A 144,179-nucleotide genomic window follows, 5' to 3' on the forward strand; every position below is an offset into this window, starting at 1 on the left:
CAGCAAGAACAGCAAAGTGGTGTGAAGATTTTTCTCAACGAAAACGTAAATCCCGTAAGCCGAATACGCATCTAAAATTTTATCGGGGTGTCTGTAAGCGGTTACCAAATCAAATTTTTGTTCATCACGAGCAAGCGGGCATCGCATTATGTTTTCTTTTGAGGCTCAGAGGCATGTCGTTTTGACAGAATAAATAGCTGCATTTACAGTAATTTGTTTTACTGATATTCAGTGAAACGACAAAACCATGTATTACTCAATAGCTTTCAGTAAAAAATGTAACTGCAGCAAACTTTCAACAACAGAAAATTTTCAACCCCCCCCCTCCCCCCCTCTCTCTCTCTCTCTCTCTCTCTCTCTCTCTCTCTTTCTCTCTCTCTCTCCCGTCGATGGATTTGGTGAAGATGCCCCGTCTACCATAACGCCTAGGGCAGTGGCGGGTCTAGCCTCTCCGAGGCCCTAGGCGTTATGGTAGACGGGCCCCTTTACCAAATCCATCGAGGGGGGGGGGGGGTGGTTGTTAAATGGTGTACGAATCATGCACTGCAAATTTTCTAAGTTTGCTGCAGTAACATTTTTTACTGAAAGTTATTGAGTAATACATGGTTTTGTCGTTTCACTGAATATTTGTAAAACAAATTACTGAAAATGCATTTATTTATTCTGTCAAAACGACATGTAAGTCAGTTTGAGCCTCAAAAGAAAATATAATGCGATGCCCGCTTGCTCGTGATGAACATAAATTTGATTTGGGTAAGCGGTTACTTACAGACACCCCGATAAAATTTTAGGTGCATATTCGGCTTGCGGAAGTAACGTTTTGGTTGAGAAAAATCTTCACACCACTTTGCTGTTCTTGCTGAAATTTCGTGGTAACCGTGAGTGCATACCAAATCAACAAACTTGTTTCGACAAAATACAGTTCACATCTGTATAAAACTTTATGAAACAGAAATGAATATGAGCAGAATGGACTGCCATCCTGCGCATCAATAAAAACCCCAATTTCTATACTTTTTTTCGCCAATTTTTAATCGATATCAATGACTAAACAATCAGTAATATCAGAAAGGATTTGTGGTATGTTCAAATTTTGGGTACTGTGGATACTGTTTCGAAGCGGACTTTCAACACTTGATCGTCTAGGCGATCATATAAACCTTTAGGACGTTGGAGTTTAGAGGGCTTACCTTGGGTAGGAGGACATAAGTAAACTCCTTAAATGAAGTCGATAGATGATGGATGGGCTTAGTCCTATCCTGACAATCCGAACAAATCTGACCTGCCATGATCGGAGTTGGTTTTATTTATACTCAAAAGAAGTTAAAGGTCGGAAAGTTATCGTTTTCGCTAAGCTAGTTACGTTTGTCTTTTATTGACAAGAACGATGGTTCTAAACGATATTTTCTTTCCTACTTTACAGTTTCCAGCTCGTGTTTCATAGTACAGACGATTTGATTTAAAATGGTGATCGTGAGCATAACATGAAAACAAAATTTTGCTTTTACGTTGGTGTTTACCTTTACAATGAATACTGAAGTACCGTCTTGCTTCGAATTACGGCCACTTCATTTTCAATCGGTCAGAGCGATAACTTCTTGCACGCGGGAAAACAACATTTTCATTCGAAAGTAACTGGAAATACCCTGTATTGCAGTATGTTTGTCTAAATTGATCCGCGGACCTCAGGTTGGAGGACACTGCTTTAGATAAGCTGCTTTCTAAATGATCGAGCGTTGAGGGCCAGGAGAATGCATTTTTTTGTACACATACTTTATTATATTATTACAGTTAATACACAAAATAACTGGTTTATGATATTAAACAATGCGATTGGTTATATTGTTGTTTTTCTTAAATTACTATATCAACCAAGCACGTTTCAAATTCGTTTTATTAACTTACAATTACTAAAATTGATTGTAAAGATTCTTCAGCCAGGTCAGACAAAATGATAGCGCATTTCCTTACAAAATACTCCTAGAAAATCGGTGCATCCTTAAAAAGCAATAGTGTGTAATCATTGTTCTCGTAAAATCAACAGTCAGGATTTTATGGAATTATTCGTTTCTATTTTCTAATTTCTCCTCAAATTTGACCATATTGATTGGTCCGACAATCCATGTTATGGTGATCAAATTTGGAAGAATTCAACGATATGAATTGTCATATTAAAATATGTTCAGTTAATTTTTAATGAATAGGATCTTCCTATCTTTCAAAATCGCGCCAATATTTTCAGACCGGACCTGACTGCATATTATGGCGGGCCGAACTTTGCCGACCGCTGCCGACAGCTTAATTAGTTCAAATTTTACGCGATCATTCATATCGATATTTCCTTTCCGTCGACCCTTCCAATTTTGACCCAAACCCTTCAACAGCTTGCCTTTCTACCATCACTTCGTCCAGTCCACAATTTTGACTAAGGCCCCAAAGGTTAGCCGGGGCACGAGTTCTTAGTTTTTGCCCGATAACATAGACACAAGCCAAATTAAAAAGCGCACACATCGACATCGGAATCGATTCTTGAATGAAACATCAACAGATAAAAAGAGCGTGCTTGGTGTCAGCCAATTTTTCTTGCTAATTTCTACGGCTACGAACCGTTGTGTTGAGATCGGTTTCGGAGCCTTTTAATGTCGTATGTGCATGTAGTTTGCGTGAGGCAGCTGTTGTAACGGATTTTCGCTTTACCCAACTCGTGCGTAGCGTTCAATGCATTCGATCCAACGCTTTGGGCCAACGATGATGAAATGATGATATTGTTTTGAGCTGTGGGCATGTATCGCAACGTTCTGCGCTTCCAACTAAGGTAAAATATTGCATACGTTAAAAAGGCAAATGTTTTCTGCTTCTGATAGTAAAATGCTTCTGATAAATAAAATAAATATGCTTCTGATAGGTCTGTTAGTAATAGTAAATCTGATTGTAAACATAACACCCGGAAGGGGGAAATGGGGGTATATTGGGTTGACAACACCAAATGGAAGGGGCCCCTCAATCGACGGGATCATCAACGGGGCCCCCAAATGGCCGAGGCAATGGAGATTGTTCTTCATATTATGGCTGTATATGGTTGTATGTAGATGCAGCTGTAACGGTTTTTGGTCTTGTTGTATTCGCAAAAATTGAAACAGTCGATAAAAACCATATACAGGCGGTCCCCGAGATACACGGTTAATGGGGACCGAAAACGGCCGCAAAAAACCGCGTATCTCGAATTTCCGCGTAAGTCGAATCTCGTGATTTCTAGCCAAAATATCACTAATTTTCGTGTTAATTTGCATCTAGGGGGTGGTTTTAGCCACTTAATCAATTATTTGATATGATTCTGAATGAAATAACAGTTTTAAAACCTTTCGAAATAGTTTTTTACATCCGATCAAAACAGAAATTATTTGACATTTTACAATATATGTGTCAAATCAGTACAATTTGCTCAAAGAACTGTCAAATTTAGGAAACCGCGTACCTCTGAATCCGCGTATAAGAGGTACCGTGTATCTCGGGGACCGCCTGTATAAATGAACATGGTCCATAGGTTCCTTGAGTATTTTTATACCCTTCCCCCCTTCCTTCTAACTGAAACCTTTCCCATTTCCCCTTCTCTTCGGTCCACAAACTTGATGTGTTCGATTAGGATCAAGAATGAAAATTTTAGTTTTTGCATTAAAAGACACACACAATCCACTACCCCAGGCCAGGAATGTGAATACCATTTTTCGTGTGAAACAGCTGTCTGCTTTCGGCACACAATCGCAAAGCGGTAGCAGGGGCCCCGTATACAAGAACAGGGCAGTTCATCCCAGCCAAGAGCGCACACAATGACATCGATTTAACCATTTCTCGAAAGAAACCTCAACCCACTGAAGCACTGTAGACCAAACGACCTTCGTAGGCTTTTTAAAGCGACGCGAGCTTGGTGTCAATTTTTCCTGCTAATTTCTCCGGCTACGAGCCGGTGTATTGAAATTTTGTGTAAGGGCCTTTAAATTTTTGTTTGGGTGTGTTGTATGCTTGTGTTGTGTAACGGGTTTTTGGTGGTAGTTAAGCGCAGCGTTCTGTGCATTCCATTTTAGCAGCAAGTTGCTCTGCGTGGTTTTGGGTTTGGGTGTCTCGTGCACAGGCCACCCACACCAGCAAAAATTGACGGTTTCTCGCTCTGCCCAATACTTTGCGCCAACGATGATGAGGTATTGATTTGAGCTGTGCGCGCGTGTCGCACCGTTCTTCGCTTGCGACTTTGGTGCAAGTATCGGCAGAGTTCTTAGAACATTTAATGTGCTGCTTTGAGTAGTATGGGGCCCCGGTTTTCTGCAGTTCGGGGCCCTCGACAAAATATAGTGAGTGAAGCGATGGGAAAAATGAATTAATTAGATAAGTCTTTTTGAAATAGATCGTAAAAGTCCCATCCAGGGAGGGGGGGGGGGGGTAGATTCGATACGAAGTCGAACATCCACAATGACGGGGCCCCTGGCGGCCGCCCAGTCCGCCCACCGTTTAACGCGCCACTGGCCTAGGGCCTCGGAGAGGCTTGATCCGCCACTGCTAATTCCCTGTTTCATGGTTGGTCTGGATCTCTGGAATCAGGTACTGTGTTTTCGTCCCATTGATTCTCAATCAAATTCTTGCTGCTTCGCGCTTAAGTCGGCTGTACGCCTCACACACCTTCACTGGGGTCCTGTCGATGATGTCGATGTCATCCGCGAAGCCAAGAAATTTGAGAGACAGGTAGAAGATCTCACACCATACTGGTCCTGGACATACTGGTGGCAGTAAACTTGAAATGCCGTCGGGGGCCCCTTCGATCATCAGTGAAAGGCTCTAAAATTTTTGCTGACGAGGGAGGGGGGTGCAAATGATTCGCTAGCCTCGGGGCCCCAACGGCCATCCTTCCGGAGACCCTTGTCGCTAGTACTCTGTCCGTACGGCATACTATAGAATGGCGATCTACGGCGCCCCTAAATCGGCGAGGCCCCAGGCGACCGCCTAGTTCGCCTACCGTTAGATCCACCACTGCCCATTAGTGGTACAGGCAGGCCTTGACCGACAACAGTTGTTTTGTGAAAGAAGAAGAAAACAATATCCACACGTTACGGGCTCAAATGGACGTTGTATATACGGACCTGAAAGCTGCATTCCATCGCAGTAACCATCGCATTAACCTACCTAAACTAGAACATTTTGGCCTCGCTTTTGCCCTGGTTTAGTGGTTTAGATCCTATCTTACGAAGCGTCGCTTCCATGCACGATTAGATACCTTCTTTTCTAACGAGTTTGAGAGCTCTTCCACTTCCGGCGTTCCACAAGACAGCAAGCACTGTCTCTTAATGTTGTATAAGTCTCTTGTTTGTCCACTGCTTGAGTCCAGTTCGGTAGTCTGGGCTCCTTCCTCCAGGCTGTGCTCTAACAAGTAGCAATTAAAGTAGACTGTTCATTCTTGCAACAGCCAGCTGTCGTAGTGCCAATACTGCGATGGCTATGAAATTTAACGCTCTTTATAATAGTTTTGACTGGCATCACGAGACTCATTTTTAACCAAGCTTACTGTCGTTTGCGTTATCTTATGTAATTGTTCGGAGCTATTTATTGTTAGATTTAAGTTGTTACCAAATCGTATGGAAGAACTGTTACATTCAGGTTGCGGGGACAATTTCCAGACGCAACCAAAATTGATACAACTTAATGTTAAGTTACCTGAAAGTGTTGCCATGAAAAAAAATGCTGCCGTGACGTGTTCAAAGACCCGGTCTTTGTAACCACAAGCCACAAGTTTCGAGGCTTAAGTGCACCCTGAAAGAGTTTCAAGTACTGGAAAATGATATGCTAGAGGTGTATGAACAACTCAAACGGCTCCCATTGTTTCGGTGGTTGACAGAGATTTAAAAAAGAAAATACTTAACAATATGCTAACAAGTAATGTAAAGCAGTAGGTTGTTTCGTTTTAGATATCTTTATTTTATACTCTATATGTGTATGATATATGTATATATATCATTACAATGAAATATATGGCGGGGTACAAAGGGAGGTTTTTGGGGGGAGGGGAAGATCCGGAGAAGGGGGGGGGGATTGTGGAATTGGCGAGGGACAAGATGGCAAATGGGGGAGAAAGAGGCAAGGATGATCGGATTTGCCTGTCCCGAGTGAAAGGGATGAGGCGGTTGGCGATTTAGAATCTTTGGCAGTTTTACAAAGAGACCACCGCCCGCATCCAACAAAAATGCCTCCCGCAAAAAGTGAAAGAGTAATCTCTCTTTACCTCTGCACAGAATAGGTACGAAGGAGAGGGAAGAGGGGAGGGAATGGGGAAGGTTTGAGAGAGGTATTTGGGGTTTGTAATGGCATACGTGTCTTTGGATTATCACACACCAAAATTTTGTGTCTTTTTGCCATCCCGCACATTATCATGCTTGTTTATCTTATCTCTTTATCTATCTTTTCTGTTGTTATTATCTGTTTTTATTTCTCTTACTCTCTCTCTCTCTCTCTCTCTCTCTCTCAATTTCTCTCTCTTTCTCTCTCTCTATCTTTGTATCTCTCAGTCATAATTTCCTGCACCGTATGAGGGAATATAGCAGCGTGATTTTATTTTAGGGAATGCGTCATGGATAGTGTGTCTGAGGGGTAGGGTAGATGGGGGAGAAAGCTAGGATTAGAAATATTAAGGAATTAAAAAAAAAAACGATACACTTAAACAACTTAATGAAAACTCGAAGTTCGGCTACAGACTAATTGCAAATAAACCCATCCCGCTCGGAAAATGTACCAATCCCGTACTGGTACGGTGTATCCCGGAAATCGATGCCCCGCCCAAAAAGTTGCAGGACCCCCAATAACCTCCTCCCCTTGCCCTCCTCGATCATCGTAAGCATTGAAAATGGCACGCTCTTTGTTCTGGCATTCGCATTCCCCTTACTACTATGTCCTGTCCATTTTTGCTAACGATTTTCGTAATCCAACCGCCGTTCAGCTTTTCACTTCCGCTCATCAGTTTATGCCCCCTCCCCCCTCCCAATTGGTTTATGCTGTACGAAGAGACACGCAGCAAAGTTCGCAAGATCTCGCCTTTGAATTGATCACAATGGTTTAGCACGATACTGTTGTGTTTTGTGTTTTTAGCACGAATACAATTACAAATGGATGATAAATAGAAACGAAGCTAACTATGCCCTATTAAATACCACAAATGGCGCGGCAGGGTAAACAAAAAATAAAGATTGGTTTCATATGTACAGGTCTTCTTGTTTCGCGTAGGCGAGAAACACACACACACACACATACAGACACATGATTCGAGAATTTTGAATTTTTGAAGTGTAAAAAGAATGAAACAAAAAACTTATAAAAGAAAGCTTTCAGGGCGAGTCTTTGCGTAAAGCGTTTCTCTTTGACGTTTGAATGTGGTTTTGGTTCATTCGTCCTAATTGCTACCCTTTGTGCGTTTCTAGTGTTTTTTTTTCACTGTTTGTTCACATTCGAGATGTCCTTGCTTCTTTCACGTCCCTCTCTTCACACCCTTCAATTGGGTTTTTTTTCCTTGTTACCTTTGCTGTATCTTTTCATTTTCTAGCATCCCTGCGGCCGTGGTACCTTCCATTCCTGGACATTCCGTCTAAATGCCCTGTTTTTGGCCTGTTGTCTCACTAACAATGATCTATTGTAGCATTTTGACGCGTATGTTGTTTGCACATATGTTTTATCCACACATTACTCAAGCTCCCTCATTCTTTCTCTCCCTTTTTCACTGTCTTTCTCCTTATTTTTCTCCCATTCTCTCTTTCTCGCAATATTTCCTTCTTGACTAGCCTTTACTTATTTGTAAAAAAGCATCTATCCGTCCATTTTAGGTTAAATACAAAATCGTTTTTAGGTTTTTGCTCCTCTAATTCGAATGCGATATCAGATGCAAGCAGGAGAGACCGTTTGCTGGCATCCCCCTCCTTCCCCTTCTGCTCCTGCTCCTCCCCACAAATGAATTAACCCGATGGGGCGGGTAAAGCTAGCCGGCCTTCGGCAAGCAATAACTAAGCACAAAAAGCTTCCCCGCACCGGAGCCACCCTACCCCTAATCGTAATCCCGCTCTGTAGTTCTATTTTTTCGAGAAAGGTAAATGCAAAAAAAAAGAAAACAACACATACGTTAGCGCTATACACAGCGGTGGGGGCTAGAGGAAAGGGGCCACCTCCCTGGGCGCTTGGTTGTCAATATTGCTCATTTGTCTTGGTTGGTACAAAAAAAAAAACAATTGGTAATTAGTGTTAGAGCGTTGATCGGATCATGCCTGGCTGCTCCGGCATGGTAGAAGCAGTGGGAAAGGCCAGCGATGAGCCGCGAAAACATCGACCCATCAAAGTCAGCAAGCCGCATCACCGTGCCCTTACGATCACGCTTTTGGTTTTTTAGGTATAGTAGGCGCAGTTACAAAATATATTGTCATTCGTGGTTTCTTTTCCTTGTCTTTCGCTAATGGCGGCACCATCGAGATCAAGTAGCGTGTCCTTGAAGGGAAAATGAAATGAGTGAATGCAATGCTCTCTCTCTCTCTCTCTCTCTCTCTCTCTCTCTCTCTCTCTCGCTCTCTCTCGCTCTCTCTCTCTCTCTCTTTCTCTCTCTCTCTCTTTCTCTCTCTCTCTCTCTTTCTTTCCCTATCTTATTGCACCGGTGTAAATCGTATAAATCCTATAGGTATCGAAATGTTTTTTTGTTTGTTTTCCCTGTGCCACTCTGCATTGGGGATAGGGGCAGTGTTGCTGTATCGGTGTGATTGTGTTGTTTCTTTTTTTCCTTCGGCCAAATAATAAAAAGGTTCGGCAGGGTTCGTGCTTAAAACGGTTCTACAACAGCAGCCACTGCGCTTCCTGCCCTTTTGGTAAGCCCACAATATTCACATACAAACATACACACTGACATACAAATAGGATTTTGGTCTTTACGTTACGTTGTCTATCGGCGTACTGGCGCATTTGGCAGATGTTCGGGCCTGTTTGCTGGAGCGCTCGAACGAATGTTTTGCATATTTCGTACGTTTGGCCACCGCCACCACGTGCGCGGCAAAGGAATGAGCTCTGAATGGTTTTTGCGCGTTTGCGCGTACGTTTGGTTTGTGTGGTGTTCAGTCTCCGGTTGCGTTTTGTTTTTTTTTTGTTGTTTTCCTGTTGTTTTTGTATCTTGTAGTGTAGTGTCGCTACACTTTAATACCGGGATGCCCTCACTAATACTCACTAAGCTACGCGCCAACTGCTCGGTTGCGCAAATATGTAGTAGCACGCGTGTGCCTTTTGTTCGTCTCTCGCTCTCTTTCTCCTCGGCCGAGATTCGACCTTACATTGCAGGGTGGAAGTTGAAGGAAAGTTTCATCCACCCCCTCCGCGTTCATCTCGGCTTCGTCGGACACGATCAAGTAGATAAATGTAAATTGGAAATGAATATGAGGATTCCGTTTTGCGGAGAAATCATCAGCACCGTCCCCGTGTGCTGGTTTAATAATCGGTTGCGACTGTCGAAGGAAGAAAGAACAGGCGACCACTTCGTACATGCGGTCAGTTCTGTTCCAGTGTTCTTTATTCTTCCCACTCCTTCTCGTCTACGCCTTCCATGCTGTCCTGTTCGAGCTTCTTGTTCACGGACATGCGTGCGCTGACTGCATTTTTAATCTAAAAATAAATAGATGGAACATACGAAACCGGTGTAAATTTTACAAATACTTTACCAATAGTTTTAAGTGTTTAAAATAAAATAACCTAGCAATCTAACAGGTTGTTTAACACTTTTTAACGATATATGGTTATTTTACATGATAAATGATAAATAACATCCATAATATTATATAAATCTCATATTATGGGGAGCTATTATAATAAATCTCAATTTCTTAAAAAAATGTGTTGTTGATATTTAGCAACAAGATATAATAAATGTTAAAAATTCTTATTTGTACATGGTTGAGACATGAGATAGTTGCTTAACCATTCCTTCGATGTAACACTTTGCTATCATATCTCTTATCTCATCATCTAATCCAATGTTCAGCTTGAATACTAAAAAAGTGTTGGTTATCGTTTGCCGTTCGTCTTTAGAATTGACTTTTGCACTTGTCATAAGGCTTGGATATTATTGTGGATGTTTTTTACCCACAAATATCTTGTGAATTGTTGCCTGACATTGCTCAGTACTAAACAGCACGGAATAGTCCCGAAAAGTATCATTAACACAAGAACACTATACTTCAGCATAGATTCAAGAATGATGATGAGGGGTTCAACTTATTGGCTTGTACCTATAGAGTTCTTCAAGGTAGTATCTGGTGACCAATATTTTTCTCACGTTACATAAACGAGCTGCTTTATTTGATCCCCAAAGATTCCTGCTATAGGTATGACGCTAATGTCCGATTGAATGACAAATGTATCCTCGTATGCTGATTGCCTGACTGTGTAAACTTTTTAAGATATTTGTAGTTATCGGTGTAACAAAAACAAATCACGGATGTCTGGCAAAAGTGTTTCGACATTCGTTTGTCAGATATTCTAAAGATATGACAGGATTGCAGTGGAATTCTTCATAACTCATTTTGAGAAAAACTGCGTTATGCGAAGGAATTGGTTCTAGGGCAAGAAAAGGGCAGTGTATTAAATGAATCTAAAAAACTGAAAAGTATAACCGTAGGGAACACCACTGGCACCAAGTGGCAACAGTAATGCATTGATTAATTCTTAGTGTCGCCTATTAAATTATCGCCTTCGCGAGCAAGTAGATCAAGAATGCATCCAAGAACAAACTAATCAATACACTTGTGCAACACATACTTCTTAGGAGGTGACACAGTAAAGTTCACGTCATGCGCAGTTACACGGCCGAAGCCGAAAAGAATCTCCAATATTAACAAATAAGAAGGAAGGAGGAGCAATTAAACCAAAGATACTACTTCACTCACTAAACCTGTTGATAAACTCTAAGTCCCGTTATCATATCTGAAAACAGTTATCTGGACGTGGAGTGCTTATTTCGATTTCTGTATGGCTTTTGTATGACTTTTTTTTTGGATTGGCAATAGGCGTTAATGTGTCACCACCATCACACTTTTCCTCTACACTTATACACTGCCGCTGTTGGTAATAGCTTGATATTTAAGGAATCTTGGCAATGAAAATTTAATCCAAAAATCTTTACCTGTGCCCGGTAAAAAAAGGCTCAATGTTGAACGATCACGTGATAAACATGACCACGATTTCTTATCGGGATCAAAAAAGAAATTGCTCGTTATGCGACTTGTTCAGAGGGCATTTAGATTTGCTCGTTTTGCGCAAAACTCACAATAAGGAGTACTTTTTATAAAGAGTTCTACCGTATTGACCTTTCTTGAAAGCTGTCTAGTTCAATTGTTCGTGGAACTATGATACTCATGTGATAATTATCCAAAGATATAATGCACCGAACCTTTCTAAAGGCTCTATATGTGCACTGGCTACAAGTGAGCTAAACTGTGTGTTAAAGTATCCCAGCTTAGTACTGTGTGTTAACACATTTAAAACCATACAACGCAATGCTTTGTCTTATCTCGATTTGGAATTCGCTTTTTGCGACTTATTGACTTGACTTATATCACTTGGCTATGGGCGCAAATTTGCACATTTTGTATTTGCTGCAACATTGCTTATCGAAAAAAGAGACTTTCCTTTTCATTTACTTATATTTAACATTTTAGGACCTGGTCAAACGATTAGGTACCGTGACTTGTTTGATCCTCAGCTGCGTAGGCATGTTTAGAACTTCATGGATCCCTGGATACATGGATACCTGGTTAGATCTTAGTGCATCTAATGAACTACATATAATATTCAAAATATATCCTTAATTTTAGCATAGGTTATTAGCGTTATCACCATTGCCTTTTCATCAACGATACATGTTATAAAAATCAAACCGTAATACATAAAACTGATGAACTTCCACGTTAAATGTACATCATCGGATTCATAATTGTTATCAAAAACACACACAAAGTGTGCTTGCTCCACAAAGCAATGCGGTGCAACCCGGCATAACGAGTTGAACCCTTTAAGCAAAAAACTCGTTATGCGAGAGACTCTGATATTATTGGTTCCAAGACCTGGATATACGCATCTGAAAATTGAAAAATATCTTCATCATACTAATATTTGGGAAGATACTTGTAGTTAACTGTTTCATTGCCATTATTATTGATCCATTTAGTTAAAAAGGTAGACGATTGTTTTAGCCTCTTCTTAAAGATATTTCCTATTTGTTCCAATGTTCACGTTAGCCAGTGATGATTCACGTGATATCCAATGATCAATGATCAACAATGTGAAAAGATCTTTAATTGGTTTGTGTCTAGGACGAGATTGTTGGTGAGCTATTATACATTTGTAGATTAGACTGTTTCAATTTGTTCATCAACATTAAAGTCTAAAAAACTTCAGCACGAACTAATTTTTCAAAGATTACGATAGAACCATAGACATCAAATCTACAGCACCGATCGTCATCTCGATTTCTATTGGGAAATAGGCACAATTTTATCACCATCTTTAAAATTAGTCAGTTTCGATTGTTTCTAGTTTACCTGCTCTTGCACGTGTTCGGGCGCTTTGGCGAACGGTTTGTGTATGCCCTGGGTCATCAGCACGGTGTCGCTCTTCTTCGACGGTGTGGTCGTAACGGTCGGCTGAATCGAGGACACTGTAAAAGGAGGAGTCGCATTAATATCCTCGTTGAAAGGATGAGCCCTCGCCGCTACTACATACGCGTATCCATGCCGTCCGGCTTCATGCTGATGCGGGCGGGCGCAACGTCCCGGCCGGCGAACCACTCGGCGGCGGTCAGCGTCGGCTGCCACAGCACCCGGGTCGGCGGGAACAGATCGTCCTGGAACAGTTCGACCTTAAGGCGCGGCACGGTGAAGCTGAGCGGCTCGACCGTCCCGTTCGTGAGGCGAAGGGCCCGCGCAAACTCAACCGCCGCCACGTCGCACTGGTTCTTGGCGAGAAAGCTGAGGCCCTGGGTCAGATTAGTGCAGCGATGGTGCGAAAGTGGGCAAATGAACGGCGCCTCGTCGGTAATTTCGAAGCAGTAGATCGTGCTGTCGCCCTTGCCGGTGGCGAACAGCGTCGAGCTGTCCTCGTCGTAGTACGGCATCAGGATGGCAGGCGACACGTCCAGCCCGACCATGCCCATCGGCGCGCTCAGATCGGTCACTTTGTACACGTAGATCTGCCGCTCGGAGACTCTGCGAACGAGAAAAGCGTTCAAATTAGTTGCGACGTCCCACCGGGCCTTCATGCATCAAACCTACTTGTCGAAGCCGGTCACCACGAGGTAGTCACCCTCGAGCGCCCACAAGACGCGGGCTCCGCGCGTCCCGACCGGTCCGGTGCCCTCGCCGATCGGCTGGCTCGACTGGCGCGGCTCGTACACGCGAATGCGCCCGTCCTTCGACACGGTCGCACCGTACCGGCCGCACGGGCTCCACGAGAAGCAAAAGATCTGGTCAGTGTGACCGTGCAGGGTGCACTTTTCCTCCATCGTGCCGAGATCCCACACCTTCATCACCATGTCGACGCTCGCGGTGAGCAGCACGTTCTGCGCGAGCGGGTGGAACCGGAGCGTGTAGAGCTTGTCGGCATGGGCCACCAGCACCGCGTCCGGCTCGTTCGTGGGCTCGGTCAGCCCGCCGGCCGGGATGCGCCACAGCTTGACCGAGCCGTCATCGCAGGCCACCGCCAGCCGGGACGCATCGAACGGGTCCCACTGGAAGTCCATAATGTTCTGGATGTTGACCAGCGTCGGGATGACGCCGTCCGGCAGGCGTCCCGGATCGTTCAGCTCCAGCACCGCAATCTTGCCGCCGGCGCCCGCGATCGGCACCGCGACCCGAGCCGCATTTGCCGCAAAGCCGTCGCACTCGCCCGGTATCTGGCGGCTCAGGTTGCGTATGTTCTCGATGTGCGTGCTCTTGTGCCCGGGCGTACCCTTCAGATGGCGGAACTTGGACACGCGCCCGAACACGGTCGAGGTGCGCTTGGACGCCACGTTGTTGTTGTTGTTGTTGGCGGCGGCGGCGTTGTTGCTGGACGCGACCGTCGACACGCCGGCCGTGCTGTTGCTGCGCTTCACTATGTCCGGCATGTTTTCCTTCGACAGGTCGCTGCGGTTGCGCAGAAAGTCGGTGGCCGGCGGCGGCGGCATCAGGTCGGTGTCGTCCGCGCACGATTTCTGCTCGCCGCGCACCTTCAGCGATTCGCGGCGGCTAAACAAAACCAGAAGAGAAAGGGCCGTCAGTGCGTCTGCGGGAGGCGACCATTCGCGACCATGTGCTTACCGGAGCGGTGTCGGCGAGCTTGCCTTCTCCCCGTCCTGCACGCTCTGCGAGCGGCTCTCGAACATGCGCCGCCGTTCGGCGAGACTGGTGCGCTGGGCGCTCAGCCGCTCGAACTGGCCCTTTGCGTCGTCCGCGGTCGCATCGAACTGGTCGACCGATTCCGACGAAGCTTGACGTTCAAATATCTGCACCACACACACACATATACAAGGAAAAAAAAGAAAAGAAATTAGAGACTTTTTTGGCTGGGCACTTTCGGTATCGGATTGGCCAAAAGGAGATTTTAAAAGGGATCACAATGGGATACTTTTTTGTGGGTATTGCTGGAGAATTGGAACGCATTGTTTAACCTTTTCCTGTTCACCCGGCTGTTCAACGCATGCAGGCAGTTCCATGTCCCAAGGAGGTGTGGTTAGCGGTGTTAGTTGTTTAGGGGAGAGCGTTAGAAAAAAATATAGAAACAATTGGTTGGTACGAATTAGTAAGCGCACTACAATCACAATTAATGCTAACGTTGTGGGGCAGCACCGGTCCAGAGATGGGAATTCTTGGCTCCTGCTGCGGGTAAAGCGTACTGGTAACTTTTTCGGAAAGTATTACAGGTTTTTTTCAGGAGTTCTCATAGCTGCGGGACACTTAATTGACTCTTTCCTACGCGAAATGAACTTAATCTTATTGGGAATGCAAAATCCAATAGAAGTTTCCAAGGAGCCTGTCCAAAAAGGTGCCAAAGAGTTTAGCTTCCATCATATGAAGTTCACTTCCAATAGGAAAGAGTCGAGGAAGTGTCCCACAACTATGAGAACCCCTGAAAAACCCTGTATTTTGTTAGAACATGAGTAGCTCGGTATCAAACAGTCGGTATCGCTATAGAGGAGCCGAGAAGTGATTCTTTTCAGTTGAGTGGAATCAGCGTAGATGAATGGCTTGGACGGGATTCGAAAGTTTTACACAATGGTTTGATAAACGTACCAGTTGATTCAAGACAAACGTACCAGTGAGTGAGTTGAAGCGTCAATTAACTTTAAAAACTCTTCGCACAAAACTGAATTCGTTCGAATCGAATCGCTTGCAAGATTCTGAGCAATCACTCACTCTTACACACAGTGCACGTCTCTAGTCTGTATCATTGTTTGTCTCAGTGGCGGATCTAACGGTAGGCGGACTAGGCGGTCGCCTGGGGCCCCGCCGATTTAAGGGCCCCGTAGATCGCTAGTCTATAGTATGCCTATGGACAGAGTACTAGCGACAAGGGCCCCGGAAGTATGAACGTTGGGGCCCCGAGGCTGGCGATTTATTTGCACCCCCCAGCCATTTTTTTTCAAGTTTACTGTTAAATATCCCTGCAGCAAGCAGTGCCAGTACCCCCCCCCCCCCAAATCGCCAGGCCTCAACTTGTCTTACCGCCTAGGGTCTCCGATACCCTTAATCCGCCACTGGTTTGTCTGCAAGTCTGAAACTCAGCAATCGGGAAGGGATTCTCGAGTTTTTAATAATTTCAGTGACTCATCTCAGAATAGCTGATGTAACGTGCACACTGAGTCAGTATGAGTTTCTGAGTTAAATTTATAAACTATTTCCCACATAGGTTGTATGCAAAATAACATAATTGATTCTAAGGCCCAGCGCTTTTAGGGGCAGTCCCGTGGTACAGTCATCATTGCTCATCATTGCTTTGGGGTTATGTTTACTCTGTTAACATCGCTGTGAATGTGACTCACTCAGTTAAATCATTCGTAAGATAGAACCATTCTTCGAGAGTTCAATCTAAATCATTTAGCTCTCCACGGCAACTAGCAAAGTTCTCTATATTAGTTATACATGATTATTTGATGATGTGATTTAAGGATTTAGGTCATCGTACGTGTGTCACTTACTTTCGTGGTAGCGATGGAGCCACATTTAAATTAGTGGGTGGTTTAGCGACAACGACTGTACGTACTACCAATGAATTTACTCTTATTGCTCAGTGTTAATAATAAGATGTCTACGAAAAGCCCATTTAGTGATCATGTTTACCTTCATTTCTATAACCACCTAACCGTGTATGTTTTACTCATTAATTTTATAAAAATCTTTTTGTTGAAGAATCGAACCGATTCGACTTTTTTTTAGAATGCCTAGATAAACATCATTTTAAACAGTGCGAGAAGAATTTGAATTTAATAAAAAATATTTAATATACTTTAAACAATAAATCTATTTTCACCCGATTAGGTACAACATACAATAAGAAGTTTGGTTTCGATTTAGTAGGTTAATTTTATGATGATATCGATAGCAATCCATAGACGAATATTCATAGATTCCATTTCTAATGTTTTCTATCTCCAAATATTCTTTTAAAGTCATATAGCTTGAAATGCTTGACCCGATAGTCAGGATGACATGGCGATCTATTAGTGTCAGTTGAACTATTTATTGTGCATTAAATGTATGTACAGTCTTTCCCCGACCTACGCGACACTCGAGAAATTGCGAATTCGAGCTACGCGTATATTGTGATTTGTAAGTTCATGCGTCAAATTGGTACAATTTCCTGCTACAATTCAAAATAAATTGCAGTTTTGTTAAAAGTTTGAAATCGCTAAATTCACAGAATTAATCGAATATTTCTATAGGAATTGAATTAAATTAGTAATAATGAACATTAAATTATGAAGTTTCATCATGAATAACTTTTTATCATTCATATTTTGGCTGAAAAACGTCTAACATAAAAAAAAGTATTGTTACTATAGGTACATAAAGTAAGTTATAATCAGAATTGTTATACCAATAAAATTCTTCCAATTAAATTCTAGTTCTTGTATGAAATGTATGACCTACCCGGGTAGATGTTTATAAAAGCAAAGGTGTAGTTTTGGTTATAGATACGAAGGTTAAAGTAAACGTGATTTTTTAAGTGTATTATTGAAATACAAAATACCTATGAAAAGATAAGGGTGAATTGAAAAGTAATTCTATCTTTCAAATAATTTGCTTCATTTTTTTACAATTATGAATAAATGCTTATTTTACACACATCCTCGATACCCTCTATAATTTCTGTAAAGCAAAAAATTTAATAAGCAATTTTTACGTAATTCGGTAAATATATTTAGTTAGAAGAATGAGTCATTCTTTTTTTCGTGCAAAACGCCGCCTTACGATAAATTTGTTCAACCCTAAAAACATCACGTTCACTTTCACTCGATCACAATATGTTGCATGCGTCATGATTTACGCTGATGACTAGTTACTTTTTTTCTAGTTAATTGTAGCAACAGTTTCGTTTGTTTTCTTTGGCTACATAAATTCCCATCTCTAGTGCACCGTGTCCGGGTTGGCGATTGCCATGCTTACCTTGCGCAGCTCGGCATGCGGTATGGTGCGCGTCTCGACGTCGCACTGGTCCATCGGTTCGGCCGGCTCGGGTTTCCCCGGCTCGGTGGGACTGTCGTCCTTCGGCTCGTCCGGTTCGGGCGACACGGTTAAGGTGTTGCCGTTCTTTTCAGCCGGCGCACTGCTGTCGCCGACCGTCGGGCCGGGCAGAGCGGCAGATTCCTTGTCGCTTCCCGGTTCTGCACCCGGTACGGCTGGCACGTTAAACACCTTCTCGAACGAGAAGTCCCCGGACGAACCGGTGCTACAGAACGGTTTCGGTCCAAGGCGTGGCTGCACGACAGAAAAGAAGAAGAAGAATAAATAATTAGCAAATAATTAGCTACCGCAGGGATAGGAATTACTCTTCATTTCGTTTTTTAGCAAAACATCTAAACACCCGATCGTTAATAGAGAAGAAACCAATACGACAGAGCATGCAAAAGGAAATAGAAATAAAGTTTAAAAAAAAAGAAAAAGAAAAGACATAAATGATATAATAAATAGGAAAAAAAATTAGTAAATGCTACACACATGATCGCCTAGTATTAATATTACCATCAGCAAAACAAGTAAACGAATAAAAATAAGGCACAACTATGGTACATCATCAAGCGACAAAAACACGCGTGAAAGACTCGACAAAGGCACGCAGGTTGTTAACCTTGTATCCGCTGGTGGTGCGCGGTCGGGCAACTGGGCGCGGCACGTTGGTCGCTCCCGCCGGTGCGGCCACCGGCCCAGGCGGGCTCACGTCCTCCCCGGTGCCGACCGATCCGGCCGTTCCGGCCAGCTGCTCCGAGACGGAGTTGTTGCGCGAGGTCCTCGGCAGTGGCTTGGGCGGCGTCGTTTCGCCCGCCACCCGCCCCCCATCCGTTTCCGAGTCGAATGAAGAGCAGGACGTTTCGCGCTGCTGCTGCAGATGATGGTGCGGATGATGATTGCCGTTGCCATTGTTCTCGACCGCCAGCGGTGTACCATTGCCCTCCTCGTCCCGCTCCTTGTGCACCGCCGATATCTCCTTGAAGCGCTGCTCGAGCTCACACTTCTCCGTGTGCGACTGCTGCTCCATGTGCTTGATCTTTTCCTTGATCGGCACGAACGTCGGCTTCACGTACGGTTCGCGCTCGATCTTCGCCGCGGTCGAGATGTTGTTCGGCGACTGGGCACTGCGCATCTTGTTCGCGATATTGTTCACCACCTCAGTCAGTGGCCCGCGGAGGACCTTTTTTAATATTTATTCAGTTTTCCGGGTTTCAGGTTTTTTATGCATTTTTTGTACGAAGCGAATGGTTAGCGCGGGATTGGATTTTGTGAGGTGGAGATAGAGATGGATATGCGTGTGATTTTGTATTTGTATTTGGTACAGAAGACAGAAGCCCCCAAGCAAAGTTAGATTGAGGAATGAGAGCAATGGAGAGAGAGAGAAAGAGAAAGAGAATTGGGTACATATATTTAGTGGGTATAGTAACAATGGAGTTATGAGACGGAAGGATTATGTCCAGCGAAATGCGGCTCTTATCACATCGCAAAATTCGCCGGCCACTGCACTAGATACATCGAACAAAGGTTACGATTCATCCATCGACTACGTGGTACAGGCCCACGCTCCATGCAGAATGTACAGGCACATTAGTAAGCTAACCCGACTATGCTAGACAAAGGTTTGGAAAGGGGGGAAAACATAGGTAGAAGAGGGTGAAGATGACGAAGAAAAAACCTACAATGATTGGTGCATCGCCAAGTTCCCGTTTCGCTGGATCGAGGCTAATCTTCGGCACGGGTGTGTTGGCACCGTTTAGCCACTGTGTGGCAGTCATTTCACTCTTGTAGCCGTTCGTGTCCGGGTAGAGATCGTTGTGAAAGTCTCGATACGTCTAGAAAGGAAAAATAGCAACCGATTATGCCAAACGTTTGCCAAATCGCTTAAATACTCCCAATGCCCCACGCAAAATGCCCGCTTACCTTACGCGGCACCTGGTACATGATCGGGATGACCGAGTTGGACGTGAGCTGCATGATGCGGTTCACCTCGCCCTCCATCACCTTGAGCGCCCGCTTCGGCACCAGACAGGCGCCCTTGGTCTGTTCGCCCGAGTGCCGGATGCCCTCGATCAGGTACGGGTCCTTGTCCGTCACCTCGAGATAGTTGATCGTCGTGTCACCCTTGCCGGACAGGAACAGCATGTTCGTGTCGGGATCGTACAGCGGCATTAGGATGCCGGTCGAGCAGTCGAGCTCGAGCGTTTTCTCCGGCACCGAGAAGTTGCGCAGGTCGCGTATTATGACCTGGCGGAGTCGGGCCGCATCGAAGCCGGTGCTGAGGATGCGGTTCTGCTCGCCGAGCCAGACCACGCGTGAGTCCTTGATGCTCTGGTGGCTTTCGGCGGCGAGCGTGATCGGGGCGCTAGCGCGCGGGTCCAGCACGCGCACCATCTTGTCCTTGCAGCTGGTCACGCACAGCCGGCCGTCCTGCTTCCAGCTGAGCGACTGGATCACCTCCGGATGTTCGTTGTTCGCTGCAATGATTGCGAAACGTTGATGAGGTTGGGTGTAAGTGTAAAGAAACAAAAAGTACTTACAGAACGCTTCCTGCTGAGTGGTCAGATCCCACAGGCTGACCCAGCCGACCGCGGTCGCATACAGCAGACAGTCGGCAGTCGGATGGAAGCCGACCGTTTCGACGCGCCGCTGCTTGGTCGTGAACGTGCACTCGGGCGTCGAGAGCGACTGCTCCAGACCCTTCTCCGGGATGTGCCACACCTTCACCAGGCAGTCCTGTGAGCCGGTCGCGAGCAGCCCGTCGTGAAACGGCGAAAAGTCGAGATATGTCACCGTGTCCGAGTGGGCGTGCAGCAGCGGCATCGTCTTGCTCTTGCGCCCGCAGTCGTCGATCGGCAGCACGGCCAGGCTCGACCCGGCATGCTCCCAGTTGAACGCGATGAAGGCGGCCGACGCGGCAATGTTATTGCCGTACGTTTGATATGACCCGACGAAGATGTCCCGTATGCACGCCTCCGGCTTCGGCACGATCGGGGCCGCATTCTTGTACTTGGACGCCTTGAACCGCCACGCCATCGTGACCGCGCACTGGTTTAGCCTGGAAAGCAGGAATAGCGGTTAGAATTCTGGCCAGGGGATACGGTGCGTTTTGAGTAGTGATGGGCAAAGTAGGCAAACATTCGGAGTCGATTCCCATCCGACTCCAACAATTTCGTAACTGACTTCGGAAGATAGGTCTTCCCAGCATTATCCAGAGTCGTCCAGAGTTGGAGTAGTCCAGAGCTGTCCGGAGTTGCCCAGAGTCGCCCGGAGTCGGATTCGGAGATGACTGGAGTCGGGGTTGGCCTCGAATCAAAGGCCTGTATACGAAGTGCTTGTGCAAAGTGAAAGACAAAAAACACAACGAAAAGAAGTGCCTCACAAGCACATTGCACCGGACGGATCCGGACGACTCCGACCGACTCCGGACGGCTGCGATTCTGGACGACTCCGAAAGACTCCAGATAACTCTGGACGATTCCGGACGACTTAAGGCAAATAAAGACGACTCCGGACGACTACAGACATCTTCGGACGACTCCAAACGACTCCGATCCATACAACTACGACTCGGGATGACTCCAACATTGAGCGGAATTAGTGGTTCCCATTTTGCCGGAGTAAGAATCGAACTAACAATATTCGGAGTCGTGAGTGCGCTCCAAAGAGCATATCACAAGGCTTGAGCTAGTGAATAAGTGGCTAAGTGCTGTAAATATACTATTTTGATGCTTTTCGACTAACGGCTCCCAGTGAGTTGCAAAAGAAGGCTGAATCGATGTCAGTATTGAGTCGCCGGACAGGATACGCTTGATTCTGTTTAGTTTTGAGTGTCCAAAAGAGTGAGCCAACACATTCGAACTCCTTCCAAACGCAATTCTTCCACTCGGAACTCACTAAAAGGAGTGATTATGCGTTGCTCCCATGCCCGTAATTTCCGGGAATCTTTATCATCAGTTGAAATAGGAAGATTGCACTTGTGCGATACGAGAGGTATGTTCCTAACGTTCCTCGCCTTCCTCTTCTTTCTCGTTGCACCTTTCATTCAGGGTGGCTGAGCATGCTGTATCGCGGAATAATGCTACCGTGTGCATCCGGTGAAGATAAGCTAGCGGAGAGTTGGCACAACAAAAAACCTGCGCGAAGGAGTGTGACACATCGATCAACAATTGCAAAACCTACCTAAAATGTAATGAATTGGTGTCGGTTTTGAGCCGCTGTGCAGGATTAGCGACTAAAGAGTTAGCCAAAACATTCGAAACTTCTCCCGTGGCACTCTTTCGCTGCGATTTAATACGCCAAAATTCTTTGCTCTAATGCCCTAGTCTAAATGGCCGGGAGTCTCAAGCATCGGTTTGAAATGTTCGAACCTAGACAGAGGAAGATTGCACTTGTGCGATACGAGTGGTATTTTCCTCCCGATTCTCATCCCCCTCCCTCCGCCCTTCCCCTCACATCTCCTTCACATTCCGGGTTGCAGTCCGCAATCCGTATCGCGGAACAAATGCTACCGTTGCATCCGGCGAGGACAAGATAGGGGCGAGTCTTCAACACAGGAACAGCACCCCACTTGGGGTTGAGCCGACAACGACGGTGTGTTTTATGCGACAGGAAGAGACGAACCATAAAACAAAAAGCAAAAAAAAAAACAAAGCAAAAATACACACAGACGCGCACATGGACGCCGGATTGCGGGAAGACGCGTGTGCGTGCAGCCAAAGCTGCGTGTACATGTGTGACAACCATCGGGTAAGAAGTTCCAACGCCCGCCCGCAAAAAGGGATGGAATGGGTCATGCGGGACCCTTTTCCTTCGCTGGAGGGGGGATGGGGTGGTGCGTGCGGTTCACTTTTCGCCCCGTGAGCAGAGGCGCGTGCGCTTTCCGTTAGACATATGCAAAACTCCCATCCAGCGGAGGGTGTTGGAAAGGGCGAGGGGAGACGGGGGGAAAAGGGAGCTTGTGGAGGGATATTGCGGGCGGAATACTGGAAGAGATATCAAACACTTATGCACACAAACACACATTTCCGCCTCGCTACTTATCGGACGCTCTCTCTCTCTCTCTCGCTCTCAGATATTTTGAGTTCTTCCCGTATTGTTTTTGTGGTTCGCCCGTCCGGCCCACCTAAAACGGGTGGTTATATGCAAACATGGGTGGTGTACGGGCAGGAAGGCAAAAGCTATGCGCGCGATATCAAATCAACCGAGACCGGATCGAAGGGATCGGGAATCGCGCAACAAAGAAAGAGAGATAGAGAAAAAGAACCCGAGCATGAGCGGATGTATGTGTGTGTGCGCGCGCACGCGAGAGAGATAGATAGATAGAGAGAGAGAGAGAGAAAGACAAGAGAGGAACCTTTACGAGTTTTGTGCACAAAGGAATACACATTTGAAGATAGTGTGACAGTTTGGGCTGTTGTTTGTTGCGAATAAAAAGAGAAATAAAGATACACTAAACCATGTCTTACCCGTCGTTGGGAAAATCAAATGCTTCTTTTAACCCGTTTGCACGTCGAATGGCGCTGATGGAAAATTTTGAACAAATTATGGAATGACTTCGGTGGGCTTTTCTCACACTTTATCGTTCGGCTTCGGCCGACAAGTGCTACCATGACTTCAATTTTTTTATCCTTCCATTCTCTCTCTCTCTCTCTCTCTCTCTCTCTCTCTATCTATCTCTCCCTCTCTCTTTCTCTCTCTCCATCTTTCTCTCTCTCTCTCTTTCATGCTCATTTTCTCTATCGCTTCTTCCTTTTCCATTCACACTACGGCACTGGAAACAGGCCCAGGACACAAATGTGCCTTTAATGGCTAATTCATTCATTTGCGATGGTTTTTAAAATACATCAAGCTTCGTATTGTATCAAGCATATCACGCACGGCCAAAAAACACTCCCTCCTCTCCTTTCTCTCTGTTTTACCCCTCTTCCCCGCCCCGCTACATCACCGCGGACCAAATGGAAACAGTGGCCAGAGAGAGGAGCAGAGAATTTGTTTTCATTTTTCACCTTCATCCCACGAACCAGTCAATAGAAAAGAGGGGAGGGGAGGGGCAGCACACAACATAAAAAAACACAGAAAGCAAAAACCACGCAACCACGCCGCCGAAAAACTGCCGGCTGCCGGCCGCAAGGGCGGAACCCCTTTTTTTGCGCGTGCCGTGTTTTCTTCGCCTGCTGTCTTTACCTACCCCTTGGCGCACACAAACACACACATACATACACGGCCGATAGGGGTGGATGCTTTTTAAAGGAAAGAAAAACGGACCACCCCGCGGAAGGCGGAGGGTGGGTGGGTGTGATTGGACGGGCGAGAATTTCTGCAAGCAAAAGTGCATCGAAGTAGATTTTTTTTACTTCTTCTTTGTTGGGTCCATATGTGAGGATGTTCTAGGAGGCGGAGAAGTAGGCTAGTTTCTAGGCAGGTTTAAATAAAGGCGAAAATTTTGGTTCTATGTGTGTGAGTTTTTTTTTTTGTTTTATTGCTGTTGCCGCATGATTTGGTTTGCACTGCACCGTGAAGGGAAATGGGGAGAGGGGTGGCGAACCAAAAAACCAAAAACCGAGGCAAACTAGATGGAAGAAGCTTTTCGCCGTGCCTTCGCCTTCCACCTCCTCCAAAGACACACATGTTCACTTTATCTTTTAAAAACCGTTGCCCCAAAACTGCATTACCCGTTTTGTCCTTCCGGTCGGGCGCCCTTGTGCCCGCAAAAGGGACGGGCTCTTTTTTTTGGGGCGTGTATGTTACAGTTGTATTGGGGAAGCAAAAAAAAAAAAAAGAAAAAGGACAGCACACACACAGATGCAGAGCCGACCGGGACGAGGTGAAACAATAGTTCCTTTGCCGGCGTGCGTTCGCGGACGCTCTTTGTCCCTTACCTTTGCTTTGCTAGAAGGTATCCGGAAGGTGTGTGTGTGTGTGTTAAAATGGTGACTTTTCGCCTTGAGCTTGAGCGTTTGCCGGCCGCTTCGGGATGTCTTGTATTTTGTTGTTGTTGTTGCTGTTGCTTTGGGTTGCTACTGCTTGATTGCTGCTGATTGCTGGCTCGGGCCGCTTACAGTTGTGCGTACCTTACACACACACACATATACACACAAACACAAGGAAACACACGCACTAGTAGGGCCGCTAATTCTTTCCGTTCCGTTCGCTTCCGTCACTGTCACTTTGTCCTTGCAGTCCCGGCCAAAAACGGCACAGAAGTTGGCGGTCACCGGCGTCGGCGGGCCACAGAGCGCGAGATAATATACCCGAAAGTGTACACACACTTACACACATACACACGGGCGCGTACGCACGCACCGATAATGCACCGATTGCAGCGCGATGCACCGGGAGGAGGTTTAATTTTTTAAATAAAACCGAACCGAAATGAAAAAAATAAAATAGATAGAGCGCCCGTTTCCGTGCACGGTTGAAAGGACCGGAGCCAAAGAAAATACAAAACTCAAACGAAGATGTAACAAATATTCGCAATCGCCGCACACTACACACTACGCGCACACAAACTACCGAGCGGACAGCAAAATGCAATTCACGGGCGTGTTCGCTTGCGATTGATTCGGGTTGCGCTCGCACTGCTGCTGCTGATGCTGATTCGATTCCTGTGCTATGTTGCTACCTGGCTGCTGCAGACGATCGAACGAGACCTCCATCCGCGACCACTTCTGTTTCGTTAATGCTGCCCGTCTGCCCTTTTGCGCGATGCTCGGGCGGCTCTCGCTGGAAAACCATGATGATGCCGCCCGGCCCGGCCCGGCCCTGCCCTGCCCTTGCCCCGCCGAAGATGCTGCTGTGTATGTGTGCGTGTGTATATACGTGTGTGTGTACGTGTGTGAGTGTGTGTGTAGAGTGTATTCGCCCTACCGTACGAAGACGCCGCGTCTGCGCCTGCGTCTGTGTTGGTGAGACGGTTGGCAAGGCGGATGCTTGCTACTGGAGCGCGCACCAACACACATACACACAGATAAATGCAAAAAATACACACAAACATACAAATGTATTGTTACATGTGTGTAGTGTTTGTAATTTAATTGCAAAAAAAATGTGTACAATAATAGCAATTCAATTTACTAACTTCACATGCTCCGTCAGATTGTACGGCAAATTGCTAGAGTAAAACCGTCGTAGGCGAAACGTATGGCAGCACGGCCGCTGCACTGCCCACGGGGGTTTGTGTCCCGGGAAAGCCGATAGATGGCGCTACCCCGCAGAACGTTTCGTAGCCGTCGCGGGCGGCAAGCAATTTGGCTACCTGTTTTTTTCTGTTGGGTAGTTTTCCTAGAAACCCGATCACTGATTCGAAGGAATCGCAAAAATCGCTAGAATTTTGATCCACGTAAAGCTGTTGCTTATCAATGAGAGCGGTATGGAACAAGTGAAAACGAAACGCTCAAATAGGTAATTAAATTTCCCCGTCCGGTAGAAATGAGTCACATTAACTCTGTAAGTGCATTTATTGCCATTGCTACGTTATTTCTCAAGTAGCATTTTCGTGCCAATATCGAGAAATTATAAACGAGGTTATTAATAGCTTAAAAGTTAAAATTTAAAATAAGCACTTTCCGGTGGCGAATTTAATTGCCTTTCTTGTAGAGCATAAATCGTAATATTTCTGCATGATTATGATGAAAACTGACCTTAAATCTCATTGTCACGACATCTGTATATTTACCCTATTCCAGGAAACCGGCTACCCGGGTAGCCAAATCGATTTTGATTGCTTATTCCACAGATTCTAGGAATCTGATTGACTTGAAATTTGGAATGTAAGTGTAAACCATAGCCATTTTTCTCAGAATTTGTTTGTATATGTGTTTGATTATAATAAACTTGTTTTTTAGAATTATGTTTTGCAATACCCCTATTCCAGGCAATCGGGCTACACGGGTAGCCAGCGACTTTGGTGGCTTATAACTTTTGAATGCGTAATCCAATATCGATGCGATATTCTGCTGAGTATTGAATAAACTAATGCAGTTTCAAAAATTGTGCATAGATTGGTTCAACTCGCTGTCTTTTTTTTGTATTATAACTTTTCAAAGTTGACAGGGATGTTCAGAACAAAAAATACAAAACTTAAAACTTCAGTACTTCAGTACAAAGTTTTCACAGCAAGATGGTTCCAATAGTTACGAGAGCTGTATATTGCACGTCTAACATACATTTTTTGGATTTTTTCTATGAGCCGTAAAAAACATAAATGAGTTTCCATTTGAATAAAAACCGTTACAACAAACCTGTCATCATAATTTTATAAAATGCGTTATTGCGACACATGCAAAATTACATAAAATGGTGTTCATTGATAAGTTGTGTTTAATATACATTGTATAGAGCGCCCTTATCCTTTTAAATTTAAATTCTGAAATAATTACATTAGACGTGTAATATACAGTTCTCAAAACTATAATAACCATTTTATTGTGAGAATTGTGTAAAGTACTGAAAAATGTTTTTTTCCAAAAAAAATCCTTTCAACTTTGAAAAGTTATAACATAAAAAGGAGAAAGCGAGTTGAACCAATCCATGCATAGTTATAGAAACTACATTAGTATATGCAAATCTCATCAGAATATCGCATCGATATTGGATTACGCATGCTAAAGTTATAAGCCACCAAAGTCGCTGGTTACACGGGTGTAGCCCGGTTGCCTGGAATATGATTTTTTTTTGTCGGCGGTGACAGAGTTTAAGAGTTTCCAGGGGTTCTCATAGTTGTGGGACACTTCATTGACTCTTTCCTATTGGAAGTTAACTTCATATGTTGGAATTTGGACTCTATGGCACCCTTTTTGGTCTGGCTTCTTGAAAATTCCTATTTGCCAAACAAGGGTTCTATAGCACTCAATCCAATTCTCATTACATTAAGTTCATTTCACGTAAGAAAGAGTCAATAAAATGAAATTGGAAAACTCTGTATTGTACCTTATATTATTAAGCTGGCCCTTGTTCATGTGACATATTGTACTTAAAAAAAAATAATTCTGCTTCTAAAGATATCAAGTTGGCGTTCCTTTGAACTACAAATGTGTTAAAAAAATATAATTGATTTTTGTAAATTTAAAAATAGTTAAATACAATTGGCTTGCGGGTGAAGCGCTGCCATAAAAAACTGAAAAAATCTGAACAAAAAGACACATCATTCTAAAAATTTTCACATCCAAAACCATGTTTCTAAGATTAACGACACGACGTTCAGGTACGTCGAATAGTTTAATTATAAAATACGTTACCATGTCTCGCACCAGATTTCGCGACGCGAAGCCCTCCCAAAGAGCTCGATCGAAAAACATTTTCTACGGATGTCTGCTTGCCGACCCGTATGTCGCCATAAACAGAAGGATCAAAGTAAGCCCTCCCGTATTGTTGTTATTATTTGTTCCGGTGCTGGGTGCTGGATGTTTGCGTCGCGTCGTCTGGCGAGCGAATGCAGATAAATATACCCCACGCTTAGCAGCTCTATATGTTCGCTGCCCATCGACAAGGGAAAACGCAATTACAAATTGAACTGGTTTGCGGTGGCTGTACGAATGTATTTAAAATTTAAACGCTCCTTTTAATCGAAATAAAACATGAACAAAACCTTGATTCACCGCTATTTGCTAACGGCAACTGCAACCAACGGCTCCATCGGTTATCACACGGTACGGGAAAGTGGCAGTTTTTGCTGTGCTGCCCGCTAGGCATGATTCGATATTTAATCGGTCATGACTCATGACTTCATCCAACAGAGCTACTAATAGTCGGTTTGATTGCTTTCGAATGTTGCTGAATGGTTGATGGTTTCCGGTGGCCCCCCTACATCGTCTTCTCACTTCATACGCCCGCCAATGCTCAGCAAAGGTAGACACGCGGTAGATGACTCATGCGGGGAGCACATGAAAATACATATGTGCACAGATGCGGTGCACCCACCGATGCGTTTGCTAGTCCGGGAACGGGGGGTTTGGGGAAGTTTAAGTCGAGCAAGTAAATCGACCATCGCGTCTATCTATAGCGTCTTCTTGCTGCTGGCAGCATCATCGGCAGTGTCGGAGGTTGCGGTATCGGCGGCGACCGTCGGGCCCACCGGGTCGTGACCGGGTGGCGCAGTTGTCTTCTTGCCTGCCCACCGGCACACCCCCCCGGCACAGTCGAACGGATTTTTCGGCTCCGTCTTGATCACGTTGCCGTCCGCATCCTTCTTCTCCCAGGGGTTCCAGTACTTGAGCAGGAGCGGCTGCACGAACTTGTGCCACAGGTAGAGCAGCACGGGCACGATGAAGCACGGCACGCACACCATTCTTCCTTCCGGGTGTGAGATTGGAAGGTTGTCGTTTCCTTCACCGCGCGGCGGTCGTTGCTCTCTTTCCGGTTGTGTTGCCCTTGAGAATGAGTGTTACGAGCATGACGCAGGTGTGGGCTGCTGGAGAATTACACTGAATACTCACTTACTCAAGTGGTACGTTTGCAGATCGATGCAAACAATCCGTAGTCCTTTGGATTGGTATATTAGACAACACTGAGCCGTCGAACACAGTCGAATGAGTAGAAGTTGCAGAATGGCCACGAGTAAAAAACGACCACCACAGATGGTTTTGTGTTTTGTTTTGCCAGCCTTTTCTGTGTGATGAGAAAATAAAACACACACACACACACACGCACTACCAAAACAAGCGAGCTGACAGCTATGTGGTGTGTCCAGTGTGGCCAGATGATTTCGGCAGTTTGCAGTAGGAGCACCAAAATTGTATCGGTTTTTTTCGGAAGGAGTTTCAAATTTTGTCGGTAGTTTTCAGTATGTTTTGAATTATTAAGAGGTGGTGGAGGGGGGTGGTAAGTCAATTTTTTCTTATTTCAAGGAAATGGATTAAATTTGATTCATAGCGGTCACACGGATCCCAAATAGCCTTAAGAAAATTTATTTGATTATTAACAGTTTTTTAACCGTCATGTATACAACCGCCTACACGGGTAAGTTTAGCATCTTTATTCCAAAATAATTTTGAATTAAGAAGTCGTATCGACTTCAAACTTTAAAAATGCTTTATAAAAGTAGTTTTCTAACCATTTTCAAAAAATAAAAAAATATCAAAAATGTTTAAGTTTCTTTAAAATTATTTAAGTGTATATACCTTATAATTACAACCGCTTACCCGTGTAGTCCATACATTATGTATGGAAGAATGATGTTTTTCGTGGTTAAAAGTGTATATCTTTTGAATTACTTATTAGATTTGAAAGAAAACTGTCTTATAGAATCATAATGATGTTTTATAACATAACGTAGTAAAATTATAATTTTAAAAATCCTATCAATATTTTTTCCAATCAAAAATGTGCTGTAACTCCAACACCCCAACCGGCCTAGCGCATATGGGCTGAGTGGATGCTTATTTCTTTTTCTTTTTTTTTTTCAAACGTTGTATTGCAGTTGAATTTTATTGCTTGTTTTGTAACAATATATTGAAAATAACACTGAAATCATCTTGTTTAAAATGATACCAACCACTACAATTAAACGAAATAGAATTCGCTGGCAGAAAGTTTACAAAAAGTATGAATATGTGATACCTTTGTTATAGTGTTCCTGCAAAAGGGCGTTTCGGAGCACACTAGTGACTTCGAAGCCGGCTCTGCACCCATGGCTCCGGAACCGGATCCGCACCAACAGCTCCGGAGCCGGCTCCGCACAAAAAGCCCCGGAGCCGGCGGCGAATCAACGGCTCCAGACCAACGACTCTGGACTAAAGTTTCAATAGAGACGGCATTGTATGATAGCGTAAAAAATGAATCGATTTTATCGCAAGTGTAGAAGCTATCACCCGATGTGATTGTGTGGTTGTTGAACAATGTTCAAAACTTATCGATTTTTTTAATAGATTTCTTTCAACATTATTTACTCAGCTATTTATAGATCTTCCCGATTGAAACTTTATTGAAAAGAATTTTTTGTGCAATCTGTTAAAACCGGCTCCGGAGCCGTGGGTGCGGAGTCGTTGGTGCGGAGCCAGCTCCCGGGTCGCTGGAGCTGAGTCAGCTTCGGAGCCGGCTCCGTTAAGTTGGAGTGGAGCTGGCTCCGAAATAGTCTGGAGCTGGTCGGAGCCAGTTTTTAATAAAACATGATAAGCATATTATATAGATCGTCAACATATATTTTTATAGAAAAACAAAACAATTGAAAAATTTATATAACTTTTCAAAGAAACGTAAGTAAAACTTAGAAAAAGACTTGATCATCCACTCAAAACTTGCGGCCTGGCCGGTTGGGGTGTTGGAGTTACAGCACATTTTTGATTGAAAAAAAGCTTGATAGGATTTTTAAAATTATAATTTTACTACGCTATGTTATAAAACATTATTATGAACCTATAAGACAGTTTTCATTCAAATTTATCAAGTACAGTAGGTGACCGCTAACTGAGAGGTTAACAAGCTCCAGTTAACGAACAATGTTCGCTAACTGGAGTGACGTTTCTATGGATTGTTTGTTTTGATTGGCGTTGACTGGAATAAACATACCAAACTTTGTTTCATTTATGTTGATATAAAGTATAGTAATTTGTGTAAAGCATAAATTAATAGCAAACGTAGGCAAAAGACCCTAAATTTGTTTGAAAAATGCACATTTGCGACAAATTTCTCTTCATGAGATTCCGGATGTTTCATGTTTTGACGTTTAACTGTTCGTTAACTGAGAATCACTCCAGTTAAAACACATCCAGTTAGCGGTTACCTACTGTAATTCAAAATATATACGCTTTTAACCATGAAAAACATCATTCATCTATACAAAATGTATGGCCTATAAGGGTAGGCGGTTGTAAGATTACGTAGAGTTTTTTGGTCGTACACAAGACGGTTAATCAAGTAAATTTTCGCGGTAGGAATACAGATAAATCGGTAAATTTAGTCACTCTGCAGCTGACCGGCCAGCAGCAAAGTGTCAAAGTTTTCGTAACAGGTTCAAACCAGCACCAAAACACCGTTACACTGTTGGAATGCGTTCCGTTTTGCTGTTTTTTCTTTTATACCTTTATTCTTCTAAATTTCTTTTGTTGTTGTTTGCTTGTAATCTTTCTTAGTTTTGCTTCCATATGTATCACATCAAGTTTTATTTCTGGTTGGTTTTGCTTTGCCATTTTTATCTTTGCATCTCTTTACCCAAAAAATGCTTTTAATTATATTGTATGTGCGCTGATTAGCAATTAAGGGTTTCTTGCTCACCTTTGCGCTGATTAGGGTTGTCCGATTTTTGCCTTCCATTTTAGGTCGGGATTCTTGGCGTGAAGCAAGAAGAAGAAGGACAAGGCAGGAGGCTGGAGAGGATTGGTTGATCGGGCGCTAGCGCAGTAAGTTTCACCCGTGCGAGGGCTGGTTGGGTTTCCACATTACAAATCATTCCTTATATTACGTTCTTACTTTAAACGCTTAGCATTGTTGCTACACCGAATTAAGTGCTACTGCGTACCGAGCGCATCTTACAGACACAGATTAATCACACCTAGCCGTCAGCCATCCATCACTTGGCCCAGCCGCGCACATGGAATTATGTTGCGATTGTGATGAAGAAGGAAAGCGGTAACGGGGGTCAGAACAATCTTTTTGTTTGTTTGTTTGTTCGTTTTGCATTCATTGTATAAGGTTAGTAGAGCGGTGTATGTACTTGTATGCTTTCTAGAAGACAGGCAGAGAGAGAGAGAGAGAGAGAGAGAGAGAGAGAGAGAGAGAGAGAGAGAGAGAGAGAGAGAGAGAAACAGATGTGTGTGTGTATATTACATATGTATGTTCAATAAATATATGCCTATGCCAATTGTACATATCTATATATTTACCCATACATATGCGTGTAAATAAATCATCACATGCTCGGTACATGCGCGCACATTTGTATATAGATTATATTATAATTATTATAATTATTATTATAACTATTATTATTCTTTTTATTATTAGGTAAATTTGCAATAATTCTCACTGATTTTTACTCTTCTTCAACATATAGATGCATTCCCCCTCTTCTCGCTCTCTCATTATCTCTCTATCTCTCTGTCTTTCTCTCTCCATCTCTCTCTCTCTCTCTCTCTCTCTCTCTCTCTCTGATTCTCTCTTCCTCTCTCTCTCTCTCTCTCTCTCTCTCTCTCTCTCTCTCTCTCTCTCTCTCTCTCTCTCTCTCTCTCGCTCTCTCGCTCTCTCTTTCTCTCTTCATGTCGTTATCGTTATAACATTCCAGGTCAGTATTCAGTATACAGCCTTTCCTATTTCCGCAAGTAGATTAGCTTAGTACACTGAGCTACCATGCGCTCCGACAGGTTTGCGAGTGGTGAAATACGATATGATAAACACTTACACACTTAGAAGAAACATCGAGGCTAAGTTTTTTTGACTGTTTTGTTTTGTAAAAAGTCTACTATTTTACGATGTGTTTTTGGTTATGTGGGCCTAATTGGGAGCTATATTTTCATCATCTAAATTGGAGTATACCGGACCAATATTCTACTTGCTTCCAATCTGCCGTTGCTTCTCTCCCTGTCAGCCGTCTACTACAAGCGGTGCGATAGTAACCGCTCTGCACCTAAGTCTTCCGCTAATAGCTAGTTACTAATGTGTTATTTATTTATTTATTTAGAAAAAGAAAAGAGATATCTGGATCGATCTCAGTCACATGATAGTCAGTCGATCATCACACATCAACTGATGCACACACTTACTGGGATTTTTCTCATTGTTCGTTTTGCTAACTCTCTTCCTATATCGATACTTCTGGATCCGGCAATGGCATCCTTGCCAAGCCTTGAGTGTGCATGTGTGGTAGGAAACACGTCCGTGAGTCCTTGTTCATCGATTTGATATGTGCTTTCTATCGTAGATTGGTGGAAACATGGGCAGCAACTGTAGTGTGTGACGGAAAAGAAAGCTTTAGCGCAGTTTTGTTTTTCATTGGTCCAAAAACACATCCTGACGTTCACAGTTGGAGTTGGGGAGGAATGGGGAATCATAAACACATACACAAAAGCCTCCTTTTAACTCACCCACTTACACACGGATTGGCTATACGGACATCTCGATTCGAAGGGATCTATCTTCTATTTGCTCTTTTACATATCTATAGCTCTTACAATTACATCAGTGCCTATGGGTTGGGAGAGGGGTGGAGCGCGGTAGCGTCAGTGGCCGTCTTTTTCGACCATTGCTCCTTCTCCTGGATACTAGCAGTAGTAAGTGGTGACAGCTCTTCAAGCTGCTGGGGCATGTACATATATTGGTACATGTAGAACCATATATGTTTTGAAATCCATAATTTCACTTTGCTTGATTTGCTCTCCTGCATGTGTGTGATGTGTGTTAGTGCACATTTATAGCATGTTTTGTTGACATACAGATGATTATTGATACGTTTGCTTATCTTGTTTCATTACGCTGTGTAATATCTATATAGTTTTTGTGTCGCTTTCGTACCGGCTACAGCCCACGTTTGAATGTTGATTAGGTTAGCTTATGGAAACTTCGATCCTGGCTCGCTTCGTATCTGCACACAAGCTACAGATACAGATTCTTTTAATTGTGTGGCCGCCATTGCAATGGCTAAATAAAGCAATGAAAAGCATAGTTGTAGCAGTGAAGTATTTTTTGTTGCTGTAACTAATTCATTCCTACGACTTCTAAGACGTGTGTTTGTGTTTTGAGAGTTTCATTAAACTTTCATTAAACCAAAAAATTACCGTAAACATGATGCATACTTTTAGCAAACGGTTGTTACTGTTCGTTTAGTTATTAGAAATAATAAAAAGCTTTTAATTGCCTCATCTACACTCCTGCCGACTAGCGGTTTAGTTGCGTTGAAGCAAAAGTATAACTACAGTATGTGTCTTATGATTTTTGTCTTGTTCTTGTGTTATGAAAAGATCTTAATCTAGGTCATGTTTGCCTTTTCTTAAAAAAAGAAATACCAGTTCACTGTGACACTGTACACGTCTTGGTTTTGTTAATACTATTGCTACTCCATCTGTTGCTGTGCTCACTGTTTGTACGAATGCTGACTTCGAGGGAAAGCTCCACAGAATAGCATACAGACACGTAATGTGTGTGCGTGTGTCAGAGTCGCGGGGGGGCGCTAATGCTTCTTTGGCGTAGTTTGGAATGGTTCTTCCTTACACTAAATTCACTACTACAGTTTAATTCGTTGTATCACTAACTCGTCGTGCAGCCGCAAGAATTGCTTGCATTCTAGATGAAGAAGATGTAAGGAAAATCAGGAGCTGCGATCACTAAAAAATGAAAAGCTTGTAAATAATAAAGAATTAGTGAGGGTAAAACAGTTGAAAACGAAAACGAAAATGAGAGTGAGAGAGAAAGAGACAAAAAGCAAACAATCGAACAAAGACTTACACGAACATCGAAGATTCATACTGGAGTGCAAGCGCAATCTGCACACTATCGAAGTACGGGGCGAAATGCTCCCGCCCCACACGTACATCAAAACAACACAAGAAAGAGGAAAAGGATTAAAATAATGGATAGTTGTATTTTGCAATAAAAAAGGGTATTTCTTAATAGAAGACAAAAACATTCGTTCATCTTTGACTGTGTTTACGGTTACTACTACATTTTAATGCTAAACATCCACTGCCCCTCCCCCCCCTCTCCCTCCCCCAACTATCACCCACACACTTTATCTAGATAAATCTCTGTTCTTTGTTTTGCGCACTTCCACCTTCCCACTGTCCTTTCGACGTTCACTCGCAACTCCTGCCTGTTTCGAGCTTGTGTTGTTTAACTTTGCTTTTCTTCTATCTTAGCTATAGAACTTTGACGATGAGTGTGTGTGTGTGTGTTTTTTTTACTTTCTTCTCTCCTTCCATTTTGCAATTGCATTGGACTTAGCTTCCATTGCATTCGTGTGGATATTTTTTAGATTGCCTAAGGAGACCCGCAGCCGGCTTGCAGTATGTGGTTCTGCCCTGGTACACTAAATCCTAAAGCCTGCTCACTAGATACATGCATGCATACAAGCACGAAAGGGGTACACATACACGCACACACACACACACACACACACACACACACACACACACACACAACACACACCACACACACACACACACACACACACACAACACACACACACACACACACACACACACACACACACACACACACACACACACACACACGTATGCTGTCATATAATGATAATATCGCGCTTCCCATCCATCGGTTCGCACAGGGAGGACCGATCGTGCTTAGAGGCTGTTGTGAAACTAAACCGCCGATGAGGCGGCGATACCGCGTCCGCTAAACTGTGTCGTTACTTTATAAATACATAAAACAATACTTTGTTTAATTTAAAAAAAGTACCATTGCAAGCAGAGTACGTATAATACAATATAAAGATCACGAATTCAAGTGTGCTGTCGATAGCTTAAAATAATTTACACATTACTTCGTTTCCCCGTCCCTTCTCTGCGGGAGAAATGGAAAGAGAGAAAGAGCATATTGAACCAAAATCACGAACCACTGATTAAACAAAACAAAAACCCCTCTATCGGAAGCCGCAACAGGTAAGCAAAACGGAATAAAAAGACAGACCGGCAAACTGACTTAGTGAGTACGCGTTACGATCACTTAGGAGCTTGCTAGCCTCTCACTGTGTGTAACGTTTCTGGCGTTTCAAAACAAATGTCCCGCAAGTAAATGCACATTAATTGTTCGATTTAGCGATCGTTAGCGTTACTGGCTTCGCGCGGGAACGAATGTTGATTGATTTTGTCGTTTGCTTGGGTTTGCTCTTTCTGTCTTGCTGCTGCTGCCTTTCCCCACCCGGGGAGAATCGGGACTGAGTTGTTGTGTGTATTGGTGTGCACACAATTGAGATTGTGTTCTATCTCCTCCTCTCTCCCTCCCATTCCTCGATCCCCCCCACCGTTTCCGATGCCTCTACTGGCCGGCTCCGTTCGAGCCTTGGTTTCGAGATTCGAAGCCGAAACGGCGACCTACTGGCCTACTTCAGCAGCCGTTGCGCACTGCTGCTGCCGCCCTCCTCCTCGCCATTGCTTCGATTCGGCCGCATCGCACCGGTGCCTTCCTGCTGGTCGTCGCTACCCCCACGCAAACAGTTCAGCCTGTACTAATTGACGTTCGCTTTGCGCGAGCCACGCGGTTTGATCGTTTCGGAAATCTGCCACATCGCGTCCTCGTCTAGATAGTACTCGAAGTTGTCGAAGAAACCGATGATGCGCTCGTTCTTCTTGAACGGGTAGGATCTGCCAAAAAAGGAAAAGAAAAAGAAATGTGCGGCACACAGGCACACACGAGGCAGCGTTAGCGGGACACAACAGAGATGCTCGCCTTTGGTTGACGTACCCTTTCTTAAAACGCTTCATGTTTACCACGATGTGGTACTGCTGCCAGCGTTTGGAGAAGTTGGTCGATCCGTCCGGCAACAGATCCGGGTTGCCGATGTGCACGAAGGTAAGATCCTGCAGTACAAGCCCACTGAGACGACGTCAAAAAAAAGGAAAATAAAATCAATTTAATAAAAACCACGCAACGTGGATGGGTACAAAATAAAGATTAATGTAAAGCAGCGCTGCACTTACATGTACGGAATGCAGGGTGGGTTCGTTTCAGCCAACGCTTGCCGGTACGCCCGGAAGCTGGAGCTGGAATCGATCAATGCGCAGTACTCCTTCAATCCTTCCGTGATCGTTTTATGCCACTCGAGCCTTTTAACGGAAAGCCAGGAACCACCACCAAGAACGAATGAAAAGCCAACGTGTTAAAAGGTTTGCTTTGCTTGCCTGTGATACAGCGGATGCCCCCTTTCTCCCCCTCTGAAACAAATCATACCTTCGAATCGGAGCCGAATCCAGCGCAGACAGCAGGGCCAGATACGAGTTGTAGTTGTTGATTTTCCGCAGATGTTTCATAATTTTGATGAACTTGATCACGTGCTTCTCCCTATCTTTGGCATCGTTTTGGGAAAGTATCTGCGTGCGAGCCCTAGAATGTAATGTAGGAGTATCGAAATTAGTGCCAAACGCTAAACCAAACGCTTCTCTGCACGACCAGACATCATACCAGTAAGACATCTTGTTAAAGTGCTCGGTAAAACGGGTCAGATTCGGAGACCGCTCCTCGCACTGCTCCTGCGCCCATATCAGCACCTCCGGGATTTCGATCTTCTGGAACAGCTCCGCATCGAGCAGCGTCATCTGCTCGGCTATCTCGGCCGACTTCAGATCAAGCAGGGTCGGCGGCTGGGCGACGAGCGCCCGGGACGACAGCGTCGGCACGGTGAGCGACGCCTTCTGCTTGTAGATCAACGCCTTCTCAATCAGCTTCACCCGCAGCAGCTTCGCCATCGTCAGGTGGCCGGCGCTTACCAGCTGATAGTCAAAGTTCATCAGTATCACCAGCAGTCGTTCGCTCAGATCTGGTGTACTATGGGGGGTGGAGCAAAAACGGTAGCATATAACATCAGTAAATCATGGCAAGCAAACACAACAAAAAAAAAACAAAAAAGTGAGTTCGTATGGTGCGCTACGTACGTCAGATCGTTTACCACCCGCACCAGCAGGGAAAAGGATTCTTTGGCGGCTTTCTGTTTGGCATCATTCATCTGACAGTGGTAGACGGTGTACCGATGGGACAGCTTCTGGATTAGGTCCAACGGCGAGATAAAGGTGCGGAACGTAGTTATGAACGCTTCACCGTAAGCTGCAAGGGTTACGAAAAGGGTAGCGAGAATGTGGTTTTATGTGGTTACTTGCGTTACGCTATTTTATTTTGTTTTGCTCTAAGCAGCACACACACACTGCCAGGCGTCCTATGGGCACCACTGGGCGGTTAGAATGCATTAACAATAAGCAGAGCAAAACATGGCAGGCTCAAGCGCGCTTATAGGTTCGTCTCTTAGCCGCTCAATTAAGTTGAGTGTTTGTGCCATTGCTGTACCTTTTGCGAGATGCAGAAGCGTTAGAGGGGCAAAAGCACATTACTTAAATTACTACGTAGCTGGTATGGAAAAGATTAATAATTATTCTATTTAGGTACACATAATTCTATAAGCAACAGTCATCCCTCTTGAATAATGATTAAAAAAAAATAATTCTATACAATATGTACGCAATACGATCAAGCCATCAGTAATGAATAATAAATAAGTGTAAGTCTATGAATTGAAATGGCGCTTATAAATTATATTCATGCTAGTATACAAGGTAACAGATGATTTAGAAAGTTTACGAAGAAAGTGTGTAAAAAAATTAACCAATTTACCAATTTGTGTTTTAAACACACAAAAACACAGAAAGCGAGCTATTCTAAGAAAACATGCAGTGAACCCCTTCATAACGAGTACTCCGTTTTGGATGAGATTTTCGTATAACGAGCAATCTGATATACTCTGTAAGTAATAAGTAATAAGTAAAACTTACCAAGTAAGTAAGTTTTACAGGGTTTTCCAAGTCATTTTCGATTGTAAACATTGTTATTCACCGCGTGCAACATGTTAATCCACATCAATCTGATATTTAATTTCCATCACCATAATTTTAATTTCACCAGCATGATTTTCAACACGTCTCAAGCTGAATTGAGCCGAACAGTTATTTGTGATGTGTTGAAAATCATGTGTAAGAATTGAAATTTTATTTTGATAAAAATACACTATTCGACGGCTGTTGAAGAATATCTTGGATGCGGTGAAAAGTTATGTGCACATTCGAAAGTGATTTGGAAAACCCTAAAATAATTTTAAATTTCTTCATCATGATTTTCAACACTTCGCCTGGCAACGGGTGATGAGATCCGGCTTTAAATCCCAATGAAAAAACGATGACAGCAACCCGTTGATGTGTTGAAAATCATGCTGAAGGAATTAAAAATTATTATAATGGAAAGGAAACATCAGATCGATGAGGAATGATATTTTGCACGCGGTTGATAATGTTTACATTCGAAACTAACTTGGAAAACCCAGTAACGGACAAAATTTACCAAATTTAGCATTAACACTTCCTCATTGTACCTCATACATTTGTTAATTTCTAATGGTGCTATTAGATTTGGTACATCAAATTGGAATCGGTATGTCAAAGCGGGTTTGGCAGAAGTTACCATTCCTCAAAAAATGAATTCGGATTGCCATATGAAGATTCCGTACCGATAGGAATTTAACTGTGAAAGAGTTGAAAAAAAGTAAATAAAAGCCCATTTTCAATTAAATGCAAGGCTGAACAAAAACAGAGATGCTTTCAACGTTTTAACCCTTTGACAATCTCGTGATTTTGCAAAAATGGATCAAATTTTTTTCACTAGTTTTTATCTCAGATTTTGAAGATTTACACTTAATAAATGCTAAAAAAAATTCAAGTCGATTTAACCTGGTATTTTCTATTAATACATGATTGAAAGTGGTATTGCTTGAAATGATCATTATTGATTATTTTTTTCAAGACTTGTGGAATGTATTCTTTCAGTAGCGTTGGAATTTTAGTAAGTATATCGCAACAAGTCTCCCGTTATCATGTTTTGAATAAAATTATTTCTTAGAATTACAGTTTCAGTGCAGACAATAACATCAACCATATCCTAAGCGCTCGTGAGTTATCACACAGCTTTTTCACAGCTACACGCGACGAAGTACGCTACGAAACCGAGCAAAAAATCAGCCTGAGTCTCACTCGGGCAAATCACTACAAAAGTGATCTGTTAGCGCGAGCGAGACTCGGGCAAAACAATGAATGGGTTAACAAGCGTTTAAGCCGTTCGAAAAGAAAAAATGAAACATTGGATTCCATTGGAATTCCATTTCAGATTCCCTGTGCGTTATTACAATAGAGACAAGAATTCTAATGTCATAAAGCTCGCTGGAATCGATCTTGACAGCCGAATTCCAATTCCATCTACCAAATCTAATAGCACCATAATTGTCTGCAGCATGGTTACAGTTGAAATGTGTTGGTATAATAAAGATCGATAAACAGGAAAAATACATTTTTTCACAAAAACGAATTGCATAAAAAAATGAAAAATAAGAATTAACAGAGTACTTTAAATAAGTGCTTAATTGACTAATGAATGTTGTTTAAACCTTTTGATATTGGTACTTCCTTTTTAGAAGGAAGTTAGAAGGAACGGTCAAAATTGGCCGTATTAATTTATTGTAGTATTATTATGCCGGTCTGGTGGTACAGTCGTCAACTCGTACGACGTAACAACATGCCCGTCATGGGTTCAAGTCCCGAATAGACCGTGCCCCCATACGTAGGACTGACTATCCTGCTATGGTAACAATAAGTTACTGAAAGCCAAGCTCTCTTCATTAGTGGGTACTGGCAGGCCTTGACCGACAGCGGTTGTTGTGCCAAAAGAAGAAGAAGAAGAAGTATTATTATGGCATGGAAACCAATAATCTGTTTTTTTTTTGTTTTTATTACTAGTGGGTCAATGCAACGCATTACTCTCATTATGCGAGGGTTTACTGTACACTACTTGAACAAAACAGGTCTATAAATACAGAAAAGACATTTAAATAATACAATCTAAAATGGATTCAAATATTATGTTATCAAAAAGGAAGTTACATCCAAGCTAGGAATGTGCACGGTAGTCCAAGGTTCGGCAAAAAACCGCCAGTTTAGATAACAGCCAGGAAAGATACTACCATGCACTGAGTAGTACAACAGTGAGAAAGATTTTAAAAAAAGTACGGATCGGCATGCACTAGATACTAGTTTCATACAACTTTTACGTAATTCGGTATTGGTTGCATTTGTAAGACGAAACCGCTTACCATCCTCTAAACAATCGTCTGTCGGTATGGTTATTTGTTTTGTTTTGGTAGTTTTCAGAAATGAAGCAATGTAATAACACAGATTAATTGCGACGTTCGATTGCGAGGCGTACAATGGGAGGGGAGGAAGGTGGAAGAAGGGTAGGGCCAGTGAATAGCCAATGTGTGCCACATCAGTTGTTGAAAATTGATTTTCAGTTTGATGGTTTTTGTTATGACATTTGCAATACATTAGTAATAAGAGGGTGAACGATAATAGAATGGTATTGTGGTAGTGGTTAACGTTAAAGAAACGAGACGAAGGTGTATACAGGGATACCGCGACAAAACGAAACAGACAAAAGACAAAAGAAGAAAAAAACAATACACGACACATTAAACGTTTTGGTGTGACTTTAAAGTACAGTGATAGCTGCCGGTGTAGCTGTACGCAACGGCTAGTGAGGAGGACGGGCTAGTGGGACGATGTGGCCCACCTGCTAGCGTGTCCTGAGCGAGCACAGTACACAGCCCGGGAGCCAACCCACTCGGCAATGCTAGCGAGCGGCACGTGCACGCAATGGCAGGAGGAGCAGTACGCAATGCTTACCGTCTGAGTTCTTCTGCACCCGGGTGGCGTGGATGATGAGTGCATCCGGGTGGCCACCCTTGACGTCTGGACCGTCCTCGTTTTCCTTCTTAAACACTAGATAGTTGCTCACGTCCAGCTCCTCCATCAGATTCAGTGGTTGCTGTTGCTGCTCCATCGCCATCGTCATGCCGTTCTGAAACGCGGAATAACAGATATTTAGATTAGAACTATCAATTTTAAACATCAGCAAAACACACATAAACACATTAAAAAAACAGATAAACAAAAGATGCAAAGCAAATGACACAAACCAGACATTTAGGACGCGCAAACAAGAGAAGAAATAAGGAATTTTTGCTGTTCCAGAAAGAGAGAAAAAGGTTATACAAAACACAGCAGCATTTGTTAGTACTACTTGCAAGCAATAAAATGTATAAAGGTCGAGGCACATTGTCCGTACTCGCTGTAATTGTTATTTTCACTAGCGCATATAGCGACGACCAGCGCAAGCTACTGGTCGGTATAATTTATGTGTTAAAAATTATTCATGCTTGGTGTCTTATCAAGTTTCGACCAGGCTATCTGTAGGGCGTATGGAATGTTGATCAACGATCATAAATTGCTATAAATTAGGCCGTTGAATGTTGTTGTTGGACAAATCGTCATTCAAACAAAGCGTTCGCCCCACGTTCCAAGCTCTATCCATCAGTGTGTAAAATTATAGCCTCCTCGACCCGAAACACTTTTTGACAGATAAATTATAACAGCCTCTAGCTTCAAACACCCGCCTCCACTAGATGGCGTACGTGTTCACAAAAATTACACTAGCGAGCACGATCAATGTAGCCCGGCCTTAATACACAATACTTCTTCTACACAATAATGCACAAAACATGAAATTGATTAAAGAAATGAAACCTCTAATAGACGTAAGCTTTGTTATGCTATTCAGAAAACCCATAGCAAAAACATTAGGCGAAATATTATTAGACTAACATAAACAGGGAGTGGTTAACGGGGGGTGATAGGTTAGCAACGCGATAAGACGTCCTACGTAAATGGAGTGGGAAAAGGGAAAAGTAGAAAGTAGTAATAGTAGTAGTAGTAGTAGTAGTAAGTGCACCTTATTATTCCGTCTAAGTATGACCTCAACCTCGTCCCCGTCTTTGTTGCTTGTCCGTTCGTCACCGGCATCGCCGGCCGGCAGTGGCGATGGCGTGGTGGACGCTTCGTAGATCATCGCATCACTGGACGGCAACACGGCCTGCCCGCCGCTACTGCTGCTGCTAGTTCTACCCTTGTTATGGCTATCGTTTAAATAACTACTAGATTCAACGTTATTACTACTACTGCCGCTAGTGTTATTGCTGTGGCTGTGGTTGGTGACGCTGACTAGATGCTGGCTGGTGCTGCCGCTGCCGCGACCAGCCGTACTGGCGAGATTCAGATTGGAAGCGGAGGAGGGAAAGGCGGAGGAAGAGGAGGCGGACAGATTATCGCCGGAAATGGGCGCTCGCGTGGTCGCATCGCACAGGTGCAGATAGTCATCGTCGGCCGCGTGCTGCCCACCGACCGGATGCCGCCGGTTAGGGGATTGGTAACGAATGCCGCACTGCTCGGTGGCAGCGCCAGCAGCAGCAGCGCCACCATCGTCACCAACGGAAGAGATAGTGGTAGTAGTAGTAGTAGTAGCAGCTATGTTGGTGAGGGTAGTACTAGTAGTGGAAGTGGACGCAGCACTGCCGCTAGCAGTGGCCGACTCCGCCTCGGGCGCGGATGCCGCCAGTGGTGGTTGCGCTACCTTCGGTGTTTTCGCGTCCAGCGTTTGATTGCAGACAGCCGACGGTTTGCCGCCCGCACCGGACTGGGTCGAGGCGAGCGAGGACGTTGATGGCGAGGGCGACGTGTTGATTGCGTTCGGCGCTTGGGCCTGCTGCTGGTGATAGTGGTGCTGCGCGTGGTGGTGCTGCTGCTGGTCCTGGAATATCTTCGGACTGGGTGGCGGGGTCGAGGCGATGCTGGGCGTTTTGCTGTTGATGCGCTGGCGCTTCGGTGGCAGCGCGGGCGGCTTCACGCTCACGTTCGGCGAGCTTGGTGGCGACACCGTAGCCGGAGCAATGCGCGACGGCGAGAGGCTGAAGTGAAGAGGGCACAATTTAAATGTTAGTAGACAGCGCAGATGGGAAGAGGATGCATCCGATTGACTCTTTCCCCTTCTTACCTCATCGTTTGACTGTGTGAGATGCTGTGATTGCTCGTGGTGCTACTGGTCGATATCTGCTCCGAGTGCGCTAAGTTGTACGTGTGCACCGAGTGGCGCATAAACTCCGACTGGTTCTGGGTGGCACTGCCGAAGATCTCCATGTAAGCCATGACTGCAAAATTGTTAAAACGAGATCGAAACACGATTAGGTCTGCAATGGTTTTGGTAGGCGAAGCCGAACTCGATTGTGTGGTCACACGGAGCTACTACGACAGGCTTACCGGTAACTAATCAAACATAAGTTAAAACAAATACGAAAAAAAGGAAATACCGTGTCTAGCGTAAAGCGAAGCGTCAACCAAGAGAGACAGAGAGAAAGAGGAAGAGAGAGAGAGCAATAGGAAGGATGCAAATCATTGAACGACAAACGAAAGGAGAAGGACAGAGCAGGTGTCAGAAATGGTATAAAACAGATGTTTTTTTTGTTCTTTTCCGAAACAACAACACACATTTAGGAGTAAAATTACATAGTTGCAAACTTAGGAACACTGCAAGGACTATTTGTGTAAATGCCTCTGTTTGGTGTGCGGTGACCCTACCCCCATTACCCCTCTCCCCTTGCTTGGGGTTGCTAGTTTGCTGGGGGTCAGGTTAGGTGTGTGCGTGTGTGACACGTTTTACTACTATTTGTAAGTACTGTAAGTGTGAGTGGTGGTATGGATGTGGCTAGTTGCAATTATTTGTTTTTAATTGCGTCCGAAATGTGTCCAGGTGATACTGTTCAGTAATCCAATTCGAGCAAATCTGTGTGTCTCATCGTCCCCCGCGGTTTTTGTTGGTCTGAGAAGATGTAAGAAGCTTGAACAGAACAAAACAAAACAAAAAAATAGCCTTGGAAAGAGAGGCTTTTGTTATTTTGTTTCGCGTGTACCCAAAAAAACTGAAATTTTTGAAAACAGAGTTTTTGAACTGCTTTCTGTGTGTGTCTGTGCGTGTTTGACACATGTTTTGATAATAGGATATGTGTGTGTGTGTGTGTGGTGTGGAGAAACAAAAAATATTCAAGACCAACTTACCTGAATATGCAACACTTTGAAACACTAAAGTGCGCGCATCACCATAAAATTAGATTAGAGAACGTGAGTTTGGTTGGCTTTCGTTTGGGCTAAGTTTGGTTAATAACAATACTAGTAGACTTTACACACACACACAAACGCGCGCGCGCGAGATTTAAATCACACGCCACACACACCGCATACTGGATAATGGAAGGGTTTTTTTCCCTCTAAACGCTTGCATTCACACACACAGACACAAGCGCGCATAGGAATGCTTTTCAATCAGTCCCCTGGATTAGGGGGAATTTCCCAAACACTATTCTTAAAAAGGACTTCTAAAAGACATTGCGGCCATGGAAGTGAAAACGGTACGGACTAAGAAAAGGTACGGCACGGGGGTGGAGAGTCATTGAACTTAATATAATGGAAAGGAAAGTAAGAATTCAGCACGCTGGGCTTGCAGGGAGGGAGGTGGTGGTTATTTGTACGCAAATTGCTACGGAAATGCAGTGAAATCTCTCTAAGATGTAGTCTCTTCAAGATGAATTTGTTTGTATTCTCTTTTATTAGATTAGTGTTGGGTCTCTGATCCTGAAATCTGATTAAGATTCATGAATCTAAATGAATATTTGGGGTGATCCAATGAATCTGAATCTCGTTTGCAAAGATTTATGAATCTCAAAGATTCATGATTTTTTATTGATTCACGAATCTCAAAGATTCATGATTTTTGAATGATTTATGAATCTCGAAAGATTCTTGAATCTCGAAAGATTCATGAATCTCAAAAGATTCTTACTTCTCGAAAGATTAACGAATGTCTAGGGATTCATGACTCTCAAGGGATACGTAAGTCTCTAAAAAACCATACAGCTTGAGCTTTTTATTATCTTCTTCTTGGCGTAATGAATTATGAATACGTGGTCACGCCATGAATTATGAATCAAGAATCATTGGAGATATATGAATTTTATTGGATTTATGAATTTTATAAATTCCTGAATCGTAAGAGATTCATGAATATTTTGAGATTCTTGATTCTTTGAAGATTCAGAAATCTTTGAAGATTCATGAATCTTTGAAGATTCGTGAATGTTTAGAGATTCATGAATCAAGCTTCGAATTACTCATCACTGAAGATTCATAATAATGAATCTCAACGAAAGATTCTCTCAACGAAGAAACCCAACACTACTACAGAAGCGATTCGGCTGCCTAACTTCTCGAAGATGAATTTTAGAATGGCAGAGCACAACAAAATCGGTCAAAGGAAGAAAGTTTTTTCCAGTTGTTTTTTGGATACTCCATTAATTTTCTCTGAGAAGAATCTCTCCCTAAGCAGTAGGTCTCTTGGAGATTTACCTTAGATTGATTTCACCGTATCTGGTCATTATTGAAAGGTCTGCATCCATAAACTACGTAACGCTTGTCAAGCGAAAGGGTTGCACTAGAGTTGAACAAGAGCGCGTCAAAAGTTCCCAATTTTGATTAAGGCGTTACATAACTTTGGTATGACCTCCGACGCGCTATGTTCACTGCCCGCTGCCTGTGTTAGTTCTGCTTCATCGTTACGGCCACACGTTAAATCATTGACTTTTACATCAGGGGCAAAAGGGGAAAAAAGCAAGGAATTTCCTCTTCTGTCTATATTGCCATATACGGGTACGAACTCTGATGGTGGTTCGATTTGCTCTCACGCTCTAACACATTGGGACGCGCTCGCGGGCGAAGGAAAACGATACTCACTATGCTTCTTCTTGATCGGTAGCGGCGGTGGCTCCTCCTGGAACCGGCTCATATGCCGCGGCTCGATCAGACTGATATGCTTGCTCGGTAGATTGTGGAACATCTGCTGCCGGCTGTACAGATACGACGGCGAACTCTGCATCGGGAAGTGACCAAACGAGTCTTGCGAACTACACAGAAAAAAATATATGCATTAAAAAATAAATAAATAAAGCAACAGCACATTAGTTGAGTACAGCCGCGCTTTGCGGTGGGATATTTACCCTCGCTCCAGGTCAACCTCGTCCACGTTGTCGTACTGTGACGGATGGCGTTCCCGCTTAATACTGTGCGAGCGCGTCTTGACTGGCAGGGCTGGTGGTCGATCCGTCGCACCACCGGCCGACGTCCGCGGAAAGACGTCATCGTTGCCGAGCTCGTCGATGCTGGGGCCGTGCACGAGCAGCTTCGACAGGCTGCTGCTGCTGGACGTGGTGACGGTCGACGTCAGCGAGGTCGCGCTGGCAGGCTGTTCGCTTGTCCCCTTCGGCCCCGCGCTACTGTCGTCGCTGGCCTGCGTGATGATCGTGTCAATTTTCTGATGAAAGTGCTGCTGCTGCTGCTGATGCTGTTGATGATGCAGCACGTGTGCCTGGTGGTGCTGCTGCAGATGTTGCTGCTGCACGGCAGCTTTTCCAGAGGCGACCACCAGTGCCGCCATGCCGTCCACGATGGATTCAGACTTGTGCACGTACGACGAGGAGGATGACGACGAGCTGGCACTTTTCTGGTGATGATGGTGCGTGGTAACGGTCGCAGCCGTGCTCTGGTACTGCATATGCATCTGCTGCTGTTGCTGTTGCTGATGTTGATCGCGACTGACACGTAGCGAGTACATCGACTCGAACCCAGACTCGTTCGAGTTGCGATTCAGACTGTTGTTGCTGTGCTGCGGCAATCCGCCCGCTAGATCTCCCGCCTCCTCCCAGTGCTGCGTGCCGCAACCGGACGCGCCGGCACCGAGTATCACCAGCCCGCCGAGGCTGGCGGCCGTTGCGCTCGCGTGCGACGAGCAGCTCGTGAGCGCCCGCAGCTCATCCTCCTCGCGCGAGTGATTCAGCGCCGAGTCGAGCGAACCGGCGCTGGCACTCAGCAGGCTGCAGTTATCCTCGGGTGACCGCGACCGCAGCGACATCCGGTCCAGCCCGATGCTGCCACCGGCGCCCGTTGCCCCGCCGGCACTACTGCCCGGTCCGCCCCCGAGCTGGAAGATGGTCGAATCGGTTGACGCGCAGTCGGACGACGCCGTGGTGGTGTCGTGGAAGGAGTGATTCTTGGCATGCTGGCTCTTGCGCTTGGGCGGCAACGGTGGCGGCGGTTCCTGCGACCGGTCCGGCAGCGGCGGTTTGGGCGGCGGCGGCGGGCTTGAATCGCGCAGGATGCTTTCCGTGCTGTGCGACGCCCGCACCGTCTTCAGCGACGTCTGCTCGAGAATGTCGCGCTCACGCGGCGTCAGCGGAATGTCCGGCAGCGAGGTGCGCTGGCTGACCACGTCGACCGTCGGGCGCTGCAACGTGTTCGAGCTCGGACCGCCGGCACTGTGGCCCGCCGCAGTACCGCCGACCCCTGTGCCCGGGCCGCCGCTCCCGCCAGCCCCGATTGCCTTCCGGTCGGAGAGTTTCTCGTTCGCCAGGTTCACCAGATTGTTGACCGCGTTCTCGACCAGCTCGACCACCTCCTTCACGTTTTCCTTGCTGAGCGACGGGCAGTCGTCGCCCTCCTTCGTTAGCAGCACCTCGTCGCACAGCTTCAGCAGGTTGCCGAGCGAGACGTGCACGTGGTTGGTCGCGTTGATGAAAGCTGAACTGTGCTCGTTCAGTGTGTACGATTGCAGAGCTAAAAAGGAAGGTAGCGGGAGGGAGGATTAGTGTTAGTTTATGTCAAGGTTTCTTACAGCGGCTGCCCGTGCTTACCCGTGTGCACGTTCGCGATCGATTCCAGCACGACCGTACCGTTGCCCGGCAGCATCTCCAGCTTGTTCTTCAGTATGACGTCCTTGAAGTGGGTCAGCGCATTCTTCACCTGCCGCACGTGATAGTTGAGATCCTGCACCGGCTTGGCCGGTTCGTCGGTGGTGCTCTTGCGGCTGCCATAGCTGGCCGCATTTGCGCCACTACCGCCAGCGCCGCCCCGTGGACTGTTGGGTGAGTGAGATCTGCGGAATTTGCCCGATTTGCGCGAGGCGATCGAAAATAACATATTAGAAACCGTCTTCAGGCAGGGCTGGGGCTATGCGTCACGAGAAGCGCGTGGAGCGTGGGGGAGAAAATTGGGCAAACGGGTTGCGTCTTCCAGGTGTTTCTATCGTGTCTGGTTCGCGGGCACACTATAACAGGCACCTGACGCGGCGGTGGTCACGGTCAAAGCACTAATGCGACACTAATGAACCTTTGTAGCGCGAGGGCGCCTGCAGCGGGCTTGAGGTGGGTGTCGTCTTCGCGCAGTACGTGTTCTCGCGTACCCCTTGTTGTTGAGACGACGAAAACATACACGACAAACACACACACACATGTCAGACACGCCTCGGCCGCCGTGTCACACTCGCAAGGCGCGTACGTTGTTCGGACTCTATCTTTCGTCGCTTATCGTAGATAAGCAAACAATTCACTGATAATTCTCGCGTTCATATCTTCGCAAAAATACTGCATGTGTGTGTATGTCAGCATGTGAGTGTGTGTTGGTGTGTTTAAGAGTACCGAATGGGAAAAATGAATACCGTACAACAGCCCGACAGCTTATTCAGAGGCGACTTTGGCTGCTGTGTCCGACATACACACGAAACACGCTGGACGCTTAGGTCGCGCTTAATCCTCTTGGGGAACACGGGATGGCTTGTTCGGATGTTGGATAGTTCCAACAAGCAAACGCTAATATTTGCGATGGAAAAGGTACATTGCGTTCAGTGAGTGATAAGAAAATCCTTTCGCCGATTTACATGGTCTGTATGTTCAAGAAAGCCTAGAGACTGGGAGGGCTGGCCTCGCGAAGAGTCGTACAATATTGCAAAAGTAGGATCTTCTCTCTTGATGCGTCTTTGAAACTGCAACAAAGATGCTGTTTTTGTTGTGGACGGCTTAAACGCTGGTTTCCTGGATGTTGGACACGGGGTGTATCCTAAAGTCTTGAATAACTAAAACAACAACAAAAAATCCTACCTAGTCATCGTGCTGGTCGGGGTGCGGATCTGCGATATCTTCTCCAGAAAGTCGTCCTTAAACGAGCGCGCCCGGCGAGCCAGCTTGTTGCCCCGGATGCTGCCCTTGTGACCGGACGAGCCCGGTGCACCGGGCGTAACGCTGGCGCTGCTGTTGCCGCCTGCCGCCTGATCGTGGCCACCAGCCGTCGGTGTGCTGGTGACGGAGCTTCCGCCGTTGCTGTTGCTGCTGTTGCTGTTCGAGCTGCGCCCACTCGAGACGGGCGTGGACGTGAGCCCGATGCTGCTACTGCCGGTGCTGGTTGCCGGCGTGCAGCTGCCACCGTTATCGTATCCTGCGAGGGTTGTGAGAGAGATAGAAAGAGGGAGAGAGAAGAGACAGAATATGTTAGAAGATTGGTGGGATAATTTGTGTGTCTGTTTTCACTTTTCTTGTCGGTTGGTGCGAACCGCGGCAATGATGCACTGTACATCAATGACCGGGTCGAGCTTGAGGCAGACATCGTACGGCATAACACTAGTGCTCGAAGTTTTCAACACAAGAACGACAAGCAAGATATTAATAATGGTAATATGTAATGCCATAAACCTAAAATAATATCAATAATAATAATAATACTGACATAATCATAACATGTTTTGTCTTTGCCGTGAGCCTCAATCGTAAACATGAATTAATCTAAAACTTTTCAGGATCAGTTACGTGGTATAATCGTCAACCCGAACGACATGACATCCGTTATACAGAGAAAACAAACCAAATCAGTCACAAATTTAGTTCACCCTCCATTTAGGTCCGTAATTCCTGAGACAAGGCTTTAGACACTGTAACTGCAATTCTTTGCGCGAAATAAGAAGTAGAAATAGACAGCTCTTGAAAAGTGTTAATGTCTAAAGAATGCTTCATTATGTGTGTGCTAAGCCACGTCGTTTTAATTTGTCTTTTGGAGATACTAATCAGTCTTTAAAGTTGTAAAACCCTTTCTGCTGACGCTTATGAGATTGTCTGTTTCAACTAAAATTGGCGTTTTGATTGCTGACTTTAATCTAAAAAAAATATTCTTAAGCACGTTTTAAGACATTTATTTTGAGCCACAGGTACTTAAGGTCAACTGATCTTATCAAACGTCTTATCAAACTGATCTTATCAGTCTTGAATGAAGGGAACTCGGAATAGACTGTACAAGTTGTCCCCGAGGTACGTCATTAACGCGAACCGCGAAGAACTCGCGTATCGAGATTATTTAAGGCTGTAAGTCTGCAGAAGTGCTACCTAAAGTTATATGCTGTTGAACACTATCTTGTCCACGTAGATTGCATTAAACATGGTCTGAACATGTGATCAGGTAAGCTCTTATGATCTTAAGCCAACCCGTTATGATTGATACGATTGTTGTTTGGTGTTTCCAATGTATGTCAGCCATGTTGATATTTTGATAAACAAATCCATAGTTTACGTGCAGAACAAAAAAAATGGAAATTTCCGAAACGCTTTACATTTCATGGTTATTACGGCACAGCGTTGAAATAGTTTTTGGCGCAAAGTGTGAATGTTTCGAATAATTGGAACTAATTTTGTTGAGACCAAAATAAGGTATATAATTAAGCCCCTTTGATATGCTTCTTCTATTTGGTGTAAACACAGCCGCTTCTATACTGGCTTTCAAGACTTTATTCAATACCACGTAGCCGGATAGTCACTCCTTACTACGGGGGGACGGTCTATTCCGGGCTTGAACCCATTACGGGCGTGTTATTGGGTCGTTCGAGTAGATGAATCTACCACGGGACCCCCACTTTTATATAATTCAAATTATTAAATCGTATTTAAGGTAAGTGTACCAATTGTGGCTATGGCACTAATAATGGCTATAACGAGCACTTTATTTGCACTCAAACAATCAATATGCGTTCTGAAACCACGGATGGATTTCATAAATCAAATATGAGCATTTTGAAATATTTGTGCTGGTCATTTCCGTTTGTAAAATATCATTCATTGAAAATGTGTAAACAAGTTGTTTGTAGAATATTAGAGATTTTCAATCATCTAACTATAATTAAATCTTATAATCGTAATGTTTTTGCAAAATGTTAATTATTCAATGACTTTACATCAAAATTAGCAACATTTTATAAAAAATGAGCGATTTTTGTCCATAGTAGGTACAATTTAACATCAATGTATCAATAATCGCAGTTTGATAAACTTTTGCCTTTTTACAATTGTCAATTTGGTCGAAGTGCAACCGACCAGATAAATTGATAAATATTAAAAGTAAAAAAGCGTACGTTGTTATCTCGCAATCTAAAGTACTAATATACGTGTTAAGCATGGGTTTTGTATAAAATATTATAAAGTCAAATCAGTTTTATAATACAAAAACAGTATTTTATGGCTTTCATACAAAAAAGCGTAATCTGAAAACCGCCAGCACTACATGGTCTTATTGCCTTGTAAGTCTCTTGTCTCTTGTCTCTTGTAAGTCTCGTGCTCTTGTTCTTCCCTGATGGTTAGTTAGTTAGGGCAAATCTCCAACAGAATGTAAGTCGTTCTTCTAGATACTTGGAAAATGGAAACTCGGTTAAGGATTTATATTATCTGTAGAATAAGTATGTAAAATTTTAATGGGATTGACCTTATCAACTGCGCGATTAATTGAGCGTAGCAATTAACACAACCAGTAATATGAATGAAGAAATGAATTTGCTTTTTACAATTTATACAATTTACATCACTACTTCCAAAAATCAACAATCGGGAGATCATAAAACAACATCCCTATTCTGAACTTTCTATGACTTTTAAACCGATTGCAATGGAGCTCGATTTTACCAACGTTATTAAAATTGTGGAAAGTTGATCCAGAACATTACATGCAGCACAACTAAACCTTCAATAGATATTTAAAAAAAAAAAACAAAATCCTTTTTTTCGTCAAACTGTCAAAATAATTCCATGGGTTTTGCCCCAATGTACTGGATGCTTCAACCATTATCTAATAAAGCGTAAAGGATTCAAATGTACTTGAAAATTATTTATTCTCATGGAGATTTCGAAGCCGATTCTGTTTCTGGAGCCGATTTCGATTCCAGTGCCGATTTCGGAAAATGATTCCAGACCTACTATCCGGAATCGATTCCGCAAAAATTCGGAGCTAGTCGGAGTCGAATACGACCAAAACTTCATTTCCCATCACTAATTCATATTTACCAGTAGAGAACATTTTATTATTTTTGATGAGTTCAAACAATGTCACAAAATGAGTTTTGGTTTTAACCATGAATTGGTAAAGCTCTGACAAATTGGTAGGAACACTATAGCCATAATTGGTTCCAATTGGTGATGCAATTATTAATAGAAATAGAATAATGGAATGTTGTACAATTTCGATAAACACTGAGTCAAAATATAAAAACATACTTGTGTCTTGTACGTATTTAAGGCTTCAAGAAAACATATAGACTTTTGAAATTTTAAATATAACCATGATCATTTCCGTCTCAGGAATATATCCATAACAATAAGCTATAATAATGTAAAGTTATTTGCTCTTCACATTTTAAAGGTCTGGAAATGGGTTTAAAGAATAGTCGTTACAGAGTACTGTAAATGGGCCTTTTCGGTCTTAAGTGGAGTTTATTATAATCAAATTATCAAATGAAAAAGGATAAAGGCATAATGAAATAATCGTAGTAACCTCGTTCAAACTATGATAGGATTTAAAATTTTACTCGAGAAATTAACTATCCTACAACAATTCAATCGTTCCAATTTGTATGAAAAAAAAAACACAACGCATTGTGCCGTGAAGATTATTGAATCTCCTAGGAATGTCAATAAGGTAAAGTTATTGCGACTACGTACAACTAGGATTAGGGAACTTGGGCCGGATTCCACTTTCGGTATTAGCGTTAGCTCCTATCGATTGATGTCGAACGGAAAATCAAGCTGATGTCGAATAGTAAGCAGCATCCTAGAGGCATTTTAGTACATGCACGCTTAAAATGCATCTGTTATTTATGACTGTTTTTAAATGACTGTAGCGCCAGTCACCCGGTCTCGTAGTACAGTCGTCAACTCGTGCGACTTAACAACATGCCCGTCATGGGTTCAATCCCCAAATGGACCGTGCCGCCATACGTAGGACTGACTATCCTGCTATGGGGGGAAATCAATAAGTCACTGAAAGCCAAACCCACAAGTGGTGCAGGCAGGCCTTGACCGACAACGGTTGTTGAGCCAAAGAAGAAGAAGAAGCGCCAGTCACATGGGGCTGACATGTCATATTCAAATCAAATAAAATAAATGTCAATTGAATTGAAATGCTGCATATGTAACGAACAAAACGCTTCCAATGCGGGACGTCACAGTTAGGGAGTTAGGGCGTATGTAAAAATAGGGTTTTAGATAAAGAAAAAAAAATGCACACAGCAATGCGGAACCGTCAGCGATGATTAACTGTTTCAATAAAAGAGAGCTAGTTTCAACCCGTTTTTATTGGTTCTTTTAAAATGAATATCGAATGATTCACGCAAACACTTTTTTATTCATAAAATAAAAGTGCATAGCAAAAGTTTGCGATAGCAAACACACATGGCAAGCAGCGCTTCTTTGCGTTCGCTTCCATACGAAACACCAACCAATGCGCAGTGAGTGAGTCAATGTTCCACCTAAATTGCGGAGCCGGAAATAGAATTTTACAACAATTTCAAATAAACAACTCATATCGGGAATAGAGCAACGACCGGCAACGGGGCAACTGGAAATCGCATCAGATTCAAAATAAAGTTTTAATATCCAGGCATGCAGCTAACCTCTCTTACCCTACCGTTCCGGCATCGCATCTCACCGGAATGCAGCATGCAAGCCCGATAGTTGCATCTTCCTCTGCCGAAATACTAGCGGATAGTAAACACATGCCGTACAGCAGCATCACCCTCTCCACCAGCGCCCAACGACCTCCCCCATATCCCACCCAACTATCCCTACAATTCTTGACACTTTTCTGTTTCAGCTTAGATTTATAAGTACATAAACATTCCCTCTCTATCTCTCTATCGGTTCAGTTCACTTTCTACTTTCATGTGAGGGGGTGTGAGAGGATGGGGTTTTAATTCAATGTTTCATCGCCCCACCGTATGCAATTAAACACTGGTTCGAAGGAATTTGATTCTGTGAGTGTGTGTTTTGTTTTTGCTAGTCCGTCCCATGAGTTAATCCCACGCGATGGTGCCAACTGTTCCACTTTTGCGGGATGTATAAAAATAGTACATCGAACCGCGTTCCCTGTGCAGCCCGGTACAAGCACGAATTTTGGGTGATTGATTTTCCGACCGATGAAGGAAGAGAAAAGCGTGGAAATCGAATTTTTCCTGCACCGATGCACAGCCGGGATAGAATTGACAGACACGGCTGGTAAAATGTGAATGACAGACACACACACATTCATACATATTTATAAAAAACGGGTGTTGAATTTTGTGCTCGCTTGTTGTCCGCGTACAGGGGTTGGATGGGATGAAGTAATGGGGAACGTATGGTAATATCAGATATACAGACTTTTTTTTGGTGATCACTAGTTAGTACAATGACCGCTAATTGACATGCCGCATGTGACAGGCATTTTGGAAGCGTTTGGATGTCGTTGGTCGCCTCGGAACGCGTGTCATTGAATTAGAACGGTTAGATGACAGTGATGCGTTGGCCAACTGCAACCATTGCCAACAAAAACGTAGGCAGTAATTAATAAATCTAATTATTTGAGAATTCAAAAATTAGATTGTTGGATTTCATGGATATTTCATTGAGATTTTTTCTTAAGAATCTTCTGCGATGAGTGATTCGACTCTCGAATCAAATACTTGAAGATTCATATCCCGAGAATCTCCAAGGATTCATTAATCTCGAAAGGTTAATGGATCTGTAAGATTCATAAATCTGCAGGAATTCAACTATCTTTAGAAGTGTATGATTTTTAAAATTTACACGATCCTATGACATAATGGTAAGCTTGACTTAACAACATGCCCGTCGTAGGTTCTAGCCTCGCAACGGACCGTCTCCCCGTAGCAAAACAAATCCGGCTGCGTGGTATTTGCCAAGAAGTCTCAAAAGTCTGTATAGGCTGGTATGACCACGTGGGTTGCTACGCCAAGAAGATTAATAATGAGAAGCTCAAGCTCTGAAGCAGAATCTTTGGAGAGGTACGAATCCCGTGAGATCCCTAGAGATTCGTGAATTTTTTGAGATCTATGAATCGTTTGAACTTAATGAATCTTTCCAATCGAGTTTCAGATTTCAAACATTCATTGAGATTCATGAATCTGAATCAGATTTACCCAGAACTACTCGTTTCTGAGGAGGCTATACAGCCACAAAAAAAGCGAACGCGTGGGTGAATGTGTTGTAGCGCCTGCTGCACAGAGATAATTGAACAAAGAGCATGACAATACAAACGCTCGCCAACACACACCGGGGCAAAATGCACCTTTTTAGAGGTCAATTCAATTAACACTGGGGACCACAATTTGCAACGGTTTTGGGGAGGCTATGATATTCATTGACGATTCATTGAGTAACGCAGTTAAAGTACAGCCATTGCCGATAAATTTTGATTCTATCCTACCTATTTTGTGTCTCAAAGGCACCAATTTTTGACAGCGTGTCACAATTAATTGCTTTATTTACAAAATTATAAACAGTGTGTTCCAAAAGTATTGGAATCAAGATAAGTAGTTGCTAATTTCATTCATAGAATTCAAAATATAAAAATTATTATATCAATTTTGAAAGTTTCAATGGATTGAAAAAAGAAGTTATGTATTTTCGGGTGTAAACAATGACAAAAATAGGTGCTTTAGAGGCATAAATGGAGGCTTTAGAGCCAACATTTGGTCACAACGACTTTAAGTTAAACGTTCGCTCTTCCACATGTAATCGCACCGAGGAAGCATGACGCATTGTGGGGTTCGACTAGCCCAGCATCTTCTCTAGTTGTGTGCGGGCGCGAGCAGTTCCCGAAAAACCGATCGGAATGCCTCGTCATCTTGTATCTTGCGACCGATTTGGGCGGATGGTAGGCTGGGGGTTAATGATGGAGCGGATCGAAGCATTCCACGTACTGGATAAGATTGGCAGCAAAGAGCTTCGTGGAGCTAGGAATAGTGTGCGGGAACAACGCACCACCAGACTGCACGTTGCAACATGATCAGTATTCTAGCGATGTAACCCAACAGTCTCCATGCTCTCCCACCCCCACTAGGAGTCACCTCGATTGGGTACTTGGCGGGATGAAGGCTTTGGGGGGTGTTTCGCGGTTTGGCCGCGGAATAGCACAAAAACGGGAGAAAGATGAATAACGATCGATCGTAGATCGTGCGCTCCTCGTGCAACTTGTTCCATTTGCGAGCGCGTGACGACAGAAAGAGAGAGAGAGAGAGAGAGACAGAGGGAGAAAGAGAGAGAAAAAGAGAGAAAGAAAGGGAGAGAGGGAAATAATTATAATAAAAAAACTTTCCAGTGCCAACCAAAGACTGCCCGCCACTCTATCGCGCCCATCACCGATGCTTTTCACACTTTCAGCAACAACCGCAGAGTCACGGCGGGGTGACGAGATCTGGCCCCCATCCGGCCTTGGCACGGAATACTATGTCAGGGTTTGGTACTGAGGTGGAGGGGGGGAGGAGGGAGATCTTGTTCGCACCTAGCGCGTACCCTTTCGGGGCAGATATGATGGAGGGGTTGCCGTTGATTGATTTCCAATATTTAAATGCTTCCCAAAAGACGTTCTCTTTAGGGCGCTCCAGAAGTACTCCAGCCGGAGTTGCGTGCGCTCTCCTTCTCCATTACAAGACGAATCTCCCTCTCTCTCTCTCTCTTTCTCTAGCTCACGGCAGTACGGTCGCAGCCCGTGGGGGGAAACGGTGAAATGTCGCAGCGGCGGCCCAAACATGGACAAAACTGGCTGTGGCTGCCGATTTTGGAAGTTGTCGCCGTTAAAAATAACTGCGCAAACCTATCGGGAGCCGTTCCTGTGCCGGTCTAGGGTTGCCGCGTTTGTCTTTGCTGGCAAGCAGCAATCCCATTCCCCGTCCGTATCGTCCCCACCCCTGACTAGTGCTAGATTAATGAGCTGTCGTGCTAGGCGCGCGGGAAGATGCGCAGTATCGGCTGAGAACGGCGGTGGAAATACAAGATGCTAGGCGATGGAAGGGGGGTAGTAGCGGGCAAGCAACAAAGCAGAAAGAACGTTCCATTTGGACGATCGTTTGTGGAAGACGTTTCTTCTTGGGCGCACGCAAGCAGTCTGTGTGGTTGTTGTTTTTTTTTGTTTGGTTTTGCTGCTGTACGGCACACTGACGACACTGTTTGGGGTACTCAGTGTACTGTTACAACAATCATGTTGCACGTTTCAGATCATAAAGATCGCTTGTTTATTTTGTTCGGAAGCACCACTCTCTTCACAGTCACTCAAGAGAAAGAGGGCACTTGTAAAAAATGCACAGTGAGAGATGCTAAAGCGGATGTCAAAGAGCGGGTTTTTGGAGCAATTGCATCTACTCCAACTTAACACTGCTCACTGTACAACAAACGAAAGACTAATCCGACCCGGAACCGGATCGCTCCCACCCCTCGGCCCGTTCCCCCACCATATGATCACACAGTATCCACACCTTGATCACACTCACTCACCGCGCGAAACTGTGCGTCATCGCCGCGAACTGTCGAATGGAATTTGAGCGGAATTCAAATCCACCAGGCACAACACCACAACACAAACCGGCTGTCCTTTCTTCCACCTGTGGTTTTATGTGAATGTGTGCGTGTGTGCACAAAAGAGTGTGACAACCTTTAGCGTTTTTTTTGTTAATAATTTTGGCAGGTTGCTTTATGGTCGGTTGATTGCCGGCTGGTGTCTGTGGTTGATCGGAGCGCGCGTGATCGGACCGCGTTATGGCGTTTTGCGAGTGCTCACCGGTGGACGGCCCTGGCCATACTGTTCGCGGCGTCGTCTGTCTGGCGCGCGGCACGCGTGCTCCGTGGAAGGCCTCTGTATCCGCCCGTCTCTGGATGTGTGTGCGTGCGTGCGTGCGTGTGTGGGTGATTTTTTCCGTTTTTGGGATTGGAATGGAAACACACAGACACAGGCGCGTGTGCGCCCGCCTTGCTCTCGAATGAATCTCTCGTGTGTTGGGGTTGATCACTTGCACACTACGCCGTACCGAACTGCGGTTCGTTAGTGTAAGCCGTCGTTTTGGTGTTGGTGTGGTGGGTGCTGCGCACACGGCACGCTGCACACCGCCAACGGCCCAAACAAAGCTGTGCAAAGTCTGTCTGTAGCCGCAGCAAAAATAAATACCGACACAGCTCGCCCTAGCTCCCCGTACAATACTTTTACTGGCAAACCATTCGAAGAGGAGAGTAGGGAGGGAGGGGGGGGGGAAATCGTCAGCGTAGTTCATCTGCCGCCCGATCTCGGTCCGAACGAGGATGCTGCCCCGCGCCCGCTGCCTGGTTTGTTGCGCGCAACGACGGCGCAATGCTCTTGCGTGTGCCGCATTTTTTATCTCTCTCTCTTTCTCTCCCTTTCGATGCTGCCTGAGCGCTGTGAAAGGAATGTGCACGATTCCCTATCGCGCCGGAACATGGTAGAGCCGGAGAACGTGCGGGACCGACGCTAGATAAAGGGCTAGAGAAGCGCACTTGTAGCTGGGGCGGGGTGCTTCTGGAGCGGCTCTTGCATCGTGCATCGCCACCACCACCACGGCGCTTTGTGTAGAGTGTGTGGAAAAGAAAAAAAAAAGAAAAGTCACAAACACACACACAGAGACAGCTCCAGTGGATAGGTGCCTCGCTCGAAGAGCCGAAGAGACGCAACGCAAGAGAAGAAACGCATCAGACAGCACTATTTTGGGTTGCAACCAGATGATCGTCAGGCCGATCAAGCGAGCGGAAACGCCAGAGCGCGCAAAAAAACACATTCGCAAACTACAGTAAATCACCACAGATAGAAAGAGAGAGAGAGAGAGAGAGAGAGAGAGAAGAAAGAGAGAGAAAAGAGAGAGAGAAAAATGAGTATACGAGAGCTTCTCTTCCCTTGCGCAGAGCTCTTCTCATACATTTGTTCTACTCTCGCGCGATGGTGCCGGATGTGACAAAGCACAAATAAATACGACAACACCACACTTTCACACTACTCTCTCTAAAACTCTTCTCGTTATGAGAGTCGTGTAAAACTATTACCTACTAATGAAATATATAGTAGAACGCCGATAAAACTGTAAAAAGATACGAATGAAGATCATCATTCCCACGGGAGAGATGAGTCCTGGTCAGATTTGAACTCACCTTCTTCAGCGCCATAAGCCAGAGTGCTACGCATGGTACCAACATACCGCACTGGTACCGATAGCGTGTAATTGCTATTTAGTTGTACACCTGTGCACACTTTTCGGTCAGCAACAACAGGTGGGTTGTTTTGTTTTTGCAACGTACTCAATCCGCTCGTTAAACATTTTTCCCTTTTATGATTCCCTTTTTAATTATTTGGATCGCTTTCAAAGAATTGCATACTCTTATTTGGCCTATCGTCACGATTGTGATACGCACGCAAAGATACGCAAAAGGAGAAGAATAAATACTCACACTATCATACATACTACTACAAACTGTCCCCCACCCCCTCGATGGAGCGATAGCAAACAAACCTCACGCGCATGGTGCATTCTTTGCAGCGGCGGATGTAACAAAACATCGGCGGACGACTAGGTCGGTCGTGTGCCGCTGGGGCGATGTAGTGAACCGACCAAGACATAAAAAAAAAACAACAACGTATGCCCCACCGGTGGAGCGTGCTGAAAAGCGTGTGGCTAAGGTTCCGTGTTCATGCTACGCGGTTGCTTCTACGGAGCGCACGTCCGGAGGTGTTTGTGTATGATGTGCAATAATTAATTAACTAATTAATTGCTTTTGGCGGCTGCGGCGCCCGGTCATAGGTTGTGGGGGAAAGAAATGTAAAAACCAAAAACAAAAACACCCACAACAGCATGTACTATCAAACAACAAGCCTGCCATTCATGAGGTGTGATGTTAGAGAACGGTGGGAAGCTTTTTAGTATAGATCGAATATAGGCGCCTTAATTATCAGCAATTGGCACGGTGTCAGCACGTAATGAAAGGGCAATGCACACACGTATAAGGGAGGATACGAGAATGGAAAAACAAAGTTTGCTAATGTCAACGACAGTACTGGAGGCATCGGTTCACAACAAAGCGTCAAATTTATTTAACATGCATCAAATTAAGTTATACCCACGTGGCGTGTGATGCAGTCGGGAGGGGTTTAGTGCTTAATGAATTGAACAATTACATTACACACTCTGCCTGCCAGCCATAACCACCAACACTTCCATCACCACCAAACAATCCTGGTTAATTGAATGCATTAGCCTAATTAATAGCGGTCAAAATCACTCTGGTGTGTTTTATGGTGTATTGTGATTGGTAAAATTCCAATCAGGCATAGCGAAATAAAAAGTAAAACAACAACAACAGCAAGCTTTTTGTTCGCGCCGGACACGGATCGGAATCAGAGAAACAAACAAACATAGACCGAAAGGAAAAGTTGGAACTGCGTAATACAACGCCTTAAAAATGACCAGTGAGATGTGCTCAGCCGCACGCCGTCGCTGCCCTGGCCATTATGGGTGTGTATTGTAAGTTACTTTCTCCATTCAGGCGCATGCAACTTGCCGAGTTGCGTTTGAAGGACGAAAACAAGCGGAATACGTAAAAGGCACGTCAGCGCGCGCCAAAGCAACTCAGGACTGTTGTTATATTTGGCTACGACAAGAGAAAGCATAACAGAGGAGAGCAGAAGACGAAAATCCTAATAGGTCCCAGGATCCCCAGGAGGCCTTCATAGCTTACTTGACGTCTCGTCATGGTCGTCCAACGGTAGATGCTTGTACAGGAATGGCTGGCCGTGGGGCATCTTGGACAGCTCCTGCCGGTCCTGCCGCTCCCACTGGCTCACGTCATACGTGGACGAGTAGGACCCACCGAACAGCTTTATTCTGCTGGCCGCTGTACGCCGCCCCAGCCCAGGCGAGTCGAGTGTTGCGCTGCTGTTAGACACTTCCGCCACGTAACCGGCGCACTCTTGGCGCATGATGGGAGCAGCCGGCACTGGCGCTTTCTTGAAGTCGACGTCCAGAAACGGGTCCAGATTGGAGGCGCTCTTGAGCACCACGGCGGACGGATGGAACCGAAGCTGATGGGTTTTCCATTTCTTCCGCTCGAACGAGGCACAGTCGAAAAGGAACGAGTCGTCAAACTCGGGCATCTTGTGTGTTGCGGTTGCTCTCCCTCTCTTTCTCGCGCTTTAATTTCAAACTCTGTTAGGCTATATTGTTTCGTTATGCACTCACAGCGATCACTTTGTTGTTGGTAAGGCACTGCAGGAAGGGCGAAGGCACAGTTCCAACACACATTTTTATTGCCTCATTCGGAACACTCACTCACAGGGGTATAAGTTCTAGCGTTTTGAAGATGTGCGAAGAATATTTCATTAAGCACAACGATGGCAGCACTTGACGAGCTCAAACCTTCTTCCGTGCTGGTGTTATTGCAGAAAATTCCTTAACTTTATCTGCGATTTGAGTAGTTCTCACCAGTTGTACCCTGTACTCAGAGAACCATTGCTTTTTAGAACCATATTTAAGCTCTTGTCAAAATTGGATAACATTTTTTGCTCAATCTAACATCAGATGCAATTTGAAGTCTACGAAAGTTCTCCAGAAACCAGGAACTGTATCAACACCGATTGCCGTGACATTAAATTATGTTTTTTTTTGCTGGACAGATGTGAACCATAGAAGCGACATAGAAGAAGGAAATAGACATTCAGTTCCCAGCAACACACGTCACTAAAGCTCTGCATTCCCCGCCCTGTGGTAATGTGTTTCTTCTTCCTCTGCTTCTTGGTTCCCGTCTTTTGTTTTTTATTCCATTTTACGCGTCTAATAAACGCGACCGTGAACCAAGACCATGTCGTCAGATTTCCTCAATCCCATCATCATCGTCGTCGTCACCACCACGGGCCGGTCTGGTAAGAGGAGGAAATTCTTTGCCAACTTCAACTTCGGCTGAGGGTCACAGACAAAGATACATCGAGAATGCCGAGCAGCAAATTCTCTCGGAAAAAGCGCATTAAAAATGCAAAAAACATAAGCCATCCAAGACGTTGCGGAGTTGGAGCTGTGGCAACAGATCCAAACGATTCCGTTCCGGTCACAACACACACAGACGAAGACAAATAGAAAACAAAAACCCAGAGCCGGATTAACCATCTGGGAGTTAGGAAGCAAATCGTTTCCACGGTTCAGTTCAATCCGATTGGAGCAGCAGCTCCAAACCGAAGCTCTAATTCCAAAAGCAGCAGCAGCTGGGGATGTTAGCATCTTCCGACCATTGGCCCGTCGGTCAACGGCTGTCCAAGCGGCTCCATACAAGAGAGCACGTCATAGAGCAGCCGACCGGAAACCACACGCTTGTGTCTTACGAAACGGTCCAGAGGTTCGCAGTGGTGATATATCGCCTTCTCTACGCGCAGGTTGGTGCGGCATTCTTGGAGCCTCTTGGCGGTGCGTGAAATATATGCGAGATGCGGGTTTACCTTATCCCCGTCTGCTCTAATAGAACCCGTTCTAAAGCCTACACACCGAATTAGTACGTTACGGACTCTTTTTTGGGAGCAGAAAAGTTAAGAATCTTACCGTGCGTGACCCAAAACCCGTTAAGTCTTGGCTGGTCTCTGACCCCCACGCAGCCACCCTTCAACGCGTAATTAAACACGCGAAAAGTATTGTTGCACCCTCACAAGGATCCACAATAATGTTCTAATGTGCGATTTCATAAGCCGGAATCATAAACAACCGGATGTATGTCTTAAACCGAGGACCACCAGCGCATATTCACCACATTCTTTTGGAATGTAGAATGCAATAATGTGCGCTTTCAACAATAAACATGTGCGCTTCATTCTAGTACCGAGGACCACCATCGAGGATGTAGGACAAGTACCACCAGGGCTCCGTATAAAGCACTAGTCAAACGAATTGGAGCGTTGTTTGTTTACTTTACAAACATTTCTGCAAAATATTCACCCATTTTCGCAGCACAAACACGCAGCATAATCTAACGCCAAACTATAACGGATGCAGGTAATAAAAGATTCGGATTGCAAAGCAGTCGCCTTCTTCTGCAGGCGAAACGATCAACGATCCCTCGGCATTTTGGGGTAGGGCAAATGACTAGCCCAGAATGGCAGTGAAGAAGCCCCATAGCGGCATCAACTGCATTTGATTGAAGCGAATCGGGATCAGATCATGTCGTATGACGTTTGCCATTCGGTGCTAAAAATAGATCACTATGTGTCCGTGCGAGTTTTCGCACTCACTCTCTTGGGATGTTTTTCCACTTTTTTCTGCTCGTTTAGCTCAGCTTTCCACGGACACCAGGCGGAAAACTAAGGGTAAAAACAGACAAAGCCGCTGTTTTCCGTTCATTTTGGGTGACGTAAATAATCTTTTAAAAGGGTTTCACAGAGCAAGACAGGAAGTTGTACGTGATTGAAACTCAAAAAATGATTTAAACAAAAAAAAGTCTTTTCAAAGGGTGACACCATACAGTGAAAACATCCGAGAAGCAATGGCTCCTAACACACACACGCATGCTAGTGTAAAATAATAAACAAGCAATAACTACGAGCTTCTTCGTCCGCAAAGCCCGCGTTAACAGTAATTAAAATTGTTCCATCGTAGCTTTAACTGAAGGGGGAAGAGGTTGTAATTATGCCATGGAACCAACCAGCAACTAGTAAAAAAAGAAGAAGCGAATGAAAAGTACCGATTCCGGGGTACGACACATCGTAATCGGACGCCTGCCGCGGAAGACATTTCTGAGCTGATGATTCAAATGCTGGAATTTGACCATAGCCAGAGCCATCGATGACATCGCGTGGTGCTCTGTGGTAGCCCCCCCCCCCCAACCTCTCGGGTTGCCCGGTCTTTAACACGCACTAAGTAAACAAAACCGTACCAGGCAATTGCGTCGGCAACGGATTTCCGCCCGTTGAGTCGACTTGTGTCGGTGCTGTACTAAATATCTTTCTTGTTATTTTTATTTTTGTTTTTCATTGCTATTCTACCACAACGCTATTCCTAACGCGGTGACATCAGTGGCCAATCGACCAACATAGAGAAAAAGCCATATTAGGAAGCAACCGCCGGTATCACTGATTAGTCGGGAGGATAAAAGCGCTGCTTCTTAGGTCTTCCTTTTCGATGCGAGGAAAAGATGATTGGAAAATGTTTCTGTGTGCCTGTGCGTGTGTGAGTTTCTTTTTCCAATCTTCCCCGCATCCCAGGTACAAAAGCGGACGAACCCATTTGATCAACGTGTCATAAAACGGCGGCAAACGGAATTGCAAAACCTCGCGCGCGAACCGTATGGTGCCGTGACCAGGATTATACCATGCTAAATCGAATAAAGAGATGGGGCTGCCTCCGTCCCGCTTCCGCCATAAATGTTTCCAATAGACTTATTAATTGTAATCCTCATCTTAATGGGCTGCGTTTCGTTCGTTAGTACCCTACCGTGCCAATCTCCTTCTCTTTTCCCCTCGTTCGTCCCTTCGTTTGCTTGAAATCGAATTTTCCTTCAGCATTGGGTGAAGCCATTTGAAATCCGACGCGGTCAGTTACGCAAAGCTGGCGCCGCGCCTCTGCTCGGTTTTTATAATTTCCAGCAGCAGCAACATAAAATATGGATACCGTTTTTTAATTCATTTACGTCCCCGGGGGAGGCTCTCGATGCTACGCAACCTAGGTGACGCGCCGGTACATCTTCAGATCGCCATCGCCCATCGACTGATCGAAATTGCAATGGGGAGGGCGGTCTCTCGTCGATGCAATTGCTGCGGTAGGGCTGACATAAGCGACTGAGCTTATCTATTATAGCCTTGCGCCAAGCTTTGTGGTTTGGTTCATGGGCCATAAATACATAAAAATCAAAAACCGTCATCGGCAGGAAGGTTTGAGTTCGACGCACGCTGCACATTGAGGATGGACAAAAAACGCACCAATGCTTTAGTAGGAACCTGTACGGAACATATGCACGGTCCCAGTATTGTTTCACTAATCACTTCAGTTTTAAACTCATCAAATGTGCACACTTTTCTATGTTGACTTTAGTGTTATAAACCAGGTAAACGAATTTTGGAATAAAAACGCACGCACAAACGTATCACGTATTTGCTTTCCTTTCGTGCAACAGGGCAGGGCAGACAATAATCGCTTAATGCACAAAACACTGCCCGCAACGGACCGATGTAAGCACTTTCTTCTACTTTGGAATGCACCCGACGAAGCATCCAAACTCCGGACGATCGTGATCGTGCACTGAATATTCGAAATGCACTAATTGAAAGCAAAAGCGCTGTGTTGTTTTTTTGTGAGCTGCTCACAAATGATTCCTTTCGTTTTTTGACACTTCAAAGTTTCACTCGAACGTTGATTGCGGAGAGTGTATAGGCGAAGGGAGGCCTCCTTGAAAGTGTTAACTGATAGCAGCGTGCGCTCCACTGAAGCAGATTTGTTTGATGTCCACTTCCTAGCGGGATGACCACCGGATCTCTTCCGGGCTTATCGCCTTTGGTTGTCATCCCAAAAAAACACACACGTCTAGCGAATCTATCACCAACCAGCGCGCCGAAAGCGACAATGAAGATGAACGCGCGATCGCGAAACCGTTTTCGACGATGTCTCCGCCTGAACGTCACAATGCTAAATGGGCGCGCGCGCAATATTTGGCTACACGAACACCAAAAAAAAAACCCCTTGACCGAAACCCGGCAGATTGGCACAACTGATATGCCGGAGTGTCCGAGAGCACACTGGCGGTTGCTTGCCAGCACAATCCGTAGTGGCAAGTCAGCAGCAAGCCGGCCTCGCGAGCAGTCCCTCTATCCGTTTCAAATCGGCGCGCTCTCGGCTTGCGCTTCATCACCATCGTGAAGTAGGCGGGGGCATAGCGCGACCAACAATAAAAAACCGATTGCGCACTGTGGTTAAATTTCATCGGCCGTACGGGCGCACGTTGAGTTGTTATGTTTGTTTGCAACAGTTTTAAGAAATAAAACGTGAGTCAGTAACAGGGGCAACTATTCCAGCGATGGGGGATTTTAAAATACAAGCAAAACTTTTTACAAGAAGTTTGACAGTTAGCGATTGAAATCATGTCAACGCCCCATACAATATTGCACACGAAACTAGTCTCAGATTTACAGTCTCGATTATTTCAGCCTGAAAAATATGTAAACAAACGCTGGGGTCGCAGGGTCGATCAGGTTGGTAATGAATATGAATATTAAACTGAATATGAATCAAATATGAAAATATTGTAACTCATTTCAAATAGCAAAAGCGAAAGCAAAATTATTTTGAAACTCATCTTGCCTCATTGGTAAAATCCAATACGGCGGGACGCAACTATCAACTAATTGTGGGGAACACAATCCGGATGATAACTATTGTTCCACTGACATGCTGAAATTTTAGCGTTCTGGATTAAAATATAAAAGGGGTCGTTGATAGGGTTGTTATATTCAGTCCATATTTGTTAATTGAAAAAGATATTTAAAATTGCTGCGTTTTTTTTTTATTTCGGTGGCTGGAATGCGAAGGTTATTCCACAGCGCTCCTTACAGTCATTCACATTTTTGCTCCAGCTAGGTTAGTCAGAACTGTTTTTTTTCAACCATTTACTGACAAAGCAATCCATGGCAACTTGCATGTTGTAAATTAAATGTTGTAATGTCCATTTTATTTGAAATTTACATAAGTCAGCATTTAGAGATCCTTGTTTATTTCCGTGCTGGCCTAGTAAAGTCCTACGATAAATAGATAAACAAAATTAATTTGATAAAGCCAAATTCATTATTCACGAAAGGAAGGGAAATATTGCAGAACAAAATTTAAAAAAATAATTCGGTTCTTCTCTTCTTGATTTTCTTTGCAATCTTGATGGTCAATTTTTTTGCTGAATAAATATTTCCATCCTGGATAAGTCGAACCAAACTTGTTTAATGTGCAGTAGGTTCTCGTATTAGGCGATTCATTCCGAATACATCAGCGTATCTTGAATAGACGCTTTTTTCGATCATTGAGATTTTCATTTAAATTTTATAAGATGGTAAGCTTGATTTCAGTTTTTGGAATTTGACATAAAATTAATTGTTAGAATTAGAGCGAATTACACCAGAAAATAAGCAATTTCTTATTCAATTACACTTTTTTTATTTAACAATCCGTGGGTTAACGTGAAACAATTTGCTTTAAAATTTGAAATTGTTTTAATTAGAACACCACCCCATCGTATACAATCACTAGGACGCAGATTGTAAGATCTTTTGTGAGTGTAAGATCGGCTATGCCATAAATGGAATATGCTAGTGTGTGTGTATTTTTTGTTTCATTAAAAAATCCTAATTACATTGTAAATATTGTACAATCGAACACATCAGAAACACGTCAATAAGCCCTCCGCTCAAAAATATCGATACCCCACAAAAGTAAGCGATTAAAATGATGCCGGCGCAATGTCCACTAGCAGTTTCATAGTGCCAATTCGTAAATTTGCAGCGAGCTAGCTAGCAAGCTGTGTGGTAGTGGTCGGTGAGATCAAACTAAAACGCTTCGAGACAGAGCTGCCCAACAAAATCTAACTCGAAGCTCTGAAGGTACAAGCCCTAGCATTAGAGGCTATGTATCCATGGATACTAGCTGCAAGATGAAGCTTATATTGCCGAACAGCTCGAAAGGGCTGGTGCGAGAGTTTGCCATCTCTGGTCAGCACATCAAAATGCATTTGCACCTAGCCCTTCACTTTGCCGTGCGAGATTTTAATTGCATTTTTACGGCTCTCCGGCGAACAACACGTGAACGCAGCCAGTGCACCGTGGCCGCACAAACACTATCATAAAATCGGCTCCGTTTCCGTTCGGTTTGCTGCTTTTGATTTGAGATTTGCTGGTAGTATGTATCCTCATTTGCATATCTTTTGCTGTAAAATTTTTCTCCGCATGTAGTAATAAATGGAAAAATAGAAAATCTCAGATTGTGGCAGATATAGCTACGTCAGTTTCAAATCCTTTCATTTTGGAAAAAAATAAAGTCTCCGATTCAAGAAAGTGTTAAATGGACAGTACGAAGAAGCATCATTCGACCTGTCTATTCAACGTTACATTCCAAACAGTACCAGTGCAACGACGAAGAGGCGACGTACAGGTTCAGTTGAGTGTGCCCAGAAGAAAGAAAAAAACAAACAAATCCAAAAAATGTCTCAGAATCGATCAAATATGTCGTTACTTCTTTTCTGCCATGCTATATGCAAAACCCTATTTTCCCGGACCGTAGTCAGTCAAACGAAATGAGCGCACCAATGCGACGGGATGCAATAAATAGCTACTATACAGCGTGCTAGGAGGGAGTTTGACCGTTTTAGGCGGAATTAATCTGTTGCTCCGGATTTCGCGATTGTTCCCCCTTCGTGCGTTCGGGCACCCGGGCGGGGATGGTTTAAGTGGTTCCTTGATTTGTTGTGTGCGTCCCCCTATCTTGCTCGCTTGCTGTGATTTGTGTTTTTTTTTACACACCAATTTTGGCAGATGATGATGATGATGAAGACGATGCTGCTGCTGCTGATGCGATCGGCGCGACATTATAAATTGCCGATTGTTTGCATGCGACCGAAGGAAGAGCCAAACGATCGACGGCGTTCCTAAGCTTCGGCCCACCTTCTGCACCACACCGCCCGCCATCATCCCACCATCGGTTATTGTTTCGTGGGTGATTTATTTCCGTTCCTTCCTTCCCACCCCTATGCTGCCGATATTGTAGGTGTGTTTGTTTGCGTTTTTGTTTCGTCTTTTTCACTCGATTTAGTAGGAGGGTGGAAGCACTCCGGTCGGTTCTTGTGAATTAAAAGTAGATGGACAGTATCGCTGAACGACACACACGGCTTTGCTATTGTAGAGTATACCTGTACTCCCCCTCCCGGGATCGGACACCGGTTCGTTGTCTATGCCATTGAAGACTTCGCGCGGGATGAAAATTGGAGCCAACAATTTCAACGCGTGTATGCGGAACACGTGACACCGGGCCAGGGAAAATGGGCAAGCGAAATTCGCGGCATCGAATTATGCTAATGCTCAAAGCTTCGACGAATCTAATCGTGCACGGCTAGATCGCGGTGGAAAGGGAAGTTCGGAATGAAGTTCATGGGCAGTTTCGTGAATCGTGGCGGTCAAGCGGATCGCACGATCAATCGCCTGTACCTAAAATGGTAAAGCTTGGGAGGAAGAGATTTCTTGGAGGAATGTTACGGGAAGCAGCGGAAGCCGGAGTTTGCGTGTGCGACAAACATGGAGCAATGCTATAAATCGCAACCCGGGATCGTCCTACGGAGTTCCATAAAACAGGCTTTATTTTTAAATGCGTTCGGTTTTTACTAAAGTGCGTCACAAATGCATCTCATCTCCTCGCTTGCCTCTCTCTCTCTCTCTCGTTCCCAGAAATCGCTTATTTTTTCCCCTTCACAGTTCCCATCGAGTCCACCCGGTCGGTACATATCTTGCAACCCGTTTTATCCCCCCCCCCTCAACCCTTCATGGTGGCCATTCATTGTCCAACGTTTATCTCTCTTTGCCTTTCACGCTACCGACGAAAAGGGCGGCTGCCAGAATGGATTTCTCACCCATTGGTAAATTACAGTTTTCTACAACGTCGGTCGGGCAGTGCTGTGCACACTCTGACTCAGCTTCGGATCGATAATGGACAGTGCAGAAGAAAAAAAACATCATCATCATAAAGCAAAAAAGCGTAGCAGAGCTGCCGCCGTCGCCACTAGATTTTACGCGCGTAAAAGAAAATAAAAAAACGTACCAAGCAACGAAAGCAATGTGTGTGTGTGTGTGATTGCATTTCGAGGGGGGGGGGCTGCTTGCCGCCCACGTAATCTGGGTTGGCGACCAACAACGGGCTGTAAATTTACATCCCGAACTTTTGTGTTGCTCGGGTTTTTGGGAAGACGAGCGGAGAGAATTTTATTCGCAATTCGCACCGGATATGTGATCTGTTTTAGGAGCATTTTTGTTGTTGTTGTTGTTTCTGCGTCCAGAAAACCAGCTGCGTGCAGCTGTGTGCATGCAAATGTGCAGCGTGTACGGGAAAAACGAAGGGGAAGGAAAAACTCATAAATGTCACTGAGAATAAGAGCAATAGAGTGAGAGTCAGAGCGAGATAGAGAGAAAGAGAGACAGACAAAGAGCGAGAGAGGCGAGAGAGCGGATCAAATCTTGGTACGGTTTGGTTTCCGGTTTGGTGTGTGTGTGTGTGTGTGTTCGGCTCGGACGGGTTTTGCGCGGACACTTACAGTGTAAACATTGAAAATGATAATTATTTCCAAGTGGCGCCGACAGCTACCAACAAAGAGGAAAAGAGTTGGTGGTGGCGGTGGCACTCGGCATTGCTTAATTATGAACCAAAACGTGGTTGGAATGGTAAACTGCAAGAACGTGCCCTGCCTGTATTGAGCAGGTGAAAATAGTTAAACAGCACCAAACCCAACAACAAAAGTAGTCGACAATTCCCCTCATCTTACACTACCGCCCTCTGCCACCCAAAAAAAAAAAAAACTGGCGGAAAATGAACTGTTTTGCAATTGTGGCATTAAAATCTGCTGTGGCCCAGCGCCAGCGGTCAATTTATTGGTCAACGCGAACCACAGCATTGATCTGTCCATCATTGTTCATACTGTGCGTGTAAAAAAGGATTCCCGCGTGGTGCTGTCCACCTCAAACTTGCGCGCGCCAGAAGAGCCAGCCCCCGATTGGAAAAAAGTGTGAATAAAATTTAAATAATTAAAAAACTCGATATCGACACGTTCCACCCGCGTGGCGCGTCCGTACGGCGGTGCGCCGATTGGAAAAGCGCCAAGATTTTCACCCACCCGGCACTAAAACGTGCTGAACGTTGCAAATGGGAGATTACTGTCTTTGTTTTTTTTTTATTTCGTTTTTCTGCGCGCGCTAGCCCGGTCCTTCGCAATCGCGGCGGAAATGGATGCTAGTAACCGCCCGCTATTACGGAGTGCGCGGTTTTCCCGAGTGGAAAAAAATCGATCGCGCAAAGCTCGCCGTTCGTTGGTAGAGAGAGAGCACGGTTAGTTTTTTTTTTTTTTGTATTTGCTTTTTGTTTTTATGCCTCGCGACGGCCTGCACGGTCTCTGGAGCAGAGCCGGAAGCCACAGGTGAAAAATGGCGAAAGGACGTGAAAAAGTGTTGACAATGAGTGGGAAATTGATTGAGTGCATTTTTCCGGTTCCTTCTCGCACGCCAAGTACCCCGTTTTTTTTTCGAGCAGCCTTTATTCGTCGCCCCCCTTGGCTCTAGTCCTGGTGCGAGTCTGTGGTACGTACTGGTCTTTTCCGCATTTCCCATCCACCAGCGTTTGCGTAAGGCTTCAGCTTCAACAGCCTTGGCCTTGGGGCGTAATGGTATCATATTTGCAGCGGCGCAGCAGCGCATGATGAAGGATTCGGTCCGGTTTCCATCTTGTCGGACCGAGCATGCAAATGCACCCGCCCAACGCCCGTAGAGATCCTTTACCGCCAGGCTTTATCGGATCAACACAACACGGGTACTTTTTGTGCGTGTGTGTGTGTGATAGATTGATTGTGCGGCAGCCCAGAGGTGATCATATTCTATAGACACTTTTAGCATCGCTTGCTGCGTGCGTCCCACGTCTTTTTCCTCACATTTTGAATGACGGCTTTTATGATGCACTGAGAGTTAGAGATACAGGGGTTTGACGATTGTATGAACACCTTAAGCCAGCGGTCGGCAAACTTTTGTGGTAAAGGGCCAAATTAAGTAAATGATCAAGTGCCGCGGGCCAGGAGAATGCGGTTTTTTATCAGCGCTTAATTTATTACAATTTAACCTTTTAGAAACCTCTTAGGTATTATTGTTGTTTTTCTGTAATTATATCATCTAAGCATGATTCAAAATTGATGATACCTGCTTTAAACGCTAATTGTAATCTTTAATCATTTGAGAATCGGCAATAGATGGCCAAAAATGTGATTAGTCAAAAAATAACAAAAAAAGGATCAATATCGCTTCTTAAAGACCCCATCCTTCCACGCCGCAAAACATATTGCGGATATTCCGGGGATGATACAAAAGTCGTAACGGCAGAATTTGCATATGACACCTTAGTCCGCAAACTGGTACAACATCCATCACATGTGTTCCATCGATTTTTTCTGGACCAACATGATGGAAAAGCTTTTCTCTAAAAAATTGTCGAGAAAACTTAGGATGCCTTCGTCCATCATGGTGAAAATTCGGGATAACTGACGAAAGGCAACTCGCCAAGTCTGAGATAAATTTGTGCAAGTAAGCTTAAATAATTACCTTTCAAATGATGTACATGTAAAGAAATTGTCTCTCCTAGTTTTTTTCTACAGCTAGCCGAAAAAAAGGCATTTTTTCTTGTAAAAGTTACGGGGATATTGATCTTGAGTTCAAACATACCGAACGATCCGTCATTCCATAGTCTTCTTCTTCTTCTTTTGGCACAACAACCGTTGACGGTCAAGGCCTGCCATTCCATAGTACTTTAATTAAAATTGAAAAAGTTCGATGGCATAAAATGCTATTCTAAAAGATATTTAGTAATTTGTATACGAATAGTTTCTTCCCATCTTTCAAAATCAGTCAAAACCTTTCGCGGGCCGGATAGAATGTTGCGGCGGGCCGCATTTGGCCCGCGGGCCGGACTTTGCCGACCGCTGCCTTAAGCGATTTGTTGCTTTGTTCGAGCATATCATCGACTAATTCAGCGAGATATTGAATTTTACGGAAACAGGCATTAGCATGTTCAGTGTTGCTATTGAGGAGTCCCTTGTTTTGTTTACACCCTGTGATACCTGAGATAAAGAAAAAATCTCGCTGAAAAAGTCTATTATATGGTGGAAATAAGCAACAATAACAGCTCGCTGAAGATGTCAATATAATATTCGCAAACCCTGCCATCATCAAAAACTCTTCAAGGGGCCCGCCATAAATTACGTAACGTTCGTAAGGACGGGGGAAGTATCCATTCCAGCATTGAAAGGCTTTGAAAGCGATTAGAAGGCATTCAAGATCTTAATCGCCTTAGAAGGCAAATTAGGATTTCAATCAAGAGTTTCGTAACGGTCTCCCAAGGGTGACTTCCCCATGGATGTAACTGCCAAACAGATATTTTTTCATTGAAACATATCAATGACATTTAATTACTGCTAAATGCACTTCTGATCGACTTCAACTTACCGGTGATTGCAAAGCGATTTGAAGATATTTGACGAAAGTTAGCTGGTACTTACGATTGAACAAAGACCAGATAGGCATCAGTATTTCAGTTGAACGTCATGTTTTCTTACAGTTCAACAATGTTCACAAGCAGCTTAACATTGTTTATTTGGACTCGAAAACGGTGTATCAAGCAGATAATACAATTCTACAAAAACATTTGTCTATACATAGTACTTCATGTTTCCGGATGCAAAAATCAGTGTTCGTGAAATAATAAATATTCGATATTCAATGCCACAATCAGGCACATCTGGTTATTGTGCGTGAGAGGGATCCAGGAGAAGGGTGATCGCCCGGCAAGGATTAGTATTAGAATAATGCTCAATCGAACGGCGAGTCTACGACGAATAAAACGGTTTCAAGACATTAATTTGTTTACACACAATAATTGTTGTTGTGACAGTAACAGTTGTAAAAATGTTTCATATGGAGTTTCACACTTGGCGGCTGACTAGCCTCAGATTATCAGCCTAGATTATTTCAGCCTGAAAAATATGAAAACAAACGCCAATTTGTCGCGGGGTCGATCTGGTCATCAAGGATCAGCTCATGAAGGATTGAATTTGCTTGCAGAAGGATATACATTGTGCAAGAAAGGTTAAAATTGTATGGATTGACATTTTAAGATTTAAAAAAGTATTACAATTGATTTCAAAGAGACAATAGAAAACAAAAAAATTAAAATGCGTAAACAAATGGTGAAATCCAATATGGCGGATCGTAACTGTCAATTGGATACAACCCGGATGATGAAGACTGTTCTACTGACAAGCCGCAAGTTTCAGCTTTCTGGACAGGAAAGGTCGGAAGAACTGCCGTTCAGCGCTTTAAAAGCGCTTCTTCAAACATTTTACGAAAGATTTTCAAAATTCTATTCCTTAGTTGAACCATCTGAAGCACCAATGTTGGTGCTGGGTTATCTTCATAATTAAAAAAAATACAGATTTTGAACTTGTTTAGATCTCGAGAGGCTGGTAAATGATAAATGTTGACAAAAGCTCATCTGTTCCGTAAAAATGCTAAGATATCAATTGATAACTGGACAAGTTTGAGGAGAATGGTTGAGCTTTTATTTTATATACATTACGCTCTTGATGGATGTTATGTAATTCTATCCATGCGTCGCTGTGACGTCGTAGGAAATAGTAATAAATTCGCGAAAGTTATCCAATCTGGTCAAATCATATTTAGCGATTTAACGAAACGAAAAAGCTTGGAACAATAACAAACCCTCAGCTGATAATGAGGAAAGTATTATTTTATTCTGCGACAGTGTTCCAATCCACTGTGTATACACACACAAATACAAGCCAAGAAGCAAAGGGGGCTACAGAGAACTTTCTTTGTAAACGCTGGAATTACATGATCCTCACAAACCTAATGCATGACATCACGCCACCCATGAGAAGGGGGTTGAAAGGTGAATCATTTCCAGCACTTTTCTCTCTTTCTCTCGCGGTGTAGTGATTCTGCCCGTCCTGTCAAGCAACCGCCACTAAAAGGACACAGCGCAGAGCATGATCATAACGCTCCTATTGATGTCGAATGGAAAATTAATGCAAATTGCTTCACGCTAATATTCTCAGGGAAAATAAAAGGAGGTGTGGGAGCGGGCGGGGAAAGTGTTACAGCAAGTAATAAAACGCAATTATGACTGCACAAAGTGCGCTATAAATGGGACGCCACCGACGATGGACGATGGTTCGGCCAAAGGTGTAAAGTGGAGAACTTAAAACACCCATTAGCATTGTTTGCCGCAAGTTCCGTTCCTTGTTCGTGTGTGTGTGTGTTGTGTGAGTCTCCCTCTTTCTTTCTCTCTTTCTTTATATCTATGTTCCCTTCTCTCGATTGCATTCGAAAGACTAGTGAGGCCTGTGGGCAGTAGCGGGGACCCTGCAGGCACTGAAAACTGCAAAACGTTTTCCACCGGGGGTAAAGAGAAGGTGAAAGGCACACGAGGTCTGTTTGTATGTGTGCAATTTGGAAAAAGCCGGCAAAGCGTGAAGCGCATCGGAAGCGGTCCACGGTTGCTTGGGTTCAGGTAATAAAGAAAAAGAAATTGATTCCAAAAAGTGTGCAGACACACTCACACAGCCACACAAACCCGATTAAAATTGAAAGCCAACACTTCTTACCCTCCCTTCTCTTCCTGTGTTTGCTTTCCAATTGAAGGGGTTTGTTTTCATCCCAATGAGGGTTTGCACCTTCCCGGACAGCGGTCGAAACCGTTGGCGAGAAGGGAGGCAGCGTGATGATTAGATAATGTTTCGCTAAAAGCCGCGAAAGCATCTAAAAGCATCTGCTTTGCAAGAGAAAAGCAGCCAGCTAGTGGTGTGTGTATGTTTTTTACCAGCCCTTCCTCGCTTTCTCTTTTTTGCATTTTTATTTGCCTTTTTGTTTTTGTTTGTAACATTATCCCTTTCGTTGATTCGTCAGGTGGAAAAGATACGCAGCTCGACAGACTGCTTGAGCTCATTGAATAATCATATTATCTTCCCAACCCCCCTCCCTCCTCCAATTAAATATACAGCACAATATGGTACAGAGCCTCTGCGAATGCAACGCATTGAAATCTCCCGCAAGAATCTGGTTCGAAGGACTAAAAGTGAAAACAAACTGTGTAAGTGGAGACGGAGGCGGTTGCTCGCATAGCCCGTTCTGCGTAGTTTCTTCCTACCTTCACCCCCGCTCCTCCACGTCAAAATGCGTCTTCTCTTTCACCTATCCCCCCCCCGCTCCCAGTGCCTTTTTCTTTTATTTGAGCTTGCAGGAACTGCAAAAATCATCCTTCAGCTTCCTTTTAAAAATAGGCTGCATCGTTACTAATGAATCAGAATACCTGCACCGTGGCACCCACCCCCTCTCCCTGTCTATGGTTGTCCTTTGTTGTTGCAAATCGATTGCTTCGAATGCTATTTCGGGGTTCGCTTTGCTGACCTGCACCAACCATCCTGCACCCACGCCCGTGGGTGGGTGGAAGGGACAAAACTCGAGCGATGCTGCATCCGATTTTCATCAGCTCTGACATCGGAGATGCAGCAACCCGTTTCGCCCACGCTTGGGTACGAGTTTCCGATTATTCTGACCCCAAACTCTTCGCCCTCTCTCTTTCTCTGTTGTTGCTTCTTCCCGCTTGCCGACCGGAAGAAATAACGAGCAGTTTAGTGTGTGTGTGTGTGTGGTGTGTGTGTGTGTGTGTGTGTGTGTGTGTGTGTGTGTGTGTGTGTGTGTGTGTGTGTGTGTGTGGTGTGTGTGTGTGTGTGTGTGTGTGGGTGTGTGTGTGTGTGTGTGTGTGTGTGTGTGTGTTGTGTGTGTGTGTGTGTGTGTGTGTGTGTGTGTGTGTGTGTGTGTGTGTGTGTGTGTGTAGACTAGTGATGCGCGTTGCGTTCCGAACCTGCCAGGTGCGATCCGTTCCATGCATGCATCTAGGACTACGATTCTTCAATGAACCCCAGGAAGTTCAATCTGAACCTATTGCTCTCACTGTGGTAAGATGATCATGATAAGCCCCACCTCTAACCCTAACACAGGTTTGAGAAGTACGGAAGTATCTTTAAGACAATTTTACTCTAAAAGCCAGAGGCGAATTTTCCTATAAGGGGAATGAGCGGCCGCAGGAGACCCCATGCTCAACCTCAACATGTTAATTCCCTTTTATATGCTATTGCATTTTTTTATACATACTTACGAGCAAGAATGTGAAATGTGTTGATGACCTTGACTAATTCGACATACCTTCTCACTCTTCATTATTAGCTATAAAACCTCTCATGAAGATAAAGCATGAAGTTTTCTGCTGCTGAGTCGTTTAATTTAAAACTTTAAAGAGTTTTGTCGATGATATCGATGGCAAGGACGACAAGACTAAACAAGAATACAAGTACACAATAATTAAAGTGGGAGAATTGGATTTCAAGCTATTTTGTTGTACCTGTGAAACAAGAAATCACATAAACCTCTCAAAAAACATCATTGAGCAAACAAATTCGGTACATATACAAAAGAAAAAATGAATAAAATAATGTTTTCGTGCTAAGTTTTCCACATTCTCCTCTCAGGTTTACTGGGCTTACTAACTCTCTCTAATCTGAGGCCTCTCTAATATGAAAATCTCTTTTATTTGAACATTTTTGACAGTCGCTTCATTTTCAGTACATTGTTGCCTTTCTAATTTGGAAAACCTCTGAAATCTATATCCATTTTATTTGTGTATGGTGTAACCCGCCGGTCTGGTGGTACAGTCGTCAACTCGTACGACCTAACAACATGCCCGTCATGGGTTCAAGTCCCGAATAGACCGTGCCCCCATACGTAGGACTGACTATCCTGCTATGGTAACAATAAGTCACTGAAAGCCAAGCTCACTTCACTAGTGGGTACAGGCAGGCCTTGGCCGACAGCGGTTGTTGTGCCAAAGAAGAAGAAGAAGGTGTAACCATGGGTATTGCATGATATATGGTCCCATCTAAAATCATGTTCGCAGTTTCACATGACCCAAACGACTATTCGACTCTTGGAGATACTGAAATACCATTTTGATTGTGGAGCCGTTTCTGATTGCAGAGCTGACACCAATTCCGAAACCGATTTCGATTCCGGAGTCGATTCCGATTCCAGAGTCGATTCCAATTCTGAAACAGATTCCGGAATCGATTCCATAGAAATTCAGAGCTAGTTGCAGATGATCCTGACCAAAAGTTCAATTTTTCCCTTCACTAATAAACATAGCAAGCAGTTTAAATCTGAAGCTTCTTTTATAAGCATTTTTGTTTCGACACGATTCATTTAGAACACGAATCAGTCGTTCTCGTCTCGTCTCGTTATTTTAGGGAAGGATACACTTACTCATATTATCTATGTGATTGATAACAACGCATGACCTACTCTCCCACTGACAGAGATAACGGTATAACACGTATGCCATAAACTTAGAAGAGGAAAAGTTTGATATCCTTAAGGAAAAGTGCAGTACCGGACGATATTGGACGCTCCCGTAGTGCATTTTACGCGTTTGTTAGCGACAGATGTGATTAGATGCTATTGGCTGCTGTGAAGACCTCTTTAGTGCAATTAATCAGGGTGGATGATTTTAACACACAGAATAGTTGAGTTAGGTAATTAAATTAGCATCAAAATTGCATATGGGTAGCACAAGCTATCCGATTCCTAATAGACCTTTCTTATTAAATTATAAACATTTCGATTTTATATTTACTGTAAAGTGAGTTACTTAAGACATGTATTTGCTCATAGTAGTAGAATATGTTTGCTCATTCACTAAACTCTAATTTATAATTGTTAGTATTGGTCACAGAAAATCAAAGATATTGCACAGCACAAGATACCATTATTGAATGGATATTTTAAAGTGACTCGTATTTAAAAGAAGCAACTAAAAAGCGTAACCAGGGAGATGATCTAGACTCTGAGTTCAGTAGTTTTTTTTTTTAAGTTCTTTTCACACAGTTTCTTTCCGTTCCAAACTATTTATACCTATTCCCATCACTAGTGCACACCGTGCATGCATCGCTTATTGCCCCATCTCTCGTCTTTTTGTTGCACTAACGAGAGTCCGGAATAAAACATCTGCACACACACACGCACAAACACACACAGACACATGGACATCCACATGTGTGTTGAATGTTGGAACCCAGAAGAAATTTCATCAACTCATAAACAGGTATGCTAAAAAAAATTCCCATCGGGGGCGATAATTGGGTGGGTGGGGCAGTTGCAACTGCATTGAATACGTGCACACATATGTATCATATCTGGGCAGGCTCTTTTTGAGCAAAGTAAAAGTTTCCCGCTGCTTGCTGCCAGGATATGTTGCAAACAGTGAGCGCTTCCAACGCGGTTTCCATGGAGTTCTCTACCTACCGACCAATCATGGTAGCTGACCTTGGATCAAATCAAACCATGAGATAGCGAGACGACAGCATCACACACACACACATACATCCAGTAGCAATAGTAACAATAAAACAGAGAACAGAACTAGCAAAACATGGTAAAAGCGTTGGGAATGTGGGCTTGGAAGCGCACACCAATGCGTTTCCTGGTTGATCCTGGTGGAAGAGAGGTAGAGGATGAGGCAAGGAGGGGGAGGGGGGAGATGAGTACTCATGAAGTAGAAGAAGAACAAATCGGCTCCATGTCACTGCTGCTTTAGTGAGAAATGGGACAGGCCTTCCGACTACCAGTCCCTAACAGCGGCGATAATCGCCACACTTACACGTGTATCCTTTGCGATTTATTTTTATTTCCGTCTCGGCACTCGGTATGTGAACATTTATTTCGCTAAACCGCTTTACCTCCCAAACCCTCTCCCTCTCACACCACCCCCGTTTTTCTCAATCATTGAGGATGATGAGTAGTTGACCGTGAAAATCCCCAGACCCTGATAACGGACGGTAGTGTTTCTCTGATTTTTAAAATGACCGATAACAAGCTGGCGGTAACCGACACACGCCTGGGTATCGAAACGTGTTAGTTAGACGAAAGGCGTCATGGGGTTATAAAGTCCCTGCCACGCGCATCCTAACCCCCGGGTCGGAGGCAGCTTAGTGATTTGTTAGTTTTAGCCGAGCCAATTAGTACCACAGCAAATACTTCAACACAATGCTGATCGGCGGAGGTCGGCGCCCGGGAAAAGGTGTCACCGCTAGTTAGTGCACAGTTCGCCGGCCAGGGAACAGCAAAACAAAGCGACAAAACAAAAAACAAACAAAATCAAAAAGGAATGAAAAGCACACACAACACAATAAAAGCGCGCGTGGGGGCAGGAATGAGGGGCACAGCTCAGCGGGACAAGGCGAGGATCGAGTTAGTGCCGGCCTGACCGTGAATATTGTGTTCACCCGCGCGCCAACCCGCGATGGTACCAAAGCGGCAAACTTTTGTCGCGCAAACACCCGGTTGCGAAGGTTGCAGGGGCCGTGGCCGTGAAATGTGATCAACAAAACCCAACAAACAAACAAACAGAGGGTGCGGAGGGGTTGGGGGTGTATGCTCGGCAAAAAAAAAAGTTATCGGAAATCTATCGACCCCGGGCGGCGACAGCACCGGCTCAAAACTACTAATAATTACCGACCGGAGCGAATATGCCATTTGCCCGTTCGATGCCCGTTGGCACGGACAGAACTTTTCATGCCATCATACGGGGTCAGGTCACGGATTTTGCAATCAGCTACCAGGGGAAAGTTTGCAGTCGAACACTGCCCGGGCTGTGATGGGAATCGTGCAGCAGTGCGGAAAATGCGCAACAACGGATCCAACGAGTAGAAAAAGCAAATCTGTCGCTTCGCTGCTAGTCTTCAGGATCGTGACATTTCTGACGCTGTCTTGGCTTGCTGGAAAGATTCTAGCATCACAAGCAACACTTTTTTTTCATTTCTGTTCATACTGCTGGCTAACAAATATTTTAACGCGCGTGCATGTGTTTGTTTTGATTCCACCGATTCCGATTGTTCGGTCTGGTAAGCAACTCACCAAGGCGAAGCCGAACCTCGCCAGGGTGCTGCTTTGTGAAATGTGATCGTAATCGGCAGAGCTTTTCCGGCAGCTCGACGCTACCCCCGGTCGGCCACGGCTGAAACACTATATGCGCCTCGGGTGTGGATGATGTACAACAAAAAAAACTGCAGCCAACCAATATGCGGCTTCACGGCTGGAGCGGCTTAGTCACTTGGCTGGGATTACATTACCCGTTTTGCGAGGGCAATGGGTGTGTAACAGACAGTTAGATTGTGTGAACTGTTCGCATTTAGTGCGCTTGCATGACACAATTTTAGCAGATCGTCAACGATATTTCAATCGTTTTTTCTTCCAACTGACATTGTTAAACCATGGTTTGCTACCATCTTCTAAGTCTAAGGTTTGCTACCATCGTCTAAGTTCTAAGTCAACCCAGATACGAGCATACGCTGATGATATAGGCATCATTTGGTTTGCGGCTTTCCTATGCAGCTGAAGCCAAGCCAAGAAATTTATTCATTTATTTAATAACTCATCCACTGTTGCAGATCAAAGAGACAAACTCCAAACAGTTGATAACAACGAGCTATACGAGACGTACTTACTGTCACGGAGCGTAGTGTTGGGTTTAATGAATCTTTCGTTGAAATTCATGCATACGAATCTTCAGAGATGAGTGATTCGATTCTCGAATCGATTCTTCAAAGATTCGAGATTAATGGGTCGCCATGGATTCATGAATCTCGCAAGTTTCATTAATCCCGAAGGATTCACGAATCTCAAAACATAAATGAATCTTCAAAGATTCATGAATTTAAAATATTCATAAATTCATTGAAATTCATATATCTCCAAGGATTCATGACTATTTAGAGATGTATGATTTTCAAATTATTGAATTTCCACGATCCCACTTAACATAATGCCCGTCGTGGGCTTCAGCCTCGCATGGTCCGTCTCCCCGTAGCAAAACAAACTATCCGGCTGTGTGATATTTGCCAAGAAATACCGAAAGCCTGTATAGGCAGGCATGACCACGAAGATTTCTACGCCAAGAAGAACAATAATGAGAAGCTCAAGCTCTAAGAATCTTTGCAGATGTATGAATCCCATGAGATTAATGAATCTCTAGAGATTCGTGTATCTTTCGAGATCTATGATTTTTTTGAAATTCTTAGGAAATCTCAGGAAATTCATGAATCTTTGCAACGAAGATTCCGATTCATTCGAACATTTCAAAGATTCTATCAGATTCATGAGATACTCCGATTTCTGCCATGGCCTATGTTGCGCATTAATATTGCCATCTCTTTGGTAATAGTTGCTGGTGTAGTGGAACGTCATTATTTAATTTGAAAAAAATGGGAATATAATGATTATTGTGTATGGTTTTTTTCAAATCTTCAATTACGCCACAGAGCCCGTTGAATTAAACAAATAATAATAATAAAAATAATAATGAATCTGAATCAGATTTACCTAACATCTAGTGCAGCGTATCAAGCTTGCCAAGGTATTAAGGCTCTGGTGAGCTGGCCATGTAGTATGCATGGAAACGGACCATTCAGCCCGTAAAATGATTTTAAACCGTCCACAAGGACTGGGGGGGGCGTGGTAGGCTGTTCTAAATCAATTTTTGGCAGTCGTTTTGTTAAAATCTTAGGAGTTTTCTAATTCAAGGTCAAGGAGGGGACCTTAGATTATCAAAGTAATAATTGATTGAAATAAAGCTTGATTTAGCAACAGTTTATAATAAAACATTATTTCGGTACATTATGTTTTACGGTACGTTCATCGATCATAGTGGTGTTTTACCCTAAACTCCAAGTCCTGGGCCTCAGGATTGTCCGAAATCGCTCACGGTATGGCACCTTCATCTGCCAATCCGCTATCCTGACTTTAATGTCGAACACCTCCACGCCATCTCGCCACCTCAATTTGGCCTACCACGCCTCCTCTGTCCTTGTGGACGGCCTAAAAAGCCATGATTATGTCGCTGTTCTATTCCTTTCAATCCTTCCAGTGCTACATTACCTTTACACATGTGTGAAAAAGGCATCAGAATTAAATGTCCAAATGTAGTATGCTTGCTGGATTCGTTCAATCTTTCCTTCTCAACTTTTTGCTGACACGCAACTGCACAGTGTCCCAGTTGTTGCATTTCAAATTGCCATCTGCATTTTAGTTGCAAATGACGAATAATTTTCTCTCCCTCGCAAACGCTTCAAAGCGGGCAGTGTCACGCCCCCGCTTCCTGAATAATTACCGTTGCCAACCCGTACAGCTCCTCTGCTTCCATCACCCAAAACGAAACTAGAGTCCGGCATTCTATATTCTGCAAAAGAGATTCTCTCACTTGCACTATGGGTACTATGGCAATAATGTTTTACTATAAACTGTTTCTAAATCCAGGTATACTTTAATCAATGATTACTCTGGTAATATTACAGCTGCATTTGCAGAATTTCGTGAAAGGACGAGTCCGAATTCTATGATATCTAGTTTTTTTTAACTATGTCTATTGTTATCATATCTACCTCACTATATTTTATGAGAGAGTGTTCTTTCGATCTTGAATCTCGAATTAGAAGAGTTGCATACTTCATTCTAGCCACAATATTGCCTATAGCTAGCTTTTTCACCTAAAAAAGGAAGAAAAGTCAATTCCAACCTGATGATCTCGAAGGAATCAGTGAGGTTCGCCAAGCGTCGCAGTTAGTTGCAGCGATTATCTTTTTGCCGCGGTAGCTGACATCATCTTAGTCACCTGAAGCTTCACTCCAGCCTGATGATCATCTCTGAGGAATTTGTGAGGTTCGATCGGATCGTCTTATAGCCGCGTTGGCTGACATCATCTCATAGGCACATGAAGCTAGCCACAGATATGTTCTAGCATGTCCAGGAGCATGTCTCGACACGTGTATATCAACCTTCCGGACCGGATGCCTACCTTCCACAGCGTTGTTACATGTGCATCGTTATTCAATCATTCTACAAAAAAAACCTCCCAACCAGCATCCCATCCCGGCCACAGCAATCATGGCAGTAAAGATTTACAGCTTTACTTGCTGTGTTTTCGTTGTTGTTGTTGTTGTAGTGTGCTTACAGAATGTCAGAGATGGGTGGCAAGGTGTGCCCAGCATCCGTCCTCCAAGCAACGTTGGAGAGCACCGCTGGTTAATTGGTTTGGAGACACGTGTGTGTGTGTGTGTGTGTGTGTGTGTGACAAGTGTGATGACTCAGACACATCTGGGCCAGCCCTCTCCCCCTTTGCTCTGTACACCTTCCTGCCTGTGAACCACTTTGTTACTTGCTTTGACGGCGATTTGATCGACGGTTTGATTGGTGAATAATTTTCGTACGAAGAAAATTTGTCATCGTCCCTCCGCACCAGGGCAGCTGGTGGCACTGAATGAGTTTGTGTGTGTGTGTGTGTGTGTGTGTGTGTGTGTGTGTGTGTGTGTGTGTGTGTGTGTGTGTGTGTGTGTGTGTGTGTGTGTGTGTGTGTGTGTGTGTGTGTGTGTGTGTGTGTGTTTGTGTGTGTGTGTTTCATTCTTTGGCTTTGCCAACTATGCACTTTCTTCTGCTTCGGTTGATTGGTGGTGGTGGTGGTGTTGCGAACTGTGCTAGATCCATTTGACTGGAAGGAAAACTAATGGAACGTCCAAACATAGGGGCGAAGGGAGGAGGTGAGTAGAGAACAGGTGAGAGGTTATGGCTTGGGGGGGCGGTAATGTAAACTAACAAATATAAGGAAGACACATGCACATATGTGCGAGAAGGTTGAGCTCAGCGAGCATTCGGATGCAGCGGCAGGCGACGAACTTGGACGAACGAGTTTTGTGCGAAAATCGGGGACGGGGAAGGGGGAGGCTGGATGGCCAGTGGAGGTTGATTGGAGCATAAGGTCGATAATGTGTGTTGTTTGCATTGCCATACATGCACACACACACACATACACAGTAAATGGCAATTTACGAGTGACGGTAGATTTTCGCTTTGCCATGGATTTTGCCACGGTCACGGTCAATCGGTATGTCTGTATGGGTAGGTATGTATAGTGAGGAAGGTAGTTTAGAAGAGGCCCCGGATGTGTCATCTCGTCATCTTGCATGGTGCATTAGGAGCGACAGCATAAACTGCTAATCCCTTGCCTACCAACTCTCCTTTCTTTCTGGAGGATATAATTTTTTTATCAGCTCCACACGTTTGCTTCCCTTAAAAATTGCTCTTCCCTCTCCCCAAACAACAGTCCCTAAGTTCATCTGTGGTACCCATGGACGAGTCTAAGTGTATGCGTGTGTGTGTGTGCGCAAGCTTGATTGCTTATTGCAGCGTTTTCGAGATTCGAGACAAGTTTGAAGCTATTTCTCTATTTGCGACACTTGCGTTTACGATTTTGTTTTTTTTGTGTATCCTATTTCCTCACCTGATTACTTTTGTGGTGGTGGAAAATGAGGAGGAGGGGATGGGTTTGTGGTATGATAAAAGTATGGATGCTTAATCGCTTGCGGGGCTTTGAGAATGTTTATAAATCGTTAGTAATGATTGATATCTAAAACATCCCATGTTGAAGAGCATTACTCACTAGTCGGGGTTTAGGTACTCAGTCTGGAGGTACTGCTGATTTGCCATAAATTGATGTTGCCAATGATAAACATAATCAAAGACCAGATTTTTTGCAACTTTTGCTGGTTTGTTTGAGATGTACATCATGCAAAGCTAGTTACTTTTAATTCGCGTAAAAAAATCCAACCAACACCACCTAAGGTCCCCTTTTAATGTGGACATGTCCATTTGGTACCTAACGGGCAGGACAGGCTCTATCCTTTTTATAATTGCCTAACCATCTGCAGGACATCGATTAGATCAAGAAGATGAAGGACGGTCGTCAAGAAGGAACAAAAACAAAGCAACAAAATCTCTGCGCCAATCTCCCATCGAATTCTGCCCAATCAATATTCAAACCCTTCGCCACGTACAAGGGTCGGCCCTCTACTGACCACTGCCTACTTGATTATTGCAGGTTAATTAATTGCTCCCTTAATTTCTCGGACATCGGCTCATCTTCCAACGTCCGCCTCGGCTCGCACTGCCCAGGCACCATAAGATTATCCCCAAATGAGCGGCGCGTAGCTTACGGGACACTTACCATTGACGGGCATCGTGGCCGGATTGGTCGCTCGTTCGTCCTTTGGTGTCGCCATCGGCAAACGGGGTCCCGTGGAGTGTGGTGTGGTGCGGTTTGGTTGCGCCTGTTGCGCTTTTCAAGCGAAGAAGACGTGCGACTCACTTGACTCCAAAGACGACTATGGCGGTCTCGTCCTGCCAGGATCCGGGGGACAGTGGGTGTGTTGTGCCGTGGTAAATTGATTGTAGACCGCCACTAAAACCGCACAACCGCTGCAACGCGCGCGCTCTCTCTCTCTCTCACACACACACACACACACACGTGCGCTGTACGTGTGCGTGTGTGCGGACGTGGTGCTGGAGCAATGTCCAGCCCCGGGGGTGCCGATTACGGGGAAGCGCACTGCGTGGGTGCGGGTGGGGCGAAGCAGTTTACGCTGATTGCCGCTGGTGCGTCCCGGTGGTGCCGGGGGCAATCGTCGGCAGTGCTGTGGCTGCTGCTACGGCAAAACGGCCAGCGCTGGTAGTGCAGCAATGATGCATCGTGTTCGTTCGTTCACTAATCACGGAGTACGCGCGGGGATCCCCCCCACAAAGGGATACGACACAGGACACAAGCCACACCGACACAGGAGGACACAGGAAAAACACTTTCGCTTCGATCGATCAAAGTCACTAGACACACACACACACACAGACACGAGCGAGAGGGCTACGATGGTACGTCGTCGTCGTTGTTGTCGGCACGGATTCGCTGCGCGTTATAAATTGCCCTAATTGATGCCTGGAAATCAAAAACAGCGAGAGCAGGCAGCGTGTTTTAAGGATGCGTTTGCGGAACTATTTGGGGATGGGGAGACACAGCCAGACAGCCGAACGGACAGCTGCTCCATTCACTGCCTTCCAAGCATCGGCAAGGCAGCTGTAACGCACACACGCACGCAGTTCTCGGCACGCAAAAGAATACGCAAAGGATACGCGCAAGGGCTTTATACTCTGAAGGAACTGACTCACACAACAATTTATCACACACAAGCAGAGGTCTGACCCGCTGGTGTCTCTGTAGGCGCGAACTCCACTTCTCCACCCAAATGCTAAACTGTCTCAGACACGCTCGCTCCTCACAGGAAGCCGTAGCATTGCTTCGGGAAGGACTGTTCACGTTTGCACAAAAAAAAACCAAAAAGGGGGGAAAGAAACCGAATTTTGGGGGATTTGCCAGTGGTGTGCCACTGTGTTTGTCTCTGTGTGCGCGCGCGGTGTGTTTCTGGTTCGGGCTAGAAAGGGTTCCCGGTGTTCCCGCAGTTATCACATGTGCACACTGTGCACGCCACCGTTCCCGACTGGGGTTTGGTATGCACTTCTCGGCTGATTATATTGCACATTCCCAATCGCAGCAGCAGCAGGTGCAGCGTCGCGACCCGACCTCGTCTCCTCTCCGCGCGCAACCATCATTAGCATCTCGCTCTCTCGCTCTCTTTCTCTCTCTCTCTCTTGCCAGTGAGCGTTGCTCTGCCTGTTTTGGGTGGGTGGGCAATGCTGCAAAAACGCTACCCTGACGGATGCCTGGGTTTCGGGAATGTCTCGGGTCCCGGCACCGTTTCCCGATGAATTTGTAGTCCCTCCAGAAAGTGGTGCCGATTCGTTTAGAGGAAACTGTGTGCGTGTGTGTGTGTGTGTGTGTGTGTGTGTGTGTGTGTGTGTGTGTGCGCCCGCGCACCCACCGGAGAGCGAGCTACGACCTGTCCCGTGCGGTGTGCGTACTCTGGTGAGAAAGGTCACCCAGCAGCAGGCCCGCGGGTTCTTACTGCGCTGGGCGAGTCGAAACCTGTCGTAGGCGGCTCGCATCAAATGGAGATAGATGTAGAGAGAGAGAGAGAGAGAGAGAGAGAGAGAGAGAGAGAGCGAGAGAGCGAAATAGTGAAAACACCACCAGTGAGATAAAGCAATACAGGGTTTTCATAGCTGTGGGACGCTTTATTGGCTCTTTCTTAAGTGAAATGAACTTAATGTAATGGGAACTGGACTCTATAGCACTCTAATTGCATGAGAATTCCAATAGGAATTTTCAAGAAGCCTATGCAAAAAAGGTGACATAGAGTCCAATTTCCATCATATAAAGTTCACTTCCAATAGGAAAGAGTCAAGGAAGTGTCCCACAACAACGAGAACACCTGGAAAACCCTGTATATTGAGCTGCGTACGAGGCAACAAATAATCTCCCGGAAAACGCTACCCAAGAGACACGAAAATATGGACCAAAAAAAAAGAGAAAAGAAAGAAAGCGAAAATAAATAGCATTGCTTTGACACTTTTCCACATACACATACATACATATGGAAAGACAGATAAAAGTTGAGGGATTTACATGACACGCACGGAGAGCGATTTTTTGATTGTTGACTGTTTTTTTTTTGTTTCGTGTTGTAGTTGCCTCCCTGCATATTATGTGTATGTACGTGTGTGTACGTGTGTGTGTTGTGAAAACTTATGCTCTCTGTGCTGCTCCATTCCGAACGACAGTGTGCACACGCTCACGCACCTTGCTCGCTCTGCCGTTCGCTCTGGCGCTTGGCTTTCGCTTTACTCGCTCGTTCACACTTTCACGCTCGATACGCAATGAAGTAATAGACACGTTAAACTATGCCCCCCCCCCCCTCCCACATACACACACTCACACACACACACATTTTCCTGGCGACCCTCCGACGCCGCCTGTCTACTCGTAGGCTTTTCCTCTCCTGCGGCACGGTGCGAAAACAACGTTGTATTTTTAATTGTGCGAATTAGGGGGGGGGGGGGGGATTGTTGGAAAATACAGAGCGATTTGCAACAACCTGCTCTTCTGACGCGCCTCCCTTATTAAAAAAGACGACCAATTCACATTCACAAAATGGACATACATACGCACACGCACACGGAATCACATTCTCTCGCTCTCAGGTTATTTATTTATTTGGAAAACGGTAAGCCACGCCGCTGCCCCGCTGCCGGGCGCTGCTCTTCCTCACACATACACACACACGCACGCACGCACAGAACGATTATGGAATGAAAATTGAATCACAAACAACACAACAAAAAAGCTACCTAGCCCACTAAATACGATTGTAACGCGGTACAAACAAACACACACAAACACAATCCGCACGCACACACTGGAGAAATAACATGAGCATGAAAGGAAACCTAACCGACTGGTAAGCTGTGTTAATCACGCACGGCACTGCCGCGGGTACACGATGTCACACAGTGGGGCACGCGATAGATTCAATTTCCTTTTTTTCCCATCGATTTCCGCCTGCTTGCGAAGGTGGGCCCGAACTTGTGGAGCGACGAAACAACAACTCTCCCTCTCTCTCTCTCTCTCTCTCTCTCTTACACGCGCGCATACACTCTCAAACAAGCGCGCGTGCACACACGCACACAGAGGTAGCAACACGCGCGCACTTGACACTTCACGCACGGGAAGTAACGCTCACACACACGCTCATACACACACTCACACCTTGTCGGTACGGAAAGTGAATGGAAGTTTAGTGGCCGCTTGCGTTGCGCGCCCTCAGCACACACCATCCGACCGTAACGGTGCGCCAGCGTGATTGCGAGCGCGACAAAATGCGGGGGACTGTGTGCCCGGGGCCCGACTGATGCGTCCCGTTGCGGCCTCTGCGGAACGCTAAAAACGAAAACAAACCTCCCCCCTCGCCGACTGACAAGCAACGCGTTTGACAGTTTTGACACAGAGGAAGAGCTGTCAAACGTTTGTTATTGGGTGGTGGAGGTTTGCATTTATTTTGCAAGATTGGTAGTAAAATCGGCAAACTTATAGTAATAATTGAAAGAGAGTTTGTGTTTTCTAATTCCCATAAAGTTACTATCAACTCTAGCATCTTTGTGTGCGTGTAATTTGGTTGGTAGTTGGCCAGAGCAAAATCGTAATCAGCTGCTGTCAACAGCCGACAGCATACTCGGCATCATAACTTTTCTTCCATTTGCAACATAACTTGCACACATACTTTGAGGTTGGAATATTTCGGCTTAAAAGCATTTTAAGTGCTGTTAAAAAAAAGTTGACTACCTAACGTACCAGCCTGGGAGTCCTCCACAACCTGGAACCGGATACATTGCATCGTACCAGCAGCTCAGTTGCGCAGAGCATCGCAGAGCATAAGCACAGCATAGCAATGTTGATGTGAACCATTGTTTGTATGGCTGTCAAACAGGTGCGCCGCGCTGTGCGCTTGGCGGGAGATTCTTCGTTTTAAAATCCTCGTGTGTTTCGTTACAGCTCGGCACCACGCTGTTTGGATACGCACATTGTTTGCAGCGCTCCCCGCGATCGAGGATGAAGTTGAGCGAGTTCACCTTGTACTGTGACCAATTGGTCCACGCGTCACGCAACTGCGCCGACCGTTGGCGATGGGTGCGGGAGAAGGAGCCGGGCTACCTATGTCTGGAGACAGTACGGCACGTGCGGAGCACCGAATCGAACCCCCAGAACGAGGTGCTGGAGGGAATGGCCGAGCTGGACGTGGAAGATGATCCGGGCCTGGCCGCTGTCGGTGGTGGGCAGCCTACCGCCCGGACGCTAGCGTTCGAGTATCACGTGCTGTACTGTGAAAGCTACGAGGTGCCAACACTGCTGTTTAACATATACGAGAAAGGTAAGTAGGACGGCGAACGATCGCCGCTTGCCAGTCACCGAAATCACATCGCCGGCTGATCCCTGCCTTTTTAGGTGGCGCTCGATTAAACCTGGAGGAAGCATGGGACGTGCTGCAGATTAGCGGATGCGTATCGTCGGACGAGCGGTACAGTGCGATCACGATGGTGCACCATCCGGTACTGTACCGGCCGTACCTGAAGCTGCATCCTTGCAAAACAGCCGAGCTGATCGGCTCACTGTCCGGCAGCACGAACCCGGTACTGTCCTTCCTTACGACCTACGCACCGTACGTTAATCTGGAGCAGGATGAGTTGGCTCGGGCGTTGCAATCGGATGTTAAAAAAGAAACCGGCGAGTAATGCACCATGTAATCAGCAAGACTGCGACACTGAATGCGGTCGATGCAAGTAGAGTAAGCATGCGATATGTAAGAATAACATTAAAGCTTTGTTTTTGTGATTTTGCCGAGCCAGAGTGTATGACCTAAAAATGTACGAGTTGGGATATTGCAACCAGTGAAATGCTCTTGTTTTTTACACCCTGTGAATTGTAGACGCTTAGAAGAGTACATAGTTCCTTAAAATCGCGATGAGATAGCATACCACTTTTTTATCACCAAAAACGTAGAATATATAAGAAGAAAAAACACAAAATTTAACATAACGTTTCCTTTACTACCAATCATTGTGTAGCGCGAAGCAACATTTTTCGTGACTCATCCAATGGAACGACGGAAGAAATTCGTAAATTCCAATAATTAAATTCTACGACCTATTTCTTGGATCTACTGAATCAATCATATTGTGTTGCGCTGAACCATCAACTATGGATCGAAAAAGGATGCATGAAACGTCAAACGACACCGAGAAAGCGAAAAGAACGTTTTGTTCGAAATCTAGTAAGCTGTGCGAACTTTGAAGTTTGATCACTTTTGCACAATTGGGGTTTGAGCAAGAGGAGTTGAGTAGTTGTTGTTTTTTTGCGCTGGGGAAAGATGTTATACAAAGGCATCAATATGAAACTGGAAGATTTTATCTGCAACTGTTTCTGGATGGTGAACGATTCGAGTGCACGGCCCCACGCCAAAGCCGTTTGGCTATGGGGCGACGAGCGGCGCTTTATACGACTGGAGAAGGTTGTGTCGACAGGGCCGCCAATAATAAATCTGTATGGTTTTTTAGTCTACCGTCTGTATCCAATGGTCTACCAGTACGATGTTGTGTGGGACTCCATAACCAAAAATCCCAAGCTGCTGTTTAACGTCTATGACTGTGGTAAGTGTGTTGAATCGTAGTGTTTTATTGGGTTTTCGGGATACTCCTGCCCTACTCAATTCCTTCGCCGGTGTGTTGTCTCTTCGTAGAGGGAACTCGGCTGAGAATGCAATCCGTGTGTTCGCTGCTCGGCATCAAGTACAATATAGACGCGGATGATGAAGATTCGCTGGACGTGGAACTCCACCCGATACTGAACATGCCGTACTATTGCTTGCCCCCCAAGCTATTGGCACAACCGAACGGCCAGTGGCTGGACATTAAAAATCCCATCCTACGATATGTGCTCAAATACACATCGTTCACTAATCTGACGCAGGAAGAGCTGCTTGAACTCAGTGACGAATCGCCGTACATCGAGTAGTTTGACCGTATATTTATTCTAGCTAAATTCCTCGACTTGCCTTAATAGATGTGTTGATCTAATAAATTCTGTTAAACTGTTTGTACTTCTGTTTGTTTGTGTTTTTTTGTATTTCTGCTTCAGATTCGTTTGAGCATAGATGCGGTTTGCGAGACTTTTGTTGTCTAGTACATTCTGGTCGTCAACGCTAACCAGTAAAGAAAAATATAAGATGTTTAGGGAACTGGAGTGTCTGGGACGATTAGGGATATATTTGTCTAACGCTAAGACACAATGGGCTAGGAAGACTTAGTACAACTTTTTCGTTGTACTGTCCATCACATGGATGGTGAGGCGCTGGAGCCGGAGACAGCATCGCCCGTGCTGCCCATACGCAAGATGGCTGAAGGATACAAGAACATCCCATTCGACACTTCAATACATCCGATCGTTAACCAGCCATTCTTGCACGTGTATAGCGCGGCCAACTCTGGAATGGTTGGCTTTTCCCGGGTTCTCGGTGCTGTCCTACCTGCTGAGGCTCGCACCTCACATCGGTCTTAGCCGGGATGAGATACTTGTTTGCATGTTTTATTAGAGCGCGTGGGAAAAGCTCAGCAATGTTATACGAGTGTTGAATAAAGTTTTATAAACAATAAAACAAAAAGCAATAACATTCCCACTTTAGACTGAAAACCCCTTCACTCGAACGGTTATTTTAAATCGTAGCGCATCATTTTATGCAACCGAGCAGTAAACGGGGTGGGATAAGGGTTTATGCTTTATGTAGCCCGTGTGAACACGAGCGAAACGCTTCGGCGGGGATGATGTTGCTTTACCAAACGCAAGCATGCAGCATGACAGCAGGCCGGCTGTCATCCCGGTGACAGCTTGAAATCAAAACAATCTTAATAAAAGCTTTAGCTAGCACACGGCGCGATGAGTTCTGCATTTAGTTCCGGCGATAGCATTGTGCAAAATCAAGTTCCTGCCACGGCCAACGACCGACTAGGCCTGGCCGACATCTGGAATGCTGAGCAAAGGGATCGCTGCCTTCGCTGGATACAGAAACACAACCTGAAACGGGTAAGTCACTCCGAGCTGCACGTGAGGGCAGTTGTGTCGAAACGATATTTGAACCGGGGCCAGACTAACGTCGTCCATCCCTTCTGCAGGTTGCGCTACAGCTGCCGGACAGTGCGCTGCACCATAGTGTACAGATCGTGAGCGAGCTGCGGGATGTTGCCGGCGACTCCGAGCTGGCCCTGTTCGTGCTCGCCGATACCTCGTACGGCAGCTGCTGCGTGGACGAGATTGCCGCGGCCCACGCAAACGCGGACGGCATCGTGCACTTTGGGCACGCGTGTCTCAGCAAGGTCGCACGCATTCCGGTGCTGTACGTGTTTCTGCAGCTCACATTCGACGAGGAGCATCTGCTCGCAGCCCTTTCGCAAGAGCTGCCCGACTGTACCGTGGCGCTGCGCTGCTTTTACGAAGTGGCGTACGCGAATGCCGTGGCCAGGTTCCGGGCCGCGCTTCTGGCACGGTATCCGAACGCGACGGTCGCCACCGTTGCCGAGCCGGACCAACAGGCGGACGTACTCTGCTGGAAGCTGGACGAGGGAGCGCGTCCTCCGAACAGCGAACGGCCAGTCCTGTACATTGGGCGCGATAATTTAAGCTTCTTCAACACGGCGGTTGCCCTCGAGACGTCCCAGTGCTATTTGTACGATACGAGCCGGCCCGATCGGCAGCTCGTGCGCACCGATGCGGTCGGTGCGAAGTGGCTGCGGCGCCGGTACTACGCCATCGAGCGATGCATGGACGCACGGTCGATTGGAATCGTTGTGGCGACCCTGTCCACCAAGGGCTACCTGGAGATAGTGTCGCGTGTGCAGCGGCTAGCCAAGGCACGGGGCGTCCGTACCTACCTCATCTCGATCGGGAAGGTCAATCCGGAAAAGCTGGCCAACTTCATCGACATCGACTGTTTCGTGCTGGTCGGCTGCCCCGAGAACGACGTGTTTACGTCGCGCGAGTTCTTCCGCCCGCTGCTGTCGGTGTTCGAGGCCGAGATGGGGCTGAACGTGACCTGGAGGGAGAAGCTGCTCGCGTCCTACACGATCAACTTTGCCGATCTGCTACCGGACGGGCGGCTGCACTCGGACGTGGAAGAGGTGGCGGCACTGGCCCGGGAGGCAAACGACACGGCCGACGTTAGCCTGGTCACGGGACGGGCGAGACACGTCGCGGTGCGGCAGGAAGAGGAAACTACGGCTGCGAATGACACGTGCACGGATGTAGCGCCCAAGGGAAGGAACGAGCTGGCCCAGATCAGCTCGGCCGACCAGTTCAGTAATCGATCGTGGCAGGGATTGGAGCAGAAGCTGGGCCAGGACGCTCCCGCGCAAGTGCAGGAGGGTCGGTCCGGGATACCGATCCGGTACCAAAACGATCCCATAGACTAGGAGTGGGTTAGGAGAACGGCCGTTTGCATCGGACCCGATTAGATTCTGTTTGTGGAGTTGGTCTAGGATAGGTTGTTAAATATAATAAAAGTTTTCTTATTTTTACCATCAGCATAATTATTTATTTATTTATAAAGTTAGATACACGTCTAGTATAGCGTGCGTGAGTCAATAGTGGGTAGGGCTGAAATATTTCGAATCGGCAAAGAGAGAAAACGATCACGTTTGTAGACAATTCACTGTGCCCAGTGAAAAATCTACTTAACATGCGCTCTGCTGTCAAACAAACAAGGCATAATGACAAGACAGGGTCACAGCTTTGGCAAGAACGCCATATTGAAAGATCGTTTGAAAGAAGTGGGTTCGATTGTTAACGTGAGTTTAGATAATCCGCGACAATTTCACGTCGTTGAGCGTGAAAATTTCGCGCAGCATTGATTTTATAATGTTAAAGCGACATTCGATGAAATATCAAATTAATCCGACATGGCGGACCCTATTCGCCGAGGCATAACATAAAATTGTATCAGCCATTGAGCGCGATTGCAAACGCAATTGCAACTGTAATGATCCCTACCAGCATTAAACGGCTTTGAAGGCATTCAGAAGGCATTTAAGGCCTTAGTCGCCTTAGAAGGCGAATAAAGATTTCAACCGAAACTTTCACGGCTGTAACGGGTCCTCTTCGAAATCTTTCAACTTTTTGATTCAAGGAGAACAGATAGCTTACCGCCATCTTAGCTTGTTTATATACTGAATTTGCACCTGTACCAATGTAACTGCCAAATAGAGCAGTGACAACGCTTTTGGTTCCGAACCGAGAAAGCGCGTGTTCAAATCCAGATTTTTATGATCTTTTTTCTGCGTTTATTTCTTTTTAAATTATTTTTTTCTTACTATAATTACTTTAAACAAAATTTATGTGAAGCGAAATTAAAATAATACCTTTTAAAAAAAAACATAATAATTACACTATGTTCACCGTTCATTATCAGGATGGGAGAAATATCTATCTCATTTTTCCTTTTATTTTAGTTATCGAAATGAGTTTGGTATATTATCACCTTTCAATGAGTTGGTCTTTAACAACCGAATAATGTAGACCATCTTTAATAAAGTGAAATAGCTCAGAGCTTAACGCAAGAGATCATAACACGTAAATCGTGCTATCGAATCTCACGCTCATATCTGGGAACACTACAACAGTGCAGTGCTGAAGACGCTTGTAAGGTTTTCTTTTGACAGTTGCAATTTCAAATTTCAAATTAAAAGCGAAATTTTTCATTGACATATTTCAAAGGCATTTAATTACTGCTAAATGCACTGCTGATCGCCTTCAATTCGCCGGCGATTACAAGGCGATTAGAAGGCATTTAACGGAAATTTGCGGGTAGGGATGTCAGTTTGACGCAAAACTTTGGGCGGGCGGGTTTTGGGTTGAATTTGGCACAATCGAAGCGTAACTGTTCGTTAAAATATAAAACTTACAAAATGTTATGCACTTCAAGCTGGTAAAAATAATAACAAGTTGGTTTCAATTCGTCACATTATTTTCATTTCAGCGACATCATTGTTTGATTTTCTTTAAATATATTTCAATAAAAAAAAGTGGTAAAACCATTGCTTCCAAATTGAGCACAACTGAGCCCTGAACCTTTCGAAATGGGTTTCAAATCGTGTGTGCAATTCCAATTGCCCTGTGGAACGGCTTTTATGGTGACAAATTTCTAACGACAAATCAAAACGATTTTGTCTTTCAAGACCACACTGAAAAACCACCGTGACGAAAAAAATTGACAAGTGATCAATAACTCTTGTTCTTGTAAACAAACAGTTTTGCGTCAAAAGCGTCAAAAAAGAGGGTTACAATGCGTCATATTTCATCTGTCAATTGTTTCGTTAAGTAGCGGTAATCGATACTGCGGGCGTGCGGGCATGCGTGCGGAAAAATCAAAATTGTTTGTTTTATGTTTGAACTATTTACACATTTATTAACTGAATTAAATAATAAATAATAACACAAAACACAATACAATGATGTCTGGGGCCGCGCGCACGAGCCGCACCGTGAGCCCTACCGGGAGCCCTGCCCGACCGGTAGCCTGTTACACACCCTCCTGCGTTAGGTGCGCTCTGCACACACTTAGCGCGCATCGCTAAGTGCGGCGTGGTAGTGTGCGTGAGCGCAGTGTCGATTCCTGGATGTCGACCAACAGCAGCGCAACTGCTATGGCGAATCCAGGGCTCGGCACGTCTATCCACAACAGTTTGATTCTGACGCTGCGGGTGTTAAATTCCATACATTTTCAGAAAACGCACGCATGCCCGCTTCAGCGATTTCCGCTGCCTTACGGTGTTTTTTTCGATGTGTCTGGCAGCGGCCTGACGTCTGTGTCATTCAAATTCCATATACAGTCTGTTCCCGAGTTACGCGGTTTTATGCGTTCCCGACGAATCCGCGAGTTAATATATTTTCGGATCAAATGATGTGAACGCTTTGAGTTCCAGATTCTAACTGTCTTTATTTCTCCTAGTTTGATTCCTATCAACTCTAATCATAACCTTATCTTGTATGTATGAGTGTACGGCTTATCTTATATGAATATGGTGCTTGGCTATAGCTATTTGGTAAATATAGTGGTGTGTCACATACACATAGGATGGTTAACTACTCCCGGGCCAACAAGAAAAGACGTCCTCGTCTTTTAGTGATACTGCTTGCGGAACATTTCATAGTATTAGAACAACATTCATGCTTGGGTATTTTTGTATCCTTTGTTTCATTCGAAACACCTGACATTTCTGTCACTGGATGGTATGTTGTTCATGTTGTTCATGTTCGTATAATCCATAATGGACTTTTCACAAGGACCCTTACCGATCGCAAGTGATTATAAGACTTAGTTCCTTTTTCCTGACAGATCTTTGTCGTTGGCCTCTTTCGCATCAAAAGATCGTAACGGATCTTTGAATTCCTTTGCGACAAATTGGAGAACACAACGAATCTTGAAATCTGAACAGATTGTAGCTCCTCATCACTTAAAATTGTACAGCCCATTTTTTCTCACTTTCTAGTATAACCATTCTCAGTATGCAACACCACTATTTACACAAATATACATGTGTAGAACCCACATGTCCACATATTCCGATGTGTATAGATATATAAATATACTTAAGCATTAATATATAAATACACACACGCATGTACACATGTAGACTGTCTACACATCCATTTGTTTAAGATGTAGAAGAATTGCACAAGCCATATTTCGCCGTTGATTATCTACGTTATTATTATCATTCCTCTTTATTTTAGCATAAGTGGAAATAATCTAGCATGTTTGTATCTATTCTTTGTTTAACAAATGCAAATGCAAATGCATTTATGTTGTCTTAAGTAAAACTTGGCATATTTAAATTATTTTAAATTTTACCTACTCTATTCTATTATCTATTTTATCTTAAAAAAGAATGAAAAGAGGAACAGTTCAGGTGTTCTTGCGGCTCTCGTTATGAATCCTTTGCTTCCTATCAAAAGAATCAAAACTAATCTTTAACTAACCACAATATATATGTAGATATAAAAAGATACATACTAACATTATTAAATAGTGCCAAACAAAAACTTTTTTTTTTTTTTTTGGACAAAACACATAGACAACACATACATAAATTTAACATATAAGAAATAGAATAATGAAAAGAGAGAAAAAAGTAGTAGCAATTAAGTATGAGTATCAATTTAAATTAAGTTGATTAATCAATCAATTATGTTAAGAATTCAATTTAAATTTATAAAGAACGTTGATAAATCATTTTTTTGGTTTAGTTCTTTTAATTTTTTATCTAATTTTAAGGTCATTTTTATGAACTTTTCTATTACCTTCTAAGAGAACTGTACTATTGTTTATGTTCATAATATTTTTCTTTTTGTACCTTGGTTTATGTTTAAGTCTTGCTCTAGTTTTTTCGTAAGTGTCATTATTTATGTCCATTGGGACTGAATTTTTATTTTTGTTGTGAAAAATTAGGTCTTGAGATTGTTTCTGGATCAGATTTTTGTGTACATTATTAATTATCTCAGACGATCTTACTGAAGGCAAGATAACCTCAATAGGAGTATGTTTGGTTACTGAATGGATTGAACTGTTATATTTTTGTACGGAAAGTTCGACAAGATCTGGTGTACAAAATGTTGGATTTTCTTTTTTTGTTATTCTATAGATTTCTAATAACGTTGAATGAAATCTTTCGATGATACCATTCATTTCACTTCTTCCCGTAGCCGTTACATATGTTTCTATGTTGTATGCTTTATAAAATAATTCCAATTCTCTAGAGCAAAAAGACTTTTCTCCGTCCATCACCAAGGTTTTGGGCGGAAAGAATTTTGTTGTTAATTCCTTAACTGCTGGTAAAATGTCGATAGTTGCTCTTGATTCAATTAATTTAATTTGGGCAAATTTGGAGAATTTATCTATGTAAGTTAAAAAATAATTATTTTCAAGAAACAGTATATCAATATGAGCTATTTCAAACGGGTTTGATGGTATTGGAGTTTTTTGAATAGGATAGTCAATTGGTTTTCGATTGTACTTATTTTCATGGCAAGTTTGGCATTCTTTTGCTATTTGTTTCGATTTTGCTCTTATTTTGGGAAAATAAAACTTTCGAAGAATTTGCTGTGTATTTTCTTCTGCACATCTATGAGCTCGAACATGCTCTGTTTTAGCAATTTGCCATTGTTCTTCTTCGTCCTCTATGTCTCGAACTAATTTTTGAGTGTATCTAATTTTCAATAAATTTGTATTACCAAAGTACTTCCTATATACTTCTTGAATTTTTCCCATTATCGCTTCCGATGTAAATAACCCATTTATTTTTGATGGGTCGAAGTACTTCTTAAGAACCTGTAATAAAGAAATTTCATTAGTGTCGTTCAATGATATTGTTATTCGGTTATGCGATGAAAATATCTGTCTTCGTTGCACATTATCACAACCGTTTTTAATTATCACCTGATGTTTGAAAGCATTTAGCGGTGTTTCTGTACTGATTATAAAAAAATCATCCGATGTTTCAGCCGAGTGTTGAGTACCAGTCAAAGAACATGCATTTCTGCTCAAAGCATCCGCCACAACATTAGTGTTTCCTGGCTTGTAAGCGATTTCGAAATCATGCTCCTCTAGGTACGATTTCCAACGTTTCAATTTGGCATTAGTATTTTTTGCGGATAAGGCAAATGTTAATGGTTGGTGATCTGTCAAAACTGTAAACTTAGTACCATACAAATAGTTACGGAATATTTTGAGAGCCCAAAATATTGCCAACATTTCCTTTTCGGGAACAGAATATTTTTTCCTCTGTCTTTGACAATGATCTGGAGGCAAAATGAATTGGTCTATCTTTGCCAATCTGACCTTGTGATAATACGGCACCTATTGCTATGTCAGAAGCGTCAGTTGTAAGTAAGAAAGGTTTACTGTAATCCGGATAGATAAGAATATCTTCTGACGATATAATGCTTTTGAGTTTTTGAAAACATGCTTTTTCAGCAATAGATAAATCTATTTTCTTTTTTGAAGCCTTATTTTCGTCACCTCTTAATAAATTTGTTAGCGGTTTAGCTATTCTAGCAAAATCTTTGATAAATCTCCTATAATATCCCATCATTCCTAAAAACCCACGCAATTCTTTTATGTTGGAAGGTTCTGGGTATCTGCTTATTGCTTCTATTTTTTTATAATTCGGTTTAATGCCTTCCGAAGTTATAATATAACCTAAAAATTCGAATTTATCGTGTAGAAATTCTGATTTATCGATCTGTACTTTTAAATTAGCGTTACTTAATAATTGTAAAATATTGTTTAAATTGTTTAAATGTTCTTCAAAACTTTTACCAAATACAATTACATCGTCCATATACACATAGCATGTTTTGCCAATTTCACTACGAAGTACATCATCGATCACTCTCTGAAAAATTGCTGGGCCATTTTTCAGCCCAAAAGGCATTCGTAAGAACTCGTACTTACCATTATTAATTGAAAATGCTGTTTTTTCAATATCACATGGTCTCATGCGAATTTGGTAAAATCCTGATGCCAGGTCCAATGTGGTGAAGTATTGATGCCCCTTAAGCTGATCAATTACGTAATTTATTTCTGGCATCGGATATCGATCGGCAATTGTTTTCTGGTTAAGCTTTCGGTAGTCAACAACCATACGAATTTTTTTTTCTCCCGATGCATCTATTTTTTTCGGGACTATCCACACAGGAGCCGTCCACGCGGAGTGAGACGGTCTTATAATACCGTTATCTAAAAGGGTTTTGATTTGATTATTGACCTCTTGTGTATAGGCCGCTGGGTATGGATATACTTTTTGATGTATTGGTACATCATCGTTAGTATTGATAGCACATTCTACTCTTGTTGAGCATGTTAGTTGTAGTTTCGGCTCGTGGAATACTGAATTGTTTGCATCCAGTATCTTTTTAAGCTTCGCTTGTTCGTTACAATTTAAATGTTCTAATCTAAATATTGGATTTAATGTAGTTTTAGAAGATGAGTAAGAAAAAAGTGGAATATGTAAGGCCTGAGAATTTTTTTTTAGTATTAAATTGTCTGTTTCTAAATCTATTACAGCATGTAAACATTTAAGAATATCTGTACCAATTATTCCAAAAAAGAAAGAATGAAAAGAATGCAAAAGAAATGTGCAAATTTGATCAATTTTCGGACTAAAAAAGTTAATATCTATCGCTGATGATGTAATAAATTTCCCACTAGCACTTGCAATATTTCTGTCACATAAATCATATGGTTTTCCTATTTTACAAGAATTCGCCAATTTTGGATCTATAAGGCTTACATTGGCTCCTGTATCAATTAGGAAAGGAAATTCTCCAATATTAGTTTTTAATTTAACAAATGGTAAAATAGGTTTTACCATTTGGGATCCCACTCTAAAAAATGGTTCTGATATAAAGAGCCGTCCAAATTGTGATCATGACCCGCTTCGTATTCACTTTGTTGGTGTTGGTAATCACTTTCTAAGCATGTATTATTTATTTTTCTGTCCATGTCGTCATGTACAGTATTCGCCTGTCGCTTAAAATCTTTCACTTGTGTAGATGGTACTCTGGGATATGTTTGTTGTGTGAAGCGTCTAGAGTGTGAACCGTTATCGTATCTGATACTACCATCCACTTCCATCGGTGTTGGTGTCTGATAACGATTACTTTTTATCGTGTGTGTTGTATTCGGTACGCTGTGGGATGCTGTGGATGGCACGAAGCTTGTGCTAGCTCTTGGATAGGGCATTGGATTGAAACTACCACGAGGCTTCGGAACCGGTTTTTGGTTGAAATCGGCTTGGCCGCGTGGTTCAAACATTCTAGCGAAACGTAAATCTGTGCTGTAATATTCCTGACACAACTGATAAGCTTTGCTTAAATTTGCTGGAGCAGATGTTTTTAGGATGAAAGACAATGGCTTATCTAATCCCCGTATAAACGAATGCAGTGCTTTTTCGTTGAAAAATTGTGTATGTATTGGTGCATGTTCTCGATACTTTTCATTAGTTTGTACATGTGCAATTATAAGTGCTAACGTCTCTTTTACTCTCCCATAGTATGCGGTTAAACTTTCACCGTTACTTTTCCGCATGGTAGATAATTCGAAATCTAACGTGAACAAATCTCTTTTATCACCGTAATGTAAGAGAAGTACTTCTTTAATTTCTTTCCAATCTGTGGAAATATTAGTCGTATTTAATACTTCAGCTGCCTCACCAACAATCTTTCTTCTTATTGTTCTTTGAACTAAAGTACCTAGCAGCTGCGATATTTTGCAACTCACACACAGAGTTAAAATTTCTTCCACATCTGCTATCCAGTTCATTAGCTCTGTATGTCGACCATCGAATTCTCGAAGATCTTTTACAAAATCGGGAACTTTTCCAAGCTCTTAATGTTCGGCACATTTGTCTCCGTAGTCATTTTTACTTCCTACTTACCAAAAAAAATTGTCACAGTATGATGTCTTCGGGGAAAGCTGGGCAGCTTGCAGAGGATGGTCCTTTTTTCCGTTCGGGTACTAGGGGCCTCAGCAATCAATCGGGTGAAATCCACAGTGTCCCAGTTCTCGCTTGGTGCAAATAATTAGTGGCTCCTTCAACCACTCGATGGAAGTGTTTAGCTTCACGTGTAGGATTTTTTTATACTTTATATGCACTTATACTCTTCCCTCACACACATACAACCTATTCGGGCGCCAGTTAATATATTTTCGGATCAAATGATGTGAACGCTTTGAGTTCCAGATTCTAACTGTCTTTATTTCTCCTAGTTTGATTCCTATCAACTCTAATCATAACCTTATCTTGTATGTATGAGTGTACGGCTTATCTTATATGAATATGGTGCTTGGCTATAGCTATTTGGTAAATATAGTGGTGTGTCACATACACATAGGATGGTTAACTCGCGTAACTCGAATATCCGCGTAAGTCGAATTTCACGTTTTTTGAATAAAATACTATTGATTACTTGGATTTTTTTTTATTTAGTACTTTATACACATTATCATTTATTTGATATGATTCGTGTAGAAAATTCTAATATTTCTGGCTTTTTAGTGGGGTCAATTTGTTAGCCAAAATGCATTTTTCCCTTCCCGCAAATTTCCGTTAAATGCCTTCCCAAGTGCCACAAATCCACTAAACGACCACTAAACGGCTTCTAAACGACTCAAGTTCTCTACCTAAACGGAATATAGAAAGACTTCGTTTAGCAGACGCCAAACGACTCATGCATTCTAAAAATAGCAAAAAAGCTGGTGGCGCTATCTGTTGGTGGGATACCCCAACCAGTTGAGCTTCATCGCTTGGAGGAGAGCTTCCTCATTTCCTCTGTACTGTTGTATGGTTTCGCATTGAAGTTATGCATCGCTAGAACTAGAACGGCGATACGATTGTTTAAATACTAAACTCCAACGGAAACCACCAGCACTGAAGCAAGTGAGATTTGAGCAATGGTCATTGGTGTTGATACCCACGTATCTAACCACACGACCATTTATATAGATTTTTGCTCAGAAAGTTAGAAGGCTATATAGGTCATAATAAAATGCAACTTGTCGAAACACATTGCAAGAAAAGGATAACAATATAATGATGAGTTGTAATACGCCATCTATTGATCAAACCAATGAAGCTGTGGAGCTTTCATTTTTTTTCTATGGATATTCAATTTTCCAGTCGTTTAAGCTTAATCTGTGGCGCTTGGGTAATCGCCTTGTAATCGCCGGCGAATTGAAGGCGATCAGCAGTGCATTTAGCAGTAATTAAATGCCTTTGAAATATGTCAATGAAAAATTTCGCTTTTAATTTGAAATTTGAAATTGCAACTGTCAAAAGAAAACCTTACAAGCGTCTTCAGCACTGCACTGTTGTAGTGTTCCCAGATATGAGCGTGAGATTCGATAGCACGATTTACGTGTTATGTTCTCTTGCGTTAAGCTCTGAGCTATTTCACTTTATTAAAGATGGTCTACATTATTCGGTTGTTAAAGACCAACTCATTGAAAGGTGATAATATATCAAACTCATTTCGATAACTAAATAAAAGGAAAAATGAGATACATATTTCTCCCATCCTGATAATGAACGGTGAACATAGTGTAATTATTTTTTTTTTAAAGGTATTATTTTAATTTCGCTTCACATAAATTTTGTTTAAAGTAATTATAGTAAGAAAAAATTAATTTAAAAAGAAAAAACGCAGAAAAAAGATCATAAAAATCTGGATTTGAACACACGCTTTCTCGATTCGGAACCAAAAGCGTTATTACTGCTCTATTTGGCAGTTACATTGGTACAGGTGCAAATTCAGTACATAAACAAGCTAAGATGGCGGCAAGCTATCTGTTCTCCTTGAATCAAAAAGTTGAAAGATTTCGAAGAGAACCCGTTACAGCCGTGAAAGTTTCGGTTGAAATCTTTATTCGCCTTCTAAGGCGACTAAGGCCTTAAATGCCTTCTGAATGCCTTCAAAGCCGTTTAATGCTGGTAGGGTTTGAACTATTTACACATTTATTAACTGAATTAAATAATAAATAATAACACAAAACACAATACAATGATGTCTGGGGCCGCGCGCACGAGCCGCACCGTGAGCCCTACCGGGAGCCCTGCCCGACCGGTAGCCTGTTACACACCCTCCTGCGTTAGGTGCGCTCTGCACACACTTAGCGCGCATCGCTAAGTGCGGCGTGGTAGTGTGCGTGAGCGCAGTGTCGATTCCTGGATGTCGACCAACAGCAGCGCAACTGCTATGGCGAATCCAGGGCTCGGCACGTCTATCCACAACAGTTTGATTCTGACGCTGCGGGTGTTAAATTCCATACATTTTCAGAAACGCACGCATGCCCGCTTCAGCGATTTCCGCTGCCTTACGGTGTTTTTTTCGATGTGTCTGGCAGCGGCCTGACGTCTGTGTCATTCAAATTCCATATACAGGTGTCCCCCGAGATACGACTGTATTTGGGACCGAGAAAATGTCCCAAAGCAAGGCGTATGTCGAAAAAGTCGTATGTCGAATATCTATGAATATAAAGTTTATAACCGAAGTTGAAGAGTTGGAATTTATGATATCGTGTATTTTATTTAAAATAATGTTCGATAATGTAATAATTATATTTTAAAACCCGTACACAATATAGATATTCAAGATAGGGTAGTTGTGGAATCTTTGGAAATGTGTGTATAACGGTTATGTGCCCAGATATTCAAAAAAAATACATCAATTTCTTGTCAATGACAACTTTTAACTGTCAAAATCAAAATCGTCGTATCTGCGAATCGTCGTAACTCGAGGGGGTCGTAACTCGGGGGACGCCTGTACAGTCTGTTCCCGAGTTACGCGGTTTTATGCGTTCCCGACGAATCCGCGTAACTCGAATATCCGCGTAAGTCGAATTTCACGTTTTTTGAATAAAATACTATTGATTACTTGGATTTTTTTTTATTTAGTACTTTTATACACATTATCATTTATTTGATATGATTCGTGTAGAAAATTCTAATATTTCTGGCTTTTTAGTGGGGTCAATTTCCCAAATAGCCAGAATTGCTTAAGCAGCTCATTTTGGCACGCTAAAGATCGCTGCTCTAATTCGCCTTTTGCAGTAGATAAACAGCATCAAAGTTCTATGTGGGTCTTTCAAACAGCGACTAAGCAGCTTCCTTATGCCACGATGCCAGGGATTATTTTTCTTTGTGTTTTATTTTCAAGCAAGCGTCATCGATAAAATAAACAACAAGATTTGTTTCGTTAAACACATATGTATATTTTTAAATCCTTTGTATTGATGAATTACACAAAATTTTACACAATTTACTGATAATTCACAATCACTTCACTCAATATTCATTCTTCAATTAACGTATCTAACTTGTGCAGCAGCAATGAGATTATTGGCGGCGTACGTCTTTGACACTTTGACAAGAGCCACCTTGTACCGATGTCATGCATTAAAAAGCTATAAAGTTCCACCAAGTTCGGTACCCTTTCTTAACAAGCCTTCAAGTTCCACCATGAACCCTACACATAGTGCTAATCAGCCGCAAAGTTCCAAAGAGTACCATGTGCCTGTTAAAAAGCTCCATAGTTCGGCAAAGTACCGCTTCATCTCTTAATCAGCCACAAAGTACGACATCGGAACGATTTTTCGTTAATCAGCCCTAAATCAGCTATAAAGTACGAGCTGGCTATTTGGGTTGTTAGCCAAAATGCATTTTTCCCTTCCCGCAAATTTCCGTTAAATGCCTTCTAATCGCCTTGTAATCGCCGGCGAATTGAAGGCGATCAGCAGTGCATTTAGCAGTAATTAAATGCCTTTGAAATATGTCAATGAAAAATTTCGCTTTTAATTTGAAATTTGAAATTGCAACTGTCAAAAGAAAACCTTACAAGCGTCTTCAGCACTGCACTGTTGTAGTGTTCCCAGATATGAGGGTGAGATTCGATAGCACGATTTACGTGTTATGTTCTCTTGCGTTAAGCTCTGAGCTATTTCACTTTATTAAAGATGGTCTACATTATTCGGTTGTTAAAGACCAACTCATTGAAAGGTGATAATATATCAAACTCATTTTGATAACTCAAATAAAAGGAAAAATGAGATACATATTTCTCCCATCCTGATGATGAACGGTGAACACAGTGAAATTATTATGTTTTTTAAAAAGGTATTATTTTAATTTCGCTTCACATAAATTTTGTTTAAAGTAATTATAGTAAGAAAAAATTAATTTAAAAAGAAATAATCGCAGAAAAAAGATCATAAAAATCTGGATTTGAACACACGCTTTCTCGGTTCGGAACCAACAGCGTTGTCACTGCTCTATTTGGCAGTTACATTAGTACAGGTGCAAATTCAGTATATAAACAAGCATAAGAGGCGAAAGAACTCCGCAGGAGCCAAAGCCTCTCTAAACCATACTAACAACAACATATATAAACAAGCTAAGATGGCGGCAAGCTATCTGTTCTCCTTGAATCAAAAAGTTGAAAGATTTCGAAGAGAACCCGTTACAGCCGTGAAAGTTTCGGTTGAAATCTTTATTCGCCTTCTAAGGCGGCTACCCAAATAGCCAGCTCGTACTTTATAGCTGATTTAGGGCTGTTTAACGAAAAATCGTTCCGATGTCGTACTTTGTGGCTGATTAAGAGATAGACGGTACTTTGCGGAACTATGGAGCTTTTTAACAGGCACATGGTACTCTTTGGAACTTTGCGGCTGATTAGCACTATGTGTAGGGTTCATGATGGAACTTGAAGGCTTGTTAAGAAAGCGTACCGAACTTGGTGGAACTTTATAGCTTTTTAATGCATGACATCGGTACGAGATGGCTCTTGTCAAAGTGTCAAAGACGGACGCCGGCAATAATCTCATTGCTGCTGCACAAGTAGATTCGTTAATTGAAGAATGAATATTGAGTGAAGTGATTGTGAATTATCAGTAAATTGTGTAAAATTTTATGTAATTCATCAATACAAAAGATTTAAAAATATACACATGTGTTTTAAACGAAACAAATCTTGTTGTTTATTTCATCGATGACGCTTGCTTGAAAATAAAACACAAAGAAAAATAATCCCTGGCATCGTGGCATAAGGAAGCTGCTTAGGCGCTGTTTGAAAGACCCACATAGAACTTTGATGCTGTTTATCTACTGCAAAAGGCGAATTAGAGCAGCGATCTTTAGCGTGCCAAAATGAGCTGCTTAAGCAATTCTGGCTATTTGGGTAAGGCCTTATACGGACGTCACACGAAGCGTAGACTTTGGCGTAAACTGGATTTCAGCCATACAACCCTGAAATCTTTTGACAGGAAGTTTACGCTCTCCCATACAAATCAAGCGTAAACTTTTTGAGTTTACGCCTCGTGTGACGTCCGTATTAAATGCCTTCTGAATGCCTTCAAAGCCGTTTAATGCTGGTAGGGAATTATAACGAACTTGAAGCAAATTATACTACAGGCGGTCCCCGAGATACACGGTACCTCTTAAACGCGGATTCGGAGATACGCGGTTTTCCAAATTTGACAGTTCTTTGAGCAAATTGTACTGATTTGACACATCCATTGTGAAATACCAAATAATTTCCGTATTGATCGATTGTGAAATACCATTTCAAAAGGTTTAAAACTGTTCAATTCAGTAGAAACATATCAAATAATTAATTTGGTGGCTCAAACAACCCCCTACTTGCAAATTTGCACGAAATTAGTGATATTTTGGCGGGAAATCACGAGATTCGACTTACGCGGAAATTCGAGATACGCGGTATTTTGCGGCCGTTTTCGGTCCCCATTAACCGTGTATCTCGGGGACCGCCTGTAATTTGAGTTTAATCTGTCAAATTTAGAAAACCGCGTATATCCGAATCAGCGTAAAGCTGCGCTCTGGCACCAATCGAACACGACATCCAACTCGAACAAATCCATATAAACATATGGAGGTGCACTGTCAGACACAAACAAATAAACAAGACAAACATGTCAAATCCCATACATTTTTCATATTCGAAGTCGTGTTCGATTGGTGCTAGAGCGCCGGGTAAGTCGAGAACCGTGTAACTCGAGAACAGAATTTACAGTCATTATACGATATACGCTATCGTACGGGACCGAGCACAATAGCGTATCTCGAGTTTTCACGTATAGCGGATTCCTATGGAAAAATAGTTTTTTTTGTTGTAAAACAGGTATATTTTGCACAAATTTAATGCAAAATGCTTAAAGAACATTAAGGAAATCCAAAAAGAGCATACAATATTTCAAAGAATCAAAAAATATTTGCAAAAAACACATGGAGCTGTCAAATTTAGAGGAATCGCGTACTGCGAATTCGCGTGTTTCGAGTATTGCGTACTGCGGATAATTGCTGTAACATTTTGACAGACTATCCGATAAAATCACATGCGTAAAAGCACTACCACCAGCCGACGTCTCATCAAAAGAAAACTCATATTTTAAATAATAACTAGCGTTATTTTGTGATTTTCCAAATGTTTCGTTATGGTGGTTTTTACGGAGTGTCTGGAAGCGGCCTAATGTGACCGTCGCTCAATGTGGCAAATTTGTTGTTTAGTTTTTCTATGTTGTTACTGTCAAATCGTTCGGAATAGGCGAACCCGTACATTTTCCCCACTTTGCATTTGACAGTTGCTTGATCGAGTAACGATCATTCGGTAATGAAATAGGGCAATACGATATGTCAGTTATTTACTAAATTGCAAATTGTATAAAAAAATACTACCAATTTTTTCCAGATTCTTGCCGATTGGCGTAAGGATTATTTAATAATTCTTTGGTTAGAGCTACACAAAGTGACACAACGGTGCAAACGCCGTTGACAGCTGACGTGACATTTGCCCGCTAGCAGTGTATCACCTGCCAAGTAGGGGGTTTTCAGAACGGGCTGAAGAAAAACAAGGTTGCTAAGGGACGTGTTGCGCAAAACTCTGACTGACCGTAAGCTCGGTATCCCTTCGATTCCCCAGATTTGCCGACGAACCCCGTGCCCAATCAACTGTAACCCGTGCCGCTGCAATCAATGGCCTCGCTGCTGAAGTTTTCGGCTGGCCTGCGGGCGTACAGCCGCAGCCACCAGCTGCTGTTCCGGGTAAGTCGCTTTCCGGGGTGGAGGGAGGTGAACCCTTTTGCTCGCTGGGTGATGAAATTTAAATTACGTAATTGTAAGATATCGTACCCGGGCCGCTTTGACCGACGCACTGACCGCTTCCGGGCAGGTCGGAGGTCACCGTGCGGGACGATAGGGTCACCTCCACCAGGAAGGCCTTCAAAACCGCCTCTGTTGACACTCATTGTTCGTTTTGTTTTCGTTTCGTCGCTCGCAGCGCACTAAGGTTTCGAATGCGGCCGAATTCCGGGCCGCCCTGGTGAACGTCCCACCTACCGAGGTGACCACGCTGGACAGTGGGCTGCGTGTGGCAAGCGAAGATTCCGGCTCGCAGACGGCAACCGTTGGGCTGTGGATCGATGCCGGCTCGCGCTACGAGAACGACAGCAACAACGGGGTTGCCCACTTCCTCGAGCACATGGCGTTCAAGGGTACGGCCAAGCGGTCCCAGACCGACCTGGAGCTCGAGGTCGAAAACATGGGCGCCCACCTGAACGCGTACACGTCCCGGGAGCAGACCGTGTTCTACGCCAAGTGCCTGTCGAAGGACGTGCCGAAGGCGGTAGAGATCCTGTCCGACATCATCCAGCACTCGAAGCTGGGTGAGGCGGAGATCGAGCGCGAGCGGGGCGTGATCCTGCGCGAGATGCAGGAGGTCGAGAGCAACCTGCAGGAGGTGGTGTTTGACCATCTGCACGCGACCGCCTACCAGGGTACGCCGCTTGGCAACACCATCCTTGGCCCGACCAAGAACATCCAGTCGATCGGCAAGTCGGACCTGCAGCAGTACATCGATGCGCACTACAAGGCGCCGCGTATCGTGCTGGCAGCGGCCGGCGGCGTACGGCACGGCGATCTGGTGCGCCTGGCCGAGCAGGCCCTCGGCAAGGTGAGCTCGAGCGTGGACGGGAAGGCGGCGGCGCTGGCCCCGTGCCGATTCACCGGCTCGGAGGTGCGCGTGCGGGACGACTCGCTGCCGCTGGCGCACGTCGCGATCGCGGTCGAGGGCTGCGGCTGGACCGACCAGGACAATGTGCCGCTGATGGTGGCGAATACGCTGATCGGCGCATGGGACCGGTCGCAGGGCGGTGGCGCCAACAACGCGTCGAAGCTGGCGATGGCGTCGGCGACCGACGGGCTGTGCCACAGCTTCCAGTCGTTCAACACGTGCTACAAGGATACGGGCCTGTGGGGCATCTACTTCGTGTGCGATCCGCTCAAGTGCGAGGACATGCTGTTCAACGTGCAGAACGAATGGATGCGCCTCTGCACGATGGTGACCGAGGGCGAGGTCGAGCGGGCGAAGAACCTGCTCAAGACGAACATGCTGCTGCAGCTGGACGGCACGACCCCGATCTGCGAGGACATCGGGCGCCAGATGCTGTGCTACAATCGCCGCATACCGCTGCACGAGCTGGAGCAAAGAATTGACGTAAGTGTTTTTTTGTTTGGTTCTTTTGTGGTTTTGGTTTTGGGTTTGGAGCGCCTCAGCTTTACTCATTTATATCGGTGTTGTCTCTCTCTTTCTAACGCACACCCGCAGAGCGTCACTGCCCAGAATGTGCGCGATGTAGCGATGAAGTACATCTTTGACCGCTGCCCCGCCGTTGCTGCCGTCGGACCGGTCGAGAACCTGCCCGATTACGTGCGCATCCGCTCGTCCATGTACTGGACCCGCCTGTAAGATGCGGACGCATCCACCCCAATTAGGTGACGAGCAAACGAAGAGGAAAGGAAACGGATAAACAACCCTTGCCTGCGCGTGGGCAAGGCGAGAACGGAATGTGATCTACGAGACCTCTGTGACTACAGATCACGCATAGAACGGCGGGACAGAGGATGATGGCATACATGGCTTAGCCAGTTGCCACACCTGGTTGGAAGCCTCTCGACACTTACCTTCCTTGTTTTGTACAGATAGCCCGAAATTGAAATTAAAATACGTTAAACAAATAAAAAATAAAACAAAAATCAATACATGATGAATCAATTTGCACTCTTGTGGCGAGTTCATGATACATTGCAAGGCTCTAGAGAGCGTCGCGTATTATTGGCGGTTGCTTTCAAAGGCCCGTCGGTGTGGCTGCATACCGCACGGGAATCCGTTCGTGGGAAAACGCCAACCTTTCACGTACATGTTGCTTCACTTGCCCGCAAGCAAGCAAGAGTACACGGGCAATGGTACGTGCACGTAGCGGGAAGCCAGTACCGAACGCGTGAAGGCGTGAAGCAATAGACTTCTGACTGCGATGCAACCGATGAGCGTTGGGTAAATATTGATCAGTATCCATTGCAGCAAACCGCTGGGACAGTTTTGCTTTTGCAGGAGTTTTCGTTGCACGCTGTCCGGTCCGATTGCTACTAAATCGATATCATGGTCTCCGGTCCGTGTGCTACTTCCGCTTACATGTCACGTATTTCATATGTTTCAATTTCGAGACTAAAACTATCAGTTCAGCTGCCTGCTATCGGGGCTTGGGTCGCTTTTGCGCGCACCACGTGATTGCGATGGCAGCACCGAAACGTGTGCTAGTGTGGTGCCAGGATGTGGTGGCGGCTGTGGAAATTCTACCTCACCCATCGCATTCGGCCATCGCACGCCGGTTCGTGGAATTATACGCTGAAATCTATATTGCTTAACTTTCCACAAGCTGGTAGCGGTGGAATTTTGAATGAAATTGATCCGGGCTTCGGATAGTCTTGCCTTTCGGAATGTGTTGATGGCCCGTTTTCGGATAAGAAAGTTTGGATGTAATTAAAGTTATTAAACGGAGGTGAACCGCACCGGTGAAAGACGAATTTTACGAATGTCCAAAGTAGTCGGCCGATCGAAGCACCGCAGCAGGAAACTCCACGGCTGCGAAGGAAACGTAACGCGTATGTAATAGAGTCCGAAACATCGACCAACTCCAATGGGGGAAACAGTATTTACTTGTATGTTGTTGTACTTCCCTCCTGGAGTTCATGGTTCACCGCTCGGAGTCATAATTTTTCGTTGTAGCGGCCATGGTTGAAATGAGGCATCCGAGCAGGCCACAATGCTAGAATTAAATAATAAAAAAAACACGAAATGAAGGGATGCCTGCACCAATGCTGGAGGTGAAAGTAAGCCTAACATATCCCAAATGCTATTTCATGCTCCGTTGGCAGACGTTACCATTGGAAGCAGTACGTAGACCAGCAAAACAACAGTGACGGATATAAGTTATTCCAGGAGTCAATGTTTCACCATATTGCTTTGGTCGCTACGCCAGTGGTATTATCTCGGGCGTTCTTGCAAGTTTGAATTGAATATTATCGAAGTTTTGCGGTTATGATAGGCAAGGTAAGTAAAGCCAGGGTGCAAAATCAATCTCCAAGGATTCTACTTTGCTGGACGTGAGCGACCCAAGCAAAGGTACTGCTAGCATTACTGAATTACGGCTCCCTTCCACCGTCGGAAGGAGGTATCGGCTTTGAGGCATGACCTAAGCAACTCTAACTCCAACAGCAAGCCTCAGCAACCTCCAACGCACAAAGCCTGAAGTCGTCCGATTCTACCACGATCTGATAACTTAACAATCCAATGGGCCCTCTAACGGCCTCGGAGGAGAGTTGGAAAAGTCATAAAACTGGGATGATAAAACTAAGGCCTGCTCAATAGAGAGTTTTCTAGACCGGTACGTCCATTGGGCGCAACAAAAAGCCGCAGTCTCAGGCACAAATCTTGCGCAAAACGTAAGCGAAGGAATTGCGCTCCGGTCGTACCCAAGCACGGTGTAGAATCGCCCTGGGAACGGACGGCAGAAGCAGCCGGATAATGTTATTTATAACAGAAACGATTTTAAATTGAATGATTATTCAAATTAAACTGTGATCGAAAAATTAGAGCCATTTTTACGCTCTCTCCCGCTGGATAATTGTAGCCACTGCCACAACTTCTCGCCAGTGGCACTACCTCTTGGCACTGCGCCTCCGGCTACCAACGGTCACTGCCTGTTTGTTGTCCAATCTAATTGGAATACGATGGTGCTGTGGTCGAACGGCCGAGAAGAAACAGTCGGTGAGGGAATTGTTCCTGCCCTTCATTTACATGCAGCCACAAATACGTACTATGGGGTGGAGCAGTTGACAGAGTTCGGAGTTACTGATGCTGATTTTTTTATATCCTGCATAAATATAGAGCGTATCGAGCCATTTGTAGTAAAGTACCCGCAACCCGTAGGTACGTTGCATTGAGCTTTGGGGGTTGAGGTGGCACTGGTGGTTGCACGCATCACTTGAATGATTATCTTTTTTTTGTGTTTCGTCAACCCACAGTGTTTGGATTTGAGTTAATTGCATGCGTAATGCGTAGGCCGACTGGGTCCCTTTTAGTGCTAACAACTGTTGACAGTTTGGGTTTTTGGTCCGTTCCTGCAATGGCCGGATGCGGTGTACCTTGAGCTGATGCGTCGCTAAGCCTAGTGACGCTTTAATAACGCAGGTCGCAGCTGGAAAGCACTTTGAAGGCAGAACAAGCACAATTACCCCACTGGCAATGTGCAGCGTAGCAGTGGCAGGGCGAGACCATTACCACTACCACTAGGCATTATTTTAATTTGTCTCATTTCCAATCATACGATTGCCCGTGCGTGCTAAACTCTACAACGTCTCACGCTCACTGCCGGGCGGTGAGACAAGCAGGAGCCTACACAAGAAGCCTTGCGGCTTGCGTAAGATATTCGATTTCGTCTCTTCAACAAACTTCCTCCGGGGACTGTGGAAAATCTTTCTTTAATTGAAAATAAATATAACATTGATCTAACCGGGCGGGCCCCAGGACACCGGTCATTGGGTTATTGCTCGAGCTGGAGCCACCGTCCCGTACCGGTGATTCCGGTGATTCGATTTGGTTTATGCTATCGAGCAATAGGAGCATTGAATTGAATTGATATGCCCAATGGCCTCCATCCGTCAGTTTTTGCTTCCTACGCACAGCCAGTTCGAGTAGCTGCACAAAGAGGAGAAGAAGGGCTATAAAAATATGGGCCCAGCATTCCGTCGGCCAGAAGGAGCACAACTCCAGACCGGATTGCACTTGGATCACTTGGGCTCGGTCGGTGCGTTCACGGGAGTCTCCAGAAGTCACCGGTCGTGTTTAGCGTGTGGGTAGCGCGCACTTGTGCCGGCGTCACTATCTTCGTTCTCGGCGCTCTGCTGCCTCTCCGAACGGTCCGAACGGTCCTACTGCGGGGCCCCGGTTCGAGTGGGAATATTATTTATTATTATTATGAGTACATCCCTGGCGTAGGGCACGGCGAACCCTTTCGCCCTGACGCTCGTAATCGAAACGGATAAGCAAAGGGAAGGTAATAACAAAAGCTGCAACATGCGTGCTTCATGGGAACGGGGTCGAGCTGAATGGCCCACCCGGAACATCGGACGGCGCGCACTTGTTTAAAGCAAAAAAGGAAAAGGAAAGAACTCTACCCTGCACTGCTCCATTTCCGTTTTTGCCCCTTCTCTCGAATAGCTGGGGCAAACCCTCCGCTCGTTTGTTGTGATAGAATCTTTCATGGCTGGTCCCTGCCGGTCCTGTCTCGACCGTACACATCCTGGAAAGAGTTTCGCCGCCGTACGAGGTGTGCGGTCGGGTAGCAGTAGTAGTAGTAGCAGCCCGTATTAGCGTCCAATCGAATATCGTCAGTTTCCATTACGGTACGTACACAGTACACAGTACACACCGAAATGATGCCCACCACATCCCGCTCCAGCGGACCTACTATGGGGCAATTTGATTCTTTTATTGTGAGCACGAAGACGTACGAAGCAGCATTCGTTGTGGAAGGTGAGTTGGGCTGGTAAAGTATGAGAGGAAAGGGTGGGGGAGGAGGGGGGGGGAATGTGCTAGCTCTACTTCCGATGATGCTTCCGAAATGCAGCAAGCTCTCGCTGGACGAGCACGTGTAGTTCGAAACGGCAAGAAGCGTTGGAAAGCGAACATCCTCACTCACTCCACTGCTGCTCTTGTTGGCGTGTCAGTTTTTCCGGTTAGCAAAACCCAACTCGAGCAGGACTGAGGTAGTTTACACACACACACACACACTAACTACGCAGGATTTATGCCAGTCCAAGGAGGATATGCCAACATCTCGATTGGTTGCAATTGAATACTGCAAATCTGCCCCGCCCGTCCAGATCGCATGTCTGCAACCAATTTGCCAACTTGCTTTGGTCTGCTCCGCTCAGCCTCACTGCATCCGAGTAATGGGACTGCTAACGTGTGTGCATGTATGTGTGCTTGTGTATGTGCATAAGATATTGAATATTGGCTTTGAACAGTAACAATTACAACCGCTTGAAATATATACGATGCACTGATTCACTAAATACTACTAGCGCTTGTTGGAACCTCCAAGTTGGGAGTTCGAGCCCGGTTATCGGGATCTTTCCATAAGTTGTCCGGCAGTGGTCCGTTGACTACCTTCACTTTGATGTAGAGTAATTAAATTACTTCAAGATAATCAACCATTTAGGAACGGCTCACAGTAGCATAAGATATTGTATATGAAGCAAAACGATGGCACCGAAACTAGATGCACCAAAACAAAATAAATCAAAAGAGAAAAAAAAACGCTAGGAAAGGACAGACTTGCTGTACATACGATTTCTAGCACTCCTAGCAGAGTGTATGGCCACTTTGGTCATTCGGGCCATCTAGGATTGATCGCTCCGAAGGTGCCGAGGTTGGCCCGTGTGATGCTCGTCAATAGACACTTGAGCAGCACTTGGCCGGGACTAATTAAATCAACTTCACAGATAAACGTCTGTAGTGAGCGCAGTGCGGGTGAAGATGTACGCGTGCCTGCCTGTCCCTTCCTGTGTGTGTGTGTGTGTAATTGATAGAACACTGCCTCTGCTTATCGTATCGCTATATTGCGTAACAAGATTACCTTCCCAGCTTCTTCTTCGCATGCGGACGGAACTTGAGTCAGAGCAGCTTCCGTTTCTGCAGAAGGGTACGACAACGTGTCCGTGAATGTGTGTGCAATGGTGATTGGAAACCGATTACTGTCTTGTGCCGTTTTGTGCCGATCACCCTGCTTCTCCGTCCGCGAACTAAGACGGGTCAGGTCCGGGGGTTTGCTAATGGATCTGCCGGCCATCCGCACCAGGCTGCCCTTGGCGCCCCCGCTGGCGAGCGCCCGGTTGCGAGGTCAAGCGGCAGTTAATGAGATGTCGACTGAAGAAATTCATTAGCACTCGTGTATCAGCACTTCAGCGGCTGGGGCGACTGCACATTCTTCGGCTCTCTCTCTGACACACACACACACACACACACACACACACACACACACACACACACACACACATACACACACACACACACACACACATACCCATACACACATGCACACTCCATTCGGACAGAAGCGATCTCATTACCGTATCCCGTTCGAGTGTGCTGCAGCTACTTCACGAGAAGAGTCCTGTCCTTAAGAGCCTCACAACTGGAGCACACCATCCTTGCGCGAAGTAGGAAATTGATAAATGATCCAATGCGAATCGTGGTGGCAGACATTTCGCTTTGTTCCCTTTTTCTTTCTATTATACCCAGCGAGCAAGGAAGACGATGCGCCCGATGCGAAGATCTTTGCTTTGATGAGCAGGTCGTCTCTTGCGTCGTCCATTTTTTCTCAGGATTTTTCTCCTTTTCGGCAGACACAAAGAACCCACACTTGGCGGTGCATTGTGCACTGTGTGTGGCTGTGTGTGGCTTTGTGCGTTTTATGCCGCAGGGAAGTCAATTTGAATTTGGCGATGGTGAAAAGAAAACGACCAGCACACGAACATACACACGTACGTGGAAGGCGTACGAACGTACGTGGAAGGCGCTAGCCTTCATGAGGTCGTGCTTTATCAGCGGCACCGTGCACGCGCGTTGATGAAGCGCGTTCCGTAAAAACTGAAGGAAGGATATGTTGCCGGATGCTGGGATTGATGTGGGATGAATAATTTACATCCTCGCCCGGCTCGGGGAGGGTGTGACTTTCGTAGCAGCAGGTGGAGATTATTCGCCGGCAGTAACACCAGCAGCGAGCACTCACTGTCGCCGAACCGAGATTGGGCAGATGCATGCAAACCCTGAATCGGTAGAATCGGTGCTCCGGTGAGCTCTGCTGGTGCCAATTTATTATGATCAACTCATTCTTCGCATGCTCTATAGCTTGCCCTTTTTTTGGTTCGCTTGCGCTTTAAACGCTTAAGATGCGTCGTGCAAGGCGACGACTCGGAATCAAAGTAAATAGGACCAAACATGCTCCAAGGCGGTGCGGCCTGGCAGCATTTCGGCGAACCCTGGCACCTTGTGATGGAAGGTAGTTGTTGCTGTTGTTGCACCAGCGTGTAGCGTTACAACAAGCGGTCGGGTGATTGCATGTAAATGGATGCTTTGCACACTTTCCTCCTCAGATGAGGTTGGCTGGTGAATGCAGACATGCCGCTTCAGAAGGACCTTCGATGGTTTGATGGTGGGTCGCTGTTGCTGGTGACATTCGGGAGCGTTTGAAGAGAGACGTACAGCAATAGCATTATCCTCCCATTGTGCTACTCAAACACACACACAGACACGCACACAGCGCGCTGTATTACTCGGCACCCGACATACTTCTGAATTCCTTAGCACCCTAGTCCACCATTCCAATTCCGAACGATTTGCTGCAGGCGAGCGCCGGTCTCCTCACCGAAGTTATTTTTCGGTCGGTGGTTTAAAGTTTAAAGCACTACCTTCGCCCCCCCCCTCCCTAGCAGCACTCGGGGTTTTCTTTACGACGGTCATAACTTTACGCCCGCCAAAGAAGTGTGCTCCCGGTGGGTGGTAGGTATTAGTGATGGGATCCCGGAATCGTACCCACAGCTCTGAATCGCTTCTAACTGGCTGTTCCGACCAGAGCCGCTCGGAGCCGTCGGAGCAGCCCGGATGGCTCCGAACGGTTCCAAGTGTGGAGTTTTGGACCTACCATTCGGAGCCGTTTCCGATTTGGAGGAGTCATTCGGAAGCGATCCCGAATTTTTGTTGAACTTACGCACCACTAGTAGGTCTGTCCGCTTCTTAGCTTATGCAAACTTTTACCAATGGATGAACCAAAACACGATGCGAAACGAGCTGCCAAAACTGCTTTTCGGGGTCGTTTTGCTGACGCCGGCAAACCGGCGTTGCCAAAAAATGTGCTTCCATGTCGCTCTCTCTTACATTTGCACACCATACCACCCACGGCGAGTCGGGCGAAGGTTCAGCTTCAAATGTCTTATTTTTATTATTGCAGTTGCCCGATCCGCTCATTGCGCTTCGGGGTCTTATCCGGCTTTATGTTGGGTTTTACCCCTTTATGTTTTTTTCCCGCTGGTTGCTTCCATCCGGCTTCATCGAGAGGTAGCTTTCTTTCAGAGGTTTTTTTACCGCTTGCCGGACAGTAAGTGTAAAAGTTAGTACATCTTATCAGTACATAACGAACGTTCGGCATTATCGAGCGCAACCCGGGCCTGGCGGGTGGGCAGGAAAAATAGGGCGGCAATGAGCAATTCATTACTGCCGGCAACAAAAGTTGGACTTGCGCGTACTTGGGACTCCAAGTTCGGCCAAGCTATTTGTCGTTGGAGATATTGTGGCATTTGATGTGGATAAGGTTTATAGACTGACGGCCGATGGGATGCATATTCCAGCGGGTCGTCTCAAGGACATGGACGTCCAGTAACACGGAAACTTAAAAATCCTTCAGAGTGGAACTCAGATCTGGTAAACTTCATGCTCACCGTGGGTACAGTGGTTTATCAGTAAAGTTTAAAATCCCAGTACTTTGTTCAGTTACAAAGACATGGTACGACCATTTTGATCACCATAAACTCCTAAATGCTTGGGAATTGCACTGAGCTTCCTCAAACATTCAGATATTGCGGTTCTTGGTACATGTAAAATAACATATAAAACACTCCGAGTTATAAATAAACCAAATAAACACTATATTCCTTATACAAGCTCTCGTAAGAACAGGGCATTGTACATTTAATGTGTAGAACTTTGAATATTCTTGAGATACGGTAACCTTTTGAATTTAGTGGAAAAAATAAACAAAAAAAGTAAATAATAAATACCTCAGAGCCGGACATGTGGTACCCATATGGGAGCACCCCTGATACGTAGGACTTACTATCCTTCTCTGAGTAACCAATACAGGGTTTTCCAAGTCACTTTGGTACATGTTAACATAACATGTTAATCCATATCAATATGATATTTCTTTTATATCATAATAACTTAATTTCTTCAGCATGATTTTAAACAAGACTCAAGATGGAGTTTGACAGTTCTTTGTTATATGTTGAAAATCATGTGTTGAAACTGAAATTTAATTTTGAAGCAAATACGCCATTTGACAGCTATTGAAAAACATCTTGGATACGATGAATAATTATGTGCACATCCGATAGTGACTTGGAAAACCCTGTGAGTCACAGATAGCCTTTAGTGGCCTAGATCAAGAAGAGATATAAGATCTTAAGCCTCCGGATATTGAGAAAATCGTGCCTTGCATAGGCAATTGATCATCAGGACCTACACAATTTTTGAGATTTTCGTCGATAAATTAAATAAAAGTAAAATAAAAGGTGATTTAATATAAGTAACGTAGGGGAGCCCAGCGAGTTCTATAGTAGGATCAGGTGAAGCGATATCTATCGTAGATCGGGTGTCTATGGACGGGAGGCTGCAGCCAGGGACCGAGCATCTTGGAGAATAATTGTAGACCGGGACATGTCACATCTACGTGCTCTATCGTGAGCAGGCCAACAGAGAGAGAGAGAGAGAGAGAGAGAGAGAGAGAGAGAGAGAGAGAGAGAGAGAGAGAGAGAGAGAGAGAGAGAGAGAGAGAGAGAGAGAGAGAGAGAGAGAGAGAGAGAGAGAGAGAGAGAGAGAGAGAGAGAGAGAGAGAGAGAGAGAGACATATTAAGTTGGCCCATGATATGGGTAGAAATTTCCCGAGTTGTCAGAAACTCCAAAGAAGTTTTGATTGATCTGAGATCTTGTACAGTTCTAGGGAGTCAAAAAGTGGCTTTTGATAAACAATATGATAAATATGATTTATTTACTCGTTCTCAACGATCGCCATCACAAACATCAAAATCTTTCAGAATTGAATGTATCTAATTTAGTAACCCAGTTATAAATGAACATTCGGAAACGAGCGATGTGTTGTCTTCTGAACACAATTGTTGAAGGTCGTCCCAAGGATAGGAGATCGGTTTGAAATTCAGATCAAGGCACCCACCTTGCATTATCAGAGCAGTGTGCTTGGGCACCCGGCAGTCTTCCGGGTAGCCTTAACACAATCTTTACTCTCAGGGAGATTATTCTCTCCCCGTCCCTCTCCCCTCCTGCTCCATATTTATCTAGCACACGACGTACCTTGACGTCATTAATCGTGCCAGCGAGTGTGTGACGCGCCGTTTGATGGGACGGGAAAACCCCTCGGCAGGTTTCAGATTCCTGCCACGCACGCAAACATCCCGCACCAGAGCAGTTAACAGTTTAGAAGTAGCGCAGAAGCGCCAGGCATCACCACCTTAACCTCAACCGTACGCGTACTCCCGGTCTCGCTGTCTGGTCTTTTTGTTCTCTCCCTCCCAGAGCCAGCACAATCACGGCTACCCCGGAAACTACATGCACATAACTCATCGCACGCTCGGGCCGCACGTTTTCCGAGTGGGGTTGCCCGGTAGTGGGATTACTATGCTGCAAAATCCACTGGCACTGTATTCTCAATCCACCTTCCCCTTCCCTCCTCCGCATTTGTGGTCGAAACTCCTCCAGGGACAGCAAAAACTTCCCACTTACGCGTGCCGGCTGCCGGTTCAGCAGGATGACACGCGAAACGAAACGCTAAAGGCCAAGCCCCAACAAAAGCCCCGCTGTGGGATGGGACACTGGGCGGGAGCGGCAGTAACGGAGGGGCGAACGGAGCGAACCCGGGGGAAGACCGAGCGGGAAGCGAAAATAACGTAACAACAAATTGAGTTATGCTTCCATTTCATTAAACTTTTACTCAAAACTTTATCTGTATTCTGCATCTTTAAATTATGTTTAGCAGCCCGTCGCACGGCCTCAGCTGGCATGGCGCAGTCCCTTTACTGAAGGCTGGGCATTGGAGCAGCGCCTAAGTGGAAGGGTTGAACGTGTAGCGTCGAGTAATGAAAACGGGCAGCAGCTCGGGCAAATCCTTGGGCCAAAGACGCACGCGGCACGCAAAGGCGATGGCAAACGGGGGTTCCGGCATTTCTTGAAGAATGTTTCTGACTTCCTGCGGGTGCCACAAGAAATTTCCTCACCTTCATCGTGCCGAAGCAGCGCTCAGGAAGGGCCCGGACGCGGGCTGCGGATGTTTGATGTTGAACAGTCTTTGACACGGTTTACCTTTGCATATTATTTTATTTTCCGATGAAAAAGGGCTCTCAAATAGCGGCACGTCCCATCCTCCCTAATCAGTGGAGAAGTCGCCCAGGGCACACACACACATACACACACATACACACAGCAACCGGAAATGGGAAGGCACCCGGCCGTCCTCGATCCCTGTGCCGTACGTCTGTAGATGTGTCACGTTTCTGGTAGAGGGGCGCGCACGCCAAAGGTGTTGGGTTGTAAAGATGCCGAGAAATTTACCTTTTACGTCCTCCTGTACCACTGTACCAAACTCTCTCGCCTGTTCCACACGCCCTGTTGCATTTTTTTTATCATCCCCGGGCACAGCAGGACAGGAGCGGCCGCGTACCGCTTTCGTAGAAAGTTTTACCGTTCGTTGTGCTGCGTGTTCTTACGCGCTTGGGGTGGGTCTTTCGTTTTGCATGCTTGCTACTTCTTGCACCTTGTTTTTTTTTACTTAGCCGCGCACGGTTACTGAGCTGAGCTGTCACAGGGCGAGGTGTTAACGGAGAGCTTTCGCAAGACACCGAGTCCGTTTTATGAAGCCGCCTCGGTACACGCCTCTGGTGTGAGAAGGAAAAGGAAAAAAATAAATGAAAACCGTATAGTGCATCCTATTGAAGTAAACAAAATATTCTGTTTGCAGTCTTGTGTGACGACGAAGAAGGGTGGTATATGTCTCTATTATTGTGTTACGCTTTTTTTTCTTTTCTCGAAAGCCTGGTAAATTGGGATCAATGCAGAGACAGTGATGATGCAATTTGCTCTATTAACTGACAAGTTATAGAATCTGAATGCGTAATAATAGTTTAAAGACAGACTAAACTAGATAGTTTAAAGCTAAACCCTAAATTTGAGTTTCGAACTGATTCCAAGCGTGTTGCAAGGATGTATCACCTTCCGTATACACCACTAGAACAGACCTCGCCAGCGGAAGTTAAAACGACAATAACAATTACCGCAACGCGCTAATACTTTAGAACAAAATTGTCGTGTCCATTGATTTACGCTAATCGTAGGACCGACGTCGTGTCGCTTACCGTTGTTTGTCGTGTGCCAAACACTATCGTACTCGAAATATATTGTACCGAGGCGGTTGTTTCAGCGGGAGATAAAAATTTGAAGCGGAAAAGACTCCGTAACAATCTGTGCCGCACAAACCGGGGACTCAAAAACGCACCTAAGCTCGTTTTGGTAAAAACATGATTCGCAGATATCGGGTGGACATGCAATTCCGTGGTTGCAGTTTCCCGCTTCTCGCACAATCCCGTGCAATCTCGCCCCCCTTCCATCCGGTACGGCGCTAATTCTCCCGCAGCATTAGCAGACCATTTATCACATCGAAGAGGGTGGTAGGTGATCGGGGGAGGGGGGAAGAGACTGGTAACCCAGGGCTCAGGAATGATCAGGAACATGGTCGCATCCATTCGTGGGGTCTATTGGGATGGTGGAAAAATCGCGCGGATTAGATCGGCAGCAGTCATTTCCGGCAAATGGGTCCCGGTTCACACGAAGCAAAACGTTGCACCCGTCACGTGCACAACGTGGGTATGTGTGTGTGTGTCTGTGCTCAGTGGTACTATTTTCAAAACGAGTGTCGCCTCTCTCTCTAGAGGTGAGAGTCGTGGCAATTAACGACGCAATAAAATAGGCGATTTATTGCGGCTGCCGATAAGGATGTCCGGTCTTTTTCCCCTGAATGCTGGTGAAGGATGGCGGGATGAGATTCTGCGTGTGTTGGTGTGTGCTGAGGACAGGTAACAAAATAGGGTTAAAAATCAGTCAACATACAAACATATATGTATGCTGTTGCCAGCGTTCGTACAGGTCTTACAACTGATTTATGATTAATAAGGTGGAAAACGGGGTACGGGTAGGCCGGTGGGTTGTTGCTCCAGAAGTTATGTTTGGTTGCGTAACTCTGTGTTCGAGGAAGAAGAAAACAAACAAAAAAGCAAAGCAAGGACGTTCTTATTACACCGATATATTTATTAGTCACGTCTGGTCAGCTCGTCCGTTGCAGACAAACCAACCTATAACGTGCCCGTCCGATAGCTCAAGATGCAATAATGTTTAAAACAGCGTAACTTTCACGTTGTAATGGTAGGAGCTGGTATTTTTTTGCGCTGGTGCTGACATCACCCGTGACTCAATACAGCTCACACACACACGCTCGCTCACACAAACTGTATGGGAATTAAATGCAGAGAATCGGGCGGCAGCTGGCTTCCAGCTTGTGTCGAAGGTCCTTCTTCACGGTTGACCTGGCAGTCCCGGGGTAGCCATGGAGGCCCGGTGGTCGTATTTTCTGCGCTGCTCATTGACCGTGAAGCGAAGCATAAGAATCCACTTTTCCGCCGTGTATGCCGCTGCCTGCCGCTCCGATGTGGGTAGGTGCTCAATCAAGGTAGTGGTGCAGCGGCCAAACGTTGCTGCAAATGTGCAAACGAGACTCACACACACACACCCGGCTGCTGGTGAACCTCCAGCGAGCATTTGCGTTTGCACACGGTTAGCCAAGAGGCCAGGCCAATAATTAATGGGCTACTTCCGATATGAGAGATGCGAATGAGAAAAGAGGAAAAGAAGAAGTACAAGATGAAGAAAAAACGTAAATATATATATAAGTTGCTGCCATTGTGGCGAATGTTACATTCGTCTGAGCGAATGAGAAAAAAAACAGGATGAGTCTAGCAGATTAATCCTGATTTATGTGTCCTCGAACTGCATTATGGTTTTGGAGTGTGCGGTAGTAGTTGTAGTTGGCAGTGGTTGGCAGTGGTTCTTTTTGCAGTTATGGTTTTATTTTATTCTGACAAGTTGTTGATATGGTTTGCCCAGAACGCAACGCAAGTGGGATTAAAAGCGTCAAGCATTGCATAGGCTGCGCTCTGCGATCGATCGAACAAGAAACCACCATCCACGGGTTTGCTACAGTGAGTGAGCGAGTTGAATCATTCGAGTTGAGTTATGGAGTCAACTTTACAAGAAAAGTTGTTGTGACTATTTTACTGTTTTTTGGTGATTAGTGAAATTAGTTTGCACTTGGTTCTGATTATTGGATCGGGCTGGCAACGTCAACTGTATTAGATATTAGTTATTTTGCGGAGAGTAATTTCAGCTCTGCGTGTAAAACCTACACCACTATAAAGATTAATCATAATATGTATGATAAGTAGGCGTACACAGACCATATGACCATTGTTCGCGAATCTTCCACCTTCCACCAGAAACAATAGTAAAAAAATCGCCCATCTTTTTCCGTTCACACACCACAAATTTTCGTTGAATACAATTATATTAATTTTGAGTTCTTGTTGTAAGAAATGCACAATGCATCACCGTTACAACACTTTAGCTCAGGGAAGAAACGCCTACATTCGGTTAACCACTTAAGGCGTTCACTCGTGTTAATCCGCCCCTGAGAAGAGCTCGTTGCGTATAAATTCGTCCTTTTCAAAGTTTTTTCCCCTTTGGTCCAGAACCCACCACGGTTCTGATCCGGTGTAACTGATCCGATGAAATCTCAAGATATATAGCGATCAGTCGATATCAGGAACCGCAGTGATACCGGCGGTCGGTCTAAACACCGTTTGTTTACAACACATATATTTTCTAGCAAAATATGCCGTGTGAAAACGTGGCTATTATAAATTACTATTATCTATAATTACAAATTATGGAACATTCAGGAAATAATAAAATAATAATTACTTACTTACTTAGTTATCCCGCACTATAACCGCTTTGTGATCTTGCCCAGCCTCAGGAGTGTCCGAATCCGATAACGGTCTCGTGCCTTCGTCTGCCAATTTGTTATCCCGGCCTTAATGGTGGACGCCTAAACCATCTTGCCACCTCAACTTAGGCATATCATGCCAATTCGGTCTTTGTGGCCGGTCTAAAAAGGCTTTAAAGGTCCATGTCTCAGAGGCGTATGTGAGTACCGGTACTATATAGGTGCTATATAGTCCCAGCTTCGTGCGTCGCGACAGGTTGAACGTGGTTGAACAAGGTGAACTGATTTTCAGGCTGTAGATTGGTTATAGTTATTCTAACTAGCCTTATGAATTTGGCCTGGATTCCAGAGCTCATAGCATCGTACAGTATTACCCTGGCCATGCTATCATATGCAGTGTTGAAGGCAATGAAGAGATGATACGTGCCGTGACTATATTCTGCCATCTTCTCCAAGATCTGTCATATGGTGAAGATCTGATCAGTGGTTGATTCTCTGTTTTAAAATCCTCCTTGATAGTTTCCGAATATCTTTTCCACGTGAGGGACACGACGATCTTGAAGAATCAGGAAGAATATTTTGTAAGTAGTATTCGACACCGTAATACCTCTGTAGTTGTTGCAGTCCAACCTGATTCCCTTCTTGTATATGGGGTAGATGATGCCGAGACTCCAATCACAAGGCTTCAATTCGCTATTCCACACCTCTGTAACAATTTGATGATGATGATGATGTTTGAAAACTATTAATTATTATTTTAAGAGCCATGGTTCGAATGAATCATTATTGCAGATTCATATGAATAAATCTACTCGAACAATCCATGACATACATTACTGTTTCTACTTCCCATCGACAATGTTTTTTGATTCATCTGATATTATTCTTATCTTGCATCAAGACAATCAGCATGGGCTCTACTTCAAAATTATAAACTTCTAGAAAAACTATAGAATTATATGTGTTTTTCAGCGAATGTAAGTACGAATGATGAAAGCCGCTAGCCTAGACTACTAGACTACTAGGCAATGTCCACCCGGTTTGAACCTTGCATCGTTGTTTGTTTGTTTTTCTTCCTCCCGTTTCCTGCTACCTTCAAATAGAGCGTTGCCTTACCTGCCCGCCGTCGACCCCGGGAACAAACGAGGTACGAAAGCGAAGCGCTGGATGGCTGACTTTTTGACTTCACTTTCACCCTGTGAAGCACCCAAGGGGGTGGGACAAGCGTGATGAGTGACCGGTTGCGTGTGCTTGCCATAACCCGAGCTAACCGCAATAAACATAAATAATCACATAAATGACGGTGACATCAGCAGCAGCAGCAGCAGCAGCAGCAGCAGCAACAGCAGTAATGGTGGTAGAATTGTACGATGGAAAATATGTGCTGCGATGGGTTTACGGTGTTCCCTGTTAGATGGTAGTCTGTTGTGTTGCTGCTGCTGCTGGGGGGTACATGAATTATTGAACGAATTGGCTTTCGGTACGGTTTTGCATCGTTTGGGTTTTGTTTTCCCAAACGCGAACCGAGGGAGCCCGTACGCTTCGCGCGTGATCCATTCAGGTCATTCGTACCATTTGATCGACAGGAGCCGAGTTAGAGTGAAAGCCCGTGTACGCGTCCATCGTGACCATTAACGGTACGGTGCACACTGCTGAACCGGGATTGTACGGAGTGCGCACTGCACAACGACGTCCCTCGGATGGTGCGCAATTATATCGCGAAAACTGGTGGTCTTACTGCAAGGGCACGGTGCCGGTAGTTCCATCCAGCGCACTGTTCGATTGCTGTTTCGTGCGGGAATGTGGGATGCAGTAACTATCCAATCAACTAAACTACCACACTAACCTTCAGTATCCGTATCGATTACACCGTTAAAGCATAAAACACACTAAGCCATACAAACATACACACTCACAAACGTACTTGCGAGAAGGATTTGCAACAAAATCTTGTTGTCCTGTAATTCGTTTCGGTCTGGACCACGGGCACATGTTTACAGAAATTCGTATTCCAGCGCTCAACTCCCGTTCTGAACAAAGGAGGGAAAAAAAATTTACTATGTCACGCTTTTCTTTGCTGTTGCCTGTTTGGAAAAGATTCGGCCAAAATCACATCCGCATATTTTTGGAGCAGCCGGCGCGGAGTAGGGGCGCAAGCGAGTGGCGGAAGAAAGGCCCGGCTTTGACAACGTTGCCAACGTTGCGGAACTGTCACGTCAGCGGGTTTTCTTCGCCGTCACGGTTTGGCGTCGGTCTTTCGGTGCCTCCGTTCATCATGCCAGTGCGCAGCGCTCGGTGGTGCCTGGCTCGTCCACGGCCTGCTGGAAGTTTTATTCGCAAAACCCACCCAAACCACCCAGCGCCCTCTAACGTTTCCCCGAACACACACACATTGGAAGCTGAATTCTTTATGAAAGTGGTCGGGTCGAGAAAAGAGTTGATGACGATGTGTTCCGCACTGGACCGGAACGGCAGCCCCTTCCCCCCCGGACAGGCGGCCTAAGGCTTTCTGGCCGAAGGGGCGTTAAGTGAGCAGAGTGATCAGGATCGCCCCCGGCTGCCCTCAGAATGATTATTTGTCATTGCTTTGCCCGAGGAAATCATTGGATTTGATTGATTTTAGCATAAATTATTACATTGCAGTGTTTCGTTTCGTTTCGGGCTTTTGCCAGCCGCCTGAACAGCGCACCAGCAAACTGGCCGCAGTGTGACCGTAATTTTGGCGGACAGCTACTGGTACTGCAGTATCGGAGACATAAACAAGAGCGAATGGAAGAAATGCGTTCCCAGCTTCCAGCTAAATTCTTCATCGTCACGCAACGTCACATCAATCGGCATCTTTCTGCAAAAAAGTTGTAGCATCCGAAAAAAAACAGAAAAAAACTGAACAAGAGCGCAAAAGGAGTGCTAGAATGTTTGCTCCATTCCACCCCACAATCAGGGATACAAGGAAGGCTCTTATGTGTGTGTGTGTGTGTGTGTGTGTGTGTGTGTGTGTGTATGTGTGTGTGTGTGTGTGTGTGTGTGTGTGTGTGTGTGTGTGTGTGTGTGTGTGTGTGTGTGTAAGTGTGAGAGGGAGGTGTCACTTAAGATTTCGGGCTAGTAGATAATTTAGTGCCATCACATAAAGATACGTCAGCTCGGAAGCAGAATGCGGGTGCTTTCTCGGTCGATTCTCTGTGCTAACCGTTTCGCAGGCTGCTCGGAGGCTCGTTAATGTCGTTTGATTGGTGCTGCTGTTATTTGTGTGTGTGTGTGTGTGTGTGTGTGTGTGTGTGTGTGTGTGTGTGTGTGTGTGTGTGTGTGTGTGTGTGTGTGTGACATTACCGTGCATCGCCGGATATATGCACCGTGGCTACTGGCCCGTACGGCTGCATACTTACCGACCGATTCCATGGATGCTGAATGCTCACCTTTTGCATTCGACCCAAGAAACATTTCAGACGGTTCAATGTGGCAAATGGTTTTCGGTGTTGCAGTTTTTTATTATCAAGTGGGGCAAGCCATAATGCAAGAGTGGGAACTATTATTTAATTTGTAAACTACTTAAACGAAGTTTAAGACACTACAACAGTAAATTGATGAGAAATGTCAAGGCTTTTACATCAGAAAAATGTCTCTGGCAGAGGGTCTTTAACATCTTTATTTAAAACTTCATAGTCTACGTACGTAAACGTACAGCATTGCATACGAGTTGGTGAAGAAAGCTTCAGCGCTAGTGCTATGGTTAAGCCCACAAAATGTTGCTTGGGTCGAGCGATAGCGCAAAGGGGCTGAGCAAGCGGAAAGCCGCAATCTGTTCCGCAAACAGCACAAACAGCGCCACAGTCACGCAAGGCTATACGGCGGGGACAGAACGAATCGGCGTGGGAAGGGCGTGGGGTGGGGGGACACGTACCATCGAAACGTGTCGCTATCGGCTAACATGCACCAGGGCAGCGCAACCAAGAGAGCGAGAGAGCGAGATGCCGGCTAGTCGTTACGCGTGCCGAAGGGCACGGCTGCTTCATAGATGCTCCTGTCGTATGCAAACAGCACGGCAACACATCACACTATTGCTTGGTGTTTATCCGTTAGACGCAGAGGGTTGCACAGCCCTGTTTAGCACGGCCCCCAACCTAAGCTTCATGTTCGTGTCTTAGCCACCGTTTCCGAAAACTGCGCCTCGCTTGATACAAACACGGTCGAGATTGTTCGGCGAAAAAATAGTGAAGACAGCAGAAGAAATCCTTTAAAATGTCGATAGTTTCTACTGCTTTCCATCGGGTGCGGTGACAGATTCGGGTTCGGGACGGTCATCAAGTCCTGCCAGCATGTTTTGCAGTGTGTGTGGGTATGTTTTTTTATGGCTACTTTTGCTTTCTGACATTCTCCTGCATTTCCCTACAGCACAGAGGCCTCCCCAGTGAATGGAACGATTTGTCGAAGCTACATTAAAAGTATGTTTTCTTACTTAACCTTTGATCGAACGAGCTCAGGCCAGCTGCCGGGCAGGTCTCGGGTGTGACAAACTGCCACATTTGCCACGGTACACGGTGGTATAATGTGTTGCAGGACTGGGCTCTTTTTTAAACTTTTATCGCCCCAAACATGAACTTGGAGATGCTTTTAACTCGTACCTTTATGGGTGGCTGGAAGTTCGTTTGCCGTGAAGAATCGCTTAGAGTGTGTGATTTGCACCAGGCAAGCTTTTATCGTTTGAACTGCACTCTTGCACACACACACGTGACGCAATAAAAAAAAGCAAAACGACCGATCGCTGTATTAGACAGTATATTTAGCGAGTTTAAGGCGAGTGACTGAAACGCCATCAACGAGCTCAATGAGACAGTTTCGGTGTAAAGTATTGCACGCTTTACACTGTTAAGCATCTCGCCAAGCGTACGATGGAAATGGTAAGTGTAAGAGAGAGATATTTATATAGAGATCGGAGTAAGGAGAGAGTGAGACAGATAGTGAATAAGAGGAAGCATTAATAAAATATAGAAGAAAAAAAAAAGAAACCATAGCACCACTTGAACCGGGGCTTCCTTTCCGGAAGAAACCACGACGTGGCCGTGAACTGGAAATAAACTTTTTCTAACGTTAGCCCCGACTGGGTTTTGAATTTTAATGTGCTTGTAACAATAAAAATTACATAAACCCGGTGCTAACAAAAAAAATGTGAAAAAACCCGTCAACCAGGAGGCGGAGTGCAAAAGCCGGATAAGTACGTCAGTTGTTATACTTATTCGTTCGAAGGAATTTCTCTCTATGTCTCTCTATCTTTCTTTCTCTCTCTCTCTCTCTCTCTCTCTCTCTCACTCTCTTTCCCACACTTTGTTTTATCCCTAAAACAGTGAGGTACATTTTATTGTTTTACCACCGCGTTGACGCATTGCTTCTTTGCTAGGCTGCGGTTGAAAGTGCCGGTGTTTTTTTGTTGTGTTAAAACAACTTAAACATAAAAACCGGAATTGACTACACAAATGTGCGTTTGGTAGGGTTTGTGTGTGTGTATGTACAGTTTGTGTAAGGCAGTGTAGACCTTTTGTCAAACGACCTACCGTCAGCGAATAAACAGAATATGTTTCAATTAAAATAAGACGCTTGCCTCCGAGCCCAATAACTGTCAATACTCTCCTTCTCTCTCTCTCTCTCTCTCTCTCTCTCTCTCTCTCTATCTCTTTCTTTTATTCATGAGAGCATTTTATGGCTTGAAGCACCTTTAAAACTCTCTAGGTGGTGTACTGGGCGGGAGGAGTAGTATGGCATTCTTCCAACATTTTCGTCCTCAAATCTACCTGCCCTGCTGTTGCTGCTGGAATGCCGGAATGCTGTTGCGCTGGATGTAGATGTCTTTACTTGCTCCAATGACTGCTTTGTGTATGCCTGTGTGTATGTGCGTCATTCGGATCGTCGGCAATTATCCAAATGGCTTGTACTGCGCTAAACAGATCCGGTGCGACACGCTTCGGTCTTGGGCGGGCGGACGTAGTCATTAAACCGGCTGGCTGGTACGGTTTGGTTGCGAGAAAATATGATAATTTTCCCTCCCGCGTGTACAGTGCTCCCGAGCATTGGTGGTTATATGAGTCCTGCCGTCCCGTTCCCTCTCTCATCAACTGGGTCCCACACACACACACACCTAACCACCACGCACACCATAGAACGATCTGTATTTTTTCCTGGTCCGTGCCATGTTTTGCTTGTCCCATTGGATCTGACTTGGCGAGCACAGTTTATTATGAATAGCTAATAGAGTGCCCAACGGAAGGGGGCCATGTTGGCGGTTTTTTTTCTTTTTGAGTATGTTTGAAAGAGGAAGGTAGGGGGGTAGCCGCCGAAGTACACTGTTTTGTTTGATGTTCGGCCACCGGCATGGCGCTGTTTGCTTTGGGCGAGCGGGTGACGTTCGTGGCGGTTGCCACACAAGCAAAACAAAAGCACATTTTAGGTTTGTGCGTGTGTATGTGTGTGATGTGGGCTTAAAATTACAATGTTAATAGAACAGCCGTGGCTCCGGCTCATAGTAAATGGGGGAAAAAGGTTATTTTACAAAAGTGCGTCTATTCTGTTCGCAGCGAGAAAATATTTACACTGGCAACAACAAAAGCATGCATCAAAATGACAGTATGGAGAAGACAAAAATAAAAAACGCAGTGAAATTATGGATCAATTATTGTGCTATTAATTTTTCATTGACAATGGCGTTAGTGAAAAGGGCACATTAAAAGCTGAAATTACCAATTAATTCAACGCTGCCATTGGTTGGTGGTGTCGAGGTTGCTCTGTAAACTGAAGCTGTGTAAATTTTTGTAATTGAAATTCTGAAACTCTATCAACGATACAGGGGGTTTTGGCTCATCAATTGCCCATCATCATGCATACGGAACTATTATTTTGCATACGGAAACCAACTCGTTATTATAAACAATGTATAGGTTTTTGTGAAGTCTGACTTGCGAAGTCATCGTAAACCCTCAATTGGACACAGTCAGCTCTATTCTGTCCTTGTAAAGAATGAAACTAGTTTGAATCTGGCGTACTCGGGATCAAATTGTGTTGGGCTTTATTGTTTTGGATCCATAAAGCTACAAAGGAATTATTTGCGTACCATGTAAATAATTATACCAGTTATATCAGATCAGAAAAAGCAGTTCACCTCAAAGAACTTGTCGCGACGGACGAAGCTGGGACTATATATTACCTATATAGTACCAGTACTCACATACGCCTCTGAGACATGGACACTGTCCAAATCTGACGAAACCCTCTTAGCCGCGTTCGAGAGGAAGATGCTCAGAAGGATACTTGGCCCCGTATGTGTGGAAGGACAATGGAGGCGCCGCTATAATGACGAGCTATACGAGATGTACGGCGACCTCACTGTCGTGCAGCGTATCAAGCTCGCCAGGCTCCGGTGGGCTGGCCATGTTGTACGCATGGAAACGGACGACCCAGCCCGTAAAGTCTCCGCCGTCCACAAGGACAGAGGAGGCGTGGTAGGCCCAAATTGAGGTGGCAAGATGGCGTGGAGGCGTCCGCCATTAAGGCCGGGATAACGGACTGGCAGACGAAGGCGCGAGACCGTGAGCGGTTTCAGACACTCCTGAGGCAGGCCAAGACCGCAAAGCGGTTGTAGCGCCGGATAAGTAAGTAAGTAAGTGTATCAGATACACTGTTATAACTTATATAAGTTAGAAACCAATATTGCCGATATACTTTATACATGCAGGTATACGACAATATAAATGTGAGAAAAATAAAAATATACCAAAGAAATTTATTTCTGCTACCTTTAAAGCAGAAATATTATTGAAAACCCAATTGTTCACTTAGAAGTAGGGAACTGTGATAGGAAACCAAATCGTGGGTATAAACAAGGCGCATAAAAAACTCGTCCATGTGCGCCTCGATGTGACTCGAAAAGAGAATAAACACTCTCTTCAATAAAGTATCCTGAACCTTAACCGAGTAAGACGCCTTTCTAAAGCTCAGCCAGTAAGCCTCACGACCAAGTGTTAGGGAATTTCAGCAAAAAACTACCCTTAGGTACCCTGGCCGAAAGTTAATGCGAGTCTGAGAGCACTACCCTGTACGTCCTTCGTTGAAGGTAATACATTGGGATGCTAAACGAGACAAGCTTGTGGATAAGTCTACAATGCCAGACATTGATAAATGTTTTTTCGACATCTAACTTTGAAACCACCGCGAGATTTCTCTAGTTGCTTTCGAACCTTATTTCATGTAAGGGTATTCGACCCCCCATGATGGGTTATGTGGGATTTATTGTGGCCCTAAACCCGTGCAGCGGATTGAGATGCTGATGCGATCGCACTATGCAACTCCTCGACCTATCCAACCCTGCCGGTGCGCTATTAATCGTATTACTTTTTCCAGAGCGAACCTTAGTATCTGGAGAGTAGTAGAGTGATCAACATGGAAGCCAAATTGCTCCGCCGGAACAAGCTCAAGTGATTTCACAGTTTACTGTAGAGACTCAAATCCGTCACTCTCTCAAACAGTTTTCCCTGCGAGGTAGGGAGATTGATTCGGCGATAGCTTACGCGATTCATGGGGTCTTTGGGTTGAGGATGGCCACCACTCTTGCGTACTTCTATGCTTTAGGAAGGTAGCCTAGCTTAAGGCAACTGTGAAAGATATTGCTGATCAAGCAGATGGCTATCTTCTGAAGATGAAATCTGGAGCCTTCATTTTCTTTAGCTGCCTCAGCCTACCCTGATCATGCATTTTTCTTCCTCGGTAGCCACACGAAAGCAAAGAAAAAAAGCTACTAGCACCGTTTAACAGCAAGGGTTGTGCAGAGTGTACACAGCATGATTTCAATTGACCAACGCGCTGCACTAATTATCATTCATTATGTTTACCCGCGAAATCGTTTGATATAACAAAAAAAAGGAACTGGAAAATGAAACATGAGCTTATTGTAATGCGTGTGTAATTTTCCGACCAAATGGTCGCCGGTGTTTATTGTTTGCACTATATTGCAAATGCAATACAAAAATAGATAGCGGGTTACCTTGCCTGCCCGGTGCGTTGATGGTTCATCGGCGGTTGCACTTACATTGTCAAACAAAAAGTACAAAATTAATTTGTACAGCACAGTGCAAATGATATGAGCCTATATCACTTTTTTCTAGCATACTTTACCACAGATCGCCGCCTAGAATAAGCTGTGCACGCTAGGCGTATTAACTCTTCCAGCCAGCAGCAATCCTTATCCGCGTGATCTGCCCTGGATACAGCATGCGTATTGCGTTACTCAATTAATTAACTATTGATGAAAAGTAATAAATTCGCCGTAGTTCATTGAATATTAATTTCCATCAGCGGGGTGTTTCGGTCCCGTTCGGCGTACGGCCTATCTGCCGAGCCCGTTCCCTGCCTGTAGCTTCATGCTCCATGTGCGGTCCATTTGTCATGAAAGTGTAATCGATGGCGATCCTGGACGCTTCTGCCTGCTGCCACATTCCACGAGAGGGGTTGAAAATTTAGCATGCAAACCCCATTGCCTAATAATTTTCGCCCAAGTTGGGACGGGCGAGAAAAGTTGGATGCTGCGAACATTTCTTTGACTTTGGTAAAACAATTTGCAATTCAAATTGTTCCTTCGGCTGTATTACAACAGCACTTTCTCTTAAAAAAAAAAAGAAACACAAAAAAAGCTGTAGGGCAAGGATTAGAGATCAAAATGAACGATTGCAATTGCAAAGTGCGTGCTGGCTGAATGGTTTTGTCTGCTCTAAAGTTGCTCTTTATCTTTATCTACGGAGTTTGTGTTTTGTTTTTTTTTCTTGAAATAGTATAGAAGCGTACAGTGCACGGTTGGTCACGCGGGCACTGCTTTTTTGTTGTTGAAATCTCACCACCCACCTGCCTCCCACCCTCCCCTCACATTACCCATTCGCACCGAGGATGATCCGTGATGGTGATAATCGGTTCGCATACACGGACGTTGCAATTATCATCAAGTGTGCGAGCTAATTAAGTCGAGCGTTGTAACATCAATCAATTATTCACTTCTGACTCCGATTCATTAAAATGGTAATGAGCTGAAGGGGTGCGCAGGGTGCCAAGCGAAAAGAGGGAGGGAATGGGGTGTGGTTCTGGTCATTGTAAGGGGAGTTTGGTGTAATAATTCACGCCACCTACTCGTTCCGGAAGGGTTGAGAAGTTGTTGGAACGTTTGCTATCAGTTGTAAAACTTATAAACTGGATGATTTTGAATAATTGGCATGGAAACTTAGGATGTTTCAGATAATTTATGCATCGAAAGATTCGCGCTAGATTCTTCTGTAAAAGATAGCAGAGTTTTGTAAGGTGATCAGGCTGTAATTATTAACACTGGTAAGATGGTAAGATTTTTTTTACTTATCCAGCCCTTATCTAGAACATATCAACCCGCGTTTGCTAATACTGATTCCAGCTACAATCCATTTAATTTCTTTTACCATCGATAATCGGACCACCAGTAAAGGGGGAAAAGTGATTCTTTTCCATTACAAGCTACCAATTACCCTGTTTCCACAGTCCCATTTCCAACATACATACAACTAGATCAGACATTGTACCACAATGTAGAGAAGGTACAGCCCAAATAAAACATATTAAAGCACTCTTTCACTCTCCGTTCCGCGTTTCATTGGTTTACTCTTTTATTTTCCCCTGTGATTTTCCACCCTCTCTATTTTTTTCCTTTTCACTTTTTACAGGTTTTCGGCCTGGCTGACGTTCGCCTCTCATTTCCCTTTCACTGCGATTGATGTTGGTTCCAACGAACAACAAAGAACATTGTGCGAAATATCAAAAATTCATGCCCAAAGAGAGTGAAAGAGATAGCGAGAGAGAGAGAGAGAGAGAGAGAGAGAGAGAGAGAGAGACAGAGAGAGATAGAAAGAGAAAGAGGGAAAGAGAGAGAGAGAGATGTCCGTGAGGTGTGAGAGTTTAGGTCCGTGGGGTATATGGGGATGGTAAATATTTTTTTTATTCTGGAGGGACGAGGGGAGGGAGAGAGGGGTGGTTAATATAAAACTGTAAAAAAATGGTCAGCTGCAAAATTCATGACAGAGTAAAGACGAACAATCGCTGACCGCCCTTTCCGGCGAATCTGCGTTCGTACGGGTTGCGCTAATTGATTAATTGAAGGATAATAGGGTTGAGCTCAGCTTGTTTCCTGTTGTAGGGGAAGGGAGAGGTGAGAGCTGTTCTTGCTCTTTTTCCCTCTAGTTGGCCAAATTTTACGTTTGCATTACTGATTGAAAATCATCGACGTTCGGTGTCGCTTGTTTCGCCCTCTTTCCGGACAGAATAATCCTTACGATGCGGAAGCAGTAGCGGATTAAACGGTGGGTGGCCGTCAGGGGCCCCGTCGATTTGGGGACCCCGTCGATGGTTTGTTCAGCATATATCACAATTGGTACAGTAGTCCCGTGAGGGGCCTCATACTCGAGTTGGACGATCGATGATAGGACCATGTGTCGGAGGAATTAAGAATCCCCCTAACCCTTAACCCGCCACTGTGAGGAAGGTGCGAATGGCGATTGCCGTTGCTGTGCTGACAGCTAAAACCTGAAGAGAGAAGTCAATATGTAAAAGCTCAACGGCTTCCAAGGAACATTTTAAATCTTATTATAGTTGCAACGATGTTGCTACGACTACTTTATTCAGTTTTTCTTTTTCATTGGAATGTCTTGTATGACCTAATAAGACTACAATCAAACTCACTTAAGAGCCCATCTACAGAACTCTGTTAAGACTGCTAGTAAAAACCATTTCTAGATCTCTAGGATGTGAAGCGCAAATAAAATATCAAAATTACAGCTTATCGATATGGATATGTTCTTGGGATGGTAATAAAGTCATGATAATGAATAATAATAGTGTTTGAATTTGATAGCTATTTGTTGACTGAATATTTATCTGATGAAATCGCTCGCGTATGAGACAAGACTCAGCTGAAATGTATGCCAAGAAAATTTCACTGTTGAAATACTTCATATTAATTTGAAATATATAAAAGTGCCTCAATAATATGCATCTGTTTAGTTTAAAGAATATTGTTTTAAAAATATAGATTTTTTAAACGCCCTAAATTTGCACCAAAAGCTATTTCAAGGCTGTGCCATAATAAAAATGACGTGAAAACGTGTTTTGGAAATAGCCATTTTTCTATTTGTCATGTAAACTATAAATTTGTTTATCAAAATATCAACATGGCTGACACAAATTGGACACATAAATTAACAATCATATCAATAAAAATGGATTTCATTATAGAGGTGGGCATTTCGGTTCATTGAAGTGTACGTGAGTGAACCAAGTTGTTCATTGCTGTGAACGGGAACGTGATTTCGGTTAATTTGTTCTTTTGCAAACAGCAATATCTTTAAAGTTTGTAAATCGGTACAATATAAGAAAATCGGTAGAACTACAGATTTGTAGTAAGTTTGGAGATAGTTACGGTTGCCATGTAGTAGGTTTGGAGATAGTACTGGTCGCCATATAGTATGTTCGGGTTTAGTTCGGGTCGCCAAGTAATCTGATGAGCGTACATACGGTACAACTGATCAACGCGTACCATCGCGGTAGGTCAGTGTTTCGCTGACATGTATCGAGGTAGAATAACACTTTGTTCGAACGGACTTTTCGACACTTGATCGTCCAGGCGATCATAGAAACTTTTAGGAGGTTTCCCTTACTGGAAACGTTGGAGTTTAGAAGCCTTACCTTGGGTAGGGGGACATAACTAAACATTTTAAATGAGAAGTCGATGGATGTTGGATGGGCATAGTCCTATCCTGACAGTCCGAACGAATCTGATTTGCCACAATCGGAATTGGTTTTATTTATACTCAATGGGTTTTGGAATGTGTTTTTGTCCTTATTTAAGGTTATTGAGATGGGGTGCAATTTACACATTGTATCGGAGTGAGGTGTCTGTCAATTTGTGCCTATGCTGCGCTTTTAGTGTTTTTACAAAGGTTCTTGAAAGTTTAAATTGTTTTTTCCAAAGAACGGGTGCGTCGATCGATCTTTGCCTACACTGCGCTTTTAGCAATCAGTTGCTATGCGTTCGCTGTTTGTCCTATTTGCTGCAGTAACGCTTGAATTGCTTATGTTGCGCGTTTCGGTTGTTTTCGATAAATGTGTCTCAATGGTTTTTTTTTCTATGGACGGTATGGTCTAGGTACGTTGCTATGGTGTGGATTGATTTGTCGATTTTATGATCGGAATCGGCTCTGGAATCAGAATCGGCTTCGGAATCGGAATAAAGTTGGAAATTGTAATTTACTCTGGTAAACGAAAAAGTTCTTTAATTGAAATAAGTAGTTTCAGAAGCGAAATCACTCCGGAAGTCTCCATGAGAAAGGAACATTTACAAGTACAAAAAAAATATTATTGCGGCTATCAATGCGTAACATCATTGGACCCAAACGTTGGACCTATTCTTATGGAGATGCCGAAACCAACTCCGTTTTGCAACTGATTCTGATTTCGGAGCCAATTCCGATTGCAGAGCCGATTTCGATTCCGAAACCGATTTCGGAGCCGACACCGATTCCGATTTCGGAATTAATTCGGAGTAGATTCCGGAACCATTTCAAGAGCCGATTCCGATTCTGAATCCGATTCCGGAATCGATTGCCGGTAACTGATTCCGGAAATACTATCCAGAATCGATTCCAGAAAACTTTGGAGCTTCCCGGAATCGATTGCGACGAAAACTTAATTTTTCCCATCATTAGACATACACGGTTTTCTGAATTTGATAGTTCTTTGAACAAATTGTATTAATTTGATACAGCAGTAGCCAAAAGTAACACGATTAAAAAGGATCATTTCGGTTGATTAAAAAAAATTAAAAACGAGAAAAGCTTCTTTCTACTTGGAATTATATGTAATAATCTATGCAATCTAGGCCGTCCGCAAGGACAGAGGAGGCCTGGATTGGCCCAAATTAAGGTGACAGGATGGCGTGGAGGCGTTCGCCATTAAGGTCGGGATAACGAACTGGCAGACGAAGGCGCGAGACCGTGAGAAATTTTAGATCTGTTACAACTTTTTATAATATATATTAGATATTTGAAAACAATTTAATAGTAAGCTGTAATCAATTTAATTATAAAGCAAAAGCTAAAAAAATCACCAGTACAGTTGAATTACACAGAGGAAAATGATTCAGGTAAGTAAAGATCACTGAAAAAGCACTGCCAGAGCGCAAAATTACAGGACTAACGAGTAATCTGTGTAATAATGGACTAATTTAAAATCAGAAGAACAGGGGGGAGGAGACGTGTATGTGTGGCATTCGAAACTATGTCATATTTTCCATTTAACCCTCACTAAGGATCATCCTTAGGTAACGATTTATTTTTACTACATCCAATCTGCACTGAAACTAAGAGAGAGAGAGAGAGAGAGAGAGAGATAGAGAGAAAGAGAAGTGATGATAGAGAGGGAGGGGGTGGGGTGATAGAGTGACGGCAACATAAAGGTGAATGACGCACTGGCGGTTGGGGAATCACCGCGTACCAACTGGCACGAGCGGAAACCAACACGAACGGCGAATGGAGAAAAATGGTTTTGAAGCATGCCTTGCATACTGTTGGGCTGAGCTGCGGCTACGTCAGCGAGCTGCATTCCGGCGTACCACTCAAACCTTTCCGTGCTTTAATTTTCAACCTTCCAAAGAACATCCCATTCCACTTGTTCTCTTAGCTGTGCAGAGCTCTCGAACGTGGGGAGCATTTTCCAGAAACGCGCTACAAACCGGTATGATCTCGAAACAATTTCAACCAAATCAACACATTTATAGTTTAACCCCACGCGCCTGCCATGTTGCCGTGCCGGAGGGCAATAAAGATAGTGTAACTGAAAACGGTTCAGACTGTCCGTTTTGGGCGTTGAGTTTAGTTTTGTTTTATTCTTTTTTTCCCACAAAAATAAAAGCTAACACGCGCAATTTGATAGATGACCACCGGTACTTACTGGGCTCCGACGGCTTGAGACGGCGCTAACAGGACGGTGATTCGCGGAACAATACGCTCAACGGAGAAAACTCAATTACTTGCTACCTGCTCCGTGCTTCCGTGTCCACTCCACCACCACCCCTTTGGCGCCGGTGTGATGATAATAAATGGAAAAATGAGTGCAGCACCCCGCGTAAAACTATGTAATGAAAATCAAATGTCATCCCCTCGGACGGTAAGCGTGTGGACCGTGAAAAATCGTCTCGGTCCACCCACCCACTAGCTGCTTGCCGGGACGCTCCTGGCTCTGGTGGACCGAGCCGCCAGCAGGAGTGCCGTTGCACACGGACTACTCGCCATCTTCCCCGCTAACCGGGCTGCCGGAAATTGACAGAGAACAATGGAGCACCGGCTGACGGCCCGAAGATGGCGTGCCCGTGTCGAGTACGGTCGGGACAGTCGGGACAGCGCGCAAGGCGAAAGCCATATACGGGTAATTGTGTTCATCTCGGTTCATGAAATTTTAATAATACGTGAATTTTATTAATCTTTGCTCCGAATCTCCCACTGCATTTGTCTTGCTGAGGGCGACGGCGACCCCTCGAATGGGGTGGTGTGCGGGGCCGCGGGACTGTGGGTCAACTTCCTCCGAGCTAGCTCACGTGCCTCCCTCCCGAGTGCTGGAACACGCTGGACAGGCAGTTTAGAGCGACGGTGTAGCACTCAGCACAGGTTCGTCTCGGACTGTCGTTTTCTGGTTGGTGAAGCGTGAAGGCGTTTTGGCTGAACCGGAGAGACGCAGACGGGACGGGGGTGGTGAGAGGGGCCATCACCAAGCTCGGCCTGTTCGCGCCGGTGCCGGCAGAGGCATTTTTGGGGCGATGGCTTTTGCTCGTACGGTAATATATTTCAATCTTCTTGAAAATTACTCACCTGGGAGTGGCGAGTGTGCCGAAACACTGCTCTGGCCGTTGTGATTGTTTCACTCGTCCCGCTACCGGACGGAAGGTGAGTGTTGAAGATATGGAGAGTAAGAGATAGAGAGGGGGAGAGATTGTGTGTTAGGGTAATGAGTCGGTGGGAAGTATGGCGTTCGGTCACGATGGTGACCGTCATTTCATTAGGGCAGCATTGCCTGGTACACCCCGTCTCGCTAAGCCCGGCACATTGGAACATAGTGACAAGCCAAGTAGGGGAACTGGGGGTAGTTTTGACATCTTAAGATTTTCTCCTGATTGCAATAATTTTACCATTGTAAAGTTATTAGTACACATCTAAAAAGCTTTTTTGATTCATTGTGTAACATCTTACGAGGAACTACGGTCCTTGGATTTATTTTGATAACGGTTTGATGAACATAAAAAAGTGTGTTTTTTGCTGAAATCAATTCTGCAGTACGGGTAAGATCGACACCATGATGGGGTAAAATCCACATCATGTGGGGTGATTACGATACATTGGCTATAACTTTCAAAATAACAAACTCTCAACAAAGTATTTCGTAGTAATTTTATGAAAAATTAACACAAAACATTATGAAACATGCGAAAGAAATAAAGTTACAAGGAAGAACAACAATTTAGTTTAAAATAGCATGGGACCAGGCTCCATATAGTAGAAGCTGCGGAAATAGCATCTGGTTTAAGGAAATAATGGTTCGGATTTCTT

The 144,179-nt window shown here is 44.5% G+C and overlaps 6 protein-coding genes across 25 annotated transcripts; 3 read left to right on the forward strand and 3 right to left on the reverse strand.

Annotated features, from left to right (window-relative positions):
- Positions 1-6,336: 6,336 nt before the first annotated feature.
- Positions 6,337-25,716, reverse strand: LOC121588358 (coronin-7). 3 transcript variants are annotated; one of them, XM_041906193.1, is made up of 12 exons: positions 24,635-25,716; positions 20,294-20,811; positions 19,677-20,230; positions 19,436-19,588; positions 18,376-18,936; positions 17,694-18,005; positions 14,699-14,716; positions 14,349-14,533; positions 13,323-14,276; positions 12,775-13,256; positions 12,594-12,709; positions 6,337-9,660 (listed from the first exon to the last, which is right to left on the reverse strand). In XM_041906193.1, exons 2-12 carry the CDS (start codon positions 20,787-20,789, stop codon positions 9,568-9,570), a joined length of 3,924 nt encoding a protein of 1,307 aa, XP_041762127.1. In that variant the 5' UTR covers positions 20,790-20,811; positions 24,635-25,716; the 3' UTR covers positions 6,337-9,567. The 3 variants fall into 3 exon arrangements, with proteins under 3 accessions (XP_041762127.1, XP_041762136.1, XP_041762146.1); XM_041906202.1 differs by lacking the exon at positions 14,699-14,716; XM_041906212.1 differs by lacking the exon at positions 18,376-18,936 and having other exon boundaries at positions 24,635-25,714.
- Positions 25,717-28,267: 2,551 nt separating this feature from the next.
- Positions 28,268-29,410, reverse strand: LOC121588372 (UPF0729 protein AGAP000931). 2 transcript variants are annotated; one of them, XM_041906234.1, is made up of 2 exons: positions 29,193-29,410; positions 28,268-29,122 (listed from the first exon to the last, which is right to left on the reverse strand). In XM_041906234.1, exon 2 carries the CDS (start codon positions 29,038-29,040, stop codon positions 28,750-28,752), a length of 291 nt encoding a protein of 96 aa, XP_041762168.1. In that variant the 5' UTR covers positions 29,041-29,122; positions 29,193-29,410; the 3' UTR covers positions 28,268-28,749. The 2 variants fall into 2 exon arrangements, with proteins under 2 accessions (XP_041762168.1, XP_041762159.1); XM_041906225.1 differs by having other exon boundaries at positions 29,189-29,410.
- A 7,138-nt stretch (positions 29,411-36,548) lies between these two features.
- LOC121587606 (guanine nucleotide-releasing factor 2) lies at positions 36,549-91,057 on the reverse strand. 17 transcript variants are annotated; one of them, XM_041909626.1, is made up of 17 exons: positions 90,971-91,057; positions 87,420-88,181; positions 50,308-50,641; positions 49,066-49,307; positions 47,377-48,988; positions 47,114-47,283; positions 45,386-45,409; positions 44,328-44,481; positions 43,230-44,241; positions 42,125-42,299; positions 41,536-41,553; positions 38,288-38,456; positions 37,818-38,180; positions 37,587-37,739; positions 37,337-37,462; positions 37,101-37,232; positions 36,549-37,000 (listed from the first exon to the last, which is right to left on the reverse strand). In XM_041909626.1, the coding sequence occupies exons 2-17, from the start codon at positions 87,472-87,474 to the stop codon at positions 36,865-36,867; spliced, it is 4,875 nt and encodes a 1,624-aa protein (XP_041765560.1). In that variant the 5' UTR covers positions 87,475-88,181; positions 90,971-91,057; the 3' UTR covers positions 36,549-36,864. The 17 variants fall into 17 exon arrangements, with proteins under 17 accessions (XP_041765560.1, XP_041761345.1, XP_041768883.1 ...); XM_041905411.1 differs by having other exon boundaries at positions 90,906-91,057; XM_041912949.1 differs by lacking the exon at positions 90,971-91,057 and adding an exon at positions 90,792-90,888.
- Positions 91,058-91,107: 50 nt separating this feature from the next.
- On the forward strand, positions 91,108-93,789 carry LOC121593234 (ubiquitin-like-conjugating enzyme ATG10). The gene is made up of 4 exons (XM_041915831.1): positions 91,108-91,623; positions 91,689-92,064; positions 92,139-93,340; positions 93,430-93,789. Exons 1-3 carry the CDS (start codon positions 91,609-91,611, stop codon positions 92,423-92,425), a joined length of 678 nt encoding a protein of 225 aa, XP_041771765.1. The 5' UTR covers positions 91,108-91,608; the 3' UTR covers positions 92,426-93,340; positions 93,430-93,789.
- Positions 93,790-94,579: 790 nt separating this feature from the next.
- LOC121590389 (2-(3-amino-3-carboxypropyl)histidine synthase subunit 2) lies at positions 94,580-96,256 on the forward strand. The gene is made up of 2 exons (XM_041910044.1): positions 94,580-94,769; positions 94,859-96,256. The coding sequence occupies exons 1-2, from the start codon at positions 94,623-94,625 to the stop codon at positions 96,149-96,151; spliced, it is 1,440 nt and encodes a 479-aa protein (XP_041765978.1). The 5' UTR covers positions 94,580-94,622; the 3' UTR covers positions 96,152-96,256.
- A 14,860-nt stretch (positions 96,257-111,116) lies between these two features.
- On the forward strand, positions 111,117-113,339 carry LOC121594552 (mitochondrial-processing peptidase subunit beta). Its single transcript, XM_041917943.1, has 3 exons — positions 111,117-111,346; positions 111,582-112,796; positions 112,908-113,339. Exons 1-3 carry the CDS (start codon positions 111,278-111,280, stop codon positions 113,046-113,048), a joined length of 1,425 nt encoding a protein of 474 aa, XP_041773877.1. The 5' UTR covers positions 111,117-111,277; the 3' UTR covers positions 113,049-113,339.
- Positions 113,340-144,179: the final 30,840 nt, after the last annotated feature.

The sequence above is a fragment of the Anopheles merus genome, chromosome X, assembly GCF_017562075.2.
Source record: "Anopheles merus strain MAF chromosome X, AmerM5.1, whole genome shotgun sequence".
In the NCBI taxonomy this organism is placed as follows: Eukaryota; Metazoa; Arthropoda; class Insecta; order Diptera; family Culicidae; genus Anopheles; species Anopheles merus.

Coding starts and splice junctions, on each gene's coding strand:
- LOC121593234 (XM_041915831.1), top strand. Junction 92,065..92,138: donor GTTTAACATATACGAGAAAG/GTAAGTAGGACG, acceptor CTGCCTTTTTAG/GTGGCGCTCGATTAAACCTG.
- LOC121587606 (XM_041925324.1), bottom strand. CDS start 62,653: ATGCCCGAGTTTGACGACTCGTTCCTTTTCGACTGTGCCTCGTTCGAG. Junction 47,284..47,376: donor GAGGTTGACCTGGAGCGAGG/GTAAATATCCCA, acceptor TTTTCTGTGTAG/TTCGCAAGACTCGTTTGGTC. Junction 37,233..37,336: donor CCACCCTGCATTCCGTACAT/GTAAGTGCAGCG, acceptor ACGTCGTCTCAG/TGGGCTTGTACTGCAGGATC.
- LOC121588372 (XM_041906234.1), bottom strand. CDS start 29,040: ATGGTGTGCGTGCCGTGCTTCATCGTGCCCGTGCTGCTCTACCTGTGG.
- LOC121590389 (XM_041910044.1), top strand. CDS start 94,623: ATGAGTTCTGCATTTAGTTCCGGCGATAGCATTGTGCAAAATCAAGTT. Junction 94,770..94,858: donor AGAAACACAACCTGAAACGG/GTAAGTCACTCC, acceptor TCCCTTCTGCAG/GTTGCGCTACAGCTGCCGGA.
- LOC121594552 (XM_041917943.1), top strand. CDS start 111,278: ATGGCCTCGCTGCTGAAGTTTTCGGCTGGCCTGCGGGCGTACAGCCGC. Junction 111,347..111,581: donor GCCACCAGCTGCTGTTCCGG/GTAAGTCGCTTT, acceptor CGTCGCTCGCAG/CGCACTAAGGTTTCGAATGC. Junction 112,797..112,907: donor AGCTGGAGCAAAGAATTGAC/GTAAGTGTTTTT, acceptor GCACACCCGCAG/AGCGTCACTGCCCAGAATGT.
- LOC121588358 (XM_041906193.1), bottom strand. CDS start 20,789: ATGGCGTGGCGGTTCAAGGCGTCCAAGTACAAGAATGCGGCCCCGATC. Junction 20,231..20,293: donor CACTCAGCAGGAAGCGTTCT/GTAAGTACTTTT, acceptor CAATCATTGCAG/CGAACAACGAACATCCGGAG. Junction 19,589..19,676: donor TGTACCAGGTGCCGCGTAAG/GTAAGCGGGCAT, acceptor TTTCCTTTCTAG/ACGTATCGAGACTTTCACAA.